The sequence below is a fragment of the Somniosus microcephalus genome, chromosome 10 (genome assembly GCF_052327205.1).
Source record: "Somniosus microcephalus isolate GS21.2 chromosome 10, FLI_Smic_1.0, whole genome shotgun sequence".
NCBI classification, from domain to species: Eukaryota; Metazoa; Chordata; class Chondrichthyes; order Squaliformes; family Somniosidae; genus Somniosus; species Somniosus microcephalus.
Window position 1 is genome coordinate 216,750,828 of NC_140996.1, and position 144,179 is coordinate 216,895,006.

The following is a 144,179-nucleotide window of genomic DNA, read 5'->3' on the forward strand; positions in this document are numbered from 1 at the left end:
TCAGTCCCATGATTTGCATATCCTGTGCCATGTGAGATATCCTGGACGCTTCTCGCGGCCTGGATGACCACGTGTGTAGGAAGTGTCGCCAACTGCAGCAACTCGAGCTCCGGGTTTCGGAGCTTGAGCAGCAGCTGGAGTCACTACAGTGCATCCGCGAGGCTGAGAAACACTTGGAAAGCACATTTCTAGAAGTGGTCACCCCACAGCCACAGAATGTGCAGGCAGAGAGGGAATGGGTGACCGCCAGACAGAGAAGGAGGACCAGGCAGGTAGGGCAGGAATCCCCAGAGTGCATCTCGCTCGCTAACCAGTTCACAGTTCTGTAAACTGGTGGGGGTGATGGTTCCTCTGGGGAGAGCAGCCAGAGCCAAGCCCACAGCACCACGGGTGAGTCAGCTGCACAGGGAGGGAGGAAAAAGAGTGGAAGAGCAATAGTGATAGGGAATTCATTGGTTAGGGGAACAGATAGGTGTTTCTGTGGATGCAGACATGACTCCTGGATGGTATGTTGACTCCCTGGTGCCAGGACCAAGGATGTCACTGAGCAGCTGCAGGACACTGTGAGGGGGGAGGGTGAACAGCCATAGCTCGTTGTCCATATCGGTACCAATGACATAGGCAGAAAGAGGAATGAGGTCCTGCAGGCAGACTATAGGGAGCTAGGAGAGAGATTAAAAAGCAGGACCTCAAAGGTAGTAATCTCCGGATTACTCCCGGTGCCACGTGCTAGTGAGTACAGGAGTAGGAGGATAGAAGAGATGAATGCATGGCTGGAGAGATGGTGCCGGAGGGAGGGCTTTAGATTCCTGAGGCATTGGGACCATTTCTGGGGAAGGTGGGACCTGTACAAGCCGGACGGGTTACACCTCAACAGAGCCAGGACCAATATTTTCACGGGGAGGTTTGCTAGTGCTGTTGGGGAGGGTTTAAACTAGCTTGGCAGGGGGGTGGGCACCAGCCTACAGGAGTAGAAAAGAGGAATAAGGTGCATAAAAGAAATTATGTGTTGGATAGTACTAGAGAAGAAAGTAGTACAAGAGGCAGAAATAGTGCCATATTAGGTAGGAGCAGTCTAAGACTACGAAAAATTCAAAAAAGGGTGTAGAATGCATGTATGTAAATGCACAAAGTGTGATGAATAACGTTGGTGAGCTACAAGCACAATTAGCCGTGTGGCAATATGATGTTGTGGCAATAACGGAAACATGGCTTAAAAACGGTAATGACATAAGAAGTAGGAGCAGGAGTAGGCCATACGGCCCCTCGGACCTGCTCCGCCATTCAATAGGATCATGGCTGATCCGAATCTAGACTCACGGGTGCAAGGGTACAAGGTGTTCAGAAAAGATAGGGAAGGAAAAAGGTTCTTGAGGGGACAAGGACAGAATCCATTTGGTTAGAGTTGAGGAGCAAAAAGGGTATGATCACGCTATTGGGGGTATTCTACAGTCCTCCAAATAGTGAGAGGGAGGTAGAGGAGCAAATCTGCAGGGAAATCGCAGAGATATGCAAGAGCTATAGAGTGGCGATATTGGGGGACTTTAATTACCCAAATATCAATTGGGATAATGCTAGGGTAAAGGGAAAGGAGGAGGAGGAATTTCTGAAATGTGTTCAGGAGAATTTCCTTGACCAGTATGTTCTTGGCCCAACTAGGAAGGGGGCATTGCTGGATCTGGTGCTGGGGAATGAGGTGGGCCAGGTCGACCAACTGTCTATGGGAGAACACTTGGGTACGAGTGATCATCGTATCATAAGATTTAAATTAGCAATAGAGAGGAGCAAGGAACAATCTAGAGTGGAACTTCTAAACTGGAATAGGGCTAACTTCAATGGGATGCGAAAGGATATAGCCAGGGTAAAATGGAACCAAAAACTAACAGGAAAAACTGTAACGGAACAATGGGTGATCTTTAAGGAGGAGATGTTCCAAGTACAGGCTAGGTACATTCCAACAAGAGGGAAGGGTAAGAGAACCAAAGCAAGGGCTCCTTGGTTGACGAGGGAGGTGGAGAAGATGATGAAACAAAGAAAGAGGGTGTATGATGAATGTCAGGTGAATTCTTCAACGGAGAACCAGACCAAATACAATAAGTTGAGAGGGGAATTGAAGATGAAAATAAGATTGGCAAAGAGAGAATATGAGAGTAGAATTGTGGTTAACATAAAAGGGAACCCAAAAATCTTCTACTGGCATGTAAACAGTTAAACAGGTAGTAAGAGGCGGGGTGGGCCTATTAGGGACGAAGAAGGTGATCTATGCTTAGAGGCGCAGGGCAAGGCTAGAATACTCAATAAGTACTTTGTATCGGTGTTTACTAAGGAGGTGGATGCTGACAAAATATCGGTATAAGTGGAAAAGGTAGAAGCAAAGGAAGGGGTGAAAATTGATAGGCAGGATGTACTAGAAAGGCTGGGTATGCTTAGAGTGGATAAGTCACCTGGTCCAGATGGCTTGAATCCCAGGTTGCCAAGGGAATTGGGGGAGGAGATAGTGGAAGGGCTTGCCATACTTATCCAATCTTCCCTAGATGCGGGGGAGGTGCCTGAGGTTTGGAAAGTGGCAAATGTGACACCATTGTTCAAGAAAGGGTGTAAGGACAATCCTAGTAACTACAGGCTGGGCAGTTTAACATCAGTGGTGGGTAAAATTTTAGAAACAATAATCAAGGAAAAAATTAACGGGCACTTGGCGAGGTTTAAGCTAATTAAGGAGAGCCAACACAGATTTGTAAAAGGCAGATCGTGTTTGACTAATCTAATTGAATTTTTTGATAAAGTAACAGGGAGGATTGATGAAGGGAATGCAATGGATGTTGTCTACATGGATTTTCGGAAGGCGTTTGACAAAGTATCACATAGAAGGCTGGTTAGCAAAATTGAGGCTCATGGAATAGGTGGGTCAGTGGCAGCTTGGATAAGGAATTGGCTTAAGGACAGAAAACAGCGAGTTGTGGTAAATGGCTGTTTTTCAGACTGGAGGATGGTAGACAGTGGTGTTCCCCAAGGGTCAGTGCTGGGGCCACTGCTTTTTTTGATATATATAAATGACCTGGATATTGGAATACAATAGAATTTCTAAATTTGCCATAACACCAAACTTGGGGGTGTGACAAGCAGTGATGATGCCAATCGACTGCAACAAAAAAGGCTAGCAGAATGGGCAGACAAGTGGCAGATGGAATTTAATACAGAGAAGTGTGAGATGATGCATTTAGGCAGATGGAACAGGGAGAGGCAATATACACTTAATGGCACAGTTTAAAAGAGTGTGCAGAGACAGAGGGACCTGGGAGTTAATGTGCATAGGTCCCTGAAGGTGGCAGGACATATTGAGAGAGTGGTTAACAAAGCATATGGGATCTTGGGCTTCATAAATAGAGGTATTGAGTACTAAAGTAGAGAAGTTATGCTGAACCTTTATAAAGCGCTGGTTAGGCCACAACTGGAGTATTGCGTCCAGTTCTGGTCACCACACTTTAGGAAGGATGCAAAGGCACTTGAGAGGGTGCAGAGATTTACCAGAATGGTTCCGGGGATGGGGGATCTTAGCTACAAGGACAGGTTGGAGAAGCTGGATTTGTTTTCATTAGAGCAAAGGAGGTCGAGGGGTGATTTGATAGAGGTGTACAAGATTATGACGGATTTAGATAGACTAGACGGGGGAAAGGCTGTTCCCACTAGTTGATGGTACAAGGACTAGGAGACACAGATTTAAGGTTTTGGGCAAGAGATACAGGAGGGATGTGAGGAAAAGCTTTTTTACACAGTGAGTGGTGATGACCTGGAACTCGCTGCCGAGGGAAGTGGTGGAAGCGGAAACACTCAATGTTTTCAAGGGGAGACTGGATCAGCACTTGAGGGAAATAAACTTGCAGGGCTACGGGGATAGAGCGGGGGGAATGGGACTGACTGGATTGCTCTACAGAGAGCCAGCGCGGACTCGATGGGCTGAATGGCCTCCTTCTGTGCCATTATGGCCCTATGACTGTGCTACCATTCCCACGTTGTGCGGCGAACCCTCTGCGATTGGGAACTGGGTTAAAACAGCCCCAACCAATTTAATGTGGGGCTCTTACAACCAACATACAGTGGAGACTTGTATCCCATCAATCTGGATTGCATTTGAAGGTGAAAGTGCAGTGTCGAATCCGTGCCTCCACCCAGCCACTCGCAGGAACCATTTATTACTAACTGGTGCATTTTTGATTAATGGGTTATGGTGATGGCTTCAGGTGGGCCTATGGTGTATTTCATGATCAACATCATTCTTTCTTGGGCTTCCATGGATACCAGGACACAGTGGTAGGCACCAAAAGCAGTTTATTAACATAATTAACACATTAGCAGATTATTTATTATTTATATTACACAATACACAATGTGTTACTCTCCAAGTCATTCTTTTATTTACAAAATGCCACACGTAGGCCACTGAATTATAGAAAAACAATCTTAGGCCTGAATTTAACCATATAACATATTGAAACCAATCTTCCTGAGATCCTCAAACGTTTTTTCCTACATGTTCTATTTCCAGAGGTGCAAATAAAAGAATTGCATTTATCTAGCACCCTTCACATTCTCGGGACACCCCAAAGCACTTGACAACCAATTAATTACTTTTGAAGTGAGTCACTGTCCTTTTGCAGGCAATATGGCAACCAATTTGCACACAGCAAGGTCCCACAAACAGCAAATCAGATCAATGAGCAATTAATCTGTTTTAGTGGTGTTGGTTGAGGGATAGATTTTGCCCAGGATCCCAAGAGAAGTCTCCTATTCTTCCTCAAGTACTGCCATGGGATCTTTTATGTGCAGCTGAACAGGTAGACAGAGTCTTGGTTTAATGCCTCATCCAAAAGACAGCACCTCTGACAATGCAGCACTCACTCTGTGCTGTTGCTGTGCTGAAGTGTCAGTCTAGATTGTGGAATAAATTTGCATCCGTGGTCTCACCTGTAATCCTGAGGGAGAGCGGTGCAAAACAGGGCCAAATTGGGGGAGACAAAGCCTATGGCTGCCTCCCGACCCCAAGCGCCATCTCCCTTTTTAGGGACCACCACCAGTTGGTTCTTCCCTACCTGCCGCATTTTTCCCCCAATCTCTCGATGTCAACCCATGACCCAGGAAAATGGGTTGGGATTACGGCAGAGTGGGAAACCACCCCTGCCCTACTGCAAAGAGGGAAATCCAGCTCTGCGTGTGTGCAAGTTCTAAATTGGGGCCTTAGAACTCATCATCTTCTGACTTGGAGATGAGAGCCCTAACAGTGAGCCAGTGTCCTGGCCAACATTTATGCCTCAACCAACAATGGTCTGGTTATTTATTTCATTATTATTTGTGGGAGTTTGCTGTGCAAACATTGGCTGTTGTGGTCCTCTACATTACAACAGTGACTACACTTCAAGAGTGCTTCATTGGCTGTAAAGTAGTTGGGATGTCCTTAGGTCGTGGAAGTTGCTATATAAACGCAAATGCTTTCTATTGCATCCTTAGGACATCCCAAAATTCTTCATATACTTTTGCAGTATAGTCACTGTTGTCATGCAGGCAAGTGCAGCTGCCACCATCTAACTTCCTTGTCCAATAGCTCATTAAACAATCCTTGATGGCAAGAAGCTGCACACATCATGCACGTATTGTCATCCCGTTACACATTGCTGAGATGTCAGCGGCCAATCTTATTTCTCTCTATTAATTCACTCCCCACTTCTAAATCTTCTACATCCTGACAAATTAACATACAGCTCCTGAGGTGGTGCAGTGCCAGTCCAGGTACATTACTGCAGATAGCAGGAGCCATTCCTTAATATTACTTCTTGGGGGAGTCCCCCTTTGGGAATGATTCTCCGCTGATTGAAGGCACTGCCATTACTTTCTGCCACTTTTACTTTGCGAGCAGAGATTTTGGGTCCATCGAGTATGTTGGAATCCAAGCCAGTGAATAAAAAAAGAGAAACATCACACTCAAGCCTCCAGGAGAAATAATGTCTGTATATTGTGTTATGAATCTTATGATCGATGAAGAAAGACTCGTGAAATAACACTGGACGGCCAGCTGGTGGCGCCGTCCAAGGAGTATAAATACTCGGGCATGGGCCCAGCTTGCCCAGGACATTGTGTAAACAGGAACTAGTGAAAGATAACTAGACCTCCATGTTTTGAAACAAGTTGATTAAAGCCTTGCTTTATACTCGAACCAAGTGCGTAGTGAGTTTTATTACGTCATATTGGTTTTACCTTTCAATGGAAAGAGAGGCTGTTGCAGGTGAAACATTTGCCAAGTGTAATGGGTTGTCACCTTTTGCCAGGTCCAGATGGGCCAGGGCAAAGAGCAAATTCTGGCTTGAACTCTGGACATTTACTTTGGTGCTGAGGAACATTCACCATGTTTTCACATCATGAGACACAGAAGTAGGGAATAAAAACGGATATTTTTTTTAAAAAATTGGATTTTGCACGTTTCAGTTGATATTTTAAAAAGCGGGCCACGTGCCCACTCACTGTCCTTTACAAAGCAGGACTGGCTGCAGCCGTCCCCACCCCATGGCTGGTCGGGGGGACACAATGCTTTTCGGTAAAGGTGGGGAGATCCACCACCGGATCAACCAGGAGACCCATCCTGCACCCATGTTACTGACTGCCCTTAGGAGCTAGGGGTTGCGTGACGTTGCTTACGGTCTTTTCACTATCATCAATGGGGACGCACATACACAGCCTCTGGACCTTTCTTCTAAACTCCTTTGAGGCAAAGTAGTACAACAAAGGGTCAAAGCAGCCGGTTAAGCTGCTCAGAGTCAGTGAGAGCTTATAGAGAACGTAGATTGGCTTATTCTGGTTTGCCAGGACAAAATGTACGATTATAATTACCTGAGTGGGGAGGTAGCAGATGGCAAAGGCAAGCAACACTACAATTGTCAAATAAACAACCTGTTTCCTCGACTCTCTCATTTGGCTTGCCGGGGTCTTCAGCAGAGTCCTGATAATTCTGGAGTAGCACAGCACCATGATGATGAAAGGCAACAAGAAGAACAGAAAGATCTGCGCCAAGAAATACAGGTAAAAGTAAAACTTGGCAGGGAACATGTCTCGACGTATGATGTCGAAGCAGGTAGTAATTCCCAGAGCCGGGACGTAATAAGTCAGTTCCGTGTACATCAGCGGCAAATGGACCAATAAGACAAAGCACCAGCTGACCGCGCACAGCGAGATGGCGCCGCTGACCGTGCGAAGGTGAGAGGTCCGCAGGGGGTGCACGATGCCGAGGTAACGTTCCACGCTTATCAACGTGACCGTCAGGGCGGAGCAGTGCATGTTCCCGTAGAAGAGAACCGTCACCAGCCGGCACAGGGGGTCGCCGACCAGCCAGTTGTTCCGGTTCCAGTGGTACATGATCTGGAACGGCAGCGTCAAGCTGTACAGTAGATCCGTGACGGCCAGATTGATGGAAAAGATCATGGTCGGAGTCTTGGGCCGCATACGGCAGCAGAGCAGCCAGAGGGAGACAGCGTTGAGTGGAGTGCTGAATATAAAGACGACCAGATAGATGGCAGGCAAGGTGTTAAGCAGCATAGCGTTGGTGAGCATCTGTATTGTGGTGTTCCGTATCGCACTCTCGTTCATTGTTCAGCAGGACCTCAAAAAGCTTATTCACGAGAATTAAGAGCCAAAATCCTGAAGAAAAACAACAGAAAAAGAAGTTCAGTTTTCACGTGTCATTTACAAAGTAGTGAAAGTGATGATACTAGAATGGTTCCAGGGATGAGGGATTACAGGCATGTGGATGGACTGGAGAAGCTGGGGTTGTTCTCCTTAGAGCAGAGACGGCTAAGAGGAGGTTTGATAGAGGTGTTTAAAATCATGAAGGGTTTAAAGAGTAAATAATGAGAAACTGTTTCCAATGGCTGAAGGGTCGATAAGCAGAGGGCACAGATTTAAATGACTGGCAAAAGAACCAGACATGAGTGTAAAGTCTGTGTGTCCAGTTGTAATTAATAACACACAGACTACAAGATTAAAGTTCAACAGGTCTTTACTGGTTGGAGGTCAGGACTATATGAAATACAATCTTACTACACAGTGCTTATATACCGGTGGTCACCACCGGTATTACGTATACAGCAGCCAGAGAAAGTAGTACATCTCTTAAGGTGGAACAGGCTTAAGTTCTCTTAAGGTGGAACAGGTTACATACACCACAATGAGGAAAAACGTTTTTACACAACGAGTGGTTAGGATTTGGAATGCACTGCCTGTTAGGGTGGTGGATACCGATTCAATAGTAGCCTTCGAAAGAGAACTGGATAAATACTTGAAGGAGAAAACATTTGCAGGGCTATGGGGACAGAGCGGGGGAGTGGGACTAACTGTACTGGTCTTCGAAAGAGCCGGCGCAGACTCGATGGGTCGAATGGCCTCCTTCTGTGCTGTACTATTCTATGATTCTATAATAACAATATTTTCAAGAATATAATAATATTGTTCAGCATGTGCATGTGTTTTTTAACTCTACTGATTGGGTCTGACTCAAAAGCAGGTGGAAAAAGACTTGCATTTATATAGCGCCTTCCATATGTCCCAAAGCACTTTACAGCCAATGGGGGTGTTAAATTTTCCCGCTTTTATTCCCAACTATCTAATTGAAGAATGGTTAGCATGGATCAATGTTGGGAGATGATTGTCATAGAGTCATAATGGCACAGAAGGAGGCCATTCAGCCCATCAAGTCTGTGCCAGCTCTCTGTAGAGCAATCCAGTCAGTCCCATTGCCCCGCTCTGTCCCCATAGCCCTGCAAGTTTATTTCCCTCAAGTGCCTATCCAGTCTCCCCTTGAAAACATTGAGTGTCTCCGCTTCCACTACTTCCGTCGGCAGCGAGTTCCAGGTCCTCACCACTCGCTGTGTAAAACAGTTTTTCCTCACATCCCCCCTGTATCTCTTGCCCAAAACCATAAATCTGTGTCCCCTAGTCCTTGTACCATCAACTGTGGGAACAACCTTTCCCCGTCTAGCCTGTCCAAACCCGTCAATCTTGTACACCTCTATCAAATCACCCCTCAACCTCCTTTGCTCTAATGAAAACAAATCCAGCTTCTCCAACCTGTCCTTGTAGCTAAGATCCCCCCATCCCCGGAACCATTCTGGTAAATCTCCTCTGCACCCTCTCAAGGGCCTTCACATCCTTCCGAAAGTGTGTTGACCAGAACTGGACACAATACTCCAGTTGAGGCCTAACCAGCACTTTATAAAGGTTCAGCATAACTTCTCTACTTTTGTACTCAATACAGTAAACTCTCATTTAAACGGTACCTAATCAACCAGAATTCTTTAATAACCGGCAAAATAGATAGGCGGTAATTTGCCGAATCCATCCATTTTTCGTTTTTCCAAGTCAGAGTTTCCCGCGGTGGCCGAGTTAGTCACTGGTTTTTATTTTTTTTGTGTTAAAAATTGCCCACCTCTCTGTTATCCGGAATTTTTAATCAACTGGCACCATCCCGGTCCCGTCGGTGCCGGATACGAAAGAGTTTACCTCTTTTTATGAAGCCCAAGATCCCATATTGGGTTAAACTGTATGCTATTGTGAGGTTAGCATAGTTAACCAACAATATTAGAAAGGTCATCGAGCTGAAACGTTAATTCTGTTTTTCTCTCTCCACAGATGCTGCTGACCGGCTGAGTGTTTCCAGCAAGTTTCTAGTTTCACTTCAGATTTCTAGCAGCCACAGTATTTTGCTCTTGTTTTAATGTTGGGAAGCTCACTAACTACAGTCATACAATATTACAGACACTGTGGGGGACCTTTACTTCCCGATGTGCTGGGAGCGTTGGGGGTGGGCTGTTCCAGTAGCGCACGGGAAGCCCGGGAGTCTGGTTTTCCCCGCACGCTGCAGAGATTTAACGACTCTTGGCCTGACAGGCTCCCCGCCCGGAAGTCAGCCTGATTGACAGGCTTGGCTTCCAGTTGGGCGGGGAGCACTCCAGAGCAGGCCGCAGGACCAGGTAGATCCGATCCCCAACCCCAGGGGGGCAATCCGATCCCATTGGGGGGGTCCGATCCCCGACCTCAGGGGCTGAACCAATCCCAAGGGGGTCTGATCCCCAACCCCGGAGGTCCAATCCCTATCCAACTGAGTGGCTTGCTAGGCCATTTCAGAGGGCAGTTAAGGGTCAACCATGTTGGTGACAGACTGGAGTCACATTTAGGCCGGTCCAGGTAGAGACAGCAGGTTCCCTTCCTTAAAGGACATCAGTGATTGTGTTGCATTTGCAAAGATAATCCAGAGGCCGTAAGCAGAGTTCAGTTCATGTTGCTTTTTAATGGCTGCTCCACACACACACTCCCAGGCAAAAGCAATCGAATACCTATACACAATACAATGATAACAGCACTATCAAACTCCGTGTGCTCAGGCCAAGGCAATCGAGTACCTATCACCAATGTCAGACATAACAGATTGGTTTTTATAACACTCCCAACAGCTTCACGTTCATTTATTTTCTAAAAACTGAATTCGTATTCTCAAACTGCCATGGTAGGTTTAGGAACTCATGGGGGGAAAATTTCGGTTGATTTGCGCCTCCCATTAGCGTAAAAGTAGCGGCCCGGCGAAGTTAGAAGCGCCCCAAAGGGGGCACGACCCAATTTTTCCCCCATGGTCTCTGGACTATTAGTCAAGGCCTCTGGATTACTAGTCCAGTAACATAACCACTACACTACGGTACTAGGCCTGTGTCAGTGTTAGCTCTGTATCAGAGCTATCTACTCGAATCGCATTCCCCCTGCCACTTCTCTGTGTCCGTTAATGTTCTTCTTCAAGTGTTAATGTGATGCTCCATTGAATATTACAGTCGATGGTGGCTACAATGGCCATTTGTGGCAGATCATTCGAGAAAGCAAATGAACGATATCATCGGAACCCGATCTGCACATTTAAAGAAGGACCCTGCCAGCACCGGCGGGCAATCTTGCTGCCTGTAAGAAGGGCCGGTTAAAATGGAAGGTGGTGGGAAGGGTGTTGGCGGTAAGCCTCCCGGTCGATTTTAACTGCCCGCCCACTCAGTTTCCGCCAGTATTATATTATTATATAAAGGTTTAGAATAATCTTCCAGACAACACAATGGCGGCAAAAATATCCAAAATGCATTATGATAGGAAATGTGCTCTAATGGGAAAGTTAGGGTACTTGAAGGATTGGTTTCAAAGGTTCAAACGTTATCTGGGACTTTTCTTTTTATCAGTGATTCATTGCAATCAGTTATTGCACTAACCATTTCGTAGTTTAGTAACTTACTGGAAAACCATATTGAAAACAAAACAGGTAAATTGTAGTACTACACCACCTGGCTGTACAGAGTTCGCACCTCAATTCTGATATGGATCAGCTGTTTCAGAGTTCTCTGTATCTTACCTTAAAAGAAGTCTCACCATAAATGAACCTATAGGGGGAAAAATTCAGTTCTTTGCGCCTCCCGTTAGCGCCTTAAGAGGGCGCCAATTGGGGCGCAAAACAACTAGCGCCCGGGCGCAGCGATGTTTGCGCCGCTCGCAAAATGAACTAGACATTTTGCGGCGGCGCTAAAACTACTGCCACGATCTCCTACGCCGGCAGATCATGACATCAGTCGCGTGCACAACGCCCCGGACCGGATATTGAGTGGCGCCCCCTGCCTTACCGCCTGCCACTAGCAACGACAGGTTGAGGGGAGCGTTTTGCTGTCAGAAAGGGACTGGGGGAGCGCTATTTAAAGGCGACCGCCTCCTGCCTTTTTCTTTTCGGTGACATTTTTGCACCACGCATTCTGAGAGAGAGAGAGACTTCTGGAGAGATTCAACGCTGTGTGAAGGAGTTTTGAGTACTGAGCAGCACTTTGCAAGTTCATTTTGATTTGCCCTTTCTTGCTTCACCAGCGCTCTGAGGTAGCGCCTCGCTCCTCGGCCTTTGCGCCTTAAGACAGGTGTGAAGCGCCTGATTTAGCGCTCCAATCACCTCCAGGGGCGATAAAAGCCAAGTTTGCCGTCGGAGGTGATAATTAGTGCCAGGCGCTAAACTTTGCGCACGGCCGATAATGGCGCCCCAAACGGGGCGATACCGAATTTTTCCCATAAAATTTAAACAGGCATGAAAAACTGCAATAGACTATTGGCAATTGTTTATTCCTTCCTTGAAACAGTGGCCGGTATTTTCCGATGCCTACAGGTGTGTACGAGCTGTGTACACACCCGTAGGGGCCTCACAAGTGCCAGTTTCAGGCATACGAAGCGCGTGCGCTGAAAACCAGCATTTCCGATCTGTCAAGAGGATCCTCCACCTGCCTTGGAGAAGGGCCCCTGCGGGGGGTGGGGGAAGAGTACCGCTTTCTGCAGAACCTCCGCCCGCTGAAAACCCTTAGAAATCTTACGCCTGGTAAAAACACGCGTAAGGCCGGCTTTTACCAACATAAGAGTTGAAAAAAAGTTTTTAAAATTTTTTTTTCACTCATTTATAATTTTTAAATACTTTTAAAAAAGGTAAGTTTATTTTAGCCCCGTAAAAAAACTTCAATTACTTTTTTCAAAAAAATTAATTTTTGTTTAAAATATTTAATTGAATGTAATTTTAACTCGTTTTAAAAACATGATGGTTTAAAAAAAAAATTATTTAATGTTTTGATGTCTTTTTTCAGTGATCCCCATTCATATTTTTGACGGGTCTATCTGTCAAAAGTATGAAGGGTGATTCCCTTCTCCCATTGGCTGGCCTGGGCCCACGTGATCCCAGGAATGCTTGCGAACCGCCTGCGCCACTGGGATACCTGGGCCTCTGTGCATTCCGACTGTGGAGAGGCCCAGGATTGGAAATGGCCGCACCTCGGGAGCCCTCAGGTAAGGGCGTAGATTTTTTTCCCCGATCGGAGGCATCTGCACGCGGGAAGCCTCCTATCGGAAATTACGGGCCAGTGCAGTTTGCCATCATTGACGAGCGGCAGAGACGTTTCTGTTGCTCACCATCGGGTCTTGAACCAGAAGGATGTGCAGAAGATGGAATTTGCCTTCAGCAACAGAAATCTTTCCCCTCGATGTTATCTCCAATTGTGAGAGATAAGAGACCAGTCATTTACTGAATACCTGCAATATCAACAATTTCAGATCATAACCTCGGCCCCTATTACATTTTTACTTATATTTTTTATCCACCCCTTTGTTTTGGTTTTTCCCTCCCCCCCTTTCCTTTTTTTCCCTCTCTCCCACATGGCAGCTGTCTCCCATTCTGCCAGCGCATTTCACACCTAATCTAGAGCTGTCTTTTGTCTCCACTAGTCCTATCACCATCTCGTCTCGTTTTGAACACCTCTTAATGTCTCTTCCCTTTTGTTCTCCCCCAGCCTGGCCTCTTAATCTATTTCATTCCCTGTGCCTCTTTAGCCTTGATAAAGGGTTCACCCGAAACGTTGACTCTAATTTCTCTCCACGGATGTTGCCTGGCCTGCTGAGTTTTTCCAGCATTTTCTGTTGTTATTTCGGATTTCCAGCATCTGCAGTATTTTACTATCGTACCTGCACTTATTTGTTCTTGTTGCTGGTGCGTGTGAGAACAAAAATTTGATACCAATGGACTTGAAATCATCCTGCGTGGCATCAGTACTGAAATTCCGTTAAAATTGTGGCCAGGAATTTCTTGCGTCTGCGCCTTGGTTACTAACAGCTCATTTGGGTGAGGTTATGTTAGCCACAACTGTAACAGAATCACCGCCCTGTTTCGGAAGATTAACACCTCCAGAAATAGGTTAACACCTCTGATAAAATAGCAGAGGAATTTTACGCAAATGCCCAAAGCATTAATATTTTTTTGCAGCACAATTTCAAGGCCTAGATTTTTTTTTGCTTGTGTAGCTTTAGCACACGTGCTTAAAACCACCCAAGTTATCGTCACCCATCGTGCATGGCAGTGCATCCAGAAGCTTAAGGCCATCAATTTAGTGGACGGGCGGCCCTGATACAGCCACGAGTTCAAATAAATATCTCCAGCACCACCAGCAAGCAACTCCACGAGGCTCCCTTATGATCATCCTATAGATCGCGTCTTATAAACTATGAAGGCCATGCATGACCGAACAACCAACACCGCCAACACAGATTAACTGGCTCAACTATCTCATTTATGCTTGTGGGACATTGGCCACCATGTGACTACACTCCAAAAGTAATTCATTGGCTGTGAAGCCACTTGGGACATCTCGAGGATGTGAATGGCGCTAATTAAATGCAAGCTCTCTCTTTCTGACAATGTGCTCCGTCCAAGAAGGAAAGAAAGAATGAAGGAAAGAAAAAAAAATTACACATTTATATATCGAGCCTCTCAGGACCTCCCCAAGTGCTTCACTGTTGTTGAAATACTTTTGAAGTGTGGCCACTGCTGTAATGTTCAACGTTCCCCGTAATTTTTTTTTTGTGGGCAGCGCGGCCCCTTTAACGGGCTGTGCGGCCCATTCAAAAGTCCGCGCGTGCGCGGTATTTTCGATTTGAAAGCCGGTTCACCGGCTGCGCGGGACCCCTGGAGCACGGCGCGGCTGCGCGGGACCCCTGGAGCACGGCGCGGCTGCGCGGGACCCCCTGGAGCACGGCGCGACTGCGCGGGACCCCTGGAGCACGGCGCGGCTGCGCGGGACCCCTGGAGCACGGCGCGGCTGCGCGGGCGCGCAGCTTGAAGGGAAGGAACGCTGGTAATGTTCAGCCCCTTGGCAACCACATGCATATCCATTACTACACCGATCAATGACTAACGGAGCAGGTACATGAGTGATAAACATTGTGGGTAATAAGTGATATAAGTTATATAATCGTAGCTAGGGACTCCGAAAAATTTACACGAGACAGACTGAAAAATTTAATAGGAGCCTGATTGTCTCAGATCAGTCAGTCCTTGCTCAGAGCACACAACAAGTTGCCAGCCTCTCGTGCCTATCCTGCAGTGCACTGGGCTTTACTAACGTCTACAATGCTGTTGAGTATTTATAAGTATTTTCAACATTTGACTCCCTTACCTTTCAAAAAATCTATCTCCACCTTAAATATATTCCTGCTCCTATTTCTTATGTTATGTTCTTATGTACCCCAGAACATTACGGGGGAAAAATTCGGTTGATTTGCACCTCCCATTAGTGCCTTAAGAGGGCGCTAATGGGGCACAAAGCAGCTAGCGCTCGGGTGCGGTGCCTCCCACGAAATTAAGCGGGAGGATAGCGGCGGCGGTAACCGTTAGCGCCCCGCGGTGCTGCGCCTCCGGCGATGGCATCATCGCTTGCACCCCAGCCACAACCTTCAGTAGCACCCCCTGACTTACCGCTGGACGCTATGTCCGACAGGGTCGGGGGGGGGGGGCTACCTGTGGCCAGGGCGGCGCAAATTAAAGGGGAGGTGCTGGGGGGCCATTTTTGCTGCTGGCCGCCTGTCGGCACCTGCCGCCGTTGCTGTCCCTGGCCCCAGTGAAGGCCCCCCCCCCCCCGCGGGATGCCAGCACTCCGATCCCTGGTGGCCCAGCTGGACCCCGGGTCACGCTGCGCTAGGCCTCTCCCCTTCAATAAGGGGCGGAAGGCCTGCAGTACCACGGCACGACATGCAGCAGAGCGTGGCGCTGCAGCACGTAGCGCCGTGATATTCACTCGCAGCGCAACCCAATTTTTCCCCCGGAAAACTACCACAAGAAATCAATCCAAGGCACAAAGCCATGATGGAAAGTAATGCATAGATACTGGATATTGTAGGTTAAGTAGTCAATACACCACAATGAGAAAGATATGTAGAACACATCAGCCTACATTTTCCAATATGACTGCAGTTTACACCAAAATGGTCAGAAAGAAGTTTTGCACTGACTCATGTATTATTAGTACCCAATTTTAAGAATTGATCACATTATCATATTTCTACATGAAGCCAGGTGTGGATGTGGGCTTGGAGCAGACTCGTGGTTGGAGTGGGAGATTGCAAGCAAGTGAAATATGAAGGGTGGATCGCAATATCCTTCCCCACAAAAACTCTGCAGAGGTCCTCCTGCTCCATCCCCATCATGTTCCCCTTCTGCTTTTTTATTTTCCCATGGGAGAGAAGGCTCATCTCACAATGTGTTCAGCGCTGCTGAAAATAAACCCAGTCGTCACTGTGGTGCACAAACCACAAACCGATCCTGGAACACACGAATTAAGCAGCAGAAGTGTAACAATATTTTCCTCGATTAATATTTAAATTTCAGCGGGGAGAGGCTACTTCCCTTTACTTGCAAGGGGTGAAACAGATGACTGCTCAACACAGCCATGGGAACGAGAAGTAAGCCTAAGTTGCCTGAGCAGTGCAGTTTCACAGGAGATAAGCACAGTTGTCCCGCTCCAGGGGCTGGATTTTCCCTGTGGAGGCGGGATGGCGGCGGGAGAGCTGGTTGGCAGGTTCCGGACCTGCTTCCGTCTGCAGCCGCTCTCAGAGAATGGTATTCCATTGATTGGGCTTGTTAAGACCCGCCCTGCGGGGTTCCCGGCCAATTAACAGGAAGCGGGTCTAATGACGTAATTTGATGACGCGTCGTCAGCCGGTTTCCTTCAAGGGACTAGGGCCACATTCATTTTGACAGTCGTGCTGTCTGTGTTCTACAGCACTGAGGGGCTGCAAACACTGACAAGCACTGCACAAAGGTGGACGTCTGCACCCAGGCTCTTCCATGACTCCCTCCATATGCTTATAGAGGAAGGCACATCACGCAGGGAGATTCTCTTCTCTTCTCATGGGCGGAAGAGACCGCCCCAGGTCACCAACGCAGCCTGGTTGCACATTGCACAAGCAGGGATGTCATCAGGAGGACCAGGCTGCAGTGGCGCAAACCTTTCAATGATCTCAGTAGATCAGGAAACGTTAGTACAAAGCCACACTCAACCTCATCCTGCTGTGCCCCTCATCACATCCCCATCACTCTGCCTTCCCTACCCTACTCCTGCACATCTTTTCTCACACCAACTTACCTTGCACCTCCACCCATCCCTCTCTGTCTACATTATCACTTCCCCATCTCACTAGCCACCCCTCACACTCACCCTCATCCTACTACAAGCATACCAACTAACGACACACAAGGGTAGGCACTTGAGAGGTTTAGCCAATGTTCATGTGAAGTTTCTGTTCATGTGTTGTCATCTATATTTTCAACACTTCACCTTATTGGACAGATCTGTGTGCACCTTGAGAAGTGTCTTAGTGAGTTTCAGTGAATGTTGAGACTTACTCTCCCCACCCTCCCCCCGCTATAGTGATGAGTGTGAAAGGAATGGCTTGGGCATTGTAGGAATGCTTTACAGTGCTGGTGTGGGATGGTGCCAACCTGGCGCATCATGTGGCAGCTTCAAGTGAAGTATATCTGGCCATGGTGATGCCATCGCTGGCCTCCCGGGCAGCAATGTTGTCGGGTGCTGATGCCCTGTGTCCTGTGTAGCATCAGGTGATGGCGGAGAAGGTTGGTGTTGTTGGTGTTGTTGGTGTGCCTGGTGATGGTGTTGGGGCTGATCGTGGAAGGATTCGGGGGACCAAGGTCTGATTTTTTCAAGGGCACCGATGTTGCTGGAATAGATGACAGCTGCAGGTGAGATGACAGAAGCGATCTGTCAATGGTGAGAGAGGTTGTTCCAATGAGGTGGCACTGGATGTACAGTTGCCTCTAAATACTTGCAAGCTAAAGAAATCTCTATATATCTTACAAATGCAGTAACCAACAGTTTCTGAGCTCTGAAACTGACCATCTGCAACATGGCATCCTTTACACCACTTCTGCAGCTCTCAGCTTATCAGATACATCAGAGCAGACTCAACTTATGCCAGGGTGAGCTGGCGTGTTCCCCAAGCAGCGGGTAACCCATGGGGGAGCACGTAAAATGACTAGGTAGGCTCAAAATAGCATTAAATTGGCTGTTAACAAGCCATTTAATGAGCTCAATTGTCTCCCCCGCCGCTTGGTGTCGGGTCTGTTCTGCACAGACAGACTCGACACCTGGAAGACTCGCGTGAAGGCGGGTTAACAGCTTTGCTATTTTGACAGCGGACCCGCCTCCAAACCCGCACTCTGAACACTGGCAAAATTCAGCCCCAGGTACTTGAGCACAAAAAATCTAGGCTGACACTGAGGGAGTGCTGCACTGTTGGAGGTGCCGGCTTTCGGATGAGACGTCAAACCGAGGCCCCATCTGCTCCCTCGGGTGGACGTCAAAGATCCCATGGTGCTATTTCGAAGAAGAGCAGGGGAGTTCTCCCCGATGTCCTGGCCAATATTTATCCTTCAATCAATATCACTAAAACAGATTATCTGGTCATTATCACATTGCTGTGCACAAATTGGCTGCCGCGTTTCCTACATTACAACGGTGACGACACTTCAAAAAGTACTTCATTGGCTGTAAAGTGCTTTGGGACATCCGGTGGTCGTGAAAGGTGCTATATAAATGCAAACATATCTCAAAATATGTTAAACTGTAAACCCAGAGATTACTATTAGCGCTAATAGCAGATAAGTGCTTAATGAATCTCATGTGAACACCTTAAGCAATTATACACTAATAACACCAACTTGAAGGTTAATGCACACATGATCACCAGGAATTGGGCGCACGTCTAACAAACTGGTCCCACAAGATCATCTCACACGTTCCTGGTCCACAGTATCACCAGGAAATGGGCGCACGTCTAACAAACTGGTCCCACAAGATCATCTCACACGTTCCTGGTCCACAGTATCACCAGGAAATGGGCGCACGTCTAACAAACTGGTCCCACAAGATCATCTCACACGTTCCTGGTCCACAGTATCACCAGGAAATGGGCGCACGTCTAACAAACTGGTCCCACAAGATCATCTCACACGTTCCTGGTCCACAGTATCACCAGGAAATGGGCATAGCCTAAACCTGCCACGGACCAATTAAGCTCAAAACCTGTGCAGCTCTTGGGAATGGCTAAGAAATTGTCTGAAGAATAGAAAACAATGGGTACTTGTGGTGGAGTTGTGTCAGGGTTGGAGGAGGGGGTAAGACCCAAGTGGGGTGGCCAGGGCTTGGTGTTGGGACCACTACCACTACCGTTTCTAATTTACATCAATGACTTAGATTAAGGAACACAATGCAAATTAACCAGAATGATATCAACCGAGGAGGGACGGTGAAGTTGGAGAAAGCATCTCAGAAATTACACAATGAGTGGACAAACAATGGCAGGTGAGATTTAATGCAGTGTAAAGTGCCACACATAGGAAGGAAACATAGCACACTCCATGAATAATGTTGAAATAGCTGAAAGAGACCTCAAGGTCTTAGTAAACTCGACCAATATACAATAGCAATCAAGAGGAGCGCAGCGCAACGAGCAGCAGCAGCAGACTCACGACACGCTGCAGCACGTCGGCCGGCAGCTCCATTTCGGGTAACTCGCAGTCCGGATGGGAGGAGGGGAGCCGGGTATGGTGGCCAGAGCGGGAGAAGCAGGCCACCACATGTGGAGCTGGCAACAGTGAGGAGGAGGCCGCGGTGACGAGGAGGACGGAGCGGCTGAGGGACATCGGGCTCCCACTGCCACGGGAAGCCATTGTATTGACTCTGAACGCGGCGCTGTATGTATAGCTGACGCGTCCCCACGGGGAACAAGCATTCCATTGTACTTGTTACATATGGCAAATAAATCTAATCTGAATCTGAATCAAAGCCAATTGAATATTGAATAACACAGCCAAAACAATAGAAAACAGGTCAGAGGAAGTCATGATCAAACTGTATAGTGCTCTGGTCAGACCACGTCTTCAGTACGATGTTCAGCTCTGGTCATTAAAAAACAAAGGGGGCATTCACGTACAGGAGGCAGTGCAGAGAAGAGCCATGAAGCTGATCCCTAGTGTCAAAGATCTGAGTTATGAAGAAAGACTGGAGATACTTGGGCGTTTCAGCAGGGAAAGCAAGCAACTGAATGGTGATCTTATAGGATAGTTAATGTAGTGGAAAAGATGAATCTGTAATATTACTTGAAATTATGAGAACAGGACAAGGGATTACAAGTCCAAAGCAGTGAAAGATGAGTTTACGATCAATATCAGGAATTACTTCTTCACAAAAACAGTGATCAATGCATGGAATGGACCTCCAGCTGCAGTGGAAGTGAAGATCCTAGAAACAATTAGATACTGAAATGGAGGGAACTGTAGGGTCTTTCTGGATAAATGGATTAAGATGGGACAAGTGGCTTTCCTCAGCTGTAGTTATCTTGTCATCTTTTGTGCTTCTTCCCCTTTACATCCACAAGTGAATACCAAACCAATGCTGATTAGATATATACTTAACCTCATTTACTCAGTAGAGTTTGGGCCTATATAAAGATTACTAAATCAGCAAAGACTCATTCTCCCCCCCCCCCCCACCCCACAAGACCAACACTACAGCACCAAGAATCAGACACGTAAACATTGTGTCACAGTCAAGAATCAGATCATGGTCCCACACTAACTCATTCTTTCCCAGGTCTGCCTGTTACAAGCTACAGGCTTTCAAAGCTCAAGTTCAGCACCATCTAATCAATGCTTCTTGATTTTCATAATGTCTTTGTCTCCTACTCCTTTTATCCTTGGTGATTTACCACACCATGGTGTTTGATATACCTGGGTTTCCTAATAATTATGCTGCCCTCTCTTCAATAACCTGCACAGATTGGGCCTATTGCAGTTTGCGGGAGCTTGCTGTGCGCAAATTGGCTGCCGCGTTTCCTACATTACAACCGTGACTACAGTTCAAAAGTGCTTCATTGGCTGTAAAGCACGTTGGGACATCCTGAGGTTGTGAAAGGCGCTATATAAATGCAAGTCTTTCCTTTTTTTTTGTATCTTTTCCAAATGAATCACCAAGAATCGAGCACAAAATTATCACAACATTTAAAGAGACATTCGGGTAAATTTTCAGCTTGGCGGCCAGGTGTTACAGATCGGTCACCCGTTAAATCGGGCAGGTTCGGCAAAAGGCAGCCAATCCACAATGCCAGTGATACACCAAGGTGGCAAGTTGAAAACCTATCCCTTTCTTTTAATTGCATCCGCCCCTCTTTGTAACTTTTGCTCCAACCACAGACTATAAGCGGGAAAGTTGGAGATATGAGAGAAGTTGAGAACAAGGCACGGAAAGATGGGCACCGAAGGCTTCGATAGTTAGTTGGCCAAAGCGGAGCAGTTGCCCAGCTGAACCGACCAAGTGGGTTTTCCTGAAACTGGTTCAGTTTTGACGAAAAAGTATCAGATCCCCATAATCGAGTCTCTTTATGTATTGTAGTTTGGGCAGACATGGGGGAGTTTCCTTCCATTGTTTGTTTCCCGCCACAGGCAAAAATAGAAAATAAAAAACTTACTGAAATTCCAGTCAGGATAAGTCAAGAAGTTGCTCAGACCAACTGATTTAGTTGAGCTTGAAACTTGAGAGCGCTCTGGTGCAGCCTTTGGTACTGACCATCCTTGTTGCGGCGGTTATGGCAATTGCAGCTTTAACCGACTGAAACAGTCCACAGGGTTACGAGAAATAGAGAACATTCAACGGGAAGCTGTGTCATACAGAAAGCATCTAGCGTTTTAACTCCAGCTGCTTGCCGGTGTCGTTGTTGGGTCTGAAATAATACGAACGTATGAACGTGCAAAATCGGTGGACAAGCTGGAGCATAATGACCAGCAGCCCACCCCACCCCCCGCCTCCAGCCATGTAACTTCTTCTTCTTAGGCAGTCCCTCGGAACTGAGGATGACTTGCTTCCACATTAAAAATGAGTTCGCAGGTGACTGATGAGTTCAATGCGGGACCTACAGTCTCTGTCACAGGTGGGGCAGACGGTGGTTGAAGGGGCAGCCAATTTGCGCACAGCAAAGTCCCACAAACTCCTGAGAGAGACAAAAACACAGAAAAACCCAGGGCCAATATGGGGGAAAGATTTATCTCCGACCCACAATATTAAGTAATCCTGGCCATCATTTTATCTTGCTTACACAGAATAAATTCTACACCATATTTACGTGAGATAAGAGAAAATATTTTAACTGGTTATCCATTTTTATTGCCTACTGATTCCTAAACAAATATTTTCTCCGTTTCCCCGCCAGGGACTATTCTACAGGGATGCTAGGGGACTGCCCACACTCAAACCGCAATACCACTTGACTGTTGAAGTATCTCTATCTCAGGAGGCGTAAGGTCTCCAGTTTTCAGGCTCTGCTGATGCATTACAGCCAACAACTCAGTGAAGGAACTCGATACAGGAAACTTTCGATTAACCGGCATCTAAATAACCGGAAATGTCGGTTAACCGGCAAAATTCAGGAGTAGGTTCAGGTAACTTTTATTACTTGCCTTCCTCCATGTGTTGCTGTGCAAGGGTGTGGCTGCAGCTGTTGCTAAGCTACAGAGACGCTTGCAACTTGTGGCCATTGTTTTGAACCTGTTGCTAAGCAACAGGGTTTGTTGCTTTATACGGAGCTCTCAGCTCCCTATCTTTTACTATAGCGTTCGGTTATCCGGAATTTTTGATGAACCGGCACCACGTCGGTCCCGTCCGTGCCGGATAAAAAAAAGTTTCCTGTACTTTGGTTGTACTCTTACCGATTACAAGAAAAAATTTGTTTTTTTTAATTCATTTACGGGATGTGGGCGTCGCTGGCAAGGCCAGCATTTATTGCCCATCCCGAAATGCCCTTAAGAAGGTGATGGTGAGCTGCCTTCTTGAGCCGCTGCAGTTCGTGTGGTGATAACTTTTGTTTTGATAGGCAACCTTTCTCTCAAATCCAGCCTCCCAATTCTTTCTGAAGGTAACCATTTTTTCTCAGTCAGCACTAGGGTGCTAGGGTTTGGATGATCAGCCATGATCTCGTTGAATGGCGGAGCAGGCTCGAAGGGCCGAATGGCCTACTCCTGCTCCTATCTTCTATGTTTCTATGTTTCTACTATAATTTCTGCAGCTCTGAACTTCCACCATTTCTTCTTCCTAAGCTCCAAATATGCTTCACTACCTTTTTTTTTTAATAGTTTGTTCTCAGACATGGACAACCCTGGTAAGGCTACATTCATTACTCATCGCTAATTGCCCGGAGATGGCAGTGGTGGACTTCGTCCTTGAACTACTGCCGTCCTTGCTCAGATGGTGCTCCCACAATGGTGTTAGGTCGGGAATTCTAAAATGTTGAACCCGCGACTAAAAGAAAAAGACTTGCATTTCTATAGCGCCTTTCACGACCACCGGACGTCTCAAAGCGCTTTACAGCCAATGAAGTAGTTTTTGAAATATAGTCACTGTTGTAATGTAGGAAACGCGGCAGCCAATTTGTTGCGCACAGCAAGGTCCCACAAACAGCAATGTGATAATGACCAGATAATCTGTTTCAGTGATGTTGGCGGAGGGATAAATATTGGCCAGGACACCGGGGAGAACTCCCCAGCTCTTCTTCGAAATAGCGCCATGGGATCTGAGGGAGCAGACAAGGCTTCGGTTTAACGTCTCATCCAAAAGACGGCACCTCTGACAGTGCAGCATTCCCTCAGCACTGCGCTGGAGTGTCAGCCTAGATTTGTGTGCTCAAGTCTCTGAAGTGGGACTTGAATCCACAACCTTCTGACTCACAGGCGAGAGTGCTACCCACTGAGCCACAACTGACACTGCGAAGGAGCAGTGTTATGTGTCCAAGTCAGGAGGGTATCTGCCCAGGAGGGGAACGTTGCTGCTCTTGTCCTTCTTGGTGAGAGAGGTCGCAGAGCTGGCAGGTGCTGTTGAAGTGACCTTGGTGACTTGCTGTGGTGCTTATTGTAGATAGCACGCGCTTCAACCACAGTGCAGTATGATGGAGGGGGCCTGTACAGAATCCAACGGCAGAGGTGCTGCACAAATGACCTGCTGTAACCTGGATGGTTTCAAGCTTTTGAGTGTTTTTTGTGGCTGCCCACATCCAGGTAAGTGGTATTTCATCATATTCCTATACTCCTATAGGCCTATAATCTCTGGAGTATGCGAGGTGATCTCATTGAAACATATAAATTAGCCTTCATTAGCCGAGGCATAGAATATAAGAGCAGGGAGGTTATGATGGAGCTGTACAAAACGTTAGTTAGGCCACAGCTGGAATACTGTGCGCAGTTCTGGTCGCTACACTATAGGAGGGATGTGATTGCATTGGAAAGGTTGCAGAGGAGATTCACCAGGATGTTACCTGGGCTGGAGCGCTTCAGCTATGAGGAGAGACTGGACAGGCTGGGGTTGTTTTCCTTAGAGCAGAGAAGGTTGAAGGGGGACCTGACTGAGGTGTACAAAATCCTGAAGGGCATAGATAGGATAGATAGAAAGGAACTTCTCCCCTTAGTAGAGGGGTCAATAACCAGGGGGCATAGTTTCAAGGTAAGGGGCAGGAGGTTTAGAGGGGATTTGAGGAAAAACTTTTTCACCCAGAGGGTGGTTGGAATCTGGAACTCACTGCCTGAAAGGGTGGTAGAGGCAGGAACCCTCACAACATTCAAGAAGCATTTAGATGAGCACTTGAAATGCCGTAGCATACAAGGCTATGGACCAAGTGTTGGAAAATGGGATTAGAATAGATAGGGCTTGATGGTCGGCGCGGACATGATTGGCCGAAGGGCCTCTTTCTGTGCTGTATAACTCTATGACTCTATGGCTCTCAGGATTCTGAGGGGGATTGACAGGGTAGATGCTAAGAGGTTGTTTCCCCTGGCTAGAGTGTCTAGAACTAGGGGTCACAGTCTCAGGATAAGAGGTCGGCCATTTAAGACTGAGATGAGGAATTTCTTCACTCAGAGGGTTGTGAATCTTTGGAATTCTCTGACCCAGGGGGCTGTGAATGCTGAATCGCTGAGTATATGCAAGGCTGAGGTAAATAGATTTTTGGACTCTAGGGGAATCTAGGGATTTAGGGATTGGGCGGGAAAGTGGAGTTGAGATCGAAGATCAGCCATGATCGTACTGAATGGCGGAGCAGGCTTGCTCTTAATTCTTATGTTCCTGACTTGAGCCTTGTAAATAGCAGGTGTTCCCAGGGTTCAAAGGAAGCCAATTGTCGCAGCGTACTCTGCTCTTGTAGCCATGGCACTGACTTGACTGGTCAAATTAAACTTCTGGTTAATGGTGACTCCCCAAGATTTTGATGATGGGATATCTTGGCAATAGTCATACTGTTGAAGGTGCTTGGCCTTTTTCTTAAACAAATTGGAGATGGCCAATGTCTGGTATTACGTGGCACAAATGTTACCTGCCTAAAAAAGTCTATTGTTTACTGGCATTGATTTCTGTGCTCTCAGCAACAAGCCGCATCAAATGTTAGTCAGCCCAACTGCTTTGTAATTGGAGGAGTTGTGAATGGAGCTGAACACTATAGAATTGTTAGCGAACAAATCCATTCCTGACCTTGTGACGGAGGGAATGTCATTAATGAATCAGCTGTGGAAGGTTGATCCTCCTCTTTGCATCTCCAGTGTTGAATCTAGGACTCACTGCAGCATCTCCTACTCTATTCTTTCCCAGCATCTCAAAACTGAACGTCTCCATATCTCCCCTTCCTTCTGTAATCTACCAGCTTTTAAAAACCCAAGCTTGATGTCACCTAATCATTACTTCTTGATTGGCCTTCTCTTGTCTCCTACTCTTTTTAATCTTGATTAGTGTTCTACACTATGGGCTGGATTTCATCAATGGAGGCGAGTAGGAGGCGGGACTCCCACTTTTGGGGTTGTAGTCCCGCCTCCATCGAGTTGTGGCCAACCCACTCGATTTTCCCTTGATTGACCTTGTTGAGCCCGCCCAGCGGGCTCATCAGGCCAATTAAGGGCCACCCGGCAAGAGCTTTTGACAGATGAAATATCAGCGTTTCACAGCTGTTTGAAGCTGTCAAACACTGACAATCTGTACTCTAAGTTAATTCCTTCCTCTCAGGTTGATTTAGAGATCTCTCCAGAACAGAAAGCAGAGGTTGCAACTTTTGACAGCTTGTGGCCATTCTGCTTTCTGTGCCGATGAGATGAGGGACTCCCGAGACCTGAAGGAAGGAAGCCTGCATTAGTAAGTAAAGGTAAGTAAACCTTATTTAAACACTTTACACACACCAAACACACTTACCTTTGGACTCATGCACCCATCACTCACCTGAACACCGGACATCTCGAACCCTCCAAGTCCTTCAGCCAGACGGTCCACCTCGCTAACTTGGCGTGGTTTGGAGCCGTCGGGCAGCCCACACTTCAGGGATAAAAATAGGGATTAGGCTAAAAACTGCCTGTTAACACTAATCCCCTTCCTGCCTCGGGGAGGTGGCTCCCAGCACAGGTCGGGTACCTGCCTCCTGGGAAACGGGCATGGAGGCAAGTTGGGGGTGGGATGTGTTCGTGCCCCCCCCCCCCCCCGATTTCAAGATTTTAACACCCCACACGCCTCCATTCCCACCTCCACGGCCCTGGGAAATTCTAGCCTATGGGTTTTCACCTAGACTTCTCAAGGGAACAACTTCTTCTCCCCTTTGGGGAACAGTGTGAAGATTCGCAGTCTGACTGGCCACGCTAATGCTCCTTCCACGGCCATAACCATCTTTACACCAGCCGATAGGGTGGTTAGTCCTATACGGCGGGAGGGTTTCATGGGTTCCTGTAGTGTATGTACCTTTAAGACAGAACTACTTTTACAGCTCCTGTATACTGTAGTACCAGCAGTGGCCACACCTGTATATAAGCCTTGCGCATGCCTCTGTACCCCCAGTCTTGAGACTACCCTCCTCCAGTAAATACCTGTTTATTGTTAAGTTACAGCATCCATGTGGTTATTGAAAAACATCATACTCTCACAATCACGGATCTAACAGTGGCGACGACTGTCGATTCGAATCTACCTGCAACTCTGCATTTCCCTTTGAGGATTCGCTCTGGGAGGGCGGTGTAAGAAAGTCGAGGCCAGGAACACGGGCGTCGACCACGAGCAACCGCCCAGTCGTCCGGCAGAGAGTGAACATCGCAGGGGAGGCTGTGGAGAGCCGGGCTTAGTTCCCCAGCCACGACGATCAGCAAGAGACTGACGACAGGTCCAGCGCAGACCCTTCCCGGACAGCGGCGGCTGGAGCTGACCGACGGCGGAGAGAAAGCCGAGCAGCGTCGACGGGGTAAGACAGAGGGTGAAGCGCACAGGGCGCAGCCGGGGGCTGAAACCGAGCGGCGTCGAGAAAAAAGAGAAACAAAACGGAGAGAGAGAGGGAAAAGCAACAGCCGGGTTCAGGACCGAGCGGCGTCGAGAAAAAAAAAAAGAAAAAAGAACGCGCAGAGCGCTTCCAGGGCTCAAGGGCTGAACAGTGTCCGCGGGGAGAAGAAGGGAGAGCGCGGGAGACGCCATTGAGCCGCGGAGAAGAAGGAAGAGCGCGGGAGACGCCATTTTTAGAAGCCGCAGTGGAGAAGAAGGGCGAGCACGGGAAGGAAGGAAAGCGCGGCAGACGCCATTTTGTGCCAGCGGAGAAGAAGGGGAAGCACGGGAGGCGCCATTTTTAACAGTTAAATCACACCCAGGGATGCCGAAGAGTGGCAGTATCTCTACGTTCGACAATGAAGTCGAAGATTGGGCGACATATGGGAACGTATTGAGGTGTACTGCAGGGCGAATGAAGTGCCAGATGCTAGGAAAGCACTGGTTTTGCTAAATTCCATGGGTGCAAAAACTTATGGGTTACTGCGAAATCTGATAACCCCAGAGAAGCCGGTGAACACGAATTTCGAAAGCATAGTAGAAATCCTACAGGACCACTTAAACCCCACACCGCTGCTGATAGCAGAACGATTTAAGTTCCATAAAAGGAACCAACACAAAGATGAAAGCAATGCTGAGTAACTAACGGAACTGCGCAAGCTATCGAAACACTGCCAGTTTGGAGCGGGACTAGCAGATATGTTAAGGGACAAGTTTGTGTGTGGGCTACAAAGTGAAGGAACCCAGAAACGGCTTCTATCAGAAAAGGATCTTACGCTGGACAAAGCTTTCAGTATGGCAGTATCACACGAAGCAGCCGCAAGGGGCGCTGCAGAGATACAACGGAGACCGCAAGAATATGGCACCAATGAAATGTCCTATGGAACAGGGAAGTGCTATCGCTGCGGCAGAACAACACATGACCAGAAGGATTGTTGGTTCAAGGACCAAGTGTGCAGACAGTGTGGAAAAGCAGGACACATAGCAAGAGTCTGCAGGTCTGGGAAGAAAACTAACAGTAAGAAATCTCCACAGGAGAAGTACAAAAAGGTACACCAGGTGATGGACAGTAGTTCAGACGAACAGAAAAGTGACACAGACTCCGGAAGCAAGGAGCTGGGTTGTCTGAAACTACATAATGTAACCAAAATGGAGGATCACCAGACTATCTGGATTGCACTCAAGATAGACGGAGTCCAAGTGAAAATGGAATTGGACACAGGATCAGCCCTAACAGTCATAAGCCAAAGGGACTACAAGCGGCTATTTTCACATATACCCTTGAAAGCTACAGAGATTGTCTTGAAGACGTACATGGGGCAAAAAGTCTACCCCAAAGGAAAAATAAGGGTGAAAGTGATATATAAAGGCCAGGAAATACCTAAAATGGTTATGTATGTATTGCCAGATGGAGGACCACCACTGCTAGGACGTGAATGGATCCGGAAGATACAATTAGATTGGCATTCCATACAGGCAGTGAAGGTTGAGGCCAAAAAGGATGACGACGTCACACCTGGACGACTGTCAAAAATGCTAACTGACGCAAAAGAAGTGTTCCAGGAGGGACTCGGAACACTAAAAGGCATAACAGCAATGATTAAAATAGAGGAAAATGCAAGCCCAAAGTTTCTTAAGGCCAGACCAGTGCCTTATGCGATCAGACCAGCTGTCGAAGCAGAGCTGGAAGGGTTGGAACGTTCAGGAGTACTGTCCAAAGTGGACTGGAGCGAGTGGGCTACACCCATCATTCCTGTAATGAAGAGGTCGTTGAGTAATACGCCTGGGGAACCAAAGAAGGTCCGCATCTGTGGGGATTTTAAGGTGACAGTGAACCCAGTCCGTCACACGGTACAATATCCGCTTCCATGAATTGAGGATATTTTCGCCTCGCTATCTGGAGGTAAACGCTTCACCAAAATTGATCTAGCCCAGGCGTACTTGCAAATGGAGGTAGAAGAAGCTTCGAAACAATACCTTACGATTAACACTCATAAAGGTCTCTATCAATACAACCGGCTGGTGTTCGGGGTAGCATCGGCTCCGGCTATCTGGCAGAGGGCAATGGATCAAGTCCTGCAAGGGATTCCAGGGACCCAGTGTTATTTGGACGACATCCTGGTCACGGGCGAAAATGACAGTGATCACCTCGCCAACTTGGAGAAGGTGCTCACCAGATTAAAGGAGTATGGGCTACGAGCTAATCGCCACAAGTGCGAGTTTTTCCAGAAACAGATCTCGTATTGTGGCCACGTCATCGATGAAGAGGGGTTAAATAAGTCCCCTGAAAAGACTGAGGCAGTAGTCAAGGCTCCAGCACCGGAAAATGTGTCACAATTGAGGTCGTTCCTCGGGCTGGTAAACTACTACCACAAGTTCTTACCAAATTTGTCCACGGTCTTACACCCACTGAACACCCTACTGCAAACGGGTACCATGGAAGTGGGATGACGAACGTAGACGAGCTTTCCAGAAGTGTAAAGAATTGATCACATCAAAAGAGGTGTTGGCCCATTTCAACCCAGCACTACCAATTCGTTTGGCATATGATGCATCACCCTATGGTATTGGAGCGGTGCTGTCGCACAAATTCCCAGATGGGTTGGAGAGGCCAGTAGCCTTTGCGTCTCGGTCACTAACCTCAGCCGAGCGCCACTACGCCCAGATTGACAGGGAGGCCCTCAGCCTAGTATGGGGAGTAAAAAAATTCAACCACTATCTGCATGGGCAGAAGTTCACCTTGCTGACTGACCACCAACCACTTGTCTCCATCTTTAATCTTAAGAAGGGCGTTCCAGTGATGACTGCACAACGGTTACAAAGATGGTCCCTGTTTCTAGGGGCGAATCAATATGAAATAGAATATAAAGGCACGAAACAGCATGGGAACGCTGATGGGCTATCGCGCCTGCCACTGCCTACTGTGGAGGAAGCACCAGCAGTGGACTCTATCGAGATATTTTATTCGTCAATAATTGAACGATTGCCAGTAACGAACGCGGATATAGAGAGGGAGACCCGCAATGATCCGACGCTGTCTCGGGTATATGATTTGACGGTGAGGGGATGGCCAACACATGGCGACTCACTGTTGCCAGCATCCTCATCCAGAAGAGAACAGCTGTCAGTATGCCAGGGGACAGTGATGTGTGGATCCAGAGTGGTGATTCCACCCAAGTTAAGGGAGAGAGTGCTAAATGAGTTACATGAAGGTCATCTGGGGGGAGTGAAAATGAAAAGCCTTGCTAGGGCTTATGTGTGGTGGCCGGGAATCGATCAACAAATCGAAGACCTAACCAAGAGCTGCTCAGGATGCCAGAAGGTCCAAAATGCACCACCACATGCTCCTCTACACCCATGGGAGTGGCCCTCCTCTCCATGGCAATGGGTGCATATTGATTTCGCTGGTCCATTCATGGACTCAATGTTCTTAATAGCAGTGGATGCTCATTCGAAGTGGCCTGAGGTGATAAAAATGTCCTCAACCACTACAGAGAAAATGATTGCAGTCCTACGGACGATATTTGCCAGAAACGGCTTGCCAGAGCAGATTTGCTCTGATAATGGACCACAGTTTGTGTCCGAAGAGTTTCGAAAATTTATGAGAATGGGGTAAGGCATTACACCTCCACCCCGTATCATCCAGCCACAAATGGCTTGGCTGAGAGGTTCGTACAAACCTTTAAGAAGGCGATAAAGGCCATGTGCGACGATGAAATTCCACTACAGCATAAGGTGGACAATTTCTTATTAGCCTACTGAAACGCGACACATGAAGTTACCAACCAGACCCCGGCCATGATGTTCTTTAACCGAAGGTTGAGATCTCGTCTGGACTTGCTCAGACCAAATGTGCGAAGAAATGTTGAGGACAAACAATTCCAGCACATCAATGAGAAGCCGACAAGGAGCTTCAATGTAGGACAACCAGTCTTGGCCCGTGACTACCGAACAGAGAAATGGCACCCCGGAACGATATGCACAAGGCAGGGGCCATTAATGTACACAGTGGATGTCGGGGAGAACATTGTGAGACGCCACGTCGATCAGATCTTAGCGTCACAGGAACGAGTCAACCCCATGTCTCGAGTACCTGGGGATGAACCCGACATACCGGTAGCATCTACCTCAGAACCAGTAGCAGTGGAAACCGATGAACTACCCGATGAAAAGGGGCCAGAATCGCCTCTGCACCAAGAACGAGAACCTCAGGAAAGGCGCTATCCCGAAAGGGTCAGGAAGCCACCCCAAAGACTGAATCTATAAATGGACTATTGTTGTTTAATGTACATGTTAAAGTGTTAATTGTTATTTGAATATTAGGGGTACTGCTAATCTAAAAGGGGAGGAATTGTAGTGTATGTGCCTTTAAGACAGAACTACTTTTACAGCTCCTGTATACTGTAGTACCGGCAGTGACCACACCTGTATATAAGCCTTGCGCATGCCTCTGTACCCCCAGTCTTGAGACTACCCTCCTCCAGTAAATACCTGTTTATTGTTAAGTTACAGCATCCGTGTGGTTATTGAAAAACATCATACTCTCAGAATCACGGATCTAACAGTTCCCACAACCCATACGATGAGAGGGGGTTGGCGGCCACCCACACCCACCGGGTGGGAGTATCCGGCTGGATGTCAACCCCGAATTCAGAGCTGGAGCGCCGACCCCACTCGCTGGGACTGTGTGGAGTGGGGTTTGAACCCGGCACCTTCTGACCCAGAGGCAGGAACCACTACGCCAAAGGCTCGCTCTGATGAAAAGTAACTTGTGATGTTCTTTAAGGATCCAGAAACTAGCAGGATCAAATTCATAATTCTCCAGTATCCTGTTTTTGCAATGTAATACATATGAACAAAAAATTAATTGAATTTCACTTCTACATTTGGAAAGAATAAGTAGACAACACCCTTTTTCACATTGTGAAATAGCTTACACTTGAAAATTTCATTTGACGTCAGTAGTATTTTGACAAAAAAAAGATAAAGAGTAGACTTGGAGTTTAGTACAATACTAACTTAGTCAAAAGTAGCCAATGCGGATTCAGAAGGAGAAGATCATGGCTGACCAACTTCCTCAACTTCTTTGAGGATGTGACATCCCAGCTATAGAATATGGAAAGTCCTACATCATAGTGCACCTAGACTTCTAAGTATGAAGTTCCCCATGAAAGGCTGTTAGTTAAACTCCAAGCTGTGGGGATTCAGGATAAAACCTGGGAATGGATGGGAAACTGGCTGAAGAACAGAAACCAGCTATTCGGGTCTTGGGTCTGGCTTAGGTATTGTCTCGGGTACAGTGGTGTTGGTCGCTTGTGTATGTGGTCTGAATGTCTTCCATTCAGGAGTGTGTGCCCGTAAAGCCCAAAATCTAATTATGCAATAGTGTAAGCCAGGGGTGTAACAATAGAACTTACAGTACAGAAACAATTCATTCGGCCCAACTGGTCTATGCCAGTGTTTATGCTCCACACAAGCATCCTCCCACCTGACTTCATCTAACCCTATCAGATGAAGGGCCCACTTGTGATCTGAACTGGACAGCGTGTCTTCTGCACATGCACGTGCCCGTACATGTGTTCTCCAATCTTTGCGAAGGCATATTGCAAAACCCTTAGAGCAAAAAGCCAGGTAAGAATCGTTAAGCTGCGTTATTTCACAGACAGCAAGTGAACAAACAGAGCAATTTCCACTCACTTAACTGAAGCTCACTTCTCTCCTGGAGAAAAAAAAATAATGACCCATGCACCTTGTCCATTTTGTGGCCGAACTTATTTTTGGCATTCCGTCCTTCTAAACTACTCCGAGCGACATAAGCTGAACTCATGCGATTTTTACCTTCCAGAGCAACATGCCAAAGACAATGGGATAGATTTTCAACGTGTTGCCTGGGCATAAACCTGCCATTATGGATTGGCTGTCCATTATAAAATCACATGATTTCCTTTTTTTGGCTGATGCCAAGAATCCAGAATGTTACTTTAAATTAAATTGCAAGAATAGGACAAGGCTTCACAGGTTGAAACTATAAAAGGGAAAATGGCGTACTGATTGTCATGAATCTTACCATTCATGTAGAAATGACTCATGAGATAACACTGGGCGGCCAGCTGGTGGCGCCATCCAAGGAAAGTATAAATACTTGGGCGTGGGCCCAGCTTGCTCAGGACGTTTTTGTAACCAGGAACTAGTGATGTAACTGGAACTCATGGTTGTGAAACAGTTGATTAAAGCCTTGTTTTATACTCCAACCAAGTGCTCAGTAGTTTTCTTACGTCTCTGATATCAGGAAATTCTTCTTCACACACAGAGGGATCAACACATGGAACAGACATCCAGATTTTTTTTTTTTTTTATTCGTTCCTGGGATGTGGGCATCGCTGGCAAGGCCAGCATTTATTGCCCATCCCTAATTGCCCTTGAGAAGGTGGTGGTGAGCCGCCTTCTTGAACCGCTGCAGTCCGTGCGGTGAAGGTGCTCCCACAGTGCTGTTAGGGAGGAAGTTCCAGGAACTTGACCCAGCGACGATGAAGGATCGGTGATATGTGGTACTAGATTGAGTAGTGGAAGCAAAAAATGCTGGATTCATTTAAGGAACAATTAGGGAGGGGGAGGAAATGTAGAGTGTTTCTAGATGGATGAGTTAATATGGACCAAATGGCCTTCCTCAACTGCACTTATTTTGTGATCTTGTGAACTCATAAGAACATAGGAACAGCACTAGGCCATTCAGCCCTTCGAGTATGCTCCGTAGTTTTCTTAGTCATTGCAGCTCTGACTGACTACCCGCTCTGCACATTCCTTAAGTACCTTACTTCCCAAGTAAGTATCTCCCTTTTGAACGACTCAATTGATTCAACATCTGCGCCCACCTGAGCCACATTCTCACAACTCCTGGTGTGGAGAAATACTTTTTCTGGACCTGCCTTTTGGAATATTAAGAATATGACCATTTGCTCTGGATTGCCTAGTCTACTCAATCCATTCCCTTCAGGATACCTGGAACACATGTTAATCTATAGGATTCCTTCTGATACCATAGTACCATTTTCACAGATGTTTCTGTGCTTCTAGCAAGCAGCTGGATCAAGTTCACAGCGGTCTCCAGCATCCTGTTGCGCAATGAAATGCACATGAACAAGGAAATCCTGCAGATTTCACTTCTACGATTGGACCTTTTTCACATTATGAACGGCTCGCTCTTGTGAAATTTATTTGGTGTCAGTAGAAAAATTAGTTGCTTGGCAACATAGATTTATTATGTGCATTTAACAGGTAGGATAAGCAACAGGCACAATATTATTAAACTAGGCTATTGGCACCAAGGAGAACTTGCTGGTTCCTGGAGCAGCCTAGTTTTAAACTCTCAGCTCTTTGTTTTGTAAAATTAAATAATTTATCTTTGTACAATCAGCCCAAGAAACTTAAAACGGGAAGCTACAAAGAGGACTGAAGGCTACTTTCTTTCTGAGGTGTCAGCTGTGGCTCAGTGGGTAGCACTCTCTCCTTCTGTGTCAGCAGGCTGTGGGTTCAAGTCCCACTGCATGAAACTCAAGCACAAAATCTAGGCTGATACTCCAGTACAGTACAGAGGGAGTCCGGCACTGTTGGAGGTGCCGTCTTTCAGATGAGATGCTAAATCTGCTCTCTCAGGGCGACGTAAAAGATCCCATAGCACTATTTGAAGCGCAGTAGAGGGGAGAGGGCTGGTACCAGTGGAAAACATAGAGGGGGGGATTTTAACTTCAAAATTTGGGGGGGTTGGGTGGGAGGTTAAAGTGTTAAACATCTGAATCGTGACTCCAACACGCCCACTTCTAGCTTTAACAGAGGCGGGACCAGGGGGTGGGCGCAGGCAGCCAACCTGCTCCCAGGGTGGGGCTCAGACCTACCTGGGGCTGTGGCCTCTTCTCCAGCGGGCTCCCTGCCCAACTGGAAGACAAGCCTGTCAATCAGGCTGACTTCTGGGCGGGGAACCTGTCAGTGACATCACACGCACGCTGTAGAGTGCAAACTCCACAGCAGTCGGGACACTTGGACTTCCAGGTTTCCCACGCGCTACCAGGCCTCCCCGCCCACCCCTCCCATGGAAGGAGTTCAGCGAAGATTCACCAGGCTGATACCTGGGATGGCAGGAATGACGTGTGAGGAGAAATTGGGACGATTGGGCTTATACTCGCTGGAGTTTAGAAGAATGAGAGGGGATCTCATTGAAAATTATAAAATTCTGACAGGACTGGACAGACTAGATGCAGGAAGGATGTTCCCGATGGTCGGGGAGTCCAGAACCAGGGGTCACAGTCTAAGGATAAAGGGTAAGCCATTTAGGACAGAAATGAGGAGGAATTTCTTCACCCAGAGAGTGGTGAACCTGTGGAATTCTCTACCACAGAAGGCAGTTGAGGCCAATTCATTAAATATATTCAAGAAGGAGTTGGATATACAGGTAGACTATCCTTTATCCGAAAACCTCAGGCCAGCCGAGTTTCGGATAAAGGAGAATTTCGGATTTCGGAAGGTGGGTCGGCGGGGGTCCGCGGGGGGGTCGGCGGGGGGTCGTGCGCACGACTTACGCTGACGCTCAGCGTAAGTCAGTCGGGGTCGGCGGGGGTCCATTGGGTGAGTTCAATTGCTCATCAGCCTTAAGGTCACAACACTGGCTTTCTTTCTCTAAATATGAATCGGTAAGTCCACTGAGACGTTAGGATATTGTGGCTCCTGTGTTATTTTCATGCTCTTTCTGAAGCGGGGGGGTCGGCAGTTGTCGGGGCTGGCGGGGTCGGCGGTTGTCGGGGCCGGCGGGGTCTGCGGGGGGGTCGGCGGTTGCCGGGGCTGGCGGTTGTCGGGGCCGGCGGGGTCTGCGGGGGGGTCGGCGGTTGTCGGGGCCGGCGGGGTCTGCGGGGGGGTCGGCGGTTGTCGGGGCCGGCGGGGTCTGCGGGGGGGCCGGCGGTTGTCGGGGCTGGCGGGGTCGGCGGTTGTCGGGGCCGGCGGGGGGGTCGTGCGCACGACTTACCCTTTATCCGAACTTCCGAAACCGATACCCTCTAAAAACCGAAGGTTTTTTCGTTCGTACGCACGACTTACGCTGAACGAAAAAACCTTCGGTTTTTAGAGGGTTTCGGTTTTCGGAAGTCCGGATAAAGGGTAGTCTACCTGTATTTCTTAAGGCTAAAGGGATCAAGGGATATGGGGAGAAAGCAGGGACCGGGTACTGAATTTGGATGATCAGCCATGATCGCATTGAATGGCGGAGCAGGTTCGAGGAGCCGAATGGCCTACTCCTGCTCCTATCTGTTGTGTATGTACCTTTAAGAGAATAACTGGTCTCAGACTGCAATACCGGCAGTGACCACCCCTGTATAAAAGGCGCTAGAGAGCCTCTGTTGGTTAGTTTCGTTTATGCCTTTCACCAGTAAAGACTTGTTTGTTTCTCTCCTGCTAGTCCGTGTCTCAATCATTCACGGACTTAACACTGGCGACGAGTTAGAAAGAACTTACCTGCAACTCAGCAGCAGCTCCGATGACGTTGAAGGTTGGAAGAAAAAAAAAATAGAGTCCATTGAAACTCGAGGAACAGGCGTCGACCGTCAATCATCGGGTTCAAGGCTTTGCAGGAGCGACTTTCCAGAGCCAGGCTGGGTTCCTCGGTCCGTGGTTTCCCAGCTAATCGGGCTGGTGGCAGGTAGTGCTCTGATCCTTCCTGGGCTGCAACGGGGCCGGGCGGCGAGTGGGGAAGCAAGGAGAGAGGGAGAGGGTGGAGCATACAGGGCGCGGCCGGTGTTTCGAAGCTGGGCAGCGTTCGGACCTCAGAAGAGGGAGGGAAGTGTTCCAGAGGGTCCGCTCCACGACGGGAAAATAATAAAAGAAAAAGAATACGCGCAAGAAACCGTGGAAAGCAGCGCTAACAACAGCGGGGAAGAAGGAAAAGCGCGGGAGGCGCCATTTTGTTAAATCAGAGAAGAAGGCAAAGCGCGGGAGGCGCCATTTTATATTTGCAAGATGCCGAAGACTGGCTGTATCACTGCTTTTGATAATACATTAGAGGACTGGACCACGTATGTGGAAAGAGTCGAGTTATATTTCGAGGCAAATGAAATAGCGGAGGGGAAAAAGGCATCAATATTGCTAAACGTAATGGGCGCTAGAACGTACGGCCTATTGCGGGATCTGATTACTCCAGCCAAACCGAAGGCAAAGAGTTTTAATGAAATTGTTGCTGTTCTACAGGAGCACTTAAACCCTGCACCGCTGTTGATAGCAGAAAGATTTAAATTCCACAGGAGAACTCAGCACAAAGATGAGAGCAATGCTGAGTATCTTACGGAACTACGCAAGCTATCAAAGCACTGCCAGTTCGGAGCAGGACTGGCAGATACCCTACGGGACAAATTTGTCTGTGGACTCCTGAGTGAAGGAACACAGAAGAAGTTACTCGCAGAAAAAGAGCTGACGCTAGATAAGGCTTTCAGCGTGGCAGTATCGTATGAAGCAGCAGCCAGGGGAGCTGCAGAAATTCAACAAAAACCACAGGAATACAGCACCCACGAAATGACACGGGGATTTGCAAAATGTTATCGCTGCGGCAGAACTAACCATGACCAGAAGGACTGCTGGTCCAAAGACAAAATATGCAGACAATGCGGGATGATTGGACATATTGCACGAGTTTGTAGGTCTGGGAAGAAGACCAGCGACAACAAAAAGGCTACTAAGGAACCGTACAGGAAAGTACAAAAGATGACGGACAGTAGTTCCGAAGACCAGATGAGCGATAGTGAATCCGAGAACAGGAGATTAAGCTGTCTCAAACTTCACAATGTAATCGCAAAAGAGGATCGCCGAACCATTTGGGTCACCCTCACGATAGCAGGGTCCCAAGTTAAAATGGAATTGGATACAGGATCAGCGCTAACAGTCTCGTCGATTCATGACGATGAGCAGCTATTTTCACACATACCCTTGAGAGAGACATCCATCATCTTGACGACGTATACGGGGCAAAAAGTATACCCCAGAGGAAAAATAAGGGTGCCTGTCGAATACAATGGCAAGAAAATACGGAAATTGTATCTCTACATACTGCCAAATGGTGGACCACCGTTATTGGGACGGGAATGGATCAGGAAGATAAACTTAGATTGGCATTCCATTCATGCAATGACGATGGACGGTAAAAAAAGATGAAGACGTCACTCCTGGACGATTGTCAACAATCTTAGCTAACGCCAAAGAGGTATTTCAACAAGAACTGGGCACGCTTAAAGGCGTAACCGCCTCGTTAAAAATAGAAGAGAATGCAGTTCCCAAGTTTTTCAAAGCAAGACCGGTACCATATGCAATTCGTCCAGCCGTCGAGGCAGAGCTGGAGAATCTGGAGAAGGCGGGCGTGTTGTCTAAGGTCGACTGGAGCGAGTGGGCGATACCCATCGTTCCTGTCATGAAAAAAACGTTAAGCAATAAGTCCGGAGAGCCAAGGAAGATTCGCATCTGTGGGGATTTCAAGGTGACAGTGAACCCTGTCCTTCACACAGTACAATATCCTCTTCCAAGGATAGAAGACATCTTCGCCTCACTGTCTGGAGGGAAGCGTTTTACAAAAATTGACCTAGCACAAGCATATTTGCAGATGGAGGTTGAAGAGTCCTCTAGGAAGTATCTCACAATAAACACTCACAAAGGTCTTTACCAATATCATCAATTGGTATTTGGAGTAGCATCGGCTCCGGCGATATGGCAAAGAGCAATGGAACAAGTCCTGCAAGGGATTCCGGGGACTCAGTGCTACTTGGACGACATCCTTGTACCAGGTGAAGATGACAGTGAACACCTTAACAACCTACAACAGGTGCTCACTAGACTACGGGAACATGGGCTGCGAGCCAACCGCCCCAAGTGCGAATTTTTTAAGAAACAGATATCGTATTGTGGCCACGTGATTGATGAAGAGGGGTTACATAAGTCCCCTGACAAAATTGAAGCGGTTGTTAAGGCCCCAGTGCCTGAAAATGTGTCGCAACTGAGGTCATTCCTCGGGTTGGTGAATTACTATCATAAGTTTTTGCCGAATTTGTCGACAATTCTGCATCCACTGAACGCCCTGCTACGAACGGGGGTAGCATGGAAATGGAGCGATGATTGTAAACGTGCTTTTCAGAAGAGTAAGGACTTAATCACTTCGAAGGAAGTATTGGCTCACTACAACCCAGCACTGCCAATCAGGCTGGCGTGTGATGCGTCTCCCTACTGCATTGGGGCGGTACTGTCACATAAATTCCTTGATGGTTCGGAGAGGCCGATAGCTTTTGCGTCACGCTCGTTAACTTCTGCCGAGCGTAACTACGCCCAGATTGACAGAGAGGCCCTCAGCCTAGTGTGGGGGGTGAAGAAGTTCAATCACTATCTGCACGGTCAAAAATTTACTCTACTAACCGATCATCAACCTCTTGTCTCCATTTTCAACCCTCAGAAGGGCGTACCGATAATGACAGCACAACGGCTGCAGAGATGGTCCCTTTTCCTAGGGGCACACCAATATGACATCGAGTACAGGGGAACTAAACAGCATGGAAATGCTGATGGATTGTCACGTCTACCGTTGCCGACGGTGGAAGAAGAAGACCTTGCAGTGGATCCAATGGAGTTATTCCACTCGACCATAGTCGAATGTCTCCCTGTGACGAATGCAAACATAGAAAAGGAAACACGGAATGACCCGACACTATCACGGGTCTATGATTTAACGGTGAAGGGATGGCCAGCACATGGCGAACCACTGCTGCCAGCATTTGCGTCAAGACGAGAACAGCTGTCAGTGTGCAGAGGAACCTTGATGTGTGGATCCAGAGTAGTAATTCCACCTAAGTTGACGGTTAGAGTGCTCAATGAGCTTCATGAGGGTCATCTGGGAGGGGTAAAAATGAAGAGCTTAGCCAGAGCGTTTGTGCGGTGGCCGGGAATCGATAGAGAAATCGAAGAGATGACCAAGAGCTGTGCAGGATGCCAGAAGGTCCAAAATGCCCCCCCACAAGCTCCTCTGCATCCATGGGAGTGGCCCTCATCTCCATGGCAAAGGGTGCACATTGATTTTGCTGGTCCCTTCATGGACTCGATGTTTTTAATTGCGGTGGATGCACATTCAAAGTGGCCAGAGGTAATAAAAATGTCCTCAACCACCACAGAAAAAACTATCGCAGTATTACGAACCATATTCGCCAGGAGTGGGCTGCCTGAACAGATTTGCTCTGACAATGGACCACAGTTTGTGTCTGAAGAGTTCCGGAGGTTCTTAAAGAACAATGGTGTTAAGCATTACACATCTGCCCCATATCATCCAGCCACTAATGGATTGGCCGAGAGGTTTGTCCAAACATTCAAGAAGGCTATCAAGGCAATGTGTAATGAAGATATACCCCTACAACACAAGGTGGACAACTTCTTGTTTGCCTACCAGAATGCGACACATGCGGTTACCAACCAAACTCCAGCCATGATGTTCTTCAATCGAAGACTACGATGCCGCTTGGATTTGGTTAAGCCAAACGTCCGAAGAGATGTGGAGAACAGGCAGTTTCAGAATATGAATGAAAGGCCGACCAGGAGTTTTAAGATAGGTCAACCAGTTTCGGCCCAGGACTACTGCACTGAGAAATGGCAGCCAGGAACGATTTGTACACGACAAGGACCTCTCATGTATACCGTGGATGTTGGGGAGAGCATTGTAAGACGACATGCTGACCAGATTCTAGAGTCACTGGAAAACGTCAACTCCACACCACGATCTGATACACCTGGTAATGAAATCGACGTTCCAATTGCAGCTACTGCAGAACCGGTAATATTGGAAGCAGATGAACCCAACAACGACATTGATTTCGACTCAACATTGCCAGAAGAACCTGATACTCCAAAGAGGCGTTATCCAGACAGAATCAGGAAGCCTCCTCAAAGACTGAACTTATAATTGCTTAAACTTAACCAATGTATCTAGCAACAGTAATTGTGATTGTAATTCGTTATCATTAGTGTTAAATGAATGTTATGTACTGTTTATCTAAAAGGGGAGGAATTGTTGTGTATGTACCTTTAAGAGAATAACTGGTCTCAGACTGCAATACCGGCAGTGACCACCCCTGTATAAAAGGTGCTAGAGAGCCTCTGTTGGTTAGTTTCGTTTATGCCTTTCACCAGTAAAGACTTGTTTGTTTCTCTCCTGCTAGTCCGTGTCTCAATCATTCACGGACTTAACACTATCTTCTATGTTTCTATGTCTCCCACCCCCCATCCCTGGCAGGTCCAAAAGTTAAGACTCCCCCCCCCCATGAGTCAATGTCATCAGAAGAGGGGAGAAAATTGGCAGGGAAAAAAAACTACAACACATTGGAAGAACATATTAAATTATAAGCTTTTCAATGTATATCATATAACAAGGGACTCAACTGACCCGACTGCACTGGAACTGAATCATGATATAATGCCCATTACCTCAGCCTAATTCACGATCAGATTAATTTTTAATGTCAGATGCAAAGAGGATACATTACAGATACACGTGGGATCCCGGTATTAACAACCCGCCAGGATTGGTCTCGAGTCTCCGCGAATTGAAGATTAATCTCCTAGGCACAGCTGGGAGAAAGCCAGATGAAAAATCATAGAGGCATTAAAAAAAAAACCTTCATTTATTAATTATACAAAGTATTGGAGATGGGAGAAAAGGCTGTTTGACTGGGGGAGGCAGTCGGAGGCGGGAGGTCATGTGAAGAAACCTCCAGAAATATGTCCGACCAGAGCTGGCAACCCTAGATCACAGCGATAGGTAACTGCACGGTACAGAACAGGAAGATCCCAGCTTTGATCCAAGGACTCTGCTGAGTTAGCTGATTTCAGCTGGCCTCAGTGCAATGATTGGAAAGGAGAAACCAAATCAGCCTCGGGGGTTCCCCTCTCCTGATTTCTGTTCAGTGACCACAGCTCATTTCGGGCAAGGACTGGAGCAGAATCACAGAAACGTACAGCACAGAAGGAGGCCGTTCGGCCTCTCGTGGCTCTTTGAAAGAGCCGTCGTCCCTCAGTCCCACACCGCCCCAGCTTTTTGTCCGTAACCCTGTAAGTTGCTCATCCTCAAGCACCTGTCCAACTCCCTTTTAAAATTATTTATGGAATCGGCTTCCACCTCCTTTTTCAAGTAGAGCAATCCAGATCCCGAAAGTTCACTGAGCGAAAACAAATTCTCCTCATCTCCCCTCTAGAGTTGCCAACTCTGATTGGACGTATTCCTGGAGATTTCATCACATGACCTCCCACCTCCGACCCCCCACCCCTGCCCATGCTCCCGCCATTGGTCGCCCAACACATCCATCCTCACGGGGCACCGCCTTGCTGTACCAATTGGAAAGTGAGCAGACTTCATTACTCGACTGGACGATTCCTGACTGTCAGTCAATCAAGCTTTCTTACCCATCCCCAATATTTTTACAACAGATAAATGGAAGTGTTCAAAGAAATTGAAAAAAAACCCACATTTTCTTTTTAAAAGCCTCATTGATTTTTCGCCCCGGTTGCTGGCAGTAGTGCCCTGGAGATTAATCTTTAATTCCTGGCGGGTTGGTAACCCTAGACAGGAGGCATCACCAACTCCACCTACTTCCACCTCTGTAACATCGCCCATCTCCGCCCCTGCCTCAGCTCATCCGCTGCTGAAACCCTCACCCATGTCTTTGTTACCTCTAGACTTGACTATTCCAACGCACTCCTGGCCGGCCTCCCACATTCCACCCTACGTAAACTTGAGCTCATCCAGAACTCGGCTGCCCGTCTCCTAACTCGCACCAAGTCCCGTTCACCCATCACCCCTGTGCTCACTGACCTATACTGGCTCCCAGTCCAGCAACGTCTTGATTTTAAAATTCTCATCCTTGTTTTCAAATCCCTCCAACCTACCTCTGTGACCTCCTTCAGCCCCACAACCCTCCGAGATCACTGCACTCCTCCAATTCTGGCCTCTTGCAAATCCTACCATTAGCGGCCATGCCTTCAGCTGCCTAGGCCCTAAGCTCTGGAATTCCCTCCCGAAACCTCTCTGCCAATTTACCTCTCTCTGCTCCTTTTTAAATGCTCCTTAAAACCTATCTCTTTGACCAAGCTATTGGTCACCTGCCCTAATATCTCCTTATGTGGCTCGGTGTCAAATTTTCTTTGATAATCGCTGCATGAAGCGCCTTGGGAAGTTTTACTATGTTAAAGGCAAGTTGCTGTTGGTGTTGTTGGGTCGCTTCTAATTTCCCTCGTTTGCAAAGTCTGCCGACACTCCGACAATGAACTTGATGACAACCGACATCCTTTGAGCTGTATCCAAGCAAGGAGGGAACTTCCGTTGTAAAGGAAGAAAGAAGATTAAAGAATTGTCAAGAAAAAGACAGTAAGATTTGTTTTCGATCTCACTTTTATAATGCAGGCACTCATGTAGGTTATCAATCATTTCCTACAGGTAATGTATCCTCCTTCACTCATTTCCTGCTCCCTGCAAACATACCCACAGAGTTTATATAATCAGTCAGCGCTTTCCTCCAACCTGCCTTTTTTTTTTAAATCGCTCTCTAGTTTATTCGTACTCTTATAGTTATTGTTCCTTTTTGAATTATAGGAGTCAGCTGTGGCTCAGTGGGTAGCACCCTTGCCTCGGAGTCAGAAAGTGGTGGATTCAAGTCTCCCTTCAGAGTCTTCAGTGCAGTGCTGAAGTTGTGCGCTGCTGTCTTTTGGATGAGACATTAAACTGAGGCCTCATCTGCCCTCTCAATTGGACGTAAAAGACCCCAGAGCACTATTTGGAAAAAAGCAGGGCAGTTCTCCCCAGAGCCCTAGCCAATATTTATCCTTCAACCAACGTCACTAAAAACAGATTATCTGGTCATTGCTATTTGTGGGAGCTTGCATTACAACAGTGACTCCACTTCAAAAGTACTTCATTGGCTGTAAAGCGCTTTGGGACATCCTGAGGTTGTGCAAGGTGCTATCGAAAATGCAAGTCTTTCTTTTGTTCCAATTAAGCACCAAATAAGAAATCCTCCTCCACCATCATCATGTTCCTGCATCAAAAAACAAAGCTTATCTTTACTGTTGCAATCTCGGGACAATGTTGCCATACCACGCTCCCGGTACAACTGATCCCTCAGCAGGTAAGTGATGTTAGTACAGTAGGTACCAACAATATACACAGGTCAGAATACTTTGACTAATTCTACAATGAATCTGTCGTCTTCCAGCCAAATTGACTTAAATTGACCATTTTCAATGCTTCCGTAATTAAATACTATTGGCGGAATGTAAATTTAAAAATCAAGACCCTTAAGTGCAGGACACCAACATAGCTGTAAACAATAGTACATAACACAAGGTAACTCGGGAAGTAGTGTTGGTGATGACAAGCTTGAGTATAAAGAGCCAGTAGATTGTAGGAAGCTGAAAATTTCCATCCCGCAATAAATATTATACTCCCTGACCCCTAAGTTTGAATCAATACGGTCATCACGAATCCAGTATTTTAATATTAGATAGACTTTTTTTTAAATTGGAGTGGGGTAAGGAAGAATCATAGAATCTTACAGCACAGAAGGAGGCCATTCAGCCCATCGTGCCTGTGCCAGCTCTTTGAAAGCTACCCAATTAGTCCCACACCCCTTGCTCTTTCCCCGTAGCCCTGCGAATTTTTCCTTTTCAAGTATTTATCCGACTCCCTTTCGAAAGTTACTATTGAATCTGCTTCCACCGCCCTTTCAGGCAGCGCATTCCAGATCATAACAACTCGCTGCATAAAAAAGTTCTCCTCATCCCCCTTCTGAAGCATTGCCAATTATTTTAAACCTGTTTCCTCTGGTTACGGACCCTCCCCCGCAGTGGACACAGTTTCTCCCTGTCCACTCTATCAAAACCCATCATGATTCTGAACACCTCTATTAAATCTCCCCTTAACCTTCTCAGCTCCAAGGAGAACAACCCCAGCTTCTCCAGTCTCTCCACGTAACTGAAGTCCCTCATCCCCTGGTACCATTCTGGTAAAATGGGGTATGACTCACGGGAGAAGGCGGCTCACCACCAATGTTCCCTCTATTTGTTTTGTGAGCAGAGGGCTGCACAGTCGCGCAGCTTAGAGGGAACGTTGCTCAACACCACCTTCTCAAGGGCAATTAAGGATGGGCAAGAAAGGCTGGCCTGTGCCAGCGACACCCACGTCCCATGACGAATAAAACAAAAATAGACTCACAGTTGTCAGTATTTGGTGGTTCACGGTTTATGAAACTGAAAACCCGAATGCCGCAGACACAACCGGTTATAGAGTCATAGGGCTGGATATTGTCAGTGTGGGCGGGCTGTGGCGTGTCAGGTGGAAATCGTGTCAGGACCCCGACTCCTAAGTGAGGTGCTGAAAAAAGTGCAATTTTCCCCTAATTGGGCAATTGATTTCCTGCGTGTGGGAACCCCTGGCCCAATGAGTTTTTTCATACAGAAAGTCGCCTCCGATGACGTCATCAGTGCTGCTGGATTTAAGGCCTGCAAGCAGCCTTGCTTCTTCAGGAGACTGCAAAGGCTCTGCAAATTGTATGAAGGTGTTGATTTTCCGACAATGTCCACGATCAAGCAAAAGTGTGCACCTCGCTTTGATGAGCCCTCCCTCCAAGCTCTGGTGTACGGAGCCAGATGTAATAAGGAGGTGCTGTTCTCTTCCTCGGGGAGAAAAAAGCCACCCCAGCAGACAAAAGCTGTGTGGCTGCAAGTGGCCCAGGAGGTCAGCTCCATTTCACTGAGCCGCAGAACCTGGCTGCAATGCAGGAAGGGGTTTCACGATCTTCTCCGCACAGGAAAAGTGAGTATAACTTTCCCATCACCCTCAATCTGATCCCCATCGCCTCTCCTCACCAGCACTCTGCTTTGCCAACCTCTTCCTCCACATGCCACTTGACACTGACATCCCTGCACCCTTACCGATTCCCTCTCTCTATGGTCACATTCACTTAACTATTCGACCATGCAGCCTCACACTCCCTATCATGCCATGACAACAACAACTTTCAACACACAGGGAGGGCCCTTTGTCTCCTTCTAAGCATCAATGCTATTCATTCTCTACACTCACTCCTTCATTCTCACTCAAACTCCACTTGTGCCCCTCATTGCAGGAAAAGACAGCCCACAATAAGAGGGAAAGAGCCATGACAGGAGGAGGGCCACCCTCAGTAGCCCAGCTCACCACCTGGGAGGAGGCAGCCCTGGAAATCGCCAGGATCGAGGAGGATTCCCAAGTGGGGGACAGACAGATGGGCACATCACAGCAAGCTGGTGACAGAATAGTTTTCCATCTCTCTCATTGGCATTGCATCAGTCACTGATAATGAATCGGATGCTCAACAGATTGACTTATGATCATCTGCACTATTCAATGTTCATGTAACCTTGACCTCACATCTCTAACTCTTTCCTTTACTCCCCCACAGGACCATAGAAAGCCTCTGTCCCCACTGTCCAAGAGGAAGAGGCTGAGCTTCTAGACTCCTCAGAGGAAGCTGCAACCTCTGAGGGTGCAGCCTCAGCAGAATTCAGCGCACCCAGCACCAGCGCAGACACTCACACCTCGGTGGGACCTTTGCGAGATAGAGTGGTGTTGGCACCTGGTCTATCACAGCTCATAAGTGAGCATCAGCAGATGGTGGAGACAGGGACAGCAGTGGAGAGTCCTCATCAGAGGGCGCAGGACTCTGCCAGCTCGGCTCCGCTGCATGTCGACCCTGTGCCTCCGGGTCCATCCAGAACGAGAGCGATGCTGGAACTCCAGGAACAGGTGCAGGAGTCTCTGGCAGGTTTTGTCTCCAGGGTCGCTGCGAGTGTCGAGTAAATGGAGGAGTCCATCGCGAACATGAGCAGAGCCTTTGTGGAGGCATTGGCGCATGAACGCATCACCACGGAAAGGATGGCAACCTTTGTGGAAAGGATAGCTACAGTAGAGGAGAGGATGGCTATGGCCATGGAGGAGCTAAGTCGCCAGAATGTAGAAAACATGGTCATTGTTCAGAATAGACTGATATCTCTTGAGGAGCGATGGTCAGCTACTGAGCATAGAAACCAGACCTTCATGGAAGTCCTCTGGAGTAGGACTTTCAGTGCAGAAATGGGTCTTCATGGCCCCCCTGAAGTGCAGCAAGGTGCTATCAAGCCACTTGCTAGCTCTGAAGTGGGGCTGACCCATGAGAGACAACGTGCTGATCCATTGGTGGCAGACAACAAGGAAGTGGGGGCTCCTCTCCAAGCGCTCAAATGACCATGTCACTTCAAAGCCCTCGGTCACATCCCCACCAGAGTCCTCACCCAACTGAGATGGGCGTCTCCTCCCCTGCACAGCCGCAGGAGCAGCAGACTGTTGCCGAGCCCTCACAGGTTCGCAACCCCAGAGGATGCCTGCCAAAGGTGTCGAGACAGGAGCATCAAGAAAGTGAGCAAGGGGCCTCCACATCTGCTGAAGCCACAGGGGAAGCACCACATAGGAGCACACGTAAGAGGAAGATACTGCACAAGTAGTCACAAGGGTAGTCACTTGGGTGTTATGTTGTGTTTATTTTTGAAATGCCACCAGTTGCTTGTTGTGATAAAAATTTCTGATGGCAAACTGTTGAAGTTGTGGCCTGTGTCATTTCGCAAATGTGACTTCCACATTGAGGGCTTCGAGCAACTTGCAATTGTCAGTATGGTGGTCAGAGTGATAGGAATCCGCAGGTTATTGTCCATTGTCGATGCTCTGGTAAGAAGGTGCGAGACAAAAGTGTTTGATTGTACAGGCTAAGTAAATGTGACCAACATGAGTGCGTCCCTTGCATCCCGGGCAGCAATGTGGTCGCGCTCTGGCGACTTCTGGCCTGTGCATCTTCAGGTGGGTGACTAGCAGCTTGGCGCTCCTGTTGATGCTCCTGCTGTTGGTGCTGCTGTTGTTCAGGGTTCTGCTGCTGCCGCAGCTGGTCTTCATCCGAATCTGATGTCCAAGAGGAAAGGAATTAAATGGTCGCCATGCTTCTGGTGTATGCCTCAGTTGAGGAAGCGCTCAGTCAAGGTGGCGAGAGGGGTTTCCCAGGAGGTCACACTGGAGATGGGTGTCAGACTCCAAACTTCCACAACAATGGGTATGCCTGCTAAAAGATCCCCCAGACCTGAGACAACAAAGTTCTGCCACCTGCAAATGATCATTGGTGAAAATTCCTTTTTAATGGTGGCACTGCAGCTGTTCGTAAGCAATCCACCTGTGAGGCTGCCAGCATTACCTGGCGTGTTCCAGAGGAGGCGTGAGGGATGGGGGGGAATGACTAAAAATTGGTAAGGCCTCTCAAGATGGGATTATAGAGGCTATTAAGTGGTTGTTAAGGGCCTGAAGGGCCTATCCCGCCTCTTGGAGGAGGGATGGAAAGGGGGTCAGAAAACACGCTTTTAGGAAAATTGCTCGGAGGCGGGATCGGGCCCGCCTGCCATTTTTGGCGATATTAACAACGCACACGCCTCCAATCCCGCCTCTTCGGGCCTGGCAAAATCGAGCCCATAGATTGATAACGGCACAGAAGGAGGCCATTCGGCCCATCGAGTCCGTGCCGGCTCTCTAAAGCAATCCAGTCAGTCCCATTCCCCCGTTCCCATTGGGACCTTGCAAGTGCCGGTTTCAGCCATGCGAAACACATGCGCTAAAACCCGGCACTTCCGAGGATTCTTGACGGATCATCCGCCTGCCCCGGGAAAAGGGCCTCCTTGGGCAGAGATTCTGCTTTCTGCACAACCTCCGCCCGCTGAAAACCTTTAAAAATCTAAAGCCTAGCAAAAGCAGGCGAAAGATCTGCTTTTACCAGCATAAGAGTTTAGAAAAATAAAATTTTTCCCACTCATTTATAATTTTAAAATACTTTTAAAAAGTTAAATTTATTTTTAGCCCCGTAAAAAACTTAGGATTTTTTTCAAAAAATGTAATTTGTTTAAAATATTTAATTTAATCTAATTTTAAATAATTTAAAATATGTGATTAAAACAAATGTATTTAATGTTTAATTGTGTTTTTTAAGTGATCCCCATTCATACTTTTGACAGATCTGTCAAAAGTGTGCAGGGGGATTCCCTTCTTTGATTGGTTCCCCATGGCCCACGTGATCCCAGGGATGCTTGCGAACCACCTGCGCCCCTGGGATACCTGGGCCTCTGCACGCGTGGACCAGAAGAGGCCCAGGACCAGAAGTCTCGGGACCTACAGAGCCAGCAGGTAAGTTCGTAGATTTTTTCTGATCGGAGGCATCTGCACGCAGGAAGCCTCCGATCCAAAAATCCGGCCCAATGAGTGTCTCCGCTTCCACCACTTCTGTTGACAGCGAATTCCAGGTCATCACCACTCGCTGTGTAAAGACATTTTCTCACATTCCCCCCTGTATCTCTTGTCCAAAACCTTAAATCTGTGTCCCCTAGTCCTTGTACCATCAACTAGTGGGGACAGCCTTTCCCCGTCTAGCCTATCCAAACCCATCATAATCTTGTACACCTCTATCAAATCATCCCTCAACCTCCTTTGCTCTATTGAAAACAAATCCAGCTTCTCCAACCTGTCCTTGTAGCTAAGATCCCCCATCCCCGGAACCATTCTGGTAAATCTCCTCTGCATCCTCTCAAGGGCCTTCACATCCTTCCTAAAGTGTGGTGACATTAACTGGACGCAATACTCCAGTTGTGGCCTAACCAGTGCTTTATAAAGGTTCAGCATAACTTCTCTACTTTTGTACTCAATACCTCTATTTATGAAGCCCAAGATCCCATATGCTTTGTTAACCACTCTCAATATGTCCTGCCACCTTCAGGGACCATGCACATTAACTCCCAGGTCCCTCTGTCCCTGCACACTCTTTAAAACTGTGCCATTAAGTGTATATTGCCTCTCCCTGTTCCTTCTGCCAAAATGCATCACCTCACACTTCTCTGTATTAAATTCCATCTGCCACTTGTCTGCCCATTCTGCTAGCCTTTCTATGTCCTGTTGCAGTCGATTGCTATCATCATTACTGTTTGCCATACCCCCAAGTTTGGTGTCATCGGTAAATTTAGAAATTCTACTCTGTATTCCAATATCCAGGTCATTTATATATATCAAAAAAAGCAGTGGCCCTAGCGCTGACCCTTGGGGAACACCACTTTCTACCATCCTCCAGTCTGACAAACAGCCATTTACCACAACTCGTTGTTTTCTGTCCGTAAGCCAATTCCTTATCCAAGCTGCCACTGACCCACTTATTCCATGAGCCTCAAATTTGTTAACCAGCCTTCTATGTGATACTTTGTCAAATGCCTTCCTAAAATCCATGTAGACAACATCCATTGCATTCCCTTCATCAATTCTCTCTGTTACTTCATCAAAAAATTCAATTAGATTAGTCAAACACGATCTTCCTTTTACAAATATTGGCTCTCCTTAATTAGCTTAAACCTCTCCAAATGCCTGTTAATTTTTTCTTTGATTATTGTTTCTAAAACATTACCCACCACTGATGTTAAACTGACTGGCCTGTAGTTACTAGGATTGTCCTTATACCCTTTCTTGAACAATGGTGTCACATTTGCCACTTTCCAATCCTCAGGCATCTCCCCCGCATCTAGGGAAGATTGGAAAATTATGGCAAGCCCTTCCACTATCTCCTCCCCCAATTCTCTTAGCAACCTGGGATGCAAGCCATCTGGACCAGGTGACTTATCCACTCTAAGCATACCCAGCTTTTCTAGTACATCCTGTCTATCCATTTTCACCCCTTCCATTGCTTCTACCTTTTCCACTTCTACTGATATTTTGTCAGCATCCACCTCCTAAGTAAACACCGATACAAAGTACTCATTGAGTATTCTAGCCTTTCCCTGCACATCTGAGCATATATCACCTTCTTTGTCTCTAATAGGCCCCACCCCGCCTCTTGCTACCTGCTTACTGTTTACATGTCGGTAGAAGATTTTTCGGTTCCCTTTTATGTTAACCGCCATTCTACTCTCATATTCTCTCTTTGCCAATCTTATTTACATCTTCACATCCCCTCTCAACTCATTGTATTTGGTCTGGTTCTCCCTTGAAGAATTCACCTGACATGTATCATACACCCTCTTTTTTTGTTTCATCATCTTCTCTATCTCCCTCGTCATCCAAGGAGCCCTTGCTTTGGTTCCCTTACCCTTCCCTCTTGTTGGAATGAACCTAACCTGTACTTGGAATATCTCCTCCTTAAAGTTTACCCATTGTTCCGTTACAGTTTTTCCTGTCAGTCTTTGGTTCCATTTTACCCTGGCTAGATCCTTTCGCATCCCATTGAAGTTAGCCCTATTCCAGTTTAGAAGTTCCACTCTAGATTGTTCCTTGCTCCTCTCCATTGCTAATCTAAATCTTATGATACGATGATCACTTGTTCCCAAGTGTTCTCCCACAGACACTTGGTCAACCTGGCCCACCTCATTCCCCAGCACCAGATCCAGCAATGCCTCCTTCCTAGTTGGGCCAAGAACATATTGGTCAAGGAAATTCTCCTGAACACATTTTCAGAAATTCCTTCCCCTCCTTTCCCTTTACCCTAGCATTATCCCAATCGGTATTTGGGTAAATAAATTCCTCCAATATCACCACTCTATTGTTCTTGCATATCTCTGCGATTTCCCTGCAGATTTGCTCCTCTACCTCCCTCTTACTATTTGGAGGCCTATAGAATACCCCCAATAGTGTGATCATACCCTTTTTGCTCCTCAACTCTAACCAAATGGATTCTGTCCTTGTCCCCTCAAGAAAATCCTCCCTTTCCAACACTACAATGTCTTCCTTAATCAGCACTGCCACCCCCACCTCCCTTTTTTCCTTCCCTATCTTTTCTGAGCACCTTGTACCCTTGAATATTAAGTGCCCAGTCCTCGCCGTTTTTAAGCCACATTTTGCATTATTGCCACAACATCTAATTGTGCTTGTAGCTGACCAACCTTATTCACCACACATTGGGGGCGATTTTGTCAATGAGGGCGTGTTGGAGGTGGGACTGCTGCTTATCAAGTTGTTGTCCCGCCTCCATCGACTTGTGGCCAACCCATGCTATTTTCCCTTGATTGACCTTGTTAAGCCCGCCCAGCTCTGTGATGCTGTCAAACACTGACATTCTCTGTAGTTTGATGAGTCCTTGTAGTCAAGACTCATCAAACCTCTTTCTTTTGCAGAAATGAGATGGTTGTTGCATCAGAGAATGCAGCAGCCATCTGTCATCTCTGCCGGTGAGATGCGAGACTCTCCGCATCCCCAATTCTTGAAGCCTGCAGGAAGATACAAAGGTAAGTAAACTTTTTCCACTCACCTCACATACTTACCTCTCCACACTTGCACCCATCACTTACCTTCACAGTGCACTTTTAAACCCCTCCAACCCCCGCAGACCCACTGCTCGCCTCGGTGACCCTGGCGGGGTTTCCCCGACGTCAGGAAGCCCGCACCTCTGGTGGAAAAATAGGGATAATCCTCTTAACTGCCTGGTAACTACCTGTTAGCAGACAGTTAAGTGGCTTTTATCTCCTTCCCACCTCCAGGAGACGGGACCCGGCGCGGGTCGGCTACCCGCCTCCTGGCAAGATGGCACGGAGGCGGGTTGGGGGCGGGATGGGTACCCGCCCCCGGATTCTGCCATTTTCCCGGCAGTCCTGCCTCCAAACCTGCCTCCCCAGGGCTGGCACGATCATGTCCTTTGTGCATTTACGTACATGCATTCTAAACTCATTTTTGAATTTCTCTCAGTCTTTCTGGCTGATGACTGCAGGGTGACTAATTCCGAGCTTGGTGCCTCAGGTGAACCACATGGTGCTTCCTGGTTGTTCTGTCTCCACAAAATGGAATTAGGGGAGTTACAAGCAACGCTCGCACTGGAGCTCCCGCGCAGCCCGCTCACCGGCCTTTGCATGGAAGAAACTGCGCGGGCGCAAAAACTTGAATGGGCCGCGCGGCCAGTTAAAGGGGCCGCGCGGCCAGTTAAAGGCACTGCGCACAAAGCAAAATTAGAGGGAACACTGGTTACAACTCAACCAAATTAAAGCATGGGAAAAATGTCCTGAATTTGTTCTCACGTTTTTTGGTAAAATAAAGACACAGAGATCACAATCAATCTGAATGTGGGCAAAGTCAATGGAACAACTGAAAGTTATTGGTTTCTAGATGTTGAAGTCAGATAGTAGTGCGACAGTGAGAGCAGCACAAGTTAAATCAAACTAATACCTTGAAATGAGTGTGTTCGCGTGCTTGCGTGAAATGCCTCTATCTGCCATTTCTGTTAAAATAGTAGGCAAGAGTCATTTCTACACAAGACATTTCCCACTCAGTGCAATTTCAAAATGTAGCGCCTATGTTAGATTATAGCTATATACTTAGAATGTTTATAAATACAGCACCTGTTATAGATGGACAAGGGACATGAGCTATGTGGCAAAAGTTTTCACCAGCATTGCACTTTATACAGTAATATATTTCTTTTAAGATGAAACCAGCTAATGTGTGACTCCAATTTAGCTGCAAGTATTTCTTTTTTAAATGCATTTGATTGAGACATTAAAACAAAAGGATTCAATACATTCCAGGGTGAAATGCTGTTTTTCTCACGGTTTCCATTTGGCTCCTCACAGCCGCAGGTTAAAAGGAGTGCACTGTATTACAGGCATGGCACGTTACTTGTTAATCAGTTGACTCATTTAACAGAGAGTGGGGTAAACCATGACTTTGCGTAATAGTGTGAAACAGGCGATAGCAAGTCGGCAGCCCATTTTACATTGTCTCCAATGGAAATAAAAGTGGGGAGAGATGTGTAATGGGCTGCCGACTCGCTGTCGCACAAAGTCAAGATCAACCCCAGCCACTCAATGGATTATTTTAAGATTGATCAAAATGAGCAAAAAATGTCCCATGTCAGCTGTGGCTCAGTTGGTAGCATGCTTGCCTCTGTGTCAGAAGTTAGTGGGTTTAAGTCCAGCTCCATGAGACTTGAACACAAAATCTAGCTTGACACTCCAGTGCAGTGCTGAGGGAGTGCTGCACTGTCAGAGGTGCTGTCTTTAGAAACATAGAAACATAGAAGATAGGAGCAGGAGTAGGCCATTCGGCCCTTCGAGCCTGCTCCGCCATTCAATGAGATCATGGCTGATCATCCAATTTCAGTACCCTGTCCCTGCCTTCTCCCCATATCCCTTGATCCCATTAGCCTCAAGAAATATATCCAACTCTTTCTTGAATATATTTAATGAACTGGCCTCCACCGCCCTCTGTGGCAGAGAATTCCACAGGTTCACCACTCTCTGGGTGAAGAAATTCCTCCTCATTTCAGTCCTAAATGGCTTACCCCTTATCCTTAGACTATGACCCCTGGTTCTGGACTCCCCAGCCATCAGAAACATTCTTCCTGCATCTAGTCTGTCCAGACCTGACAGAATTTTATAGGTTTCGATGAGATCCCCTCTCAATCTTCTAAACTCCAGTGAGTATAAGCCCAATCGACACAATCTCTCCTCATACGTTATTTCATGCCATCCCAGGTATCAGCCTGGTGAATCTTCGCTGCACTCCCTCCATGGCAAGAACGTCCTTCCTCAGGTAAGGTGACCAAAACTGCACACAATACTCAAGGTGCGGTCTCACCAAGGCCCTGTACAACTGTAGCAAGACATCCTTGTTCCTGTACTCGAACCCTCTTGCTACGAAGGCCAACATACCATTTGCCTTCTTAACCGCCTGCTGCACCTGCATGCTTACCTTCAGCGACTGGTGCACAAGAACACCCAGGTCTCTTTGCAGTTCCCCTTCTCCCAATCTATTGCCATTCAAATAATAATATGCCTTCCTGTTTTTGCCACCAAAGTGGATAACCTCACATTTATCCACATTATAGTGCATTTGCCATGTTTCTGCCCAATCACCCAACCTGTCCAAATCGTACTGGAGTTTCACGACATCCTCCTCACAGCTTACCCTCCCACCTAGCTTTGTGTCGTCTGCAAATTTGGAGATATTACATCCAATTCCCTCGTCCAGATCATTAATATACATTGTGAACAGCTGGGGTCCTAGGACCGATCCTTGCGGTACCCCACTAGTCACTGCCTGCCACTCGGAAAACGACCGTTTATTCCAACTCTTTGCTTTCTGTCCGCCAACCAGTTCTCTATCCAAGTCAATACCTTGCCCCCAATCCCATGTGCCTTAATTTTGCACGCTAATCTCTTATGTGGGGCCTTATCGAAAGCCTTCTGAAAGTCCAAATACACCACATCCACTGGTTCTTCAGATGAAACATTAAACCAAGGCTGCGTCTGCTCTCTCAGCTGGTCGTTAAAGATCCTATGGCACTATTTTGAAGAAGAGCAGGGGAGTTATCCCCGGTGTCCTGGCCAAGATTTATCCCTCAATCAACATCACTAAGAAACAGATTATCTGGTCATTATCACATTGCTGTTTGTGGGAGCTTGCTGTGAGCAAATTGGCTGCTGTGTTTCCCACATTACAACAGTGACCACACTCCAAAAAGTACTTTATTGGTTGTAAAGCACTTTGCGACGTCCGGTGGTCGTGAAAGGAGTTATATAAATGCAAGTGTTTCTTTTTATCTCTGTTGGTTCACATTTTATGTGCGGCTCTGTATTATGGCACATATTGATTACAAACAAAACCAGAAGGTAAAAAAATTGCTGCTTTACTGTTACACGAGGTAATAAATGGGTGGCCTTGAGTGACAAGGCAGAAACGCATTCAGCTAAATGATTCTTGTAATCTTATACCTAAAGGAGATAAACTTGTAGTTTTGTTACGTCACCAGGATCATGAAGGTGAGTTATTGCTGTTGTGTATGTAACCTGTTCCACCTTAAGAGAGCTTAAGCCTGTTCCACCTTAAGAGATGTACTACTTTCTCAGGCTGCTGTAGACGTAATACCGGGGGTGAACACACCGGTATATAGGCACTGTGCAGTAATCTTGTATTCAGTATAGTCCCTACCTCCAACCAGTAAAGACCTGTTTTTATTGTTACTCATTAGTCTGTGTTTTAATTAACTAAATAATTCACAGACTTAACACTGGCGACGAGTCAGGTTCTTACCCTGCGGCAGTTATTCCACGGCGGTTGAAGAGAGGTTTCAAACCTCACCACTCACCACCCCACTGGAAGTGACAGGCATTAGGACCCTGAAGCCTCCATCAGCTTGTGAACCGGAGTAGAAGACAGGACTGGGGAGGAGAGAGGTACAGGGCGATAGCGATCGGCAGATAAGGGCCGGGCCGCTTTCAAGTGCGAGGCGCAGCCGGGCCATCGATCGCATCCGCTGATAAGGGCCGCACTCGGGCGATCGCGGCGAAGATAAGGGCCGCACTCGGGGGCTGAAGGGAGACGGCGTCGGGGGACGGGTGAAGACCGCCAAGCGCGGGAAAACCGCCATTTTGTGGGCGGAGGACAACGGCAAGAGCGGGAAGCCGCCATCTTTGATAACAAGTAAAGAAAATAAAATCTGAGAAATTGCAAATCTACAATGCCTAAACACGGGAATATTAGCACCTTTGATAGTGACCTCGAAGATTGGGCCATATATGTTGAAAGAGTAAAAAATTATTGTAAGGCCAATAAAATTCGTGACCAAGATAAAGCTCTAACATTATTAAATTTAATGGGTGCGAAGACATACAGGCAATTGAAACACCTGTTATCACCAGATGAACCGGCGGATAAGACGTTCGATGAGATTGTTACTGTCCTGAAAGATCATCTAAACCCCACGCCGCTGATGCTAGCGGAACGATTTAAATTTTACGACAGAAGGCAGCTACAGCATGAAAGCAATGCTGAATATTTGCTGGAATTGCATAAATTAGCGAAATATTGCCAGTTTGGAACGGGACTGACAGAGGCACTTCGAGACAAATTTGTGTGTGGTTTATTTAAACAGGATACACAAAAGCGACTGCTCGAGGAGAATGAGCTGACGCTTGAGAAGGCGGTCACTATGGCAGCAGCACACGAAGCCGCAGCGAGAGGCACGGCAGTAATGCAGCTACGGTCACCGGAGCTCAGTGCACACAAATTGGGTGTGAGTTCTGGCAAATGTTATCGTTGTGGAAAGGCAACGCATGATCAGAACCAGTGTTGGTTTAAAAACCAAGAATGTAGAACTTGTGGTAGGCTTGGACATATAGCTAGAGTATGCAGGTCAGGGAAGAAGACCAGCAACAAGAAGTCACCGCAAGGGAAATACGCAAAGGTACACAAGGTGGCCGAACAGGAGTCCGATTCAGACGCAAGCAGTATTGAACTGGCTAGCTTAAGGGTACTCAACATTGGTAAGGGTGCAGACCTCCAGACAATTTGGGTTACTCTTCAGATAGAAGGAGTCCAAGTAAAAATGGAATTGGACACTGGATCGGCATTGTCGGTCATGAATAAGAAAGATTACAGAAGGTTATTCCAACATATTCCCCTACAGGATACGGAGATTATATTGACAACCTACACGGGGCAGAGAGTGTACCCCATCGGGACAATAAAGGTTGCAGTGGCCAATAAGGGCGAAGGAAGTCAAATAATGGACTTATATGTGCTACCGGAGGGAGGTCCACCACTACTAGGCCGGGAGTGGTTTAGAAACATAAATATGGACTGGCATTCGCTAAAAGCCATAAAGAGTGAGAACTCGGTGCAGATAATCAGCCCAGACTCTAGAACTGATGATGGTAAGACCAACCCATGTGCAAAAGACAAAGTTTCAGCACAGAATTCCACTGAGCAACAACAACATAGTTTAACAGAGAATTCTGAGTCTGTCAAGTCTACTGATATGCACATTTTTGAGGGACACTGGGCTCGAACTCAACTCCATTTCAAACTACAACAGCAATTAGAACAAATGATTCGCCGTTTTGAGCAAGAGATGAATGAAATAAAAAAGTTCTTTGTTACAGAGTGGGAGAATCTGGAAAGTCAACAGAAGCAACTGATGGAGAAAATGGAGCAGGAGCACACCAACCATCTGCGCGAGGAGGCCGAACGAATCAAAGCTGATTCAGGTTCTGAAGGTGCGTGCCATAATCTGGTGTCAGAAGAGTTAACGGTCAGCCAACTCCTTCATATGCTGAGGGACAAGACTCTGAAATGGGAAAAACTTGAACACGAGCTGCGATCTTCAAAGGAAAAGGGTTCGGAGCTCTCAAAAGTCATTGAGATGGCTGATGTGACGACACAGACTGAAATGACTGCAACAGAGCAGCCATTGGATGCCAAAAGTACGCTGACTCATGTCAATGTAGAACAACAGACCGCTGAAACAGCTGCTCCGGTAGAGGGATTGCATAGTCCGATCAATCAATCTCCAAAGGAAGTTGAAGTATTAAAATCACAAATGAGGTCACTAGTAAACGACTTGCTGAAAGCCCAGAAAAAGCTAGATGCAGAGGTACACATGAAGAAGTCTCTTCAGGAAAGATGTCTGGATTTGGAACAAGAGCTGGCTAACGTCCAGCTGGGTATGGAGGAAATAGACGACCCTCTCACTGGTCTAGCTCAGGACGACACCGAATATTACCATGACCTGGTGGACGACACCGAATATTACGATGTCCTGTCCTGCCCAGCTTGTAACTTCGACTCCCAAAGTGCAGAAATCATGGAGGAGCACCAAAAGTCTACGGAACATCGGGAGAAGCTGGCTCTACGACGGAAACAGGAGGAAGAGAAGGAGGAACTGCGCATGCAGCTAGCAGCTGTGGCAGCTGACAATGGAGCCCAGAGAGTCTCCAAGAAGCAGAAAAGGAAAAGTAAAAACAGAAGATGACCCATCTGAACCATTATCACCTCTACCAGATCACACACGTGGTCCCTCCGAACGGAGCCAAATCAGTTCGGAAGTTCAAGCTGTTAAATCCATGAAAGGACTATTGAATGAGTAACGTGAACCGACTACACCACAGAGATTGAATCTGTGAACTGTTTTCCGCAGAGACTGAATCTGTGATATGTTACGTTAAACATGAAGTTATATATGTATATATGTTATTACGTTATGTTAAATGGGGGGGATGACTATAAAGCTAAGAAGGGAGGAGTGTTGTGTATGTAACCTGTTCCACCTTAAGAGAGCTTAAGCCTGTTCCACCTTAAGAGATGTACTACTTTCTCAGGCTGCTGTAGACGTAATACCGGGGGTGAACACACCGGTATATAGGCACTGTGCAGTAATCTTGTATTCAGTATAGTCCCTACCTCCAACCAGTAAAGACCTGTTTTTATTGTTACTCATTAGTCTGTGTTTTAATTAACTAAATAATTCACAGACTTAACAATTGCCATAAAAATGCTGCCAGATATTTATATATCCGTTACGTAACATCTACAATATATTGAAGTGGCGATTTTAATCCCCCCTCCGCCTGGTGGAAACCAGGTGATACGGGAGTTAAATTCAAATCGACCCACTTTCCGCCCTTGTTCGACCCTGCAGCTATCCAAAAGCTGGGTGGCTGAGGCGCCTACCTGGCACAAGAGGAAGCCACCTAAATTTATGCTATTTGGGGCCCTATTACATAGCTCGGACTTGGAAGCCATTTTTAGGGCCTAGTGAGCGGAGCCTCTGCCATGGATCAGAAGCGCAAGTCCTCCAAGGTAAGTGAAGAACATATGTTGTGGGGTGGGGTGGGGTGGGGGGGTGCCAGGAGGAGCAGGATACTGCTCCAGCCCTAACTCAGGGAGTGGCCCCCAGGCGCATGTTTGAGGCAAGCTCCATTTCAACGAGGCCCAGCACCAGCATTTAAAATGGACTGGGTTTCCCACTGCACCTCCTGAGCGCTGTGCCCGTGCGTTCCACCAACCGACCGCCCAGGAGTTAGAATTCCTCCTTAAGGGTCTTGCATTTCGTGCAAGTGTTACACTTACTTGCCAACACACTTTGTTAATAACACCACTATTGATATAAAACAGTGTACCCTCTAACTCACTCTAGTCAATCTAATATAGGTCTGCTAATAATAATGTATTTAATTTGTTCGAAAAACCCGGGTAGATGGATAAAAAATACAGATTAACCATGATCTAATTGAATGCCGGAACAGGTTTGAGGGGCTGAATGGTCTACTTCTGTTTCTATGTTCCTAACCCATTTAGACTTACTAACACACACCTTCAGTGATACGAAATTAAGAGATTCTGCACTGTTTATAATGCTTAATGCCAGGAACGGTATTTGCCTAGGAGTCCAATGCAAAGGTTCGATTAGGAACCACTACATTTTTTATCTTTATTTGTTTATGGGATCTGGGCATCGCTGGCAAGGCCAGCATTTATTGCCCATCCCTAGTTGCCCTCGAGAAGGTGGTGGTGAGCCACCTTCTTGAACCGCTGCAGTCCGTGTGGTGATGGTACTCCCACAGTGTTGTTAGGTAGGGAGTTCCAGGATTTTGACCCAGCGACGATGAAGGATCAGCGATATACTTCTAAGTCAGGATAGTGTGTGACTTGGAGGTGGTGGTGTTCCCATGCACCTGCTGCCCTTGTCCTTCTAGGTGGTAGAGGTCGTGGGTTTGGGAGGTGCTGCCGAAGAAGCCTTGGCGAGTTGCTTCAGGGCATCTTGTAGGTGATACACACTGCAGCCATGGTGGTGGAGGGAGTGAATGTTTAAGGTGGTGGATGGGGTGCCAATCAAGCGGGCTGCTTTGTCCTGGATGGTGTCGAGCTTCTTGAGTGTTGTTGGAGCTGCACTCATCCAGGCAAGTGGAGAGTATTCCATCACACTCCTTACTTGTGCCTTGTAGATGGTGGAAAGGCTTTGGGGAGTCAGGAGGTGAGACACTCACTGCAGAATACCTAGCCTCTGACTTGCTCTTGTTGCCATAGTATTTATGTGCTGGTCCAGTTAAGGTTCTGGTTAATGGTGACCCCCAGGATGTTGATAGTGGGGGATTCGGCGATGGTAATGCCATTGAATGTCATGGGGAGGTGGTTAGACTCTCGCTTGTTGGAGATAGTCATTGCCTGGCACTTCTGTGGTGCGAATGTTACCTGCCACTTATCAGCCCAAGCCTGAACGTCGTCCAGGTCTTGTTGCATGCGGGCATGAACTGCTTCATTATCTGAGGAGTTCTGAATGGCGCTGAACACTGTGCAGTCATCAGCGAACATCCCCATTTCTGATCTTATGTTGGAGGGAAGGTCATTGATGAAGCAGCTGAAGATGGTTGGGCCTAGGACACTGCCCTGAGGAACTCCTGCAGCGATGTCCTGGGGCTGTGATGATTGACCTTCAACCACCACAACCATCTTCCTTTGTGGTAGGTATGACTCCAGCCAGTGGAGTATTTTCCCTCTGATTCCCACTGACTTCAGTTTTACTAGGGCTCCTTGATGCCACACTCGGTCAAATGCTGCCTTGATGTCACGTGTAAGAAGTCACACAACACCAGGTTATAGTCCAACAGCTTTATTTGAAATCACAAGCTTTCGGAGCGCTGCTCCTTCTTCAGGTGAAGTGGAGAAATGCATAAAGACACAGCTTATATAGTCAGAGAATCATGTCAGATGTTTACAGGTAACCTTTCCAACTGCCATTTATCACACCTCGGCAGAGAGATAATCACAGCAGTCAAAGGTGTGAATGGTGTCCAAACAGGTCAGTCAGGGAAACATTACATCAAAGAACAATGAGGTGGGGTCACAAGGGGTCAAATATTGCAGATGCTGGGGTCTGTATGAAAAACAAAAAAGACAAAAAACATTTTTTTTTGGCTGGAAATCACAGCAGGTCCGGCCGCATCTGTGTAGAGAGAACAAGCCAATGTCGACTCGAGTCTGGATGACCCTGCATCAGGTGGGGTTACATGTAGCGTGACATGAACCCAAGATCTCGGTTGAGGCCGTCCTCATGGGTGCGGAACTTGGCTATCAGTTTCTGCTCGACGATTTTGCGTTGTCATGTGTCTCGAAGGCTACCTTGGAGAATGCTTACCCGAAGATCGGAGGCTGAATGTCCTTGACTGCTGAAGTGTTCCCCGACTGGGAGGGAACACTCCTGCCTGGTGATTGTTGCGCGGTGTCCGTTCATCCGTTGTTGCAGTGTCTGCATGGTCTCGCCGATGTACCATGCTCCGGGGCATCCTTTCCTGCAACGTATGAGGTAGACAACGTTGGCCGAGTCACATGAGTATGTACCACGTACCTGGTGGGTGGTGTCCTCACGTGTGATGATGGTATCTGTGTTGATGATCTGGCATGTCTTGCAGAGGTTGCTGTGGCAGGGTTGTGTGGTGTCGTGGTCGCTGTTCTCCTGAAAGCTGGGTAATTTGCTGCGAACGATGGTCTGTTTGAGGTTAGGTGGCTGTTTGAAAGCGAGTAGTGGAGGCGTGGGGATGGCCTTAGCGAGGTGTTCGTCGTCATCGATGACATGTTGAAGGCTGCGAAGAACATGGCGTAGTTTCTCCACTCCGGGGAAGTACTGGACGACGAAGGGTACTCTGTTGGTTGTGTCCCGTGTTTGTCTTCTGAGGAGGTCTATGCGATTTTTCGCTGTGGCCCGTCGGAACTGTCAATCGACGAGTCGAGCGTCATATCCCGTTCTTACAAGGGCGTCTTTCAGTGTCTGTAGGTGTCCATCACGTTCCTCCTCGTCTGAGCAGATCCTGTGTATTCGCAGGGCTTGTCCATAGGGGATGGCTTCTTTAACGTGGTTAGGGTGGAAGCTGGAGAAGTGAAGCATCGTGAGGTTGTCCGTGGGCTTGCGGTAGAGTGAAGTGCTGAGGTGTTCGTCTTTGATGGAGATTCGTGTGTCCAGGAATGAGACTGATTCTGAGGAGTAGTCCATGGTGAGTTTGATGGTGGGATGGAACTTGTTGATGTTATCGTGTAGTCTTTTCAGTGATTCTTCGCCGTGGGTCCATAGGAAGAAAATGTCGTCGATGTATCTGGTGTATAGCGTTGGTTGGAGATCCTGTGCAGCGAAGAAGTCTTGCTCGAACTTGTCCATGAAGATGTTTGCGTATTGGGGTGCGAATTTGGTCCCCATGGCTGTTCCGTGTGTTTGGGTAAAGAACTGGTTGTCGAAGGTGAAGACATTGTGGTCAAGGATGAAGCAGATGAGTTGTAGGATGGCGTCTGGAGATTGGCTGTTGTTGGTGTTGAGTACTGAGGCTGTCGCAGCGATGCCGTCATCGTGGGGGATACTGGTGTAGAGTGCCGAGACGTCCATCGTGGCGAGGAGTGTTCCTGGTTCAACTGGTCCGTGGGTGCTGAGCTTCTGTAAGAAGTCTGTAGTGTCGCGACAGAAGCTGGGGGTTCCCTGTATGATGGGTTTCAGGATGCCCTCAACATATCCAGAGAGGTTCTCACACAGGGTTCCGTTGCCTGATGCGTTAGGACGTCCAGGTGTGTTGGCTTTGTGTATCTTTGGGAGGCAGTAGAAGTCTCCCACGCGGGGAGTACGTGGGATGAGAGCATGTAGGATGCTTTGAAGGTCTGGATCGAAGGTTTTGATCAGTCTGTTGAGTTGGCGGGTGTGTTCTTTGGTCGGATCTGCGGGTAACTGTCTGTAGTGTTCCTGGTTGTCCAGTCGTCGGTATACTTCTTTGCAATAGTCCGTTCTGTTCTGTATGACGATGGCACCTCCTTTGTCTGCTGGTTTGATGACGATGTTGCGGTTGGTCTTGAGAGCGTGGATGGCGTTGCGTTGTGCTCGGGTGACATTCTGGACTGTCTTGTGAGTGCGGCTGATGAATCTGGCGTTGATGCATCTCCTGACAGCTTGAGCATACATGTCAAGCTTAGGGCAGCGACCCTCCGGAGGGGTCCAATTTGACTCTTTCTTCTCGGTTGCTGCACTGCGGATCCCTCTGTCTGCTGTTCCGGATCATTGATTGTCTCATTGGGTTCGCTGCTGACATCTTGGGATTTGTGGAAGAATTCCCGGAGCCTCATTCTCCTGATGAATTCCTCTGTGTCTGCCGCGAGACCGATGGGGTCCATTTTGGTGGTGGGGCAGAAATTGAGCCCTCGGCTGAGAACTTCAATTTCGTCTGGTTGAAGGGTGTGGTCGGACAGGTTGACGATGGATTTCCCTGTGGTTTCAACCGTGGTACCGGGGGAGGCTTGGTTGCTGCTGCTGGTGATGCCAAGTTTCTCAAGCTTCCTGTTCTTGGTGTGCATGTAGGTAGCGTAGTTCCGTTGCCTTGTTTGTTTGGCGGTGTCTCGTAGCTGGTCTGCTGCATCCTGAGCACAGGCTGAGAACATGGACTCCATCTCGGTTTCGAGGTTGCGGCGTCTGCTGTAGAGCTGGTGTACGAGATGGTTGAGGAGTGTGCGAGAGGTACGACGGCAGAGTCTCTCAGCGTAGTCTGTGTTGTAGGTCGACTTGAGTGGGTTAGTGATCTGTAGTCCTTTCAGGATCTTGTCTGCTTTCTTGCATCTCTGTAGAAACTTGATGTCTGTGTCGATATGCGCGATCTTCTTGGAGATCCTCTCCACTTTGAGCCGGCAGTTTGTGGTGTCGATAGTAGCCATGGTGTGGAGATGCCGGAGTTGGACTGGGGTGGACAAATGTAAGAAGTCACACAACACCAGGTTATAGTCCAACAGATTTATTTGAAATCACAAGCTTTTGGAGCGCTGCTCCTTCTTCAGGTGAAGTGGAGAAATGCATAAAGACACAGCTTATATAGTCAGAGAATCATGTCAGATGTTTACAGGTAACCTTTCCAACTGCCATTTATCACACCTCGGCAGAGAGATAATCACAGCAGTCAAAGGTGTGAATGGTGTCCAAACAGGTCAGTCAGGGAAACATTACATCAAAGAACAATGAGGTGGGGTCACAAGGGCAGTTACTCTCACCTCACCTCTGGAATTCAGCTCCTTTGTCCATGTTTGGACCAAGGCTGTAATGAGGTCGGGAGCCGAGTGGTCTTGGCGGAACCCAAACTGGGCATCAGTGAGCAGGTTATTGGTGAGTAAGTGCTGCTTGATAGCACTGTCGATGACACCTTCCATCACTTTGCTGATAATTGAGAGTAGACTAATGGGGCGGTAATTGGCCCAGTTGGATTTGTCCTGCTTTTTGCGGACAGGACATACTTGGGCAGTTTTCCACATTGTCGGGTAGATGCCAGTGTTGTAGCTGTACTGGAACAGCTTGGCTAGAGGCGTAGCTAGTTCTGGAGCACAAGTCTTCAGCACGATAGCCGGGATGTTGTTGAGGCCCATAGCCTTTGCTGTAATCAGTGCGCTCAGCCGTTTCTTGATATCACGTGGAGTGAATCAAATTGACTGAAGACTGGCTTCTGTGATGCTGGGGACCTCGGGAGTAGGCCGATATGGATCATCCACTCAGCACTTCTGGCTGAAGTTGGTTGCAAATGCTTCAGCCTTGTCTTTTGCACTCACGTGCTGGGCTCCACCATCATTGAGGATGGGGATATTCTCGGAGCCTCCTCCTCCCATTAGTTGTTTAATGGTCCACCTCCATTCACAACTGGATGTGGCAGGACTGCAGAGCTTTGATCTGATCCGTTGATTGTGGGATCACTTAGCCCTGTCTATAGCATGCTGCTTCCGCTTTTTAGCATGCATGTAGTCCTGTGTTGCAGCTTCCCCAGGTTGGCACCTCATTTTTAGGTACACCTGGTGCTGCTCCTGGCATGCTCTTTTGCACTCATTGTTGAACCAGGGTTGGTCCCCTGGCTTGGTGGTAATGGTAGAGTGAGGGATATGCTGGGCCATGAGGTTACAGATTGTGGTGGAATACAATTTTGCTGCTGCTGATGGCTCACAGCGCCTCATGGATGCCCAGTTTTGAGCTGCTGGATCAGTTCTGAATCTATCCCATTTAGCACGGTAGTAGTCCCACACAACATGATGGAGGGTGTCCTCAGTGTGAAGGTGGGACTTCGTCTCCACAATGACTGTGCAGTGGTCACTGCTGCCAATGCTGTCATGGACAGATGCATCTGCGACAGGTAGATTGGTGAGGACGAGGTCAAGTAGATTTTTCCCTCGTGTTGGTTCTCTCATCACCTGTCGCAAGCCCAGACTGGCAGTTATGTCCTTCAGGACTCGGCCAGCTCGGTCAGTAGTGGTGCTGCCGAGCCATTCTTGGTGATGAGTATTGAAGTCCCCCACCCAGAGTACATTCTGTGCCCTTGCTACTCTCAGTGCTTCTTCCAAGTGGTGTTCAACATGGAGGAGTACTGATTCATCAGCTGAGGGAGGGCGGTAGGTGGTAATCAGCAGGAGGTTTTGACTAGATATTGTTACTAAATACTACCTACTTAAACCGGTGTCAAATCCGCATATGTGTAATCATGAAAAGGCATGTTTGCAATAGATAATAAAGCGATACTTTGGGTCAGTCTTTACGAAGGAAGACACAAAAAACCTCCCTGGGATATCGGGAAAAATAGGGACATTGGCAAAGGAGGAACTGACGCAAATCAATATCTCTAAGGATATGGTGTTAAGGAAGCTAAAGGGATTGAAGGTGGACAAATCCCCAGGGCCTGATAACATGCATCCTAGGGTACTGAAGGAGGTGGCCCTAGAGATAGCGGATGCACTAAGGATGATTTTTCAGAATTCATTAGACTCGGGAACAGTGCCGATGGATTGGAGGGTAGCTAACGTTACCCCACTATTCAAAAAGGGGGGTAGGGAAAAAGCAGGTAATTACAGACCTGTAAGCCTTACATCAGTTGTGGGCAAAATGCTGGAGTCCATCATTAAGGATGAAATAGCGGAGCACTTAGCAAATGGGGACAGGATAGGACAGAGTCAACATGGATTTACAAAGGGTAAATCGTGCTTGACTAATCTATTGGAATTTTTTGAGGGAGTAACTGGTAGAATAGATGGGGGAGAGCCAGTAGATGTGGTGTACCTGGACTTCCAAAAGGCCTTCGATAAGGTCCCACATAAAAGATTAGCATGGAAAATTGAGGCTCATGGGATAAAGGGGAAAGTTTTGGCGTGGATAGGGAACTGGCTGTCAGATAGAAAACAGAGAGTTGGAATAAACGGCTCATTTTCTGAATGGCAGGCAGTAACAAGTGGGGTACCACAGGGATCTGTCCTGGGCCCCCAGCTGTTCACAATTTACATTAATGACCTGGATCAGGGAGTCGGATGCAGCATTTCCAAATTTGCAGACGACACTAAACTAGGAGGTGGGGTGGGCTCAGAGGAAGAGACCAGGAAGCTCCAGAGCGATTTGGACAGACTGGGCGATTGGGCGGATAAATGGCAGATGCACTATAATGTGGACAAGTGCGAAGTTATCCACCTTGGGTGCAGGAACGGGAGGGCAAATTATTATTTAAATGGCAATAGATTGGGAGAGGGGGAAGTACAGAGAGACCTGGGTGTTCTTGTACACCAGTCACTGAAGGCGAGCATGCAGGTGCAACAGGCGGTCAAGAAGGCAAACGGTATGCTGGCCTTCATAGCAAAAGGGTTAGAATACAGGAACAGGGATACCTTGCTGCAGCTGTACAGGGCACTGGTGAGACCACACCTCGAGTACTGTGTACAGTTTTGGTCGCCTCATCTGAGGAAGGATGTTCTTGCCATGGAGGGGGTGCAGCGGCGATTCACCAGGCTGATACCAGGAATGGCGGGAATGACCTATGAGGAGAGACTATGTAGTTTAGGGATGTACACACTGGAGTTTAGAAGATTGAGAGGGGACCTCATAGAAGTGTATAAAATTCTGACAGGTCTAGACAGACTGGATGCAGAAGGAATGTTTCCCTTGGCGGGTGAAAACAGAACTAGAGGACATAATTTAAGGATAAGGGCTAAACCATTTAGGACAGAGATGAGGGGGAATTTCTTCACTCAGAGAGTGGTGAACCTGTGGAACTCATTGCCACAGAGGGCAGTGTACGCCAGCTCATTAAATATATTTAAGAGGGAATTAGATATATTTCTACGGGCAAAAGGGGTTAAGGGTTACGGAGAGAAGGCGGGGACGGGATACTGAATTAAAGGATCAGCCATGATCTCATTAAATGGCGGAGCAGGCACGAAGGGCCGAATGGCCTACTCCTGCTCCTATCTTCTATGTATCTATGTATCTATGATAAGCGTTAGATAACACAAGAGTAAAGGGCATCAGATGATTTGAAATGCTCCTGAAACACCTGTTTCAGTATATAAGCCGTATGACAACTCAGAAACTAGCCTTTCATGCTTTCGCTGCGGTCAGGTCTTGTGTCATTGCTGAGTAATCGAGTGGTGCTCATAGTTTGTAAGAACTGAATTACATTTAGCTTGTCCCTCCTCAGTTTCTTTATATTCATTCTTGGGATGTGGGCGCTGCTGGCAAGGCTGGCATTTCTTGCCGTGGCTCAGTGGGTAGCACCTTCATCTCTGAGCCAGAAGGTAGTGGGTTCAAGTCCCACTCCAGAGACTTGAGCACAAAAGTCTAGGCTGACATTTCAGTGCAGTACTGAGGGAGCGCTGCACTGTCGGAGGTGCCATCTTTTGGATGAGATGTTAAACCGAGGCTCCGTCTGCCCTCTCATATGGGCGTAAAAGATCCCATGGCACTATTTCGAAGAAGAGCAGGGGCGTTATCCCCGGTGTCCTGGCCACTATCTATCCCTCAATCAACATCACTAAAAACAGGTTATCTGGTCATTACCACATTGCTGTTTGTGGGAGCTTGCTGTGCGCAAATTGGCTGCCGTGTTTCCTACATTACAGCAGTGACCACACTTTGAAAAATACTTCATTGGCTGTAAAGCGCTTTGGGATGTCCGGTGGTTGTGAAAGGCGCTATAGAAATGCAAGTCTTTCTTTTCTTTATCCCTTGTTGCCCTGAGAAGGTGGGAGTAGGCTGCCTTCTTCTTGAACCGCTGTTTGTCACAGTTTGATACAACTGTGGGGCTTGCTAGGCCACTTCAGAGGATGGTTACGAGTCAGCCACGTTGGTGTGGAGCTGGAGTCACATATAGGCCAGACAGCGAGTTTCTTTCACTAAAGGACATTAGTCAACCAGCTGGATGGTTAAAGATGATCCGACAGCTTCATGGTCACTTTTAGCTTCCTTTTTCCAGATTTTTTTAAACTGAGCTCAAACGGTGGGATGTGAACTCCTGTTCTCTGGATTATTAATCCAGGTCCTTGAATTGCTAGTCCAGCAAACATGATCACTACACTACCATACCCTCCTGTAAGAAGGAGAACACGGATAGCGTGTCCCCTGAATTATGACCCTTATTATAAGACAGCCTTCGATAAGGTACCGCTTCGTACACTCATGACTAAGGTCAGCGTATGTGGAGCCAGGGGACAGGTAGCAGAATGGATAGCAAGCTGGCTACAAGACAGAAAACAGAGAGACGAGGTTAAGGGCAGCTACTCAGACTGGCAAAAAAAGTGGGAAGTGGTGTTCCACAGGGATCGGTGCTGGGACGACTGTTGTTCACAATATACAGAAATGATTTGGACTCGGGAATCGGGAGTACGGTTTCTAAATTTGCAGACGACACCAAATTGGGGGGGGTGTAGTTAATACAAAGGAAGAGTGCGACGGAAATAGAAGAAGGAATTAATAAGCTTGCAGAATGGGTGTTTAATTGGCAAATGAATCTCAATATCGATAATGTGAGGTGGTGCATTTTGGTAGGAAGAATAAGGAGGCCATATACTGCTTGGATAATAAGAGTCTAAATGGGATAAAGGAGCAAAGGGATCACTAAAAGTAGCAATGCAGGTTAACAAGGTCATAAAAAAGGAAAACCATGCACTGGGGTTCATTTCTAGAGGGATAGAATTGAAAATCACGGGAGTCATGTTAAGCGTGTATAGAACCTTGGTTAGACCACACTGAGCGCTGTGCACAGTTCTGGTCTCCATATTTTCAAAAAGGTATAGAGGCATTGGTGAAGGTGCAAAAAAGATGCCCAAGGATGCTACCAGAACGAAGAGGTTATCAGTATCAGGAAAGATTGAACCGGCTGGGGCTCTTTTCTCTAGTAAAGAGAAGGCTGAGGGGTGATCAGATAGAGGTCTTTAAGACAATGAAAGGGCAGACATGAGGAAAATGTCTCCACTTGTGGGGGAGACCAAAACTAGAGGCCATAAAGATAAGATAGTCACTAATAAACCCAATAGGGACTTCTTCACCCAAAGAGTGCAGAGGCAAATAGCATAGGTGCACTTAAGGGGACGCTATTCAGTCACTTTAAACCAGTGCCACTATCGCTCACATCTGAAATGTGAAATAAGTAAGTTAACCTTTCTAAGCGTCACCCTTGGTCAGAATGCTGAAAATCGGAACTAATAATAGACTCAAACCTCAACCTATTTTTCTTTCTCTATTTTAGCTGCTGACTGGCCCGCTAGGTATTTCCAGCAATCTTTACTTTTATTTCGGAATTAACAGCGTTAGTGATTCATTTTCCGTCTCATTCATTATTTACACTTAACACCGAATAAACACCTCGGGGGTGGGGAGTGGGGGCGGGGGTGTCCCTTTATTGAGAATTCTTATCGTTAGTAGCAATGGGGCACTCATTCAAATACAAGCACCAATTGGCACCTTTCAAAACCGCCCTTTATTAATAATCGATTAAAACCCGCAGCCCTGTTAACTCAGCATTCACTGCAGGAAACGATCAATCAGGATTGTTAAAGCAGTCACCTGAAAGTTAGACAAGCCAAGTACTCGTTGTGAAGTGATAGAACTTGAAGTCTGCAATTAAATTGTCAGTTTCAATAGCTCTGATATTAACATGTGCTGGGAAACACACACACACACACAACCTCATTTTCCAATCCTCTCTGGCTACAAGGTACGGTGCCAGAGGACTGGAGGACTGCTAACGTGGTACCATTGTTTAAAAAGGCAGAAAGGGGTAGACCGAGTAATTACAGGCCAGTCAGCCTAACCTCGGTGAAAATTATTGGAAAAAATTCTGAGGGACTGGATAAATCTTCATTTAGAAAGACACGGATTAATCAAGGACAGTCAGCATGGATTTGTTAAGGGAAGGTCGTGTCTGACTAACTTTTTGAGGAGGTAACAAGGAGGGTAGATGAGGGTAGTGCATTTGGTGTAGTCTATATGGATTTTAGCAAGGCTTTTGATAAGGTCCCACATGGCAGACTGGACATGAAAGTAAAAGCCCATGGGATCCAGGGCAAAGTGTCAAGTTGGATCCAAAATTTGCTCAGAGGCAGGAAACAAAGGGTAATGGTCGAAGGATGTTTTTGTGACTGGAAGGCTGTTTCCAGTGGGGTTCCACAGGGCTCAGTACAGGGTCCTTTGCTCTTTGTGGTTTATATCAATGATTTGGACTTGAATGTAGGAAGTATGATTAAGAAGTTTGCAGATGATAAAAAAATTGGCCGTGTGGTTGATAATGAAGAAGAAAGCTGCAGACTGCAGGAAGATATCAATGGACTGGTCAGGTGGCAGAACAGTGGCAAATGGAATTTAATCCGGAGAAGTGTGAGGTAATGCATTTGGGGAGGGCTAACAAGGCAAGGGAATACACTATAAATGGTAGGACACCGAGAAGTGCAGAAGATCAGGGGGACCTTGGAGTGCATGTTCACAGATCCCTGAAGGTAGCAAGACAGGTAGATAACATGGTTAAGAAGGCATACGGGATACTTGCCTTTATTAGCCGAGGCATAGAATATAAGAGCAGGGGGGTTATGCTTGAACTGTATAAAACACTAGTTAGGCCGCAGCTAGAACACTGCGTGCAGTTCTGGTCACCACATTACAGGAAGGATGTGATTGCACTAGAGGGGGGGCAGAGGAGATTTACGAGGATGTTGCCTGGGCTGGGGAATTTTAGCTATGAGGAAAGATTGGATAGGGTGGGGTTGTTTTCTTTGGAACAGAGGAGGCTGAGGGGAGACCTTATTGAGGTGTACAAAATTATGAGTGGCCGAGATAGAGTGGATAGGAAGGACATATTTCCCTTAGCAGAAGGGTCAATAACCAAGGGGCATAGATTTAAAGTAATTAGTCAGAGGTTTAGAGGGGATTTGAGAAGAAATGTTTTCACCCAGAGAGTGCTGCGGGTCTGCAACTCACTGCCTGAAAGGGTGGTAGAGGCCGAGACCCTCATCACATTTAAAAAGTACTTGGATATGCAATTGAAGTGCCTGAACCTACAGGGCTACGGACCAAGTGCTGGAAAGTGGGATTAGGCTGGATAGCTCTTTGTCAGCCGGCATGGACAAGATGGGCCAAATGGCCTCCTTCCGTGCTGTAAGCTTCTATGATTCGCTACCACCTGGAAGGACAAGGACAGCAGGCACATGGGAACACCACCACCTCCAAGATCCCCTCCAAGTCACAGACCATCCTGACTTGAAAGTATATTGCTGTTCCTTCATCGTCGCTGGGTCAAAATCCTGGCTCTGACAGCACTGTGGGAGTACCTTCACCACACGGACTGCAGCGGTTCAAGAAGGCGGCTCACCACCACTATCTCAAGGGCAATTAGGGATGGGCAATAAATGCTGGCCTTGCCAGCGACGCCCACATCACATGAATCAATAAAACATATGTACAAACACACACACATATACAAAAACACACAGCATACTCCCTTCTTTTAGGCAGTCCCTCGGAACCGAGGATGACTTGCTTCCACATTAAAAATGTTCACAGGTGACTGATGAGTCCAATGCGGGAGCTACAGTCTCTGTCACAGGTGGGGCAGACGGTGGTTGAAGGGGCGGGTGGGTGCGGTGCTTGGGTTGATGTACGCTCCTTGCGCTTGGCTTCCATTTGCTCCCGGCGAAGAGACTCGAGGTGTTCGGCGCCTTCCCTGATTCTTCTCCTCCACTTTGTGCAGTCTTGGGCCAGAGATTCCCAAGTGTCGATGGGGATGTTACACTTTTTCAAGGAGGCTTTGAGGGTGTCCTTGAAGCGTTTCCTCTGCCCACCTGGGGCTCTCTTGCCGTGCCGGAGCTCCAAGTAGAGCGCTTGTTTTGGGAGTCTCGTATCGGGCATGCGGACGATGTGACCCGTCCATCGGAGCTGATTGAGCGTGGTCAAAGCTTCAATGCTGGGGATGTTGACCTGAGCAAGAACACTGATGTTGGTGCACCTATCCTGCCAATGGATTGGCAGGATCTTGCGGAGGCAGCGTTGGTGGTACCTCTCCAGTGCTTTGAGGTGCCTGCTGTACATTGTCCATGTCTCTGAGGCATACAGCAGGGCGGGTATCACTGCTGCTCTGTAGACCATACACATAGACACCAACACACACATATACAAACACATACAAACACACGCACATATACACACACATACATATATATACACACACAACATATGTACATACAACACATACACACATATATATATATAACACACACAATATATATAGACACACATATATAGACACATTTGCACACACGCACCTAGCGGACAACACAACGGTCAGATCGGTATTCAAACAGCGCAGGGTCTTCTCCATAATAACTTGTGAATTAGTCACTGGAGGAAACTTTAAGGACGTGGATTCGCGTTCGCTGTGATTAAGCAAAAGGACTTACCGGATTGTGAATTTCAATTCCACTCCTTTTCAAGTCTCGGTACTGAAGATTTGTTTTGCTGCTTGTGAATTGAAAGAATCGGGAAACCAGTCAGAGGGGGGAAATAAATAATAATTTGGGACCCAACATAAGCCAGCAGCTGTGAACAGCGGTGCTCCCACTTCCAGCCTTCAAGCCCTCGTGTTTTAATTATACATCTGTCGCTTCAGCCTGCTGTCCACCTCTTAATACATTCGTGTTTCGGGTTTTTGGTTTTTCGAGCAGCATATGAGCATGCAAACCACAGGGTGACTTCTCCGCCCAGGGGAGGAGATTTTGATCTGCTTCAGAGGGAGCTGTGCCTTGCGTGCACCAGGGCGGCAGCAGTGGGGCGGTGAGCAAGCCATCGCTAGATCCTGTGCGAGTGAGGCTCCACACCGTTCAGATCACTGACGCCATGGGCCACAATCAGGCGTGCGATGGTTCAAGGTTGATCAGAAAAAAAAGAAACGCACCCCTTGTTCTTTCTCTCCCAACATAAAGAGAAGTTTAGGGTGGTGCAATTTGGATGAGATACACCCACTTCTCCTCTTGCCCAGCCCACCTCAACATTACAACATTTCAGGGATGCACAGATGCAAAATTTTACCTGTTCTGGGATGTGGGTGTCGCTGGCTATGCCAACATTTATTGCCCATCTCCAGTTGCCCTTGAGAAGGTGGTGGTGAATCACTTCAGTCCGTGTGAAGGTACTCCCACAGTGCTGTAAGGGAGGGAGTTCCAGGATTTTCACCCAGCGACGATGAAGGATCGGCGATATACTTCTAAGTCAGGATGGTGTGTGACTTGGAGGGGAACTTGGAGGTGGTGGTGTTCCCATGCGCCTGCTGCCCTTGTCCTTCTAGGTGGAAGAGGTTGCGGGTTTGGGAGGTGCTGCCGAAGAAGCCTTGGTGAGTTGCTGCAGTGCATCTTGTAGACAGTACACACTGCAGCCACGGTACACCAGTGGTGGAGGGAGTGAATGTTTAAGGTGGTGGATGAGGTGCCAATCAAGCGGGCTGATTTGTCCTGGATGGTGTCGAGCTTCATGAGTGTTGTTGGAACTGCACTCACCCAGGCAAGTGGAGAGTATTCCATCACACTCCTTACTTGTGCCTTGTAGATGGTGGAAAGGCTTTGGGGAGTTAGGAGGTGAGTCACTCGCCACAGAATTCCTAGACTCTGACCTGGATCGGCGATATACTTCTAAGTCAGGATGGAGTGTGACTTGGAGGGGAACTTGGAGGTGGTGCTGTTCCTATGCGCCCACTGCCCTTGTCCTTCTAGGTGGAAGAGGTCGCGGGTTTGGGAGGTGCTGCCGAAGGAGCCTTGGCGAGTTGCTGCAGTACATCTGGATGAGCTACACCCGCTTCTCCTCTTGCCCAACCCACCTCAACATTACAACATTTCAGGGATGCACAGATGCTAGATTTTACATAACTGACTCATTTTCCTGAGTAAACTTGCACTTGCATCCGATGGCTAATTGGTTCTGGGTCCTCTGCCACAGCATCTTTGATTTCTCGCGAGCAACTTCTCCTCCTCTCCTGCAGATGTTGACTGTTGTACAGGTGCAGCCCCTCCCAAAGACACTGCTATCCCTTCCTGAGTTGTCAATCCAAGGAGAAACAAAAGACGGCACCTCCAATGGTGCAGCACTCCCTCAGTACAGGGTCGCCAACCCTTCAGGATTGCCCTGGAGTCTCCAGGAATTAAAGACTCATCTCCAGGACACTGCTGCGAGTGACCCAGGAGAAAAATCATAAGGGGCAATAAAAAATTGTGCTTTAAAATAATTCTTTGAACACTATAGTTTATTAGTTATAAAAGTATTGGACATGGAGATGTTCCTGGGATGTGGGTGTCGCTGGCAAGGCCAGCATTTATTGCCCATCCCCAGTTGCCCTTGAGAAGGTGGTGGTGAATCGCTGCAGTCCGTGTGGTGATGGTACTCCCACAGTGCTGTTAGGTAGGGAGTTCCAGGATTTTCACCCAGCGACGATGAAGGATCGGCGCTATACTTCTAAGTCAGGATGGTGTGTGACTTGGAGGGGAACTTGGAGGTGGTGGTGTTCACACGTGCACGCTGCCCTTGTCCTTCGAGGTGGAAGAGGTCAGGGGTTTGGGAGGTGCTGCCGAAGAAGCCTTGGCGAGTTGCTGCAGTGCATCTTGTAGATGGTACACACTGCAGCCACATTACGCCGGTGGTGGAGGGAGTGAATGTTTAAGGTGGTGATGGGGTGACAATCAAGTGGGCTGCTTTGTCCTGAATGGTGTCGAGATTCTTGAGTGTTGTTGGAGCTGCACTCATCCAGGCAAGTGGAAAATATTCCATCACACTCCTTATTTGTGCCTTGTAGATGGTGTAAAGGCTTTGGGGAGTGCGGAGTTTGACAGTCCAGACAATCCAATCGGGTAACAAAGTGTCCATTCACTTTCTGATTAACGTGGGTAGGTGGTGCACCGCAAATATGGACATATTGAGTGGCCAATGGTGGGCGTGTAGGGGCGGCACGGTGGGGGGCAGGAGGTCATGTAATGACACCTCCAGGAATATGTCCAATCAGAGTTGGTAACCCTACCTCAGTAACTGCGCTGAAATGTCCACCTAGATTATGTGCTCAAAATGGGCCAAACAGACCAGGTGTGATTTGTGCGCTCTGTGGCCACTTAGCTAGTAATTCAATGCCCCTGGGTTAAATTAGGAGCAGCAATTTCCATAATGAAAACCGAGAGTTTTTTGTAATGTGTCGCTGCTTTGCAATGCCGGTTTTACCCCCAGTGACAATTGGGAATCTATCCTCTCAATGTGTGAACCCAGTTGAATGTTTTTTTTCATGTGTGAGTGGATGGACCCCCTCTACGGTGTGACACACTCCCAGGGACTCCGCACTAATATTAACACACCCCTGGGGATTTCCGCCCCCTACCCCAGCTATTGACATTCTTCTGGACATCCCCCCCGCCAATAGTGACACACTTAATCTTCTGACAGTGTTAGTTACCCAAAGACAAACTGTGCTACCAGTGCAGAGGTTATTTTATCAGCAAACAGCAACAGACACATTGGCCCGTATTTTCCAATGCCTACAGGTGTGTACGGAGCTGTGTACACACCCTGTAGGGACATCGGAAGTGCCGGTTTCAGGCATGCGAAGCGCATGCGCTGGAAACCGACATTTCCGATCTGTTAAGAAAGCTCTTGACAGATCTGATGCCTGCCCTGGAGAAGGGCCTCTGCGGGCAGAGAGTTCCGCTTTCTGGAGACTCTCCGCCCGCAGAAAACCCTTAAAAATCTTACGCCTGGTAAAAGCATGTGTAAGGCCTGCTTTAAAAATAATTTCTCTCATTTAGCATTTAAAAATACTTTAAAAAAGGTAAGTTTATTTTTAGCCCTGTAAAAAACTTTAATTATTTTTTTCAAAATATTACATTTTTGTTTAAAATATTTAATTTATTGTAATTTCAACTAATTTTAAAAAGGGGATTTAAAAAAAAATGCATTTAAAGTTTTGAAGTGCTTTTGGGGTGATCTCCATTCATATATTTGACAGGTCTGCCTGTCAAGTGTATGAAGGGAGATTCCCTTCTTTGATTGGCTCTCCATGGCCCACATGATCCCATGGACGTTTGCGAACTGCATGCCCCTCTGGGATACGTGGGCCCTGCGCACTTGGAGTTGGAGAGGCCCAGGAGCAGAACTATACACACCTCGAGAGCCCTCAGGTAAGGGCGTAGATTTTTTCCAGATCGGAGGCCTCCGTACGCGGGAAGCCTCCGATCGGAAAATACGGCCCAATATGCTCTAGGACACCAAACTCTCAGAACAGTGGTCTTAAGAGTGATATGACCAACCGAGGATGAATAGAAAGCTGGTGACCTCACGATCCTCTTGCACACCCCAAGGATCTGTTTGAAAACCTACAGCCTAGAAAATGAGTGTCAGAAGGCTATTTGATGTGGGGCCATCACAGCCAAACCCAATTCTGCCCTCAGCTAACATCCACACACAAGTAGGGTTAACTTTAGCCCAGGGGCACTGAGTAAAGAGCGAAGTCGGCGCAAATCATACAATCGCACCTGGTCTATTTGGCTCATTTTGACTCCAGAGATTTGAGCACAGTGATGAAATATTCCATTCATCACTGCCTGTGACTGTGGTCGGTTTCAGGTTTCTCCTCACCATTGTATTATATATCACTGCCTGTGACTGTGGTTGGTTTCAGGTTTCTCCTCACCATTGTATTGTATATTGGAATGTATGGCATGCATTGTGTGTAGGGCTCCGCCCATACCTGGCCCCTATGTAAGCAAGCAGTCTGGCCTCATATCCAGTACTGCAGATCTCCAGATGGAAGATACCTCTCTCCACTGCGTGTTATCTTCTAAGTTAATAAAAGCCTTGTTTTGTTTCACTAACATCGAGTCTCGGAATTATTGAGGCACATCAATTTTATTAACTTATTTTTCAACACAATGGACCAACTCCTGAAACCCGAACGTTTGGATTTGGATCAGCATGCTCCGGACGCATCAGCACGCTTCGGACACTGGTTTATGTGTATGGAATTCTTCCTGGACAATTCCGCAGCCGTCAAAGAGGCTACGGACGCTGCGGGGATGAAACTCGGAATTCTGCGGAATTGGGTAAGCCACCGGGTTTACCCCCTCATCCAAGACGCTGACACGTACCTGGCCGCCTGCGACATCTTAAAGGCGCATTACCAGCAGCCTACGAATGAGGTATATGCTAGGCATCTGCTCGCCACTCGCGCACAGCGACCTGGGGAATCGGTGGAGGAGTTCCTAGGCACCCTGAAAATGCTTGGCAAAGACTGCAAGTGCCGAGCTGTAAAAGCCGCAGTGTACACCGACGAGCTTGTTCGCGATGCCTTTATCACAGGCCTCAGCTCCACTTACATCCGGCAAAGACTGCTGGAAAAAAACGGGATTGGACCTGAAACAGGCTGCGGACACCGCGTGATCCCTGGATGTGGCCCAGAGAAACTCGGACGCCTACTCTTCAGCCCGCGCCGTCCACGCCGCCACGTGTGCACCGAGGGCGCCGCCATCTTGGAAGGCATCTTCCCCGCCCGGCAGCCCAACACCGTCGGGGCCCCGCTCTCCCCCCAGAAGCCCTACGACAGCCGCGACGCGTCGGGGATCCAACTGCTACTTCTGCGGGCAGCCAAAGCATACCAGAAACCTGTGCCCGGCGAAAGGCACCACCTGCTTTAAGTGCGGTAAGAAGGGGCACTTCGGGAAGGTGTGCAGAGGGAACCCCGCCGGAAAACCAACCGCCGGAAAACCCGCCACCGCCACGTGCGCGCCGTGGGAGCGGCCATCTTAGACGCCATCTTGCCCGACCTCGTGGGGTCCGCCATCTTATGAGCAGACAGCGTGGACGCCATCTTGTCTCGATCAGGGCCCTACAGTGGCATCGGTCACAGTGGACCAGACCAGGCCGCACCCGCTATCCAAATCAATGGTGGACATCGAGGTAAACGGGTGCAGGGTTAAATGTTTAATTTACAGTGGAAGCACGATGAGTTTTATCCACCCTGAACTGGCACAACAACTCTCCCTAAAGGTGGTCCCTACTCAGGGTACCATCTCTATGGCTGATAAAACCCAAACATCGACCATTCTGGGTTACTGCACGGTACAATTGTCCGTTAACGGAACTGTTTATGATAATTTTAAAGTATTAATCATGAAGAATCTATGTGCGAGCGTGATCTTGGGCCTGGATTTCCAGTGCAACCACCAAAGCATCACGCTCAAGTACAGTGGGTCCCAGCCGCCCCTCACAGTGTGCGGTCTGGCTACCCTGAAGGTAAAGCCGCCTTCGCTATTCGCGAACCTTACCCCTAACTGCCGGCCAATAGCGACCAAAAGCAGGAGGTACAGCTGGGAGGACAGGCGGTTTATCGCGACCGAGGTAGACAGGCTCCTGAAAGAGCGCATTATTGAACGCAGCAACAGCCCGTGGCGTGCCCAAGTGGTAGTGGTAAGGGGTAGCGAGAAGAAACGGATGGTGATCGACTATAGCCAAACGATCAACAGGTACACCCAACTAGGCGCCCACCCGCTACCCCGCATATCAGAAATGGTGAACCAAATCGCCCAATACCGGGTGTTCTCCACCATCGACCTTAAGTCAGCGTACCACCAGCTCCCTATCAGACCAGAGGACCGCCCGTACAACGCCTTCGAGGCGAACGGACGCCTCTACCAATTCCTCAGAGTCCCCTTTGGGGTGACGAATGGGGTCTCGGTCTTCCAGAGGGAGATGGACCGCATGGTCGATGACCACCACTTGCAGGCAACCTTCCCCTACCTCGACAACGTCACCATCTGCGGTCACAACCAGTAGGATCACGACTCGAATCTCGAGAGGTTCCTGGAAACCGCACAAAAACTCAACCTCACCTACAACGAGGACAAGTGCGTTTTCAACACCACGCGCCTCTGCATACTAGGCAGCGTGGTGGAGAATGGGGAAATCGGACCAGACCCCGACCGATTGCGCCCCCTACGGGAGCTGCCCCTGCCCAACACTCCCAAAGCCCTGAAAAGGTGCCTGGGGTTATTTTCTTATTATTCCCAATGGGTCCCCAACTACTCCGACAAAGCCCGCCCCCTCTTGAAAGCATCCTCTTTTCCGCTCTCTGCTGAGGCCCATGCCGCCTTCAAAAGCATTAAGCAGGATATTGAGCGGGCCACGCTACAGGCAGTGGACGAGAACACTCCATTTCAAGTGGAAAGTGATGCGTCTGACTTCGCCTTGGCGGCCACCCTCAACCAGGCGGGGCGGCCCGTAGCTTTCTTCTCGAGGACCCTCCAAGGGCCCGAGATCAGACACTCCTCCGTGGAAAAGGAGGCCCAAGCCATCGTGGAGGCAGTGCGCCACTGGCGCCACTACCTAGCCGGCAAACGCTTCACCCTACTTACCGACCAGCGGTCGGTAGCGTTTATGTTCAATAATAAACAGAGGGGGAAGATTAAAAATGATAAGATTCTTAGGTGGCGGATCGAGCTCTCCACCTTCGAGTATGACATCATTTACCGGCCAGGGGCCCTTAACGAATCCCCTGACGCCCTCTCACGAGGGATGTGTGCCAGCGCCACCGGGGATCGGCTACAGACCCTCCACAACGACCTCTGCCACCCAGGGGTCATGCGGCTGTTCCACTTCATAAAGTCCCGTAACTTACCCTACTCGATTGAGGAAGTTCGGTCTCTGACCAGGAACTGCCGCACTTGCGCTGAGTGCAAGCCTCGGTTCTACCGCCCAGATAGAGCCCACTTAATCAAAGCTACACGGCCCTTTGAGCGGCTCAGCTTAGATTTCAAGGGCCCCCTCCCGTCCGTCGACCGCAATGTTTACTTCCTGAACATTGTGGACGAATACTTCCGGTTCCCATTCGCCTTCCCCTGCCCAGACATGACCAGCGCCACGGTCATTAAATGCCTCAACAGCCTGTTCTGCCTGTTCGGTATGCCGAGCTACATCCATACGGATAGGGGGGCGTCCTTCATGAGTGAAGAGCTACGCCAGTACATGCTGTCCAGGGGGATCACCACGAGCCGTACCACCAGCTACAACCCCCGGGGTAACGGCCAAGTGGAGCGAGAGAACGGGACAGTATGGAAAGCAGTCACTCTAGCTCTAAGGACCAAGGGCCTCCCTATCTCCCGCTGGCAGGAAGTCCTCTCGGATGTGCTCCATTCGATATGGTCGCTATTGTGTACTGCCACTAATGCCACGCCTCATGAACGAATGTTTGTCTTTCCCCGGAAATCCACCTCAGGCGTATCCATGCCGTCATGGCTCTCCACCCCAGGTCCGGTATTCGTGCGAAGGCATGTGAGGGGCCACAAGACGGACCCTCTCGTGGAGCCAGTGTACCTACTCCACGCCAACCCCCAATACGCATATGTCCGGCACGCTGACGGAAGGGAGGACACCGTGTCCATAAAAGACGTCGCCCCAGCCGGTAACGACAACAACCACGGCGATAGCAGCGACAACGATCGCAGCAACCCTTACCCACCCACTACTCTTTCATCACCCCCGGAAGAACATCGACCAACGGCACCCCCACCAACTACCCCTTCAACAACCCTGGCGGCACCCCCGGCAGAGACCCAGGAGGCCCCCGGGGACACCCAGCCGACACCCGCGACACCACATCAGCCACGTCGGTCGCAGAGGACTACCAAACCCCCGGACAGACTAAATCTATAGAAGGGGTGAATGTGATGAAATATTCCATTCATCACTGCCTGTGACTGTGGTCGGTTTCAGGTTTCTCCTCACCATTGTATTGTATATTGGAATGTATGGAATGCATTGTGTGTAGGGCTCCGCCCATACATGGCCCCTATGTAAGCAAGCAGTCTGGCCTCATATCCAGTACTGCAGATCTCCAGATGGAAGATACCTCTCTCCACTGCGTGTTATCTTCTAAGTTAATAAAAGCCTTGTTTTGTTTCGCTAACATCGAGTCTCGGAATTATTGAGGCACATCAAGCACATAATCCAGGCTGATGAGGGACTGCTGCACTGTTGGAGGTGCCGTCTTTCGGATGAGACGTTAAACCAAGGTTCCCATCTATCCTCTCTGGTGACTGAATCTGCCCTCCGGTGGATGTAAAAGATCCCGTGGCACTATTCAAAGAAGAGCAAGGCTGTTCACAATATATATTAATGATCTGGACGAGGGAATTGGATGTAATATCTCCAAATTTGCAGATGACACAAAGCTGGGTGGGAGGGTAAGCTGTGAGGAGGATGTCGTGAAACTCCAGTACGATTTGGACAGATTGGGTGATTGGGCAGAAACATGGCAAATGCACTATAATGTGGATAAATGTGAGGTTATGCACTTTGGTGGCAAAAACAAGAAGGCAGATTATTATTTGAATGGCAATAGATTGGGAGAAGGGGAAGTGCAAAGAGACCTGGGTGTTCTTGTGCACCAGTTGCTGAAGGTAAGCATGCAGGTGCAGCAGGCAGTTAAGAAGGCAAATGGTATGTTGGCCTTCGTAGCAAGAGGGTTCGAGTACAGGAGCAAGGATATCTTGCTGCAGTTGTACAGGGCCTTGGTGAGACCACACCTTGAGTATTGTGTGCAGTTTTGGTCGCCTTACCTGAGGAAGGATGTTCTTGCCATGGAAGGAGTGCAGCGAAGATTCACCAGGCTGATACCTGGGATGGCAGGAATGACGTATGAGGAGAGATTGTGTCGATTGGGCTTATACTCACTGGAGTTTAGAAGATTGAGAGGGGATCTCATCGAAACCTATAAAATTCTGCCAGGCCTGGACAGACTAGATGCAGGAAGGATGTTTCTGATGGCCGGGGAGTCCAGAACCAGGGGTCATAGTCTAAGGATAAGGGGTAAGCCATTTAGGACTGAAATGAGGAGGAATTTCTTCACCCAGAGAGTGGTGAACCTGTGGAATTCTCTGCCACAGAGGGCGGTGGAGGCCAGTTCATTAAATATATTCAAGAAAGAGTTGGATATATTTCTTAAGGCTAAAGGGATCAAGGGATATGGGGAGAAGGCAGGGACAGGGTACTGAATTTGGATGATCAGCCATGATCTCATTGAATGGTGGAGCAGGCTCAAAGGGCCGAATGGCCGACTCCTGCTCCTATCTTCTATGTTTCTATGTTTCTATGAATTCTCTCAGTGGCTTGGCTAATATTTATCCCTCAACCAAGGTCACTAAAAACAGATTATCTGGTCATTTTCACATCGCTGTTTGTGGGAGCTTGCTGTGCGCTGATTGGGTGCTGCGTTCTCCACACTACAACAATTCAAAAAAATAAGTCCTTCATTGGCTATAAAGTGAATTGGGACACCCTGAGGATGTGAAAGGTGCTATATGAATGCAAGTTCTTTCTTTTGAGGGGTAATCTAATTGAGGTGTTTAAAGTGATAAAATGATTCGATAGCATAGACACAGAGAAATTATTTCCTCTGGTGGAGGAGTCCAGAACAAGGAGGGATAAGCTTAAAATTAGAGCCAGGCCGTTCAGGGGTGAAATCAGGAAGCACTTTTTCACACAAAGAGTGGTCGAAATCTGGAACTCACCCAAAAGGCGGTGGACGCTGGGGGTCAACTGAAATTTTCAAGACCGAGATCGACAGACTTTTGTTAGCTGACGGTTGACGTAAGAAAACTACTAGGCACTTGGTCTAAGCATTAAACAAAGCTTTAATCAACTGTTTTACAACATGGAGGTCTAGTTGTGTCCTTCACTAGTTCCTGTTAAGAATGTCCTGTGCAAGCTGGGCCCGTGCCCGAGTATTTATACTCTCCCTGGACAGCGCCACCCGCAGGCCGCTCAGTATTAGTTCATAAGTCTTTCTTTCATGAATGACTGATTCATGTCAAGGGTATCAAGTGATAAGGATCAAAGGCGGGTAAATGGAGATTAAATGTGCAGACCAGTCATGATCTAATTGAATGGCAGAACAGGCTCGAGGGACTGAATCGCCTAGTCCTGTTCCTATGTTCTGCATAATGTTGGGATATTACAGGACCAGTATTGTTCTTTTCATCTGATGTAAGCCTGGGCCCACAGTTTTCTCAATGAATCAGCGACTTTTTCCAGTGAGTAACTAACAGATGTGGAGGTCCAAGGTTCCAATCCCTGTCCTTCCTGGGTGAGATCAGCTCAGCTGAACTAACAGCAACCTTGGCTCAGTGGGACCACTTTTGCCTCTGAATCAGAAGATTGTGGGTTCAAGCTCATGACATGAGTAGATAATCTAGGATGATACTTTTGTGCAGTACTGAGTGAATGCTGCATTGTTGGAGCTGCCATCTTTCAGATGAGACGTTAAGCTGAGGCCTCTGCTCTCTGAGGTAGACGTAAAAAGGTCCTGTGGCACCATTGAAGAATTCTCCCGGTGTCCTGGCTAACATTCATCCCGCAACCAACATGACTAAACAGTTTATCTGGTCATTTATCTCATTGCTGTTTGTGGGACATTGTTGTGTACAAACTGGCTCCCTACATTATAACAGTGACTACACTTCAAAAGTATTTCATTGGCTGCGGAGTGCTTTGGGACATCCTGAGGTTGTAAAAGGTGTAAGATTTATAAATGCAAGATTTTTCCCTTTTTCGATGCCCTCGGATAAGAACATAAGAAATAGGAGCAGGAGTTGGCCATTTGGCCCTTCGAGCCTACTCCGCCATTCAATAAGATCATGGCTGATCTTCTACCTCATCTCCACTTTCCTGAACTATCCCCATATCCCCTCATTCCCTTAATATTCAAAAATCTATCGATCTCAGCCTTGAATATACTCAACAACTGAGCCTCCACAGCCCTCTGGGGTAGAGAATTCCAAAGATTCACCACCCTCTGAGTGAAGAAATCTCTCCTCATCTCAATCCTAAATGGCCGACCCCTTATTCTGAGACTGTGACCCCTGGTTCTAAACTCTCCAGCCAGGAAAAACATCCTCCCTGCATCTACCCTGTCAAGCCCTGTAAAAATGTTGTATGTTTCAATGAGATCACCTCTCATTCTTCTAAACTCTAGAGAATATAGGCCTAGTCTACTCAATCTCTCCTCATAGGACAATCCCCCCATCCCAGGAATCAGTCTGGTGAACCTTTGTTGCACTCCCTCTATGGCAAGTATATCCTTCCTTAGGTAAGGAGACCAAAACTGTACACAATACTCCAGGTGTGGTCTCACCAGGGCCCTATATAATTGCAGTAAGACGTCTTTACACTTATACTCAAATCCTATTGCAGTAAAGGCCAACATATCTTTCCTAATTGCTTGCTGTACCTGCATGTTAACTTTCAGTGATTCGTGTCAAGGACACCCAGGTCCCTCTGAACACCAACATTTCCCAATCTCTCATTATTTAAAAAGAACCCTGCCTTTCTATTTCTCCTACCAAAGTGGATAACTTCACATTTCTCCATATTATATTCCATTTGCCATGATCTTGCCCACTCACTTAGCCTGTCTATATCCCCTTGAAGCCTCCTTGCATCCTCCTCACAACTTACATTCCCACCCAGCTTTGTATCATCAGCAAACTTGGATATACCATGCTAAATCAGCTCCGATGGATGGGTCACATTGTCCGCATGCCCGTTACGAGGCTCCCAAAACAAGCGCTCTACTCAGAGCTCCGGCACAGCAAGAGAGCCCCAGGTGGGCAGAGGAAATGCTTCAAGGACACCCTCAAAGCCTCCTTGAAAAAGTGTCACATCCCCATCGACTCCTGGGAATCCCTGGCCCAAGACCGCACAAAGTGGAGGAGAAGCATCCGGGAAGGCGCCGAACACCTCGAGTCTCTTCGCCGGGAGCAAGCGGAAGCCAAGCGCAAGCAGCGCTAGGAGCGCACATCAATCCAAGCACCCCACCCACCCGCCCCTTCAACCACCGTCTGCCCCACCTGTGACAGAGACTGTAGGTCCCGCATTGGACTCATCAGTCACCTGAGAACTCATTTTTATTGTGGAAGCAAGTCATCCTCGGTTCCGAGGGACTGCCTAAGAAGAAGAAGATTACATTTGGTCCACTCATCCAAATCATTGATATAGATTGTGAATAGCTGAGGCCCAAGCACTGATCCTTGTGGTACCCCACTAGTTACAGCCTGCCAACCCGAAAATGACCCCTTTATTCCTACTCTCTGTTTTCTGTCCGTTAACCAATCCTCAATCCATGCTAGTACAGGAAACTTTTTTTTATCCGGCACCGATGGGACCGACGTGGTGCCGGTTCATCAAAAATTCCGGATAACCGAAAGCTATAGTAAAAGATATGGAGAGATGAGAGCTCCTTTTAAAGCAACAAACCCTGTTGCTTAGCAACAAGTTCAGAACAATGGCCACAAGTTCCAAGCATCTCTGTAGCTTAGCAACAGCTGCAGCCACACCCTTGCACAGCAACAGCTCGAGGAAGGCAAGTACAATATGAAGTAAAACTTACCTGAACCTACTCCTGAATTTTGCCGGTTAACTGAGATTTCCGGTTATTTAGGTGCCGGTAAATCAAAAGTTTCCTGTATATTACCCCCAATCCCATGAGCCCTAATTTTGTTTAATAACCTCTTGTGTGGCACCTTATCGAATACCTTTTGAAAATCCAAATACACCACATCCACTGGTTCCCCCTTATCTATTCTGCTAGTTACAACCTCAAAAAACAGATTTGTCAAACATGATTTCCCTTTCATAAATCTGTGCTGACTTTGCCCAATCCTATTATTATTTTCTAAGCGCCCTGTTACCATGTCCTTAAAAATAGATTCTAGCATTTCCCTACTACTGATGTCAGGCTAACTGGTCTATAGTTCCCTGTTTTCTCTCTCTCTCCTTTCTTAAATAGTGGGGTTACATTTGCTACCTTATGTTAGGGGAGACTGGGGTTGGTGGGGGGCTGGTGGGGGGTGGGCACCAGCCAGGTTTCCAATTCCTGATAGCTATCCCGCAATTCCCAGTAGGATTCCCAGACTATAACCTCTGCCCCTATCTTTTTTTTCATTTTTTTTCTCTCTCACATGGCATAGAAACATAGAGGATAGGAGCAGGAGTAGGCCATTCAGCCCTTCGAGCCTGCTCCGCCATTCAATGAGATCATGGCTGATCATCCAAATTCAGTACCCTGTCCCTGCCTTCTCCCCATATCCCTTGATCCCTTTAGCATTAAGAAATATATCCAACTCTTTTTTGAATATATTTAATGAACTGGCCTCCACCGCCCTCTGGCAGAGAATTCCACAGGTTCACCACTCTCTGGGTGAAGAAATTCCTCCTCATTTCAGTCCTAAATGGCTTACCCCTTATCCTTAGACTATGACCCCTGGTTCTGGACTCCCCGGCCATCATAAACATCCTTCCTGCATCTAGTCTGTCCAGGCCTGACAGAATTTTATAGGTTTCGATGAGATCCCCTCTCATTCTTCTAAACTCCAGTGAGTATAAGCCCAATCGACACAATCTCTCCTCATACGTCATTCCTGCCATCCCAGGTATCAGCCTGGTGAATCTTCGCTGCACTCCTTCCATGGCAAGAACGTCCTTCCTTAGGTAAGGCGACCAAAACTGCACACAATACTCAAGGTGCGGTCTCACCAAGGTCCTGTACAACTGTAGCAAGACATCCTTGTTCCTGTACTCGAACCCTCTTGCTACGAAGGCCAACATACCATTTGCCTTCTTAACCGCCTGCTGCACCTGCATGCTTACCTTCAGCGACTGGTGCACAAGAACACCCAGGTCTCTTTGCACTTCCCCTTCTCCCAATCTATTGCCATTCAAATAATAATCTGCCTTCCTGTTTTTGCCACCAAAGTGGATAACCTCACATTTATCCACATTATAGTGCATTTGCCATGTTTCTGCCCAATCACCCAATCTGTCCAAATCGTACTGGAGTTTCTCGACATCCTCCTCACAGCTTACCCTCCCACTGAGCTTTGTGTCGTCTGCAAAATTGAAGATTTTACATCCAATTCCCTCGTCCAGATCATTAATATATATTGTGAACAGCTGTGGTCCTAGGACCGATCCTTGCGGTACCCCACTAGTCACTGCCTGCCACTCGGAAAACGACCCGTTTATTCCAACTCTCTGCCTTCTGTCCGCCAACCAGTTCTCTATCCAAGTCAATACCTTGCCCCCAATCCCATGTGCCTTAATTTTGCACGCTAATCTCTTATGTGGGACCTTATCGAAAGCCTTCTGAAAGTCCAAATATACCACATCCACTGGTTCTCCCTTATCTATTTTACCAGTTACATCCTCAAAAAATTCCAATAGATTAGTCAAGCATGATTTACCTTTTGTAAATCCATGCTGACTTTGTCCGATCCTGTCACTGCTTACCAAGTGCTCTGCTATTACATCTTTTATAATAGATTCTAGCATTTTCCCCACTACCGATGTCAGGCTTACTGGTCTATAATTCCCTGCTTTTTCTCTACCACCTTTTTTGAATAGTGGGGTAACATTAGCTACCCTCCAATCCATGGGTACTGTTCCAGAGTCTATCGAGTTCTGGAAGATGACCAGCAATGCATCTACTATTTCTAGGGCCACTTCCTTAAGTACCCTGGGATGTAGATTATCAGGCCCTGGGGATTTATCGGCCTTCAGTCCCATCAATTTTCCTAACACCATTTCCCTACAAATACTGATTTCTTTCAGTTCCACCCTTTCATGTTCCCCGGCATCTCTGGGAGGTTATTTGTGTCCTCCTTTGTGAAGACAGAACCAAAGTATGAATTTATTTGGTCTGCCATTTCTTTGTTTCCCATTATAAATTCCCCTGATTCTGACTGCAAGGGACCTACGCTTGACTTCACCAATCTTTTTCTCTTCACATACCTATAAAAGCTTTCACAGTCAGTTTTTATGTTCCCTGCAAGCTTACTCTCATATTCTATTTTCCTTTCTTAATTAATCCCTTTGTCCTCCTTTGTTGAATCCTAAACTGCTCCCAATCCTCAGGATTATTGCTTTTTCTGGCCAATTTATATGTCGTCTCCTTGGATCTTATGGTATCCCTAATTTCCCTTGTTAGCCATGGTTGAGTCACCTTTTTTGTTTTATTTTTATGCCAAACTGGGATGAACAAATTCTGTAGCTCATCCATTCGGTCTTTGAATGTTTGCCATTGCATATCCACCGTCAACCCTTTGAGTGCCATTCCCCACTCAATCCTACCCAACTCGCTCCTCAGACCATCGTAGTTTCCTTTATTTAAATTGAGGACCCTAGTCTCTGAGTCAACTACTTCATTCTCCATCTTAATGAAGAATTCGATCATATTATGATCGCTCAGACCCAAGGGGCCTCGTACAACAAGATTGCTAATTAATCCTTTCTCGTTACATAATACCCAGTCTAAGATGGCCTGATCTCTGGTTGGTTCCTCGACATATTGGTCCAGGAAACCATCCCGTAAACACTCCAGGAATTCCTCCTCCACAGTATTGTTACTAATTTGGTTGGCCCAATTTATATGTAGATTAAAGTCATCCATGATGACTGCTGTGCCCTTATTGCACGCTTCTTTAATTTCCCTTTTCATGCCATCCCCAACCTCCACCTTACTGTTGGGAGGTCTATATGCCACTCCCACTATTCGATCATTCTGCCATCACCATTTACACTTCATCTAGAGTCATCTTTTGTTTCTTAACTTGTCCCATTACCATCTCATTTTGCCTCGCACCATCATCCCTTTTGACTCTTAATCTCTCCTGCCTTCCGTCCTATCACAGACCTTCCCCTTTTGTTCTTTCCTCCTCTCCCTCCTTTCCCTGGCCCTACACTTGCTTAAAAATCTGTTACATCTCCAGCTTTTTCCAGTTCTGACGAAGGACCATCGACCTGAAACGTTAACTCTGTTTCTCTCGCCACAGATGCTGCCTGACCTGCTGAGTATTTCCAGCATTTTCTGTTTTGATCCCAGTAGGAAGTGTCCATGTGTAAACATGGGATGAGGTCAGGATTGGGTTTGGATGTGATGCCCGGTGTTTGAATAGCCTGTGACACTCATTGCTTAGGCTGACGTGAAGAATGGTCACGTGGGCGATGTACTGGAGCTCCTCTGTGTTTAGTCAGCACCTACAAAAAAGGTAAAGAAGAGAAATTTGGGAGCGAGAAAAAGAAGAAAACATACAACCTGAGGAAGAAATAGCTTCTTGGAATCTTCTGCTACCACATCACATTTGTTGTGATCAGGAATGCGCTGCCTGAAAGGGCGGTGGAAGCAGATTCAATAGTAACTTCCAAAAGGGAATTGGATCTCTACTTAAAAAGGAAAAATTTGCAAGGCTATGGGGAAAGAGCAGTGGGGAGTGGGACTAATTGGATAGTTCTTTCAAAGAGCCGGCACAGGCACGATGGGCCGAATGGCTTCCTTCAGTGCTGTATGTTGCTAAGGCTTATGAGCAAAGCGGTGTAATTCTAACTCAAAGCATGCCAGGAAATTACTTAAAATTGGATCATGACTATCAGCAAAATTACTCCTGCAGCTTTTAAATACTTCCTCGAGCAGCCGGTTATGATAGGAAAGTGGGTGGCATTGTGCTCACGTTGGCACCTAGCCTACATAATAGGGCCAAACACCACGTCACCACAATTTCTGAATAAAAAAGCAACTGTCATAAGTCGTGCCTTTGCACAGTCTGCCGTCTGCAAACGTGAGAAACTATCTTGCACCTTCACCCACGACAGCGTCCCTCTAAGAACCGTTCAACTGACACCAACCACAATTAACAATTAAATCAGGAGCCAGTGGCGTGACAAAGGGAGGATTAGAATTAAGCATGTTTAAAATAACAAACCACGAATTATGCCAGTGTCTCCGCACAAATAAAGTTGTGCCTTCAAGATGAAAAAAAACTAATCAAGGCAGATGATTAACTGTCACTTAGACTAACTCATGCTGGTCAAAAGCTTCCCCATTTTAGATTAATGTCTGGGGGATTTCATGTTATAAATTACTAATAAACTGCCTAGTTTAGTTGTTATCGTGGTTGATGTAAATTCCACAGTTCTCAAATGGACGATATCGCAAGTGAAATTACAAGACAGTTTGCCATGAAATAAGTAAGTGAAAGACTTGCATTTCTATAGCGCCTTTCACGACCTCAGGACGTCCCAAAGCGCTTTGCAGCCAATGAAGTACTTTTTAAAGTGTAGCCACTGTTGCAATGTATGAACAGTGAAATGAGCGTGGTTTATGACAGTGTCGGTTGCTAATAATGCCTGGACACATGTCGACCCCATGGATCTGCGATTCTGCTTCACTGCGGTAACCATGTTCTGGTGGGACTTCCACTCGCTGGCCGCAGGTGCCCAAACCCCAGGGTCAGGATATTTGAACAAAGCAGGCGGGCGCTCACGCCAGTATTGGGCACCCGCTAGGTAAGGTCGAGGAACTAATGGCACTGGCCAAACACAGGATCCGAATGCCAGCAGGTCCAGCTGAGGATCCATTGGTTTCAAAACAATTGGCCCTTTTTCCTTGAAGGCCAATTTTCTTATGGCAGCTACTTGCATTGTATTGAATCCGTGAATCTTAAGGTATGGTGTTCTTCAATAAATAGGCGGAGACTGCAGATCAACAATCAACAGGTGTTTACTGGATGAGGGTAGTCTAAAAACTAACAGTACAGCGCCCTACTCAGGGCTTATATACAGGTGTGATCATTGCCGGTACTACAGTATACAGGAGCTGTAAAAGCAGTTCTCCCCTTAAAGGTACATACACTACAATTTCTCCCTTTTAGATTAACAGTACCATAACATTCATTTAACAGTTAACACTTTTAACATGCAACATTAACTGAAAATAGTCCATTTACAAATTCAGTCTTTGGGGTGGCTTCCTGATCCTTTCTGGATAGCGCCTTTCCTGAGTGTCTTGCTCTTGGTGTGGAGGCGATTCTGGCCCCCTGTCGTCGGTTGGTTCATCAGCTTCCGATGCTACTGTTTCTGGGGTAGATGCTACCTGTATGTCGGGTTCATCACCAGGTACGCGAGACATGGGGTTGACTCGTTCCTGTGACGCTAGGATCTGGTTGACATGGCATCTCACAATGTTCTCCCCAACATCCACTGTGTACATTAGTGGTCCCTGCCGTGTGCATATCGTTCCTGGATGCCATTCCTCTGTTCGGTAGTCGCGGGCCAAGACTGGTTGTCCTACATTGAAGCTCCTTGTCGGCTTCTCATTGATGTGCTGGAATTGCTTATTCTCAACATTTCTTCGCACATTTGGTCTGAGCAAATCCAGACGAGATCTCAACCTTCGGTTAAAGAACATCATGGCCGGGGTCTGGTTGGTAACTGCATGTGTCGCATTTCTGTAGGCTAACAGGAAATTGTCCACCTTATGCTGCAGCGGAATGTCATCATTGCACATGGCCGTTACTGCCTTTTTAAAGGTTTGTACGAACCTCTGAGCCAATCCATTTGTGGCTGGATGATACGGGGCGGATGTATAATGCCTTACCCCATTCCTTCTCATAAATTTCCGAAACTCTTCGGACACAAACTGTGGTCCGTTATCAGAGCAAATCTGCTCTGGCAAGCCGTTCCTGGCAAATATGGTCCGTAGGACTGCAATCGTTTTCTCCGTAGTGGTGGAGGACATTTTGATCACCTCAGGCCATTTCGAGTGCGCATCCACTGCTATTAAGAACATTGAGTCCATGAATGGACCAGCAAAATCAATATGCACCCGTTGCCATGGAGAGGAGGGCCACTCACATGGGTGTAGAGGGGCATGTGGTGGTGCATTTTGGAATTTCTGGCATCCTGAGCAGCTCTTTGTTAGGTCCTCGATTTGTTGATCGATTCCCGGCCACCACACATAAGCCCTAGCAAGGCTTTTCATTTTCACCCCTCCCAGATGGCCTTCGTGAAGCTCATTGAGCACTCTCTCCCTTAACTTGGGTGGAATTATCACTCGGGATCCACACATCACTGTCCCCTGGCATACTGACAGCTGTTCTCTTCTGGATGAGAATGCTGGCAACAGTGAGTCGCCATGTGTTGGCCATCCCTTCACCGTCAAATCATATACCCGAGACAGTGTCGGATCATTTCAGGTCTCCTTCTCTATATCTGCGTTACTTACTGGCAAGCGTTCAATTATCGACGAATAAAATATTTCGACAGGGTCCACTGCTGGTGCTTCCTCCGCAGTAGGCAGTGGCAGGCATGATAGCCCATCAGCGTTTCCGTGCTGTTCCATGCCCTTATACTCTATTTCACATTGGTTCGCTACTAGAAAAAGGGACCATCTTTGTAGCCGTTGCGCAGTCATCACCGGAACGCCCTTCTTTGGATTAAAGATGGAGTCAAGTGGTTGGTGGTCAGTCAGCAAGGTGAACTTCTGCCCGTGCAGATAGTGGTTGAACTTTTTTACTCCCCATATTAGGCTGAGGGCCTCCATGTCAATCTGGGCGTAGTTGCGCTCGGCTGAGGTTAGTGACCGAGACGCAAAGGCTACTGGCCTCTCCAACCCGTCTGGGAATTTGTGCGACAGCACCACTCCAATACCATAGGGTGATGCATCACACGCCAACCGAATTGGTAGTGCGGGGTTGAAATGAGCCAACACCTCTTTTGATGTGATCAATTCTTTGCACTTCTGGAAAGCTCGTTTACATTCGTCATTCCACTTCCATTGGACCCCCATCTGCAGTAGGGTGTTCAGTGGGTGTAATACTGTAGACAAATTTGGTAAGAACTTATGGTAGTAGTTCACCAGCCCGAGGAACGACCTCAGTTGTGACACATTTTCCGGTGCTGGAGCCTTGACCACTGCCTCAATCTTTTCAGGGGACTTATGTAACCCCTCTTCATCAATAACGTGGCCACAATACGAGATCTGCTTCTGGAAAAACTCACATTTGTGGCGATTAGCTCGGAGCCCATATTCCTTCAATCTAGTGAGCACCTGCTCCAGGTTGGCGAGGTGATCACTGTCATTTTCGCCCGTGACCAGGATGTCGTCCAAATAACACTGGGTCCCTGGAATCCCTTGCAGGACTTGATCCATTGTCCTTTGCCAAATAGCCGGAGCCGATGCTACCCCAAACACCAGCCGGTTGTATTGGTAGAGACCTTTGTGAGTGTTGATCGTGAGGTATTGTTTCGAGGCTTCTTCTACCTCCATTTGCAGGTACGCCTGGGCCAGACCAATCTTAGTGAAGCGTTTTCCTCCAGATAACGAGGCGAAAATATCTTCAATCTGCGGAAGCGGATATTGTACCGTGTGAAGGACTGGGTTCACTGTCACCTTAAAGTCCCCACTGATGCGAACCTTCTTTGGTTCCCCAGGTGTATTACTCAATGACCTCTTCATTACAGGAACGATGGGTGTAGCCCACTCGCTCCAGTCCACTTTGGACAGTACTCCTGAACGTTCCAAACTTTCCAGCTCTGCTTCGACAGCTGGGCGGATCGCATAAGGCACCGGTCTGGCCTTAAAATCTTTGGGCTTGCATTTTCCTCTATTTTAATCGTTGCTGTTATGCCTTTTAGTGTTCCGAGTCCCTCCTGGAACACTTCTTGTGCATCAGTTAGCATTTTTGACAGTCGTCCAGGTGTGACGTCGTCATCCTTTTTGGCCTCTACCATCAATGCCTGCATGGAATGCCAATCTAATTGTATCTTCCGGATCCATTCACATCCTAGTAGTGGTGGTCCTCCATCTGGCAATACATATAGGTCCATTTTTGGTATTTCCTTGCTGTTGTATATCACGTTCACCCTTATTTTTCCTTTGGGGTAGACTTTTTGCCCCGTGTACGTCTTCAAGACAATCTCTGTATCTCTCAAGGGTATATGTGAGAATAGCCGCTTGTAGTCCCTTCGGTTTATGACTGTTAGGGCTGATCCTGTGTCCAATTCCATTTTCACTTGGGCTCCATCTATCTTGAGCGTGACCCAGATAGTTTGGTGATCCTCCATTTTGATTACATTATGTAGTTTCAGACAACCCAGCTCCTTGCTTCCGGAGTCTGTATCACTTTTCTGTTCGTCTGAACTACTCTCCGTCACCTTATGTACCTTTTTGTACTTCTCCTGTGGAGATTTCTTGCTGCTGGTTTTCTTCCCCGACCTGCAGACTCTTGCTATGTGTCCTGCTTTTCCACACTGTCTGCACATTTGGTCCTTGAACCAACAATCCTTCTGGTCGTGTGTTGTTCTGCCGCAGCGATAACACTTCACTGTTCCATATGACATTTCATTGGTGCCATATTCTTGCGGTCTCCGTTGTATCTCTGCAGCTCCCCGTGCAGCTGCTTCGTGTGATACTGCAATGCTGAAAGCCTTGTCCAGCGTAAGATCCTTTTCTGATAGAAGCCGTTTCTGGGTTCCTTCACTTTGAAGCCCACACACAAACTTGTCCCTTAACGTATCTGCTAGTCCCATTCCAAACTGGCAGTGTTTCGATAGCTTGCACAGTTCCGTTAAATACTCAGCATTACTTTCGTCTTTATGCTGGTTCCTTTTGTGAAACTTAAATCTTTCTGCTATCAGCAGTGGTGTGGGGTTTAAGTGGTCCTGTAGGATTGCCACTATGCTTTCAAAGTCCTTATCCACTGGCTTCTCTGGGGTTATTAAGTTTTGCAGTAAGCCATATGTTTTTGCACCCATGTAATTCAACAAAACCAGTGCTTTCCTGGCATCTGGCACTTCATTCGCCTTGCAGTACACCTCAACGCGTTCCACATATGTCGCCCAATCTTCGACTTCATTGTCGAACGCTGTGATACTGCCACTCTTCGACATCCCTGGGTGTGGTTAGACTGGCTAAAATGGCATCTCCAGCGCTCTCCCTTCTTCTCCGCTGGCTCAAAATGGCGTCTCCCGCGCTTCCCTTTCTTCTCACGCTCGCCCTTCTTCTCCGCTGCGGCTTCAAAGAAATGGCGTCTCCCGCGCTCGCTGCTCAGCCCTTGAGCCCTGGCTGCGCTCTGCGCATTTTCCTGTGCGCCTCTCTCATTGCCGCCGCTCGGTCCTGAACCCCGGCTGTGCTTTACCCTCTCTCTTCGGCGCCACTCGGTCTTCAACCCCAGCTGCGCCCTGTGCGCTTTACCTTCTCTCTTACCCGTCGACGCTGCTCGGCCTATTTCTGTGCCGTCGGTCGGCTCCCGCCGCTGCTGTCCGGGAAGGGTCTGCGCCGTACCTGCTGCCAGCCCGCTGCGCTGGATCGTCATGGCTGGAGAACCAAGCCCAGCTCTCCACAGCCTCCTCTGCCTGCTCAAGTCCTCTCAGGATGGTCGACGCCCGCACTGATGGAATCGGCCTTCTTCTGCAGAGTTGCAGGTAGGTTCGAATCGACCTCGTCGCCACTATTGAATCCGTGAATCTTAAGGTATGGTGTTCTTCAATAAATAGGCGGAGACTGCAGATCAACAATCAACAGGTGTTTACTGGATGAGGGTAGTCTAAAAACTAACAGTACAGTGCCCTACTCAGGGCTTATAGACAGGTGTGGTCATTGCCGGTACTACAGTATACAGGAGCTGTAAAAGCAGTTCTCCCCTTAAAGGTACATACACTACACATTGCAACCCTCAGAAAACCAGATTTGGTGGGACCCAACCACCATCACCTGGCAAGCATGGTACGTCTGCTTCATGCAGGTCACTGGGGGCATGAGTGGTGGAAATGGCAGTAATTCCACCAGCTGGTTTCACCCTGCAAGTTCTGCTTCTTCCCCTGACATCACCAGCAAAGGAAGTGGAGCAAGAACTTCCTGTGTTCACTCTCTCAGGAAATACAGATACAAGAACTTAGATACACTTGGCTTGTGGTCCCTTGAGTACAGAGGATTGAGGGGCAATTTGATCGAGGTGCTTAAAATGATAAAGGGATTTGATAGGGCAGACACAGAGAAACGATTTCCTCTGACAGGGGGAATCAAGAATGAGGGGACATAACCTCAAAAATTAGAGCTAGAACATTTAGGAGGGAAATCAGGAAGCACTTTTTCACAAAATGGGTAGACATAGACATAGAAGCTAGGAGCAGGAGTAGGCCATTCGGCGCCTCGAGCCTGTTCCGCCATTAGTGCAAATCTGGAACTCCCAAAAGGCTGTGGATGCTGGGACAATTGGAGCTTTCAAGACTGAGATCGATAGATTTTTGTTGGATAAGAATATCAAGGGGTGTGGAGCTAACGTGGGTAAATGGAATTGAGTGACGGATCAGCTATGATCTAATTGAATGGTGGAGCAGGCTTGAAGGGCTGAATGGCCTCCTCCTGTTCCTAGATTCCTAAGTAAAACGGGGTGTAAACTCAGTAAGATGAGTCCTGCCTTAATTTCCACACCTGCTGGCCCCCTGCCTGCCCTGATAATATCACCCGTCCGAACCATAACCGAGAGAAAATTGGGAATGTAATGTCCACTCGAGGAATGGATGGTGCAGTGCGTTAGAAGCATGTCCTTCCTCCTCCGTTCGAATCGAGTGCAGATTGAGTGGGTGAGAACCTCCTTTTGCCGGATGTAAGCATCCCATGTGAAAAATTAGTTTGAACATTCTCAACCCAGTTCTCATCAGGTGTGGGGCTAAACTTGAACTAAATTGGCATTCTCACAACAAACGACGGTGGATGTCGGAAATGGAAAGGTCACACTCAGAGAATTGGGCAATCTCTTACTGAACTTGTGGTTAAAGGATTTTGTTGGTGGCGGAAGCTTCACTGCTAATCCTCGCCTTGATGCTGATACTGTAATGACTATTTGAAATGGAAAGCTATCTTATTCTCCATCAGCGACCTAAATGAACATAAAGAAATCAACAACAAAAACAGACCCTAATGCAACGGAACGCTGAAGCAGTTTTGCTGCAGTGCTGAGCATTAAGCAGCCTAGATGTTACTCTGTTCAATATTTTAGCATATAAAACACTTTGATGTGAAAGAGCCCACTATTTTAATGGAGGCGTTCACCCATTTAAAATAAACACTGTTAAAATAGCCGGCAAACTCGTTAAGCATTCTTAAGCTAATATCACAATCATTTCGAGACTGAAAGGATTTTGAGTGTTTCCTTGGATCCTAGGAGCATAGGAACAGGAGGAGGCCATTCAGCCCCTCGAGCCTGTTCCGCCATTCAGTTAGATCATGGCTGATCTGTATCGTAACTCCATCTACCCGCCTTGGTTCCATAACCCTTAATACCCTTGCCTAACAAAACTCTATCAATCTCAGTTTTGAAATTTTCAATTGACCCCCAGTCTCAGCAGCTTTTTGGTGGAGTGAGTTCTAGATTTCCACTACCCTTTGTGCGAAAAAGTGCTTCCTGACATCACCCCTACACGGCCTGGCTCTAATTTTAAGGTTGTGTCTCTTTGTTCTGGACTCCCCCCCACCAGAGGAAATAGTTTCTCTCCATCTACCCTATTTACTTTTTTAATCATCTTAAACACCTCAATTAGATCATCCCTCAAGCTTCTATACTCAAGGGAATACAAGCTTAATCTATGCAACCTATCCTCATAATTTAACTCTTTAAGCCCAGGAATGGGATAATATAAACCATCCCACTGAATAAGCAGAAATTAAAAGTGGCTCTAAAAGGCCTTGTTATGATGCATTCAAATTCTGTCACGTTCATTACATGACCTACTTCTTTTGTGTTCAATGGTGGTTTGTTACAGCTGGTATATAAGTCACGTCCTTTGCCACTGAAACGCTTTTCACCTTAAACTAAGAAACTCACTGTCACTGTGCTCCGACCTCAGCCTGCTAAGCAAGTTTCGCCTCCAACACTGGGTATGACCTGCAGTATGGCGGTGCAGCAGACCAGTACTGTAAACCGACCTGGTAACGGGGAGCCCACTTAAACCATCACTGATAAAGAAGAGCTTCAGGTGCCCCGCAAGCAGTGGGAGGTGTTTCACTGAAGCTGATCAGAGGTAAACACCAAGACATTTATACCTTGTTGTTAAAGCAACCTGGCCTCCACCATTTTTCACCCAGTTCCCACACAAGTGTTAATGGTTTACCACCTGTGTGGGTGCTATAGCGTAATTGGGGTAGGGTGACAGGATTATCGCATGCAGCCATTTCGCCCAATCCAAAAAGCTATGATAAGTTGGGGGAGGGATGTCACACTTATTACCACGTCAACACCAGCAAAATAATTCTTTTTAATAAATGCCCCCCCTCTTTACCTTGGCACGGTATCAGAAGACTCCAAACGAATGACTTCGCAGCAATTCGGGCGGGGGGGGGGCGCGGCCGGGGGGGGCGTGGGGGAAGTGAAGATTGTAAAAAAACAATTGAAAAGTAACTTCTTGTCGTTCGTACTCTGTCGTGGTCTTTCCCATATCATTCCACACAATGTCAGAAATTCTGTTTATACATCTATCATGTCAACTTCTCTCGGAGTTGAAAGAAATAAAAAGACCTTGCATTGATATAGCGCCTTTCATGGCCTCTGGACATCCCAAAGCTCTTTATGCCAAGGAAGTACTTGTTGAAGTGTAGTCACTGTGAGGAACATAGGGGGGAAAAATTGGGTATCGCCCATTTTGGGGCCCTAATAACGGCCGGGTGTGAAGTTTAGTGCCTGGTGCTAATTATCGCCTCCGACTGCAAAATTCGTCTCTATCGCCCCTGGAGGTGATTTGAGCGCTAAATCAGGCGCTACACACCTCTCTTAAAGCGCAAACGTCAGGGAGCGAGGCGCTACCTCAGAATGCTACCGAAGCTCAGGCGACGTCAGTTACCATAGAAGCCAGACACACTGGCGCCGTCCAGTCCTTAAAGGGGAGGGGCCATCTTGCTGGCCAGCCACACCCTGCTCATTGCAGCCCCGTTAGTGTCCTCCGGAGGTGTTAATGGTGTAATGTATATACCTTTAAGGGGGGAACTATCTTTTACAGCTCATGTATACTGCAGTACCGGCAGTGACCACACCTGTATATAACACTGAGTAGTAATCTGTACAGATCAGTTCCAGTGTGAGCCATGTTGAGTAAACACCTGTTGTACCGTTCTCCTGCAGTCTGTGTCTTATTATACACAGACACAACATTGGCGACAAGGCAAGTTCGAACCTACCTGCAACTCTGCATCACCTCCCGGGGATTCGTTCCTGGAGATCAGTGGATTGGGGGTCAAGGCCAGAGACTCGGGCGTCGACCACGGGCAACCGCCCAGTCATCCAGCAGAGACTCGAGAATTGCGGGGGAGGCTGTCGAGAGCCAAGCTTGGCTTTCCAGTCGAGGTGGTCCAGCGAAACGGGCTGGCAACAGGTAGTGCACAGACCCTTCCCGGACAGCGGTGGGCTAGAGCCTGACTGAATGGCACAGCAAAGGGCTGAGCAGCGTCGACGGGGGAGAGAGAGAGAGGGCAGAGCGCACAGGGCGCAGCCGGTGTTCAGGGGCCGAGCAGCGTCGAAGAGAGGGAGAGAGAGACGCGCAGAAACACGCGAGGCGCCGCCATTGCCACGAGGACCGCCGAGAGCGGCGTTGGCAGCAGCGCAGGAGAAGCGCGCGAAACCTACAGGGTGCCGCCATTGCCACGAGAACCGCCGGGAGCAGCATTGGCAGCAGCAGGGGAGGAAGGAAAGCGCAGGAGATGCCATTTTAAGCCATTGGGAGACGCCATTTTAAACTACACCCAAAATGCCGAAGAGTGGCAGTATCACCGCATTTGACAATGAAGTCGAAGATTGGACTACATATGTCGAACGTATAGAGGTATACTGCAAGGCAAATGAGGTGTCAGATGACAAGAAAGCGTCGGTATTGTTAAATTTAATGGGTGCAAAGACGTATGGTTTATTACGAAATCTAGTAACCCCAACGAAGCCAATGGAAAAGAGGTTTGAAGACATAGTAACGATACTACAGGAACATTTAAACCCCACACCGCTGCTGATAGCAGAAAGATTCAAGTTTCACAAACAGAACCAGCATAAGGATGAAAGCAATGCTGATTATTTAACAGAACTGCGCAAACTATCGAAACACTGCCAGTTTGGAGCGGGACTGGCAGATACCTTAAGGGACAAGTTTGTGTGTGGGCTTCAAAGTGAAGGAACCCAGAAACGGCTTTTATCTGAAAAGGACCTTACGCTGAAAAAGGCTTTCAGCATTGCGGTATCATATGAAGCAGCAGCACGGGGCGCTGCAGAGATACAACAGAGACCGCAAGAATATGGCACAAACGAAATGTCATATAGAACAGAGAAGTGCTATCGCTGCGGCAAAACAACACATGACCAGAATGATTGCTGGTTCAAAGACAAAGTGTGCAGACAGTGTGGAAAAGTAGGACACATAGCACGAGTCTGCAGGTCGGGAAAGAAAACCAGCAATAAGAAACCTACCAAAGAAAAGTACAAGAAGGTGCATAAGATGACGGAGAATAGTTCAGACAAACAAAAGAGTGATAACGACTCCGAAAGCAGGGAACTGAGTTGTCTGAAACTACATAATGTGATCACAACGGAGGATCACCGAACCATTTGGGTCACTCTCAAGATAGCAGGAGTCCAGGTAAAGATGGAATTGGACACAGGATCAGCCCTAACAGTCATAAACCGACGGGACTACGAGCGGCTATTCTCACACATATCCTTGAGAGACACAAAAATTATTTTGAAGACCTACACGGGGCAAAAAGTCTACCCCAAAGGAAAAATAAGGGTGACCGTTACATATAACGGTAAGGAAACACCAAAACTAGACCTGTATGTATTGCAAGATGGAGGACCACCATTACTGGGACATGAATGGATCCGGAAAATACAACTGGATTGGCATTCCATACAGGCACTGACTGTGGCTGACAAAAAGGATGACGACGTCACACCTGGGCGACTGTCAAAGATCCTAACTGACGTGAAAGAAGTGTTCCAGCAAGGACTCGGAACACTAAAAGGCATGACAGCGATGATTAAAATTGAAGAAAACGCAAGCCCAAAATTTTTTAGGGCCAGACCGGTACCTTATGCGATCCGCCCAGCCGTCGAAGCAGAGCTGGAGAGTCTGGAATGTTCAGGTGTACTGTCCAAGGTAGACTGGAGCGAGTGGGCTACACCCATCATCCCTGTGATGAAAAAGTCGTTAAGCAGCACGCCTGGGGAACCAAGGAAGGTTCGCATCTGTGGGGACTTTAAGGTAACAGTGAACCCGGTCCTTCACCCCGTACAATATCCACTTCCGGGGATTGAAGATATTTTCGCCTCGCTATCTGGAGGGAAACGCTTCACTAAGATTGATCTGGCCCAGGCGTATCTGCAAATGGAGGTAGAAGAAGCATCATAAAAATACCTCACAATTAACACCCATAAAGGTCTCTACCAATACAACCGGCTGGTATTCGGGGTAGCATCAGCTCCGGCTATTTGGCAGAGGGCAATGGAACAAGTCCTGCAAGGGATCCCAGGAACCCAGTGTTATTTGGACGACATCCTGGTCACGGGCGAAAATGACAGTGATCACCTTGCCAACCTGGAGCAGGTGCTCACTAGATTGCAGGAATATGGGCTCCGAGCTAACCGCCCCAAATGCGAGTTTTTTAGAAAACAGATCTCGTATTGTGGCCACGTTATCGATAAAGAGGGGTTACATAAGTCCCCAGAGAAGATTGAGGCAGTGGTCAAGGCTCCAGCACCGGAAAATGTGTCACAACTGAGGTCGTTCCTCGGGCTGGTAAACTACTACCATAAGTTCTTGCCAAATTTGTCTACAATACTACACCCACTGAACACCCTACTGCAAACTGGGGTGCCATGGAAGTGGAGTGACGAATGTAGACAAGCTTTCCAGAAGAGCAAAACACTAATCACATCGAAAGAGGTATTGGCCCATTACAACCCGGCATTACCAATTCGGTTGGCATGTGATGCGTCACCCTACGGCATTGGAGCGGTGCTGTCGCACAAATTCTCGGACGGCTCAGAGAGGCCAATAGCCTTTGCATCACGATCACTAACCTCAGCTGAGCGTAACTATGCCCAGATTGACAGGGAGGCCCTCAGCCTAGTGTGGGGAGTGAAAAAGTTTAATCACTATCTGCACGGGCAGAAATTCACCTTGCTGACTGATCACCAGCCTCTTGTCTCCATTTTTAATCCAAAGAAGGGCGTTCCGGTGATGACTGCACAACGACTACAAAGATGGTCACTTTTTCTAGGGGCGCACCACTATGAGATTGAATATAAGGGCACGAAACAGCATGGAAATGCTGATGGGCAATCACGCCTGCCACTGCCGACTGCGGAGGAAGCACCAGCAGTGGATCCTGTCGAAGTATTCCATTCGACTATAGTTGAATACCTACCGGTAACTAACGCTTGTATCGAAAAGGAAACCCGAAATGACCCGACACTGTCGCGGGTATATGATTTGACGGTGAAGGGATGGCCAGCACATGGCGACTCACTGTTGCCAGCATTCTCAACAAGGAGAGAACAGCTGTCAGTGTGCCGGGGGACCTTGATGTGTGGATCCCGAGTGGTAATTCCACCCAAGTTAAGGGATAGAGTGCTCAATGAGCTTCATGAGGGTCATCTGGGAGGGGTAAAAATGAAAAGCCTAGCCAGGGCTTATGTGTGGTGGCCGGGAATCGATAAACAAATCGAGGACCTGACCAAGAGCTGCTCAGGATGCCAGAAAGTCCAAAATGCACCACCACAGGCCCCTCTACACCCATGGGAGTGGCTCTCATCTCCATGGCAACGGGTGCATATTGATTTTGCTGGTCCATTCTGTTGTGTATGTAATATGTGTGCTACTTTAAACCTATGGACAGGACTGCACTACTTGTAGGGCGTAGTGATACGCAGTACCACTCCTGGCCATAGGGGTATAAATAGTACTGTGGGTACTGATCTCCCCTCAGTTCCCGCCTGTGGGCATGAAGTAAAGACCTATGTGCAGTCCCTACCTCCAACCAGTAAAGGCCTGTTTGAGTTATACGTTTAAGTCTTTGTGTTAATTGTTCAATACAATACACATACTTAACACTGGCGACGAGTCAGGCTCTTACCCTGCGGCAGTTATTCCAGGCGGCTTCGTCCAAAGACAGGACGTTGAAGAGAGGTTTCAATCCTCAACACCCCACTCAAAACTGAAGGGCAGCAGAAATCCTGACAGCTTCCAGCGACTGGAAATGACAGGCATTAGGACCCTGAAGCCTCCATCAGCTTGTGAACCGGAGTAAAGACAGGACTGGGGAAGAGAGAGAGGTAGGGCGATAGCGATCGGCAGATAAGGGCCGGGCCGCTTTGAAGTGAGGGGCGCAGCCGGGCCAGCGATCGGGACCAAAGATAAGAGCCGCACTCGGACTGAAAGGCGCGGCGGCTGCAGAAGCTCAAGGTGCGAGAGTCGCGGTGCACAGCGCGGGCTATCGATCGCGGCGAAGATAAGGGCCGCACTCGAGGGCTGAAGGGAGACGGCGTCGGGGGACGGGTGAAGACCGCCAAGCGCGGGAAAACCGCCATTTTGTGGGCGGAGGACGACGGCAAGAGCGGGAAGCCGCCATCTTTGATAACAAGTAAAGAAAATAAAATCTGAGAAATTGCAAATCTACAATGCCTAAACACGGGAATATTAGCACCTTTGATAGTGACCTCGAAGATTGGGCCATATATGTTGAAAGAGTAAAAAATTATTGTAAGGCCAATAAAATCGTGACCAAGATAAAGCTCTAACATTATTAAATTTAATGGGTGCGAAGACGTACGGGCAATTGAAACACCTGTTATCACCAGATCAACCGGCGGATAAGACGTTCGATGAGATTGTTACTGTCCTGAAAGATCATCTAAACCCCACGCCGCTGATGCTAGCGGAACGATTTAAATTTTACGACAGAAGGCAGCTACAGCATGAAAGCAATGCTGAATATTTGCTGGAATTGCGTAAATTAGCGAAATATTGCCAGTTTGGAACGGGATTGACAGATGCACTACGAGACAAATTTGTGTGTGGTTTATTTAAACAGGATACACAAAAGCGACTGCTCGAGGAGAATGAGCTGACGCTTGAGAAGGCGGTCACTATGGCAGCAGCACACGAAGCCGCAGCGAGAGGCACGGCAGTAATGCAGCTACGGTCACCGGAGCTCAGTGCACACAAATTTGGTGTGAGTTCTGGCAAATGTTATCGTTGTGGAAAGACAACGCATGATCAGAACCAGTGTTGGTTTAAAAACCAAGAATGTAGAACTTGTGGTAGGCTTGGACATATAGCTAGAGTATGCAGGTCAGGGAAGAAGACCAGCAACAAGAAGTCACCGCAAGGAAAATACGCAAAAGTACACAAGGTGGCCGAACAGGAGTCCGATTCAGACGCTAGCAGTAATGAACTGGCTGGCTTAAGCAGTATTGAACTGGCTAGCTTAAGAGTACTCAACGCTGGTAAGGGTGCAGACCTCCAGACAATTTGGGTCACTCTTCAGATAGAAGGAGTCCAAGTAAAACTGGAATTGGACACTGGATCGGCATTGACGGTCATAAATAAGAAAGATTACGGAAAGTTATTCCAACATATTCCCCTACAGGATACGGGGATTATATTGAAAACATACACGGGGCAAAGAGTGTACCCCATCGGGAAAATAGAGGTTGCAGTGGCCCACAAGGGCGAAGACAGTCAAATAATGGACTTATATGTGATATCTGAAGGAGGTCCTCCACTACTAGGACGGGAGTGGATTAGGAAAATGAATATCGACTGGCATTTCCTACAAACAATAACGAGTGAGAACTCGGTGAACATAATCAACCCAGACTCTGGAACTGATGATGGTAAGACCAACCCGTGTGCAAAAGACAAAGTTTCAGCACAGAATTCCACTGAGATAGAGAATTCTGAGTCTGTCCAGTCCACTGACATGCACATTTCTGAGGGACACCGGGCTCGAACTCAACTCCATTTCAAACTGCAACAGCAATTAGAACAAATGATTCGCCGTTTTGAGCAAGAGATGAATGCGACGAAAGAGTTCTTTGATATAGAGTGGGAACATCTGGAAAGACAACAGAAGCAGCTGATGGAGAAAATGGAGCAGGAGCACACAAAACGTCTGATGTCAGAGGAGTTAACGGTCAGCCAACTCCTGCATATGCTGAAGGACAGGACTCTGAAATGGGAAAAACTTGAACACGAACTTCAATATTCAAAGGAAAGGGGTTCGGAGCTATCAAAGGTTATTGGAAGAGCTGAGGTGGCAACACAGACTGAGATGACTGCAACAGAGCAGCCCTTGGATGCCAAAAGTACGCTGACTCACGTCAACGTAGAACAACAGACCGCTGAAACAGCTGCTCCGGTAGAGGGATTGAATAGTCCGATCAATCAATCTCCAAAAGAAGTTGAAGTAGTAAAATCTCAAATGAGGTCATTAGTAAACGACTTGCTGAAAGCCCAGAAAAAGCTGGATGAAGAGGTACGCATGAAGAAGTCTCTTCAGGAAAGATGTCTGGACTTGGAACAAAAGCTGGCTAACGCCCAGCTGGGTATGGAGGAAATAGAAGACCCTCTCGCTGGCCTAGATCAGGATGACACCGAATATTACCATGACCTATTGAGTGACACTGAATATTATAGTGACCTGGTCTGCCCAGCTTGTGATGAAAACTCCCAAAGTGCAGAAATCAGGATGAATCACTTAAAGTCTAAGGAACATAGGGAGATGATGGCGCTACAGCTGGCAGCTGACAGGGGAGCCCAGAGAGTCTCTAAGAAGCAGAAAAGGAAAAGACGAAGCAGAAGATGATAACCATCTGAACCATTATCACCCCTACCAGATCACACACGTGGTCCCTCCGAACGGAGCCAAATCAGTTCAGAAGTTCAAGCTGTTAAATCCATGGAAGGACTATTGAATGAGTCACTCCAGTAACGTGAACCGACTACACCACAGAGACTGAATCTGTGAACTATTTTCCGCAGAGATTGAATCTGTGAACTGTTTTCCGCAGAGACTGAATCTGTGATCTGTTTTGACATGAAGTTATCTATGTATCTGTTATTCTGTTATGTAAACCTGAAGTTATATATGTATATATGTTATTACGTTATGTTAAATGGGGAGATGACTGTAAAGCTAAGAAGGGAGGAATGTTGTGTATGTAATATGTGTGCTACTTTAAACCTATGGACAGGACTGCACTACTTGTAGGGCGTAGTGATACGCAGTACCACTCCTGGCCATAGGGGTATAAATAGTACTGTGGGTACTGATCTCCCCTCAGTTCCCGCCTGTGGGCATGAAGTAAAGACCTATGTGCAGTCCCTACCTCCAACCAGTAAAGGCCTGTTTGAGTTATACGTTTAAGTCTTTGTGTTAATTGTTCAATACAATACACATACTTAACACATTCATGGACTCAATGTTTTTAATAGCCGTGGATGCGCACTCGAATTGGCCTGAGGTCATCAAAATGTCCTCCACCACCACGGAGAAAACTATTGCAGTCCTACGGACCATTTTTGCCAGGAATGGCTTGCCAGAACAGATTTGCTCCGACAACGGACCACAGTTTGTGTCCGAAGAGTTCCGGAGGTTCTTGAAAAAGAATGGGGTAAGGCATTACACATCCGCCCCGTATCATCCAGCCACAAATGGATTGGCTGAGAGGTTCGTACAAACCTTTAAGAAGGCAATAAAGGCTATGTACAATGACAACATTCCGCTGCAGCACAAGGTGGACAATTTCCTGTTCGCCTACCGGAATGCGACACATGCAGTCACCAACCAAGCCCCAGCCATGATGTTCTTTAACCGAAGGTTAAGATCTCGCCTGGATTTGCTCAGACCAAACGTACGAAGAGATGTTGAGAGTAAGCAATTCCAGCACATCCATGAGAAGCCAACAAGGAGCTTCAATGTAGGGCAACCAGTCTTGGCCCGCGACTACCAAACAGAAAAATGGCAGCCAGGAACGATATGCACACGGCAGGGCCCACTAATGTACACAGTGGACGTTGGGGAGAGCATCGTGAGATGCCATGCTGACCAGATCCTAGAGTCACAGGAACAAGTCAATCCCATGCCCCGCCCATACGTACCTGGTGATGAACCCGACGTACAGGTCGCATCTGCCCCAGAAACAGTAGCATCGGAAGCTGATGAACCAACTGACGACAGGGGCCAGAATCGCCTCCGCACCAAGAGTGAGACACTCGGGAAAGGCGTTATCCAGAAAGGATCAGGAAGCCTCCCCAAAGACTGAATATATAAATAGACTATTTTCAGCTAATGTTGCATGTTAAAAGTGTTAATTGTAATTAGTTTGATATTTAATTGTTAAATGAATGTTATGGTACTGTTAATCTAAAAGGGGAGGAATTGTAATGTATATACCTTTACAGGGGGAACTATCGTTTACAGCTCATGTATACTGCAGTGCCGGCAGTGACCACACCTGTATATAACACTGAGTAGTGATCTGTATACTTAGTTCTAGAGTAACCCTCATTCAGTAAACACCTGTTGAATCATTCCCTGCAGTCTTGTTGTCTAATTATTGAAGGACACAACATCAAGATACACGGATCTAACAATAAGGATGGTAAATTTCCTTCCCTAAAGAACCAAATGGGTTTTTACAACAATCCGATAGTTTCATGGTCACTAGCTTTTCATTCCAGATATTTAATTAACTCAAATTCAAATCCCCTCCCCCTGCTTCCATGGTGGGATTTGAATTCATGTCTCACAAATCATTAGTGTAGCTCTCTTAATTTCTAGTTCAGTAACATAACCACTATGCTACCGTTGATATTCTGTATAAAAGTAACGTAAAAATGTATTTATATTCTTACAAGGACATCAATATAGACACAATGATGCACTTATTGACATTATTACGTAATGACCAGAAACCGTGCAGCTTTTAGCATCAGTGTATTTTACTGGATCCGGGATTTCAATTGACAATTTTTTTTCACCAAATCAGGTGAATGGTTACAAATTAGTCTGTTTCCAAGGCGATCATGGGGGGGGATTTCCTGAATGAGCCACATGCGGCTAAATGGGTTTCATAAAATCACACTGACGATTTCCTTACACGCAGCTCATGAAGCACGTTGACTTCCTGACATTGGTAACAGTACGACCTCATTACTGGTTTAAGAAGGAGTAGAACAAAGTTTCTTTAGTTACATGGTAGATGAATCAGAGCTAACAGAAAGAGGGCGGGGAAGGTGTCTTAGCTCAGTGATAGCGCTCTTGCCTTTGAGGCTAGAAGATTAAGGGGATCAAACCCAACTTTGGGACTGATATTTCAGTACTGCACTGAGGGAGCAGGGTGCACTGCATTGTCCGAGGTGCCCGGTTGATTTTCAACTTGATTCCTGGGCGTAAAACTGGCATTGAGGATTGGTTGCCCATCTCAGTTTGATTGATTTCAATGAAAAACATAAAATCGAGCATTTTCAATAACAGACGGCTGACCCATATTGTCTGTTTTGTGTGTGGGTGGCCAGATAAAGATCTGTCCCACCATCTTTCAAATGCAACATTAAGTGTCAGCAGTAGCTCAGTCGGTTGCACTTTTGCCTCTGAGTCAGAAGGTTGTGGGTTCAAGTCCCACTCCAGAGACTTGGGGGGTGATTTTGTCAATGGGGGCGCATTGGAGGCAGGACTGCTGTTTGTCGGATTTCAGTCCCGCCTCCATCACTTTCTGGCCAACCCACACTATTTTCCCTTGATTGATCTTGTTAAGCCCACCAGTGGGCTTAGCAGGCCAACCAAGGGGAAGTCGGTTGCTGAGCACATCAATGTATGACGTTTCATCTGTCAAAAATTTTTGACAGGTGAATTGTCAGCGTTTGACAGCTCTTTGAAGCTGTCAAACAGTGACAATCTCTGCAGTTTGATGAAGTCTTGCATACATTACAGAAATGAGATGTTTGTTGCATCTGAGAATGCAACGGCCATCTCTCATCTACAACACGGAGGTGCGAGGCTCTCCGCACACCCACTGACTGAAGCCTGCAGGAAGAAACAAAGGTAAGTACAATTTTAAAAACACTTAGCTCAGATACTCACCTCTACACTCTTGCACCCATCACTTACCTTCACACCACACTTTTGCACCCCCTGACCCCCGCAGACCCAGTACTCACCTCGCTGACCTGGCAGAGCTTTCGGGAAGCCCGCACTTGCGAGGGCAAAAAGGGGATAATCCTATTTTCTGCCTGTTAACTACCTGTTAACAGGCAGTCAATAGGCTTTAATCCCTTTCCGCCTCCAAGGAGACGGGACCCGGTGCAGGACGGCTACCCGCCTCCTGGGAAGATGGCATGGAGGCAGGTTGGGGGCGGGTCCCGCCTCCATACCCGCCTCCTTGGGGCTCAGAAAATTGCCCCCCCAGAGCACAAAACTCTAGGCTGACACCCCATTGCAGTACTGAGGGAGTGCTGCTCTGTCGGAGGTGCCGTCTTTCAGATGAGACGTTAAACCGAGGCCCCGTCTGCTCTCTCACGTGGTCGTAAAAGATCCCAGAGCACTATTTTGAAGAAGAGCAGGGGAGTTATCCCCGATGTCCTGGCTAATATTTATCCCTCAATCAACATCACTAAAAACAGATGATCCGGTCATCATCACATTGCTGTTTGTGGGAGCTTGCTGTGTGCAAATTGGCTGCCCCGTTTGCTACATTGCAACAGTGACTACACTTCAAAAGTACCTCATTGGCTGTAAAGCGCTTTGGGACATCCGGTGGCTGTGAAAGGCGCTATAGAAATGGAAGACTTTCTATTTTTTAAACTGAGGTGGGTGTAGAAATTCAGGTGGGTGCCGAAAATCCCATGGCACTATAAGAAGAGCAGGGGAGATGCCCTGGACAACATTTATCCCTCAATCACCACCACCGAAGCAGATTGCCTCCTCATTTCTCTCATTGCTGTAACGTGGCTGCTATGCTTACCTCCGAAATAATAACTCCACTTCAAAATAAAGTAATTAATTGGCTGTAAAGTGCTTTGAGACATCCCGAATATTTGAAAGATGCTAAATATATGCAAGCTCTTCTTGTGTAGCAGTCAGAAGTGGGAATTCTGGCTGACATTCACCTCCATTTCCCAGCTCAATTATTATGCCCTTATTCTCTTTAGCACTGATAGGAGTCAACTCAACACAGGCTAGAGTTTCAACCTGGAACCAGCTTGGTCCATATATCTTGGTCCCACTCCTCATTAGTAGGCAATTTGGCTGTTACAAATGGGATCTAAAAGAGGATTGCATTGTTAGTTCTTCCGGATATAACATTAACATGTTGCATCACCTTGGTCAACACAGGATCATAGATGCTGTGGTTTCCCAGGCGTTGCAATACAGTACACATACCACAGCTGCTCTTCAGACATTTTGCGGTAATTTTCACTTTCTGTGCGGGCGGTAAACTGGAGGTTGTGGATTGACCACCCATTATTCCATCCGCTCGATGTTCCTTTCCATTGACTTCAATGGAACAGAAAATCAGGCGCGGTGTATAACCAGCGTCCGATGCTTAAATTGTCAATTTACCGCCTGCACAGAAAGTGTAAATCAGCCCCTTTGTGACCATCACTTCTGTGCTCAAGTCATCTGGAAACATTACGTGGTCGATGTGACCTCCTGGACTGGTTTTGATCGCCTGAGGGCGTCGGAGAGGATTTTTCCAGGTAATTTTTTTCCCTTATTGGCCCTGGGTTCTTTCTCTGTATTTTGGCCTCTCCCAGGAGGTTACATGGCTGTGGCGGGAGGAAGTGTCTAGTCACGATCCTCAAGCCATCATGGTGTGTGGGACTGGCTTGATGGACCAGCTGCTCTTTCCCTGCCCGTCAATTTTTGTATGTTCGTATTCGTGAGTATTTTGTGTTTTGATAATTCTAGAGCGCTTCAGTTGGAAAGGTAAAAGAAAAAGCTGCAGATATTGGAAATCTCATCATAAAAAATGTTGGAAATGAACAGCAGGTTAAGCTGCTTTCCTGTTGGCAGCTGGCAGCAACATGAAGATAACGGCAGCCTGTAAAATCATTTCTTTACTGGGTTCTTCTGGCTATCCCTTGTATTTTCCAATTCATGCCTTTGAGGTACCTTCTCAAGCCACGCTAGACCATAATACAACACCCGGGGGGAAAACCGACCATTATTTCCCACTATTTGAGATGGTGCACCCCAACTTGATTCATCCAGCAACTTCAATGGCATCTGCGAAAGGCGATGCTGCAATACCTGGAACATATACTGCATGGCTCTCCCACATGAATCCAGCCAGCAGATCATTAATGAAGATATTGAATAGCATCAATGACAATTACACAGAATGTACAGCACAGAAACAGGCCATTCGGTCCAACAGGCCCATGCTCTACATGAGCCTCCTCCCATCCCTCTCCATCTCACCCTATCAGTGTAGATAAAGGGGAACCAGTAGATGTAGTATATTTGGATTTCCAAAAGGCATTCGATAAGGTGCCACATAAAAGGTTATTACACAAGATAAGGGCTCATGGGGTTGGGGGCAATATAGTAGCCTGGATAGAGGATTGGTTACCGGACAGAAAACAGAGAGTAGGGATAAACAGGTCTTTTTCAGGTTGGCAGGCTGTAACTAGCGGGGTGCCGCAAGGATTGGAATTGGGGCCTCAGCTGTTTACAATCTATATTAATGACCTAGATGAAGGGACCGAGTGTAATGTATCCAAGTTTGTTGACGATACAAAGCTAGGTGGGACAGTAAGCTGTGAGGAGAACACAGAGTCTGCAAAGGGATATAGATAGACTAAGTGAGTGGGCAGTAAAGTGACAGATGAAGTATAATGTAGGGAACTGTGAGGTTATTCACTTTGGTAGGAAGAAATAGAAAAACAGAATATTTTTTAAATGGTGAGAAACGTTTAAATGTTGGTGTTCAGAGAGATTTGTGTGTCCTCGTGCAAGAAACACAGAAAACTAGCATGCAGGTATGTACAGCAAGCAATACGGAAGGCAAATGGTATGTTGGCCTTTATTGCAAGGGGGTTGGAATATAAGGGTAAGGAAGTCTTGCTATAATTGTATAGGGCCTTGGTGAGACCACACCTGGAGTACTGTGCACAGTTTTAGTCTCCTTACCTAAGGAAGGATATACTTACCTTGGAGGCGGTGCAACAAAGGTTCACTAGATTGATTCCTGGGATGAGAGGTCTGTCTTATGATGAGAGATGGTGTAGAATGGGCCCATACTCTCTGGAGTTTAGAAGAATGAGAGGTGATCTCATTGAAACATACAAGATTCTGAAGGGGATTGACAGGGTAGATGCTGTGAGGTTGTTTCCCCTGGCTGGAGTGTCGAGAACTAGGGGGCATAGTCTCAGGATAAGGGGTAGGCCATTTAAGACTGAGATGAGGAGGAAATTCTTCACTCAGAGGGTGCCACAGAGGGCTGTGCATGCTCAGTCGTTGAGTATATTCAAGGCTGAGATAGATAGATTTTTGGACTCTAGGGGAATCAAGGGATATGGAGATCGGGTGGGAAAGTGGAGTTGAGGTGGATGATCAGCCATGATCTTATTGAATGGTGGAGTAGGCTCGAGGGGCCATATGGTCTACTCCTGCTCCTATTTATTATGTTCTTATGTTCTTAAGCTTCTATTCCTTTCTCCCTCATGTATTTATCTAGCATCCCCTTAAATGCATCTATGTTATTTGCCTCAGCTACTTCATGTTGTAGCGAGTTCCACATTCTAACCACTCTCTGGGTAAAGACGTTTCTCCTGAATTCTCTATTGGATTTATTAGTGACTATCTTATATTTATGGCCGCTAGTTTTGGTCTCCCCCACAAGTGGAGACATCTTCTCTATGCCTACCCTATCAAACCCTTTCATTATCTTAAAGACCTCTATCCGGTCACTCCTCAGCCTTCTCTTTTCTAGTGAAAATAGCCCCAGCCTGTTCAGTCTTTCCTGATCGGTATAACCTCTCAGTTCTGGTATCATCCTTGTAAATCATGTTTGCACCCTCTCCACTGCCTCTATATCCTTTTAATAATATGGATACCAGAACTGTGCACAGTACTCCAAGTGTGTAATTGTAACTGGAGCTGACAATGGACAACCTTCTCTTGCTCCTTTTTCAGAGAGATAGACTAACTGAACCAGTCATCCACCCTTACATATATCTTGGAACTAGGGTACACATTGAAGATTTAGCCACGTTCTCCATAGCTTTCAACTTCTCTATGAGGTTTGCATGAGGCACAAAGTCCTTGCCAAAAATTGATGAAAACAATGTAATTGGATTCCCCGAGCCTTTAACTATTCTACCATTTCGTACTAAAACACGAGCGGTCCTGCATATTCCTCACAAAAGCGAAATCCTGACGTTCCTTTGATTGCTCCATTATTCTGCAGGGTCTTTGAAATGTGTGCCGTGACAATCCCAAAAAAGCACCTTAAGAGCCACTGTGAGGGAATACGCCATATTTCAGAAAGATACACCATAATATGAACAGAATACGGATATTATTATCACATGATATACTGGGTTTAAAAATCTAAAGTCTCAGAGACACAAGCTGTAAAACCTCAGAGACACAGGCTGTAAACAGAGAACAGGCAGTTGATAACAAAGTTGTAAACAAGCTTTGAAATGGGAATTAGTTAAATATACTAATGTAGCGGTTCGTGTAGATCGCCACTAAATAAGAGAGTTTGACTTCGACGAACTATTAACAAGTTGTTTATTTACAGGAACAGACTAATTACATCAGGTAAGATGGCAGGTAAGATGGCTGACTGTAGGAGCACCGTGGTATAGGTCTTGTCCCAGCGGGGACTCCACGAGGACTGACTAGAAGTTTCCGAGCTCAACTGCCAGCAGGTTCCGAGCTCTACTGTTGGAAGGTTCCAAGCTCTGACGTCATGACGTCATCATGTTCTTCCTGCCATTGAGGAGTCACGTGATGGACGGCGTGATGTCATCATGCAGAGTACAGGAGAGAAGCCTGAGTATAGTAACAGATACATACAGTAAGGTAAGTTAAAGGGAATTATGTATCTCAATGTAAGGGACAACCGGTGGTACCGCCACATAGGCCCCCCCAGAATTCGCTTTAATGAAAGTCCAAGGATGAGATGGTCTGATGAGCTGGTGGTCTCGGCGGTCGTGCTGTCTCGACTTGGCAGGCGAGGTAAGCTGATCCTTACGCACGTCGTGGCGAATAAAACGTATCCGTCAGGTGAAGGACCGTGGAGACTTGCGAAACAGCAGGCCTTGTCAGAGTGACGGGCAAGTCGGGCGGACGTGGGCGATGACTCTGTTGATGTTGGAACAAGTCCTTGTTCTGACGAAATCTGCAGGAACGCCGACGGGCGATCCAGAAGGACTTGACTGGCGAGGCCGGTGAACTCGCCGACAGGTGAGCGAAACCTTCAGGAGGCTGGAACCTTCAGGAGGCTGGAACACGCGGAACGGTGCGTGCCATAGTACTACGACGTTAACACAACAGAGGGTGAAGAGTTGCTGCGTTGATCAGTGATCGGTGAGGCCAGCAACTTTCACGTGGCTGATTGCGGCCGCAGGATGCCCGTTGGACCCATCCTCGATGTGTACAGCGTCAGTAGAGGTTTGCGTTTGTTAAAGGGAAAACTGGAGAAAGGGCGGCAACGGTCCAGGTTGTTGTTGCTTTCAGGAGGGGTCAACTCTGCCTGGAGGGCGGCAACACTTGTAACTGTTGTAGATTTAGGAGAACACAGCCGGGAGGGTGGCACGCTTTTTGTTCATGCCAAATCGTGTAGTAGGTAACACAACCAGCAGGCTGAAGGGCTGGTGCGTCGTCGGCGGAGAAGGAGTCGTCGTTTTTCACGAGGGATAGGTCCTCGTGGTTCGCGAGGGATGGGTCCTCGTGTTTCGTGGGGGTGAGTCCTCATGGTATCCCCGCAGGGCGTGCTCTGATTTTGTGGGCCTGAACATGCTGTACCCTGTGCTTGGAGAGATGTATACTTGCTGTTGCTTTGGATGTAGAGGCGGACGATCCGTGTGGCGGTAGGGAAGACGAGTACGGGGACCGTAAGCAAATGCGTGGTTGGCGCCGCATCGATGTTCTCGTCGAACGGGGCTTCTACCTTTATAAAGCATGAGGGAGACTGTGGCTCCCGGGATTGCGGTAGCGACAGCAAAACGGCTGGTGCTTCCATGGCGTGCTTCTTTTGTGAAAATTGCTCACAAAAAAACGGGGTCCGGTTGAGTTTTGTCCGTGTCAAATGGGATCTGCTCCAGGCTGCGCTTACCTTGCGAATGTTATGTATTGTGTGTTCTCCTCCCACCTGTGGTGGCGCTGTCACAGGAGATAAATGGTTGGGTGTTCTCTGTTAAGTTTTAGCTCACTAAAGTTCGGAACTTTCCAGAACTTCCTTTCCTTCCAATAAAGCACTTCATGTTTGAATCTCTGAGTTCTGAGTCCTAAATTGTGTCTAGGTAGAAAGGTACCGACACAACAAGTGGCAACGAGGAGCGGATGAATCTGCGTACGTTACGGGTGCAGTGAGTAAACAGAAAATTTAATTTGAAACGTGAGATGGCTACTATATTAGGAAACATCGGTGATTTTGATGAAAATGTGGAGCAATGGAGCGCTTATACGGAACGTTTTGACTATTTTGTATTGGCGAATGCAATGGCAAATGAAAAGGTCGTGCCTACCTTTTTGAGTGTGTGGTAAACCACTGTTGTTGTTGTTGTTGTTACACACTGTTGTACCTATGCATGCCTCAACATGTCTCGGCTGGCTCCACCCACACAGGCCCAGGTATAAAGGTGATTGACCTGCAGCCCCCTGCCTTCTTGGAACCCAGTCAACCACGAGAGGCATGCTCTGTTCTTTGCTAATAAAAGCCTTTAGTTACTCTCTTAACTCTCAGTCTTTTATGAGTAATTGATAGCGCATCAATTTTATTAGCAAAAACAAAATGTCGACATTTGCTGAACAGTAGGCTGCTGCACCAAACGCTGAACAGCAGGCTGCTGCACCAAACGCTGAGCAACAGGAGCTGCTGCGAGCCCTCAGACCAACATGCCTGGACCTAGACCCCCAAGAAGCGGGTTCGGCTACCAAATTCGCGCATTGGCTGCGTTGCTTCGAGGCCTACCTGCAAGCCTCAACTGTGACCCTGGACGAAAACAAGTTGGAAATCCTGGCCTCAAAGGTGAGCCACCAAGTTTATACAATATTCCAGGACGCGACGACCTACGCGGCGGCTATCGGTCTGCTAAAAGGGCAATACGCACGCCCGGTAAATACGGTCTATGCCCGGCACCTCTTAAGATCCCGCAGACAGCAGCCCGGGGAATCGGTGGAGGCCTTCCTACAGGCACTACGGATACTCGGCCGAGACTGCGACTGCAAAGAAGCATCAGCCGCAGCACACACGGAGGGACTGATCCGAGATGCTTTCGTTGCGGGTCTAAGGTCCGACTACTCCCGGCAGAGACTGTTGGAAAAGGGAGAAATGGACCTGAGAAAGGCAGTGTCCCTCGCGCTCTCGCTCGACGCGGCCCACAGGAATATGGACGCCTTCTCCCCTAACCGCTCCGCAACGTGGACGCCACAACCTTGGGTCATGGGACCGCCACCTTCAACTGCTGCTGCGATGTCCAAGGCACAGAAATGTTATTTTTGTGGCCAGGCAAAACACCCCAGAGCACGCTGCCCGGCGAGAAACGCTACCTGCTCCGGCTGCGGGAAGAAAGGACACTATGTCAGCGCCTGCAAAGGTAAAACCGCTAACGCCAGCAGCGCCGCGTGCGAACCATGGGGGCAGCCATCTTGTCCGCCATCTTGGACTCCCCCAGCCGCGTGGGGATCGGGACCATGGGTGCCGCCATTTTGTCCGCCATCTCGGACGTCTCCAACTTCAACCACGGGGGACCTGGACTCAACCACCGCCTCATCTGACGACCACATCGACTCGCTCGACCATACGCTGGCCTCCGTGACGCTGGACCAATCTCTCCCTCATCAACTGTCCAGGTCCATGATGGACATTATGGTGAACGGCCGCGCCACTACCTGCCTTTTTGACAGCGGGAGCACGGAAAGCTTTATCCACCCCGACACGGTGCGGAGTTACTCTCTCCCGGTCCTGCCGACGCGACATCGGATCTCTTTGGCTTCCAAAGCCCAGTCAGCGGACGTCGGTGGCTACTGTGTAGTGACCCTTTCAGTAAGGGGCACAGAATACAAAAATTTTAAACTCCTGGTCCTGCCCCATCTTTGCGCTGCCGTTCTACTGGGGTTGGATTTTCAGTGCAACCTTAAGAATGTCACATTAGCGTACGACGGACCCCTCCCCCCACTCACAGTCTGCAGCCAGCAGCTTTTAAATCGCCCGCCGCGCAACATTTGCAGCCTCTCCACCCTTAAAGTCCCCCCCCCCTCCTTGTTCGCTAACCTCACCCGCGACTGTAAGCCCATCGCTACCAAAAGCAGGCGTTACAGTGTCGGGGATAGGAGCTTCATTAAATCCGAGGTAGCAAGACTCCTGAAGGAAGGGATTATTGAAAGTAGCACCAGCCCATGGCGAGCACAAGTGGTGGTAGTGAAGACTGGCGAAAAACAGCGCCTAGTTATTGACTACAGCCAGACGATCAATCACTACACCCAGCTAGATGCATACCCACTCCCCCGCATATCTGACATGGTCAATCAGATAGCACAATACCGGGTGTTCTCGACAATTGATCTGAAGTCGGCATACCACCAGCTCCCCATCAGGGCTGAGGACCGCCAGTACACAGCTTTTGAAGCTGACGGTCGTCTCTACCACTTCCTCAGAGTTCCCTTCAGCGTCACCAACGGGGTTTCAGTCTTCCAACGGGAGATGGACCGGATGGTCGACCAGAACGCGCTCCAGGCCACTTTCCCCTATCTAGACAACGTCACAATCTGCGGCCGCGACCAGCAGGACCATGATGTTAATCTAGAGAAATTCCTCCGTACGGCCCAGCGGCTGAACCTAACATACAACAAGGACAAATGTATGTTTCGTACCAAGCGCCTTGCCATTCTTGGCTGTGTAGTGGAGAACGGAGTCATCGGCCCTGACCCCGACAGGATGCGCCCCCTTATGGAGCTCCCCCTCCCCCACTGCCAAAAAGCACTGAAGAGATGCCTAGGGTTTTTCTCGTACTATGCTCAGTGGGTGCCCAACTATGCGGACAAAGCCAGACCCCTCATCAAGTCCACCTCCTTCCCCCTGACAGCAGAGGCCTGTGCAGCCTTCACTCTCATAAAAGGAGATATTGCAAGGCCATAATGCACGCAGTGGATGAGTCCATCCCTTTCCAAGTGGAGAGCGACGCATCCGACTTTGCCCTAGCTGCAACCCTTAACCAGGCGGGGAGACCCGTGGCCTTTTTCTCAAGGACCCTCCAGGGCCCCGAGATTCGACACTCCTCTGTCGAAAAGGAGGCCCAGGCCATTGTGGAAGCTGTGCGACATTGGAGGCATTACCTGGCCGGAAAACGATTTACCCTGCTCACTGACCAGCGTTCAGTAGCTTTTATGTTTAATAATAAGCAGAGGGGCAAAATCAAGAACGACAAGATCTTGAGGTGGAGAATCGAACTCTCCACCTACAATTACGATATCTTGTACCGGCCCGGGAAACTCAATGAGCCCCCAGATGCCCTATCACGTGGTACATGCGCCAACGCGCAGGTCGATAGACTGAAGACCCTCCACAATGACCTCTGCCACCCAGGGGTCACCAGGTTTTTTCACTTCATCAAATCCCGTAACCTGCCATACTCCATCGAGGAGGTCAGGACCATGACCAGGAACTGCCAAATCTGTGCCGAGTGCAAACCGCATTTTTATAGGCCAGACAGAGCAAGCCTGATCAAAGCCACGCGCCCCTTTGAACGGCGGAGCGTCGATTTTAAAGGGCCCCTCCCCTCCTCCGACCGCAATGTGTACTTCCTCAACATAATTGATGAGTACTCCCGTTTCCCGTTTGCCATCCCTTGCTCAGACATGACCAGTACCACGGTCATTAAATGTCTGAATGACCTCTTCGCCTTGTTCGGTTTCCCTAGCTATATTCATAGCGACAGGGGCTCATCCTTTATGAGCGACGAACTCCGGCAGTACCTGCTCTCGAGAGGTATCGCTACAAGCAGGACCACCAGCTACAACCCCTGGGGGAATGGCCAGGTGGAAAGGGAGAATGCGACGGTCTGGAAGGCAGTCCTTTTAAACTTGAAATCTAAGGGCCTTCCGACCTCTCGCTGGCAGGAAGTCCTCCCTGCGGCGCTCCATTCCATTCGGTCACTGCTCTGTACAGCCACCAATGCTACCCCTCACGAGAGAATGTTCTCCTTCCCCAGGAAGTCCACATCGGGGATCTCGTTACTGACATGGCTGACTTCTCCAGGACCCGTCCGACTGCGGAAGCACGTGAGGTCCCATAAGACGGACCCCCTGGTCGAGAGGGTGAGCCTCCTCCATGCCAACCCTCAGTATGCTTACGTGGTGTACCCGGACGGGCGGGAGGACACAGTCTCCATACGAGACCTCGCACCTTCGGGTGCTCCCGAAACACCCCCCTCGCCATCCACCACTACCCACGCCTACCCCCAGTACGCTTACGTAGCGTACCCGGACGGGCGGGAGGACACAGCCCCCACACGAGATCTTGCACCTTTGGGTGCCCCTGAAACACTACCATTGCCATCCACCACTACCCACAACCCAACCCCGCTAGACGGCATGCCGCAGCCCCAGGACCCGTCATTGACCACCCAACCACTCAATGAGACACCAGACTCAACGTTGGATGCTGCACCATCACCGCCGCCACCACGATGATCAGGACGGCATACAAGGCCACCTGATAGACTTACTTACACGAACCTTTAGTACACTTCACCCCGCCGGACTCAATTTTAAACAAGGGGTGAATGTGGTAAACCACTGTTGTTGTTGTTGTTGTTGTTGTTGTTGTTACACACTGTTGTACCTATGCATGCCTCAACATGTCTCGGCTGGCTCCACCCACACAGGCCCAGGTATAAAGGTGATTGACCTGCAGCCCCCTGCCTTCTTGGAACCCAGTCAACCACGAGAGGCATGCTCTGTTCTTTGCTAATAAAAGCCTTTAGTTACTCTCTTAACTCTCAGTCTTTTATGAGTAATTGATAGCGCATCAGAGTGTAATTGGGCTGAAGACATTCAATTTACTTCGCAGCCTCGTGCAGCCAGATAAGCCAGGAACTAAAACATATAAGCAACTAGTGGAAATTCTTGGAGCACATTTTTCACCAAAACCTCTGGTTATTGCTGAGAGATTTAGATTTCACAAACGGAATCAAGAGGAGGGGGAATCAGTGACGATGTTTATTGCTGCTTTAAAAAGGTTGTCGGAACACTGCCAGTTCAAGGAGGTGCTGAAGGACACCATTAGAGACAGACTCGTGTGTGGTCTGCAAAATGCAGCCACACAAAAGCGCCTTCTTACTGAGGACAACCTTACTCTTGAAAAGACCATTGAAGTTAGTGTCTCCATGGAGATGGCGGAAAAGGAGGCTCACCAGTTGAGTTCAACAGGGAGAGTTCACAAGGTGTCGTCTGAGCCTAAAGGTGCGCGGAACGGCACATGTTACCGTTGTGGGAAAACGGGCCATCACGCTAATGACTGCTGGTGTACGGAGCTGGAATGCCGAAATTGTGGCAAAAAGGGTCACATTGAACGCGCCTGTAGAGGTAAAAAAAGAACAGACAGAGCTGGGAAGCATGGAAGCAAAATGTCTGTATTTGGACAAGAGAGGAAAAAGAGTGTTCATTCAGTGCAGTATGATGGAACAAGCAAAACAGAGGGGAGCGACACCTCTGAGGAGGAAGAGGTGCACATACTGACGGTTGCAGGTGGTTCAAATGGCTACTGGGTGTCACCACTGGTGGAGGGACAATCAGTGCGGATGGAGGTGGACACAGGCGCGGCTGTGTCCCTTGTTTCAGACACTGTCTACAACAAAATGCTAAAGCATCTTACCCTTCAGCCAGCAAACATTGTGCTAAAGACGTATACCGGCGAACCTGTGGCCATGAGAGGCGTCATTGAGGTGACAGTTAAATTGAACGGACAGACTGCAAAACTGCCACTATATGTGGTAAAGGGAAATTACCCATCGCTACTGGGACGTGCGTGGCTGGAGAAAATCACGCTGAACTGGCCTGCAGTCCGCATGATGTCAAAAGGGGAGTCAGGTCTGACTGCAGTGTTAAACAAACATGCAGAACTCTTCAATGGGGAACTTGGGAGCATGAAAAAGATCAGCGTGAGACTGGACATTAAACCTGACAGCAAGCCGAAGTTTCACAAAGCCCGACCTGTACCCTATGCAATTAGGCCAAAAGTTGAGGCTAACTTGGAGGCCTTAGTCGAGAATGGAGTCCTGGAGCCTGTGAGCGTGAGCAAATGGGCCACACCCATTGTTCCTGTCCTGAAAAAGGATGGATCTGTTCGAATCTGCGGGGATTTTAAAGTGACTATTAACCCGGTGCTGTCTGTGGAACAGTACCCTCTTCCCCTCATTGATGATCTTTTTACGGGCCTGGCCGGAGGGCAAAAGTTCAGCAAAATAGATTTATGCCAGGCTTATCTACAAATGCATGTCAATGACAAATCAAAGGAGCTGCTGACAATTGTGACACACAAGGGGCTATACAGGTACCGCCGCCTTCCGTTTGGAATTACATCGGCCCCTGCTCTATTCCAAAGGGCAATGGATCAGATTTTGAGTGGACCGCCAGGAGTCCAGTGCTACCTGGACGACATCCTTGTCACTGGGACAAATGAGGAGGATCATCTTCTGAATTTGGATGCGACACTACAATGACTGAAAGAGTACAGACTCAGAGTTCATAAAGACAAATGTGAATTCTTTCAGTCTTCAGTTGAGTACCTGGGGCATGTGATTGACGCTACTGGCCTGCATAAGGCGCCGCCAAAGGTCAAGACGATCGTGGAGGCCCCAGCACCCCAGAATGTGAGCCAGTTACGTTCATTTCTGGGGCTACTTAACTACTATGGGAAGTTTATTCCAGACTTAGCAACATTGCTGAAGCTGTTACATCAGTTGCTATGTCAAGGCAAAACATGGAAATGGACTGAACTGTGCAACGAAGCTTTCGCCCAATCAAAGAAAGCATTGCTGAATTCAGAGGTCCTGACACACTTCGACCCAAAGCTACCCGTGCAGCTAGCATGTGATGCATCACCATATGGTGTGGGAGCAGTCATATCCCACATCATGCCTTCGGGTGAAGAGAAACCTATCGCCTTCGCATCACGCACCTTGAACAAGGCCGAGAGTAACTGCGCAGATCGAGCGCGAGGCCTTGGGAATCATTTTTGGAATTCGAAAATTTCATCAGTACCTGTTTGGGAGAAGGTTCACACTCCTGACGGACCACCGTCCATTGACTTCGATCTTCGGGCCCCACACCGGAATTCCGTCTCTCGCTGCAAGCAGGATGCAAAGGTGGGCTTTACTGTTGTCAGGACACACATACGACATCAAATATCGCAAATCAGACTTGCACGGCAACGCAGACGGTCTCTCGAGGCTACCCTTGCCTGTTACTCCCCCGGAGCCTCGTCAGATAGGCATCTTCTACTTTAGACAAGTGGAGGGAGCACCTGTCACTGCAGTTGAGGTGCGAAGGTACACGCGCAATGATCCAGTCCTGTCTGAGGTAATGGACGATGTCATTCGAGGGAGAGCGATAGGAGATTCTCCTAGTTTGAAACCTTACGTTTCAAAAAGAAATGAGCTCTCCGTCCAGGCAGGTTGTCTTCTTTGGGGACGCCATGTCATCATTCCGCCACCTCTGAGGGAACTTATACTGCAACAACTTCATAAAGGCCACAGTGGGATGGTTCGGATGAAGGAAATGGCAAGAAGCTACTTCTGGTGGCCAGGTCTCGATGGGAATATTGAGGAGAAAGCCAAAACATGTTCCCCATGTCAAAGGGTCTGGAATGTTCCACAGCTGGCAACCCTACACCCCTGGGATTGGCCTGCAGAAGTGTGGCAGCGAGTACATGTGGACTTCGCCGGTCCTTTCGAAGGGAAGATGTTTATGGTGGTTGTGGACGCTCGTAGTAAGTGGCCGGAGGTCGCTGTGATGAGGTCTACCATGGCAGAGAAAACAATTGAGAAACTTGGTGAGATGTTCAGCCGTTATGGCTCACCAGAACAACTCGTAAGTGACAACGGTCCACAATTTGTATCACAGGAGTTTGCAACCTTCCTGCATGTGAATGGTGTCCAACACATCAGGTCTGCGCCCTATCATCCCTCTACTAACAGCCAGGCAGAAAGGTTCATGCAAACTTTGAAGCACGCCTTGAAGGCATCGCAAGGTCAGGGCTCAATCCACCAACGTCTGAACAGCTTCCTGTTGTCCTACAGGAACGAGCCGCATGCCACAACCAAAACTTCCCCCGCTTCGCTCATGATGAAGAGGCAGTTGCGGACAAGTTTTGACTTACTCAAACCTCCAAGGGCAGAACAGGTTGTCCATTGTCAACAAAAAGCTCAAGTTGAAAAGAGAGAGAAAAGAGCCAAGGAGAGACGGTTTCATCTGGGAGAGCACGTCCTAGCTCGAAACTACAACACTGGACCGAAATGGGTTCCTGCTACGGTGATCGCGCAGACGGGCCCTGTGTCTTACACGGTTGAGACTGCTGAGGACGTCGTCTGGAGAAGACACACAGATCAACTGTTGCTAGGAGCAGAGACAGCCACAGAGGCTCCAATGGCTGGTTGGCCTGAACTGTTTCCAGATGATACCGCAAACCAGCATTCTTTGCCACAGTGCTCTTCTCCAACACAGGAAGTCAAAGAGACTGTTCCACCTGTGCAAACTCCTGACTTTCAACTGACACAGGCACCTTCTCCATCCAGGCCTGTGTCAATGCCTACTGCTGTGGAAGCCAGCGATGACCGCCGGTATCCTGTCAGAGAGCGGCGGCCTCCAAGACGCTTGGATCTGCAGGCTTAGTGACTTACCCACAAGACTGGGGCAGAATAAACCCCAGGGTAAAGTCAGGGTTTGAGGCAGTCTACCTCTACCATAGGTTCGTTGAGTGCATTGAAAGTAACTTACCTGTTGAGGAATAATGTGGACCTTCCATTTAAGAGGGGAGGAAATGTTATGTATTGTGTGTTCTATTGTGTGTTCTCTTCCCACCTGTGGTGGCGCTGTCACAGGAGGTAAATGGTTGGGTGTTCTCTGTTAAATTTTAGCTCTCTTTGTTCGGAACTTTCCAGAACTTCCTTTCCTTCCAATAAAGCACTTCATGTTTGAATCTCTGAGTTCTGAGTCCTAAATTGTGTCTAGGTAGAAAGGTACCGACACAACAGCGAATACGTTCGCAAAGGCAGGATCGCCTTTGGAGGAATTGGTGTTAGGCAGTTGCTGTTCCATGGCTGTTCGTCGGCTGTGCGTCGGCCGTCTTGTGGGAAGACGAGGTTCAGGCTACGCATTGCTACCGTGAAAATCGTTCACGGATATGGGGTCATCAATTGCAGTGTTGGAATTGATGAGCTCCCGTACTCACGTCGTTGGGTCACCAATGTAGCGGTTCATGTAGATCGCCACTAAATAAGAGAATTTGACTTCGACGAACTATTAACAAGTTATTTATTTACAGGAACAGACTAATTACATCAGGTAAGATGGCAGGTAAGATGGCTGACTGTAGGAGCACCGTGGTATAGGCCTTGTCCCAGCAGGGACTCCACGAGGACTGACTAGAAGTTTCCGAACTCAACTGCCAGCAGGTTCCGAGCTCTACTGTTGGAAGGTTCCAAGCTCTGACGTCATGACATCATCACGTTCTTCCTGCCGTTGAAGAGTCACGTGATGGACGCGTGATATCATCACGCAGAGTACAGGAGAGAAGCCTGAGTATAGTAACAGATACATACAGTAAGGTAAGTTAAAGGGAATTATGTATCTCAGTGTAAGGGACAACCGGTGGTACCGCCACACTAAAACAATTAAAGATTGAAGCAAACCATTGGTGCTTCCGAACGGTCTAGAGTTTGGAGGTAACAAAACGAGAAGACCCAGTTTAAAGTGTTAAGAGCTAACATGTAAAACAGAAACACAAACATTAAAAGAACCATGTGCCTTTGAAACATGACATCAAGTAAAAGAAACACCTGCTGGTCAAATAGTTTTATGTTAAACTTGGATGACAGGAAACACGATTAAATATGCAACCAATTGAGATAGCTAGAAATGCATGAAACACTCTGGTCAAAGTGTCTTTAATTTAGACATAGTAAATATGATACCAACAAGGAGACTTTGAAGATACGACTTCAATAGATGACACCAAGCAATTACATTGTGTTTGTATTAAACTTGGATCACCATGGAGTCACAATGTCTGCTAAAAACCAATAAAGCCAATATTAAGAATTGAATGAAAGCATTTTGTAAGAATGGCATCAAACAGAAACCATAGCTGTCATTGTTTTTATGATGGTTTTTGGAACACCTAAGGGTAGAGAAATAATTATGCATGCAATAGTTGAATTGATAGTAAGATAGAAAGCATTCAAACAGAGGTATCAATAAAGACAATTAGCTGACATCAGCAGAGAACATCAAAGAAGAAACCAATGCCAAAAGAGTATAAAAATAAGACCTTTTCAACAGAAAGGCAGAACTCACTGAACGGGCAAAGTGTTTCTCAACTCTTCAGAGGCATCTCTGTAAGTCTTTAACTATGAGTCTCGGGGAGTCAAAGTAATTGATTTTGGTGAATGTTCTGGATTTAGAAATAAGTAAGAAATAAGAAACGTAACGAAGTAAAGATTTGAGAATAAGGATCTCTGATAAATAAGAAATGTAAGCTAATTGTATTTTGAATTGTTAATGTTGCAACTGATTCAACAGATGTTAACTGAATGTCAGCTCTTAAATAAAACTATATATTTTTAGAATCATCTCAAAGACTAAATCTGTATAAACTCATGAACCCAAATTCTGTACATTCTTTTGTAAGAAGTTGCAGAATTCTGGGGGTATTCCAGACCCTCATAATATCCGGAAGGTTACAGTCTAGTTCAACTTATTAAAAGTACTATCTGGAGGACGGTAACATCTTCAGTCGTTCCTTTCCTTTAGGGAGAGATAGCCTGAACCTTTAGGCCCATTTAAGCATCTTATGAATTCGGCTATCTCTAACTTTAGTTGAGGATGAACATCTGGGGAACGCCTGATCTGGGATAGCCCAAAAGGGCTAAGACTGTAATTACCCCTTCACCACTGTCATCAGAGCGATTTATTTGGTAGTTTTCAGTCTCACGACGGTCTACTTCTTGTTGATAGAAACCACAAACTGCACTCTTGGGGCACAGATGCACGCATGCCTCAAACAGAAACCTATCCACCAACCAACAGAGATAGGTTCAGTGAGTCTCTTATTCCACCCGTACACACATCTTAAGAGCTGGACTATACATCACAGATAAAATCGGCTCACAGTTTCTTTTAAGGTTAGAGTCAAGGTGATTCAATGGTTCCTGGCTAATCGGTTGGCATTCCCTGGCCACTTTCCTCGGGCAGTTTTTAGGGATTCGCTGGCTAAGCAGCACAGCATAACCATGAGGTCTGAACCAGCATCAGTGCTTACACAAGGTAAATATGGAAGATGACGGCTGTCTTTTTGGTACAAAACATTAACTCTCTGCTCTTGACTGTCAAAGCCAGTTTGATGTTGTGCTTCTTATCTCATCCAATGCTTATATCCCAAAGGACAGCTGGAGAAATCAATTACTGAGCCCTGGAAGCCAGTGCAAAGGAGCACAGATACTTAAAGAATTATTGCACTCATCCGGCACGAATCAAGTGGTTTTGTTAACAGCTCATTAAAGCATACTTTGAGTAACTTCCTGATGCTTTAGGATCCTGTGGTATCTTGAGGTGGCCATAGATGGAGACGGACACCGGTTAACTCCTTAACATGGTTTAATCAACACTTGCACATAAAAGCTTCTGCCATGAGGCAGCCAAAACAAAGAGTACAACCAGTACAGATCAGACTTAACTCAGGAGTGCAATTGCCACAGCACCACCTGGTGGATCAGGTTACTCATAACCTCCCAGGTTACTACACTCCTCCCCCCTTAAGATTGCCGTATGCAATTCTTAAACAACAACCCTTACTAGGTACTACGTTTTAATTAACCAGTATGCTCTAACCATGGTTAACCCCTGACTAATTTAACAGGTTTGTATAAGTCTTTCTGGTTGCTTGCAAATCCTTTGTGAACGTCTTAATTCCACTTGTGGTGGATTCTCAGATTCATTCGCACTTGAGATTGGAGTAGTCTCTGATGTTGGTTTTACTCTGTCCCGCTGTGGCCTGGCAGTACCAGTGTCCACTGGCACCTTATAAGCCGTGCTGGGTCCTGGAACAGCCTCCTCTACTGCCCTTTGTTCCATCTGAGGCAGTTCCCCCTGCTGCCGGCTGCAAAGCTGATCCACATGCCAACAAACCCCTCGACCATCCCCTAGTAACACGGAGTACGACACAGGTCCTGTAATGTCCTGGATTAGTCCTGGTATCCATTTCGGTCCATAACCGAAGTTCCGGGTGTACACAGAGTCCCCTATAGCGAAATGGCGAGCTTTAGTATGTTTGTCATGGTACGCTTTTTGGTTTGTTTGTTTTGTCTCAATCTTGCTTTTGAGATCTGGGTGTATCAGGTCTAACGTGCACCGCAACTTTCTCCCCATCATCAACTCAGCCGGAGAAAGCCCAGTGGTAGCTTGGGGTGTTATACGATAACTAAACAAGGCTCTATTGAGCTTGGTCTCCAGGGTGTCACCTGAGCTCTTCCTCATGAGCTCCTTAAAAGTCTGCACGGCTCGCTCGGCTAACCCATTTGAGGCTGGGTGATATGGAGCCAAGGTGACATGTGTGATTCCATTCCTTACCATGAGGGCAGCACGGTGGCATAGTGGTTAGCACTGTTGCCTCACAGCACCAGGGACCCGGGTTCAAATCCGGCCTCGGGTGACTGTCTGTGTGGAGTTTGCACATTCTCCCCGTGTTTGCGTGGCTTTTCTCCGGGTGCTCCGGTTTCCTCCCACAGTCCAAAGATGTGCGGGTTAGGTTGATTGGCCATGATAAAAATCGACCCTTAGTGTTAGGGGGGATTAAATACACGGGGTTACGGGGATAGGGCTTGGGTGGGATGGCTGTCGGTGTAGGGACCGGGTGCTAGGGTTTGGATGATCAGCCATGATCTCGTTGAATGGCGGAGCAGGCTCGAAGGGCCGAATGGCCTACTCCTGCTCCTATCTTCTATGTTTCTATGAATTCTTTGCTCCCTTCACTAACAAAACACTGTGCATTGTCAGATACAATCATTTCTGGAATACCATGCGTGCTGAAGCTGTTCCTGAGACAAATCAGTGTGGCATCAGTTGTTGCAGAGCTCACTGGATAAACGTCGATCCACTTTGAGTGAGCGTCAACCAGCACCAAAAACATTTTGCCCATAAAAGGTCCCGCATAGTCTATGTGAATTCTCCTCCAGGGTTTGCTGGGCCACTCCCAGGGATGGAGTGGTGCCCCGGCAGGTGCTTTCCTCTGTTCCTGACATATAGTGCATGACTTTACCTTTGACTCAATTTCAGCATCCAAGTTAGGCCACCACAGGTAGCTCCTAGCCAGTCCTTTCATTCTAGTCATTCCTGGGTGCGATTGATGCAACTGTTCCATCAAAGTATAGCGTCCCCGCTCTGGGACTATGATGCGTGCTCTCTATAGCACACATCCATCTTGGACACTGAGCTCGTGCTGTCTCTGTCTGTACGGCGCGAACTCCGGTCCCTCACGGTGATCTGGCCAGCCTTTCAACACATACTCACGGACCCTTGACAGAACGGGGTCCTTGGCTGTCCAGCCCTGGATTTGCGCTGAAGTCATCAGGGGTCTGATCTCCTGATCCAGCATCAGGACGTGCTCCTCAGGGGAAGTACTGCGAGGAGATTTTGAGAGGGGCAGGCGGCTGAGAGCATCCGCGTTCCCGTTTTCCTTGCCGGCTCTGTACGTGATCACATATTCATAGGCTCTTAGTATTACTGCCCATCTCATTATTCTCTGTGATGCCATTTGAGGCACCGCTTTCATCTCATTCAGTATGCTAATAAGAGGCTTGTGGTCAGTACTGATTACAAACTTCCTCCCATATATGTACTTATGGAATTTCTTTACTCCAAATATAATGGCCAACCCCTCTTTATCAAGCTGTGAATAGTTCTTTTCCGCAGCTGTGAGCGTGCGTGAAACAAACCCGATGGGCCTTTCCGCTCCATCTGGCATGCGGTGGGCCAACACTGCCTCCACTCCATAGGGTGATGCATCGCAGGACACTATCAGCTCCTTCTTCTCGTCGTAATGCACTAACACCCTGCTGGACTGAAGTAGCTCCTTTGACTGCTGAAACGCTTTCGCTTGCTCTGGCCCCCAACGCCATGGCTCCTCCTTTCTCAGCAGTTTGTGCAGGGGTGCCAGCAGCATCGATAAGTTTGGAAGAAACCGGTTATAATAATTCAGGAGCCCTAGATAGGCTTTCAGTTCAGTCACTGAGGTGGGTGCCGGTGCATCCTGCACTGCCCGCACTTTCCCTGGTAATGAATGGAGGCCTGTGGCATCCACCCGATGTCCCAGGAATGTAACTTCCTTCTCCATGAAACTACACTTACTCCATTTCAGGCGTAGCCCCGCCTCTTCCAGCCGCTGTAGCACTTTGTCCAGTGTTTTTAAGTGATCCTGATCGTCACTTCCTGTTAGCAGAATATCATCTAAGTACACGGCCACCTTTGGAATGCCCTGCAGAATGCCCTCCATAGTCCATTGGAATATTGCTGGGCTAGAACTGACACCAAATGGTAACCTGGCATACGTGAACAACCCCTTGTGCATGTTCACCGTGACAAACTTTTTTGATTCTTCATCTAGCAATTTCTGCTGATACGCATGACTCATGTCCAGTTTGCTGAATCTTTCTCCCCCAGCGAGCGATGTTAACATGTCCTCCATTCTCGGAATGGGGTACTGTTCCAGTAATGATACTCTGTTCACTGTTAACTTATAGTCACCACACACCCTTAAGTTACCGTCGGGCTTCAATACCGGGACTATTGGTGCCGCCCAGTCTGAAAATTTCACTGGTTCTATTACTTTGTCCCTTAGCAGGCGATCTAGTTCCGCCTCAATCTTGGTTTTCATTGCAAAAGGTACCGACCTTGGTTTAAAGAAACGAGGCGTGGCATCACTGGCTACATGAATCTTGGCTGTGGCTCCCCTTAAGGTGCCCAGTTCGTCCTTGAACACTAACTCATGCTTCATCAGCACTTCTTGCAGTGCCTCTGTACTGTCCTCCATTTTATTCATTGCCTGCGAGTACACACTCAACTCACTGATCCACCGTCGCCCGAACAGGTTTGGCCCTGACCCTGCTACCACTACCACCGCAAGCTCTTTGGTGACTCCTTTGTGTTCCACTTGTACTTCGGCCGCCCCCAAAATGTCCACCTTCTGTCCTGTGTAGGTTTTGAGACTAATGGGGCATGTACCTAGCTCTGGTACTTTTGCTTCCCCCCATAGCTTGGTGTACTCAGCCTGTGACTTTGTGGTTACACTACATCCGGTGTCAATCTCAAACTTTACTTGACCTCCGTTCACTATCAAATACTGAGTGAGAGGGGGTACGTTGGGCCTTGAAGTGTCTATACTGTATACAGTGAAAACCTCCTCACTAGACTCACTAGACTCTTCCTCCACTTGTATGTAATTTGCCCGCTTTGTGTACTTCTCCCTCCCCCCTTTTGCATGCTTTGCCCCTTTAGCACTGCTTCTCTCACTCACTGCCCTTTTACAGACTTTCTTTAAGTGCCCTATTTTTCCACAATTGTGGCACTTTGTCTTTGCAAACCTGCAGTCCTTTGCATAATGGCTCGTCCCGCCACATCGGTAACAATCCCCAACCCCGACTGGTGGACTTTTCGCGCCAGCTTCCATCTTGAAAACAGCTCCTCCCACTGGTTTACTCCATTTCTCCTTGCTCATACTGTTTAAGTCCTTAATGTCCTTGTTAGCCATCTCCATGGCTTGTGCTTTTTTAAGTGCCATCTCAAACGTTAATCCTTCTTCTGACAGCAACCTTTGCTGTATACTGTCGTCATTAACTCTGCATACTAGTCTGTCCCTTAACATGACTGTGAGCGCATTTCCAAAATTACAGTCCTGTGCGAGCTTCCGAAGCTCCTCCACATACTCAGTAACGCTTTCTTCCGGCCTCCTAATCCTCGAATTGAATTTCCATCTCTGTACTATTTCACTAGGTTTCGGATTGAAATGATTCTTTAGTAGACTCACCAACTCGTCAAAAGATTTTTCTCCTGGCCACTCCGGGCTCAGCAGATTCCTCATCCGTGTATAGGTTTGCGCTCCCACACAACTCAGTAAAATGGCCCTTTTCTTTTCAGCACTGTCCACCTCGTTTGCCATAAAGAAATGGCCCAGTATTTCACAATACTCCTCCCAAGACTGCGACTTGCTGTCAAAAGGTGCCACGGAGCCTACCGTTCCTGCCATCCTTGGAGTCCGGTCACTTCAGCCAAAAAATCAAACTCCGTTTCGACTCCCGCGGCCTAGCCTCATGCTTTTCCGAGTAGTTTGCTAACCAACCCGAGCACCTCTTCTGAATACTCCAAAACTCTTCCGTCCTTTATTCTCGTCGCCATATGTGGTATCTTGAGGTGGCCATAGATGGAGACAGACACAGGTTAACTCCTTAACATGGTTTAATCAACACTTGCACATAAAAGCTTCTGCCATGAGGCAGTAAAAACAAAGAGTACCACCAGTACAGATCAGACTTAACTCAGGAGTGCAATTGCCACAGCACCACCTGGTGGATCAGGTTACTCATAACCTCCCAGGTTACTACAGATCCTACAGGAAATAGCTGAGGCTGGAGCCATTGAGAAGCCAGGGAATTCAATTCCAACCCGTCTGAATACAGAAAACTGGGAGGTGGCAACCTTTTTGCTCACTCACAGGCAAACAGAGACAGAGAGAGTGACATTGCCCCAAGAGAGGAGGCATTGTGCTCGAGAGGTCGGCAGTCAAAGGGCACAGAGTGGAAAACAGCAAAAAAACTGTGCGATAACATGTAGTTAAAAGGTAAATAGTCAAATTGTAGAAGGAAAGACTTGCATTCATACTACACCTTATCATGTCTCTTAGAAACAGTTCTTAGAGCTACATACAATTAACAATGATTTTAACCTTACTCATTCAGCAGAAACCTGGCGGGTGGGCAGTTAAAATCGCCCTGGCAACATCTGCAATTTTAACCTGCTCTCCTGAGCAGGCAGCAAGGACAGGCGCCCGGAGCCAACAGGGTCCTTCCTTACATATGCGTGTTGCAGCCCAATGACATCATTGAGACCCGACTGTAATTTTAACTCAGGCCTGAGCGAGGAATCCAACTGGAGTTCAAATCGGGGCCTATATAGCGTCAAATAAGGCCGCCATGATCCCACAACCTGACTGTTGGGCCTCGATTTTAATTCTGGGCTGCATCAGTGTGTGCGGGGGGACAGGGCGAGCGACAACCTGGCATGCCGAGGCCCGGTGAGATTTTAGCTTCCTGGGCCTCATTTCCATTTTCACAATCGGATTCCCGCCCGAACCCTGCAGGGAATCTGCCTGGCTGGCGGGCGCGGGAGCGTGAATTCAGGCGGCAGGTGGTCACCGCTAGCAACCCATGGGACACGACCCCGGCAGTCAGGTGAGTCACGGAGCGGGGCATCACAATTGTGGGAGGGGAGGACATTCGGGGAAAGGAAAGCCTAAGGTTTCCTTGTGAGGTCCGGAGGGGCGCTCCTGGCCCACAAGGGAACAGAAACAAATGCATAAAAGCTTACCTTGCTGGGCCTCTTCAGGCCCTGCCTCCTGATGCTGGCAGATTTGGCCTGGCAGGAAAACCATCAGTGCTCCCTTGCTCGGGCCTCAGGTTAAAATCGCAGATTGGGTCCTGATGATATCATTATAGCTTTCCTGAGGTTCGGTGCCCAAAACTGAACACAGTACTCCACATGGGGTTTGACCAAGGCCCTGTACAACTGAAGCATCACTTCCTCACTTTTGAATTATCTGAGGAAGGATGTTCTTGCCATGGAGGGAGTGCAGCGAAGATTCACCAGGCTGATACTTGGGATAGCAGGAATGACGTATGAGGAGAGATTGGGTTGATTGGGCTTATACTCGCTGGAGTTTAGAAGAATGAGAGGGGATCTCATTGAAACTTATAAAATTCTAACAGGATTAGACAGACTAGATGCAGGAAGGATGTTCCCGATGGCCGGGGAGTCCAGAACCAGTGGTCACAGTCTAAAGATAAGGGGTAAGCCATTTAGGACAGAGATGAGGAGGAATTTCTTCACCCAGAGAGTGGTGAACCTGTGGAATTCTCTACCACAGAAGGCAGTTGAGGCCAATTCATTAAATATATTCAAGAAGGAGTTAGATATATTTCTTAAGGCTAAAGGGATCAAGGGATATGGGGAGAAGGCAGGGACAGGGTACTGAATTTGGATGATCAGCCATGATCGCATTGAATGGCGGAGCAGGCTCGAGGGGCCGAATGGCCTACTCCTGCTCCTATCTTCTATGTTTCGATGTTTATGTTTCTATGAATTCCAATCACCTTGAGATAAAGGCCGTCATTCCTTTAGCCTTTTTGATTTTTTTTTGTATCTGTGCACCTCTTTTAGTGATTCGCATACTCGGGCACCTAAATCTCTCTGCTCCTCCACAGCTCCTGGTCTCTGACCATTGAGAAAATATTTACATTTGTCTTTCTCGGCTCCAAGGTAAATGACCTCTTACCTCTCCACTTTGAATTTCACCATCTTTCAAACCCAGATCCACCTTGGAAAACACGGTGTTCCCAGCCAAATGGGCAGAGAAATCCTGAATGTGGGGGATCGGGTATCGATCAGGAGTGGTAGCGTCGTTAAGTCGCCGATAGTCGCCACATGGCCGCCATCCGCCGCCAGGTTTCGGTACTATATGGAGAGGCGAAGACCAGGGACTATTGGACCGGCGAATAAACCCCAGGCGTTCCATCGTAGCGAACTCCACCTTCCCGACCGCCAGCTTGCCGGGTTCGAGGCGCCGGGCCCGCGCGTGAACCGGGGGGCCGGTGGTAGTGATGTGGTGTTCCACACCATGCTTCGTGGCCATAGAGCAGAACGTAGGTCTGGTCAGGTCCGGAAATTCACCGAGCAGGCGAGCGAACTCGTCCGGAGTTGGGAAAGCGCAGGAGACGGTGCGCGACATGGTGGTACCACGGTGGCAAGGAATGGAGTGAAACGTGGCCGCGTTGATCAGCCGCCGGTTCCTCACATCGACCAGTAGGCCGTTGGCGCACAGGATGGCTTGTGAAACCCTGGCCGTAACAAATCCCCAAACAAATCGCTGGCCGCCGAAACACACCTGGACCCGCCGTTTGCCGAAGGTCCGGATAGCTCCGCCATTAGCCGCTTCGAGTGAGAGGCCGTGCCTCCCAGCTTGAACATCAGTAGTGGACGCAGGTAGAATGCTGCACTGTGCGCCGGTGTCGCATAGGAATCGCCGACCAGAGATGGAATCGGTGATGAACAACAGCTTGCCAGAATTTTTAATTGCCATCGCAGCCGCGGGGCACCCGTCAGACCCGTTCCTCTTTTGCCGGGGTTGCAGTTGTTTTTTTGGGGGGGAGAGAAGCTGCAGGGAGGGCGGCAACATCTGGCTTTCGCGCCAAACCGCGCGTGGTAGGAGCACAGCCCCGAAGGTTGAGGAGCTGGGGTGGTGTCTGTGGGGGATGGGCGTCTTGTGGCAGCGCAGAACTGCTGCGTCACCGCGAAAATCTTGTCCGCTTCAGCAGCAAGCGCTGCGCAGTCTGTGACTTCGGACCTGGCCAGGGCAGCTTGTACCTGCTCCGGTAACTGACTGAGGAAGAGCTCCCTAAAGAGGAAGCATTCCGGTTCGGAGCCAAGGAGCATGAGCATTTGGCTCATGAGCTCAGATGGCTTGGAGTCCCCGAGGCCGGTCATAGCGAGCAGTCGCCGGGCGCGCTCCGACTTCGTGAGCCCAAAAACCTGTAACAACCACGCCTTGATTGTTTCATACTTGCGGTCGTCCGGGGGGTTCTCAAGCAGGCTGACGATCCGCGACGCGGTGGAGCTGTCGAGTGCGGAGACCACGTAAAAATATCGTGTCTGATCCGCAATGATGTTCCGTAATGCAAACTGGGCTTCGACCTGGATGAACCAGGCGGTCGCTTGTTGCTCCCAGAATTGCGGTAGCTTCAATGCAACGGCGTTCGTTTCCATGCTTCGTTCCTTCTGTGAAAACCGTTCGCAAAAGTCGGTGTCACCAATGTAGGAATGTTTCGTTCCTATCAAGAGACTGAGGTCAACTCAGGCGATCAAACAAACGATGTTTAATGTAAAACTAATTGAGTTTAACAAACAGATGCAAGAAAACTACGAATACAGGTCTAGTCAGTTCGGAGGCTCCACGAGGACTGCTTGGACAGTCCCGTGGCTGGCGTCATGACGTCATCACGCTTTTCCCGCCGGTGGGGGATCACGTGATGAACGGCGTGACGTCATCGCGTTTGCCCGCACTCTTAAAGGGACCGCGCTCTGTACATGCAAACAGTATATACAAAGATACAGACTCAGGCTGTAGTTAACATATTGTTAAAGGGAATTATATACATTTGATCGGAGTCCCTTAGTGGCTCCGCCACAACGGGATACTTTCCTTTAATAGCTGATGCATAGAATATAAGAACAGGGAGGTTATGTTAGAACTATATAAACCACTAGTTAGGCCGCAGCTAGAGTACTGCATACAGTTCTGATCACCACATTACAGGAAGGATGTGATTGCACTAGAGAGGGTACAGAGGAGATTTACGAGGATGTTGCCAGGACTGGAGAATTTTAGCTATGAGGAAAGATTGGATAGGATGGGGTTGTTTTCTTTGGAACAGAGGAGGCTGAAGGGAGACTTAATTGAGATGTTTAATATTATGAGGGGCCTAGATAGAGAGGATAGGAAGCATCCTTAGCAGAAAGGTCAATAATCAGGCGTCATAGATTTTAAGTAATTGGTAGAAGGATTAGAAGGGAGTTGAGCTTGAAACGATGGTAGAGGCAGAAAACCTCATCACATTTAAAAAGTACTTGGATATGCACTTGAAGTGCCGTAACCTACAGGGCTATGGACCAAGAGCTAGATAGTGGGATTTTCAACTGGTGCAGACATGATGGGCCGAATGGCCACCTTCTGTGTCGTAAATTTGTATGATTCCATGCCTCTATGAAAACTGTCCCGATTATATTCTAAAAATTGACTCCCTTTACTACTTGAGCTGTTCTGCTTGTCCCAGTATATGTGAAAATTAAAATCTCCCATTATAACCACTTTGTTTTTGCTACATGCTTCCCTGATCCGTGTATTTACACATCTCCTGAATGCATCACTAGACAACTCCTACCAGAGTTTTGCATCTTTTGCTGTTTCGTAACTCTACCCATACTGTGTCCACTGCCCGATCTCCCTCACTGAAATTGCTTCCTACTACTGCTGTAATTGTGCCTTTTATCAATATTGCTCCTCCCCCCACTTCTTTCCCAATTTCCATGTCCTTCCTAAAGATCCTATAACCTGGAATATTAAACTCACAATTTTGCTCAGGTTGTAGCCAGGTCACGGCAACTACATATAATTACATATGGCCGCGATTTTATGAACCTCGGCGGGTCCGTGGTGGGCGATGTCGGTGGCGGGTCCCGACCCCACTGCTGTCTCCATCCCAACCTCTGAAATGAACTTCCCCTGATTGGGCGTGTTAAGCCCCGCCCAGCGCATTTTCCAGCCAATTAGAGGAAGCGGGTCTGGTGACGTCATTTGATGACATGCCACCAGCCGGTTTCCTAAAAGGGGCCATGGCCAAATTTATTTTGGCATTTGTGCTGTCAGTGTTCTACAGCATTGAAGTGCTACAAACACTGAGAAGCACTGCACAGATGCACAGGGCCGCACCCAGGCTCTCCCATGACTCCCTCCGTATGCTTATGGAGGGAGTCACAGCAAGCAGGGAGGTCCTCTTCCCTTCCCATGAGCGGAAGAGACCTCCCCAGGAGATCAACACAGCCTAGTTTAACATTGCAAGGGAGGGCACAAGCAGGGATGTGGTCAGGATGACCAGGCTGCAGTGCCGCAAACATTTCAATGATCTCTGTAGATCACCAAATGTTAGTACAAAGCCACACTCAACCTCATCCTGCTGTGCCTCTCATCACATCCCCATCACTCTGCCTTCCCTACCCTACTCCTGCGCATCCTTACTCACACAAGCTTACCTTGCACCTCCACCCAGCCCTCTCTATCTACATTATCACATCCCCATCTCACTAGCCACCCCTCACACTCACCCTCATCCTAATGCAATCATACCAACTAACAACACACAAGGATAGGCACTTGAGTGTTTTATCCAATGTTCATGTAAAGTTTCTGTTAATTAAAACCTTTATTTTCAACACTTTGCATTCTTGGGCAGATTTGTATGCACCTTTGGAAGTGTCTTAGTGAGTTGCAGTGAAAGGTGAGACATAACGGTACACCCCGCAATGGTGGTGAGTGTGAAAGGAATGGCTTGGGCATTGTAGGGATGCTTTATGGTGTTGGTGTTGGGTGGTGCTAACCTGGCGCATCATGTGGCAGCCAGGGTGTACAGCATCAAGTGAAGTAAATCTGGCCATGGTGAGGCCACCCCTGGCCTCCCGAGCAGTAATGTGGTTGGGTGCTGGTGCCCTCTGTCCTGTGCAGCATCAGTTGATTGTGGAGAAGGTTCGTGTTGTTGGTGCTGCTGGTGTGCCTGGTGCTGCTGGTGTGCCTGGTGATGCTGGTGTGCCTGGTGATGCTGGTGTTGGGGCTGATCGTGGTGGGATTCTGAGGACCAAGGTGATAGAATTTCGAGGGCACCCATGCTGATGGAATGGATGGCAGGTGAAGTAGTGATGACAGAAGTGATCTGTCAATGGTGGGAGAGGTAATGAGGTCAGATGGATGGAAACTTGTATAAAGACTTGCAGCATTCTGAATCTGTTGTGGAAATGCAGTTTAGAGAAGCTAGTGGTTAAGGGAACATTTCTCAAATAGCTGGGAGCTTTGACTTGACATTTGAAGCTGTCAACTCATCAGCTGATTCAATGGCCACTGACCTCCCGCCTCAGCTTCACAGTGGAGGTCTAGGCACAGCGGGAAACTGGTGGGCGACCTGTCAAATTCAAAAAGCTGGGGGAAAAAACATTGATAAGTGGCTGTAAACAAGCCACTAATGATTTTAATTGCCTCCCCCGCTGCTGCTCAGCGCTGACAGACCCGACATTTGGTAAAGGCGCATGCTGGCAGTTTCACAGAGGGGTCCTGACCCGCTGGGGAAAAACACCACTTTCCCACCTGACCCACCACCGATCGCGCCCGTTGACCCCCCGCCACACCCCCGGAAAATCCAGCCCATAGAATCTACTGCACAGTAAAAGGCCATTCGGCCCAACAGGTCTAGGCCGGAGTTTATACTCCTCACCAGTCTCCTCCCACCCCTCTTGCGTTAACCCTATTAGTATATCCTTCTATTCCTTTCTCCCTCATCTGTTAATCTAGCTTCCCCTTAAATGCAAACATGCTAGTCACCTCAACTTCTCCCTGTTCCACATTCTTACCATTCGTTGGGTAAATTCTGAATTCCATATTGAAGTTAATGGCTACTTCATATCCATTAAGCTGAATTTATGCTTGTAACTCACTTGTTTTATGTCTTACACGACGTGTAGAGAGCTTTGATCTGGGTCACATCTCCACTATCATATGGGTGGAGAAAAACAAATCTCAGGTTCATTTGAATTATAAAGAATCCTGTTCAGAAGTCCCTATCCTTGTAGAAAACTTAAGCAGACACATATAATCCAAAGAATTCAATCTGGGTAGATACCCTTTGGAGTTATCCTCAGGAAACTTAGGTTTACTCTACGTGATATCAAGAAATGGCTGAGCGCACTGGATACAGCAAAGGCTGTGGGCCCGACAACATCCCGGCTGCAGTGCTAAAGACTTGTGCTCCAGAATTGGCCGCGCCACTAGCCAAGCTGTTCCAGTACAGCTACAACACTGGCATCTACCCAACACAGTGGAAAATTGGCCAGTTATGTCCTGTCCACAAAAAGCAAGACAAATCCAACCCGGCCAATTACCGCCCCATCAGTCTTCTCTCAATCATCAGCAAAATGATGGATGGTGTCATCGGCAGTGCCATCAAGTGGCACTTACTCAGCAATAACCTGCTCACCGATTTTCAGTTAAGGTTCCGCCAGGACCACTCGGCTCCTGACCTCATTACAGCCTTGGTCCAAACATAGACAAAGGAGCTGAATTCCAGAGGTGAGGTGAGAGTGCCTGCCCTTGACATCAAGGCAGCATTTGACCGAGTGTGGCATGAAGGAGCCCTAGTAAAACTGAAGTCAATGGGAATCGGGGGGAAAACTCTCCACTAGCTGGAGTCATACTTAGCACAAAGGAAAATGGATGTGGTTGTTGGAGGCCAATCATCCCAGCCCCAGGACATCGCAGCAGAAGTTCCTCAGGGCAGTGTCCTAGGCCCAATCATTGTCAGCTGCTTCATCAATGACCTTCCCTCCACCATAAGGTCAGAAGTGATAATGTTCCCTGATGACTGTGTTTAGTTCCATTCGCAACACCTCAGGTAATGAAGCATTCCATGCCCGCATGCATCAAGACCTGGAAAACATTCAGGATTGGGCTGATAACTGACAAGTAATATTCGCGCCACACAAGTGCCAGGCAATCACTATCTCCAACAAGAGATAGTCGAACCACCTCCTCTTAACATTCAATGGCATTACCATTATCGAATCCCCCACCATCAACATCCTGTGGGTTGCCATTGACCAGAAACATAACTGGACCAGTCACATAAATACTGTGGCTACAAGAGCAGGTCAGAGGCTGGGTATTCTTTGGCAAGTGACTCACCTCCTGACTCCTCAAAGCCATTCCACCAGCTACAAAGCACAAGTTAGGAGTGTGATGGAATACTCTCCACTTGCCTGGATGAGTGCATCTCCAACAACACTCAACAAACTTGACATCATCCAGGACAAAACAGCCCGCTTGATTGGCACCCAATCCACCAGCTTAAACATTCACTCCCTCCACCACGTGGCTGCAGCAACTCATCAAGGCTTCTTCAACAGCACCTCCCAAACCATGGGAACATCACCACCTCCAAGTTCCTCTCCAAGTCACACACCACCCTGACTTGGAAATATATCGGCATTCCTTCATCGTTGCTGGGTCAAAATCCTGGAACCCCCTCCCTAACAGCACTGTGAGAGTACCTTCACCACACGGACTACAGCGGTTCAAGAAGGCGGCTCACCACCACCTTCTCAAGGCCAATTAGTGATGGGCAATGGCCTTGTCAGTAATGCCCACATCCCGTGAATAAATAAAAAAAAGATAGCCAGACTCCAGGTGTGAATAGAAGGGCTAGCCTAGACCTGTCAAGGTGATGGGCTGGTTTGGTTGCTGAGAAAACTGGTTACTCCGCCTGTTAGAAGCACTGTTAAAATCTTGTACTTACTTGCTTCTTTAAATTCATGCCTGAACTCTACCTCACCAGCACCACTGTCTTTGTGTTGTCAGACTGCCTGTCCGACATCCAGTCCTGGATGAGGTGAAATTTCCTCCAATTAAATATTGGGAAGACTGAAACCAGTGGCCCCGATATTTATGGGACCGTGCTTTCAGAGTGGGAGGGGGGAGGAGTTATGGATGGAAAACCTGGAAGTACGGGTTTCCCAAACGTGCTGCGGTTTTTAACTGAAGCCTCTCTTTTCAATTTTCTCTGCAGGTTGTCCACGGGAAAGCCTGCGGCAGAATGATGCAGAGGAGCAGGTAGGGAGACAGGGAGAGGTCGTGGTTGGTGCAGGTGGGGAGGGGCCGGATTCTAGTGAGGGGGGAGAGATCATGGGGCGGAGGAAGAGATCGCATGGGAGTAGGGCTTGGTTGGGGGCGAAAGATGGTGGTTGCGGGCGAGAGGCTGGTTGGGGGGGAGATGGTGGTCGGGGGAAGCAAGATGGTCGTCGGGGGCAGCGAGACCCCGGGGTCGATTTTAACTCAGGTGCGGGGAATTGTCGGGTTCCCTGAATTTGGTGTTTCCCACACGAATCTAAATGGGTGTGTGAGATTGATGCAATTTTAACTCAATTGGCCAATTGATTTCCAACGTGTTGGAACCCTTGGCAAATGAGTTTTTCCAGTCAGAAAGTCGCATAATATGACGTCAGTATTGCTGCTGCATTTAAGGTCTGCAACAAGCCTTGCTTCTTCTGCAGGCTGCCAACCTTTTGGCATTTGCTGATCCACTAAGCTGGAAGCAGAATGGCAAGAGAAAGACTGAGGTCTGCTCCCCGTTTTGACGACGCTGCCCTGCAGGCTTTAGTGGAGGGAGCACGAGCTCACAAGGGGGTGCTCTTCCCTTCATCAAGGAGGAAGATGCCTCCCCAGCAGACAAAGGCTGCGTGGCTGCAAGTGGCAGAGGAGGGCAACTCCTTATCGGCTACCCGCAGAACCTGGATACAGTGCAGGAAGAGATTTCATGACCTTCAGCACACTGGAAAAGTGAGTATGAAGTTCCCATCACTCTCAATCTGATCTCCATTGCCTCTCCTCACCAGCACTCAGCTTTAGCAATCTCTTCCTCCACATCCCACTTGACACTAACATCCATGCACCCTTACCCATTCCCTCTCTCTCTATGCTCACATTCACCTAACTATTCGACTATGCAGCCCTCACACTCCCTATCACTGTGATGCTATGAACACAACTGACAACACACAGGGAGGGCCCTTGGTCTTGCCACCTCACTCCATCTTTGTCTCCTTCTAAGCATCTATGCTATGGATTCTCTGCACTCACTCCTTCATTCTCACTCAAACTCCACTTGTCTCCCTCATTGCAGGAAAAGAGAGCTCACAATAAGAGGGAAAGAGCGAGGACAGGAGGAGGGCCACCATCAGTAGCCCACCTCACCCCCTGGGAGGAGGCGGTCCTGGAGATCGTAGGGCTGGAGGATGAAGCGCAAGTGGGGGACGGACAGACAGGTGCATCACAGCAAGCTGGTGACAGAATAGTTTTCCATCTCTCTCATTGACATTGCATGAGTCACTGATAATGATTCTGAAGCTATAACAGATGGACCTATGATCAGCTGCAATATGCAATGTGCATGTAACCTTGACCTCACATCTCTAACTCTTTCCTTTACTCCCCCACAGGACCATCAAGAGCCCCTGTCTCCACTGTTCAGGAGGAAGAGCCTGAGCTTCCAGACTCCTCAGAGGAATCTGCAACCTCTGAGGGCGCAGTGTCAGCAGAATTCAGTGCACCCAGCACCAGCGCAGACACTCACACCTTGGTGGGACCTTCGGGACATAGAGGAGTGTTGTCACCTGGTGTATCACAGCTCACAAGTGAGCATCAGCAGATTGTGGAGACAAGGACAGCAGTGGAGAGTGCTAGTCGGAGGGCGCAGGACTCTGCCAGCTCGGCTCAGCTGCATGTCGACCCTGTGCCTCTGGGTCCATCCATAAGATCAGCGGGGCTGGAACTCCAGGAACAGA

The 144,179-nt window shown here is 47.9% G+C and overlaps 1 protein-coding gene across 1 annotated transcript; it reads right to left on the minus strand.

Moving 5' to 3' along the window:
- Nucleotides 1–4,309: 4,309 nt before the first annotated feature.
- LOC147112096 (P2Y purinoceptor 8-like) lies at nt 4,310–74,173 on the minus strand. The gene is made up of 2 exons (XM_085999610.1): nt 73,828–74,173; nt 4,310–7,680 (listed from the first exon to the last, which is right to left on the minus strand). Exon 2 carries the CDS (start codon nt 7,627–7,629, stop codon nt 6,640–6,642), a length of 990 nt encoding a protein of 329 aa, XP_085855736.1. The 5' UTR covers nt 7,630–7,680; nt 73,828–74,173; the 3' UTR covers nt 4,310–6,639.
- Between the last annotated feature and the right edge of the window lie 70,006 nt (nt 74,174–144,179).

What these genes read in the sequence shown, in the direction of transcription:
- LOC147112096 (XM_085999610.1), bottom strand. Translation starts at nt 7,629, where the DNA reads ATGAACGAGAGTGCGATACGGAACACCACAATACAGATGCTCACCAAC.